The sequence below is a fragment of the Amphiura filiformis genome, chromosome 6, assembly GCF_039555335.1.
Source record: "Amphiura filiformis chromosome 6, Afil_fr2py, whole genome shotgun sequence".
NCBI classification, from domain to species: Eukaryota; Metazoa; Echinodermata; class Ophiuroidea; order Amphilepidida; family Amphiuridae; genus Amphiura; species Amphiura filiformis.
This window is the reverse complement of record NC_092633.1, coordinates 24,681,532-24,787,660: the sequence shown is the minus strand read 5'-3', so window position 1 is coordinate 24,787,660 and position 106,129 is coordinate 24,681,532. Positions and strand designations below refer to the sequence as shown.

General features: G+C 36.2%; 2 protein-coding genes and 1 long non-coding RNA gene across 3 annotated transcripts; all 3 read right to left on the bottom strand.

Annotated features, from left to right (window-relative positions):
* Window positions 1–25,989: 25,989 nt before the first annotated feature.
* LOC140154230 (uncharacterized) lies at window positions 25,990–28,222 on the bottom strand. The gene is made up of 3 exons (XR_011859273.1): window positions 28,125–28,222; window positions 27,596–27,628; window positions 25,990–26,023 (listed from the first exon to the last, which is right to left on the bottom strand). It is a non-coding gene; the product is annotated as an uncharacterized lncRNA (long non-coding RNA).
* An 11,351-nt stretch (window positions 28,223–39,573) lies between these two features.
* LOC140154430 (uncharacterized) lies at window positions 39,574–70,980 on the bottom strand. Its single transcript, XM_072176995.1, has 2 exons — window positions 68,706–70,980; window positions 39,574–39,773 (listed from the first exon to the last, which is right to left on the bottom strand). The coding sequence occupies exons 1-2, from the start codon at window positions 70,978–70,980 to the stop codon at window positions 39,574–39,576; spliced, it is 2,475 nt and encodes an 824-aa protein (XP_072033096.1).
* Window positions 70,981–87,115: 16,135 nt separating this feature from the next.
* On the bottom strand, window positions 87,116–90,695 carry LOC140154429 (histamine N-methyltransferase-like). Its single transcript, XM_072176994.1, has 3 exons — window positions 90,431–90,695; window positions 89,265–89,579; window positions 87,116–87,324 (listed from the first exon to the last, which is right to left on the bottom strand). The coding sequence occupies exons 1-3, from the start codon at window positions 90,642–90,644 to the stop codon at window positions 87,116–87,118; spliced, it is 738 nt and encodes a 245-aa protein (XP_072033095.1). The 5' UTR covers window positions 90,645–90,695.
* Window positions 90,696–106,129: the final 15,434 nt, after the last annotated feature.

Below are 106,129 nucleotides of genomic sequence, written 5' to 3'. Positions count from 1 at the left end.
CTTTCAAACCAAAGAACACCTTGCGGAGAGGACAAACAATCAAAGGACAAACAAAGCAACATTGTACGCAATTCATTGCAAGGACACTAAGCGTATGTACTAGCATAGGAGAGCTAGCACTGGTTGCGGAGACTCTGCGGTTTACTCGCACTTAGACAGCACTAATGTCAAGATATTAGATCGCGAAAGCAGATGGTTTGAGAGTGGAAGCTATCTATGTCAAACGGGAGGAGCCTTCACTTAATGGGAGGCGGACTATGAAAAAACTTGGCAAGGGCCTATTGTTCAGCGATAAAGAAGATCGCTCAGAGGTTTGGCTCATCTTCGACCTGTGATGTAACATCCTCTTCACAGGTCAACGAACTTTTGCCGCTATAACATCAGTTGGCCTGATAATGCATCCGAGATAGGATGTGAAATATTGTGAAACGTAAGTCTAGTAGATCAGATTATAACTCAAATTTCATTGTTATTAATACCTGGATGAATAATAATCTTCACAATCGTATTCCATATTCTTTTATTCAAACGCTACTGTGTTGTTGATATTGAACGAAATAGCACAAATTGGGTATCAGAAAACACGTAATAAATAAACAATTCTATGAAGCTATAGGCGTATTTATAATGGCTACGTTACTTTTAGTGAAGTCTTTATTTAGATATTAACAGCTTGATAACATTTATATACATGAGATAATGACACCAATCCATTGGTCAATCACAACTTGACACAACCCAAATAGATTGACATATTCGAACGATACTTTCCCACTGTTCACGATATCATCATCCTTAAAAGCAAAGTTCGTACTTCCTTTCGTAAGCGTGTTTTTAGATTCGCGAAGGCAGGACTTCGCATTTTATACAGGCATTCTACAGGCATTCATAGGCGGGAAAAATCCACCTTTTGTATCTGTGACTTTTCGTGTTTGGGTCACATCTCAGGTTGGATTCATGTGGCCTTTCACGCTCTCCATTGGCTGGATATTGGACCAATCAGTCGGTTCCGCATCGTGTTGCCATTGGTCAATCGAATTCCCTGGTACAGATTAGAATGAAATGCTTTCCCTGGTCAATTGTTTCTCTGGTTTGGCGCCGTGCCCTATTTGTCCCAAATTAACCATGTGAAGACGGTTAAGATCTTCACATGGTTAATATGTAATTCTCTCTTTCAGCGTATTTAATCCTCGTTTTAAGGCAGTCTTATACTTTGACTGTCTAAAGACAAATATCAATACTCCAAAGGCAGTGTGATTTATGACCACTACGCTGACACCTACAAATACGGTAAATGCATCGACTGACGATATGTGAAGATTAAAGGCTAAAATAACATTACTAGCACAAATAACTGGAATCCATGCAACAAGGAAAGAAGACAAAAATAACGTTGATCCTATTATCTTCTTCCTTCCACGTTGATCTCTCAGGGGGTCTGGCTTACCTAAATCTTCAATTAGTTTCTGCTGTCGAATTGATATTTTAATAAGTGCAATGGTAAAGCATGTTAAGACAACTATACTTGGAGCAATACCAACATTGATAAGTAAATATAAAGTAGCTTCGTGTTTAGTTATAAACTCAATGAATGTCGTAATCTCATCATTCGGATTCTGTAAAACAAGTATAAGAAAAATGCCAGTGCACTAAGAAAACAAAATATCCAAACTGTGGCGATTATTGCTTTACATTTGCGAGTGCTTATCATGCGTATGTACTCGAAAGGCTTTGCGATCTTAAAGTATATATCTGCTGCTACTACAATAAGGTTGATAAAAAGTGATGATATTGTGAAAATAAGTGAGCTCCATGTTATAGCTAGAAAAAGATAACTGTGCGTATGGACGAGTATCAGTAGATCAATGTAATATGGTAAGTATACTAGTCCGAATAGAAGCTGTGAAATGCTGATGCTTCCTACGAAATAGTCGGAGATTGTATGAAGAGATTCATCTACAACGACGAGAACGATAACGATAAAATAACTAACACAGGTGACGATGATAACCAGTATCGTGATCACACATACGGACGTAGTCCATGCGTTCCATTGAGAGGGCAATAATGGGTCCGGTGTTGAGGAAATATTACTGAAGTTATCCATGGTCCAGAAACACGAAACAAGAACATCAAATTTGCTATGCAAAAGCCGACTTATATGTGACACTTATTACGTAGTAATGATGCATTAGTCTAAGCTCATGTTGTCAAGGTGATAATTTGTCACGATTTTAAATCAGTTATTAATTTACTCGTGTATTTAATTAAACTACCATTAATGGTTGCCAACTAGCTACATTCAATGCAACATTACATTGCTAAAAGGCTATTCCATTTAAGTTCATACACCACATATGGAATATATGAGGTTACCCGAGTGAATCCATTTGAAACCTACACTCAGTGTGTGGGAGATTAAGGTCATGTCGTCTGGGGTATTTCAACTGGAATAGCACAATATAGACTAAATTGGTCAATCAATCACTAGCTTTTTGAATAACAAGCACAACCACTAAGTTACAACACGATCTGGCTTTGCAATAATACTAACGAAAGCGTAGATAACACCCATGATAAGAATTATTAGTCCTATATCATGTTCTTCGGATCATTAATACATCTAGTCACATAGAATAAATTGATAGTTTTTGCCTCATTGGCAGCAAAATTCTTATCAAATGGAAAGACATATACATTTGAATTGTCTTATGATGTCATATTTTTACTTTCAGGGCAAAATAATACGCAGTTTTTATGGCAGACCAGGCCTATCTTGATTATATTATGTATCTTGTAGATTGATAACATACTTTGGTATAATTTGCTTTGAAATCAAAGTTAACGCAAACATAATCAACTTCCCCCATGTAGACTTTAATGCTATTTTACTCTTCAGTTTGATCTCAGACCAACAGAGGGCGTATCAAAGGTAAGCACATGTCAACGCACGCGGTAACATTTATGGCATCTTCAAAGACATTGAACTACTTCAACAATTATTAACCTAAAATAAGAAGATAAAGCTATTACAAAGATCAAAGCGCTGAGTCCAAAACTGCAAAGACAAGAGAAGTCAATAAGGATAATACCAGGGCCGTACGCAGGATTCTTTTTGGGGGGGGGTGCTGATTTTGTGAAAAGTGGACTTTTCCCCCCAAATTTGGGCCTTTTTTGATCAAAAATCCGTAAAAAACCTGATTTTTTTGCTCGCTACGCTCGCAAATTCTTAAATTTGGGGACTTTTTGTATACTTTTGCAAATTTGGGGAGGTGCGGTCGCACCCCCCGCACCCCCCCTGCGTACGGGCCTGGATAATACTAAGCCTTAAGAGATTTTTTCTGAATGTTGCCACCGATGATATATTGCAACCTATAGTGTCAAAATAACACTTATACATTGGTGACATTGTGATGAGGTGCGTAAATAAACATTGTTTCTTAAATTATTCTTACCATAATGCTTGATGTTATTATGTTGATGGTATTAAGGGCAATATAGCAGTGTGAGTTACAAATTGTTTGTTAGTTTCTAATTACGTACATGTGCTTAAAATGTAGCCGATAACTAGGATATTTTGGGTTTTTTTACTAGATAGAAAGTTTTTGAAGAAGGCATTGCAAGTCTTGTCGTGTAGAATCGTGTGCATCAGCAGTGTCATCAGTTATACGTAAATTGCATACTTTGAGAAACGATCTGTTGCCACAGGATGGCTGAAATGTTAGACATTATATAAAAAGAAATTTAAAAGCAAAAATCAAAATAACACCAACACACATCTTTTTATAGCACACATTATGCAGTATATATAAAGTCTGCACAAAAAATAACGCAGCTGTTATAAATACACCTATAGCTTCAGAACTAATAATTGTTTTCACAACATTTAAACTTAGAGAGAAGTATGATTTATTTACGCGCATTTTGATACCCCATTTGGCAAATGTCGATCAATATTAACAACACAATGGTGCTTTTAACGAAACTACCCGAATTTAAAAGTTGCAGTTTATAGCAATCAATGGCTACTATGCAAGCTTTGTAGCACGTAAAGCCCGTCATAATTTTCGCCCTGACTTCAAATCAATGCAGATAGCTGCAACTTTTAAACTCAGGTATTTTTTAAAACACTATGTGATTAATATTGACAAATTTTGGACACACGGGGTACCAAAATCCTTCTTTTTATGTTGAAATATTGTGAAAACAATTATTAGTTCTGAAGCTATAGGCGTATTTATAACAGTTGCGTTACTTTCTGTGCAGACTTTAGGTTAGTGTATGCATACACAAAACACAGTTTTAATAACGGACACGATTTCGACGCACACGAAGTGGTTTTTAGCTAATATCAAACCAAGTATCTAAGCACATACATTTTTTAATAGGATATTCCTACCTGAATAAAAATACAGTCCATAGTCAACTCTCCATCATAAACACAATTGTGGTCTTGCAGATACTTAATAGCTATTTCAATATCCAACTCTATATTCTTCAAAATGTCAGCATTGATTTGTTGGCGGTCTAACTCAGATAAAGGAACCAGTGTTTGGTCATCTTTGTTAATTGGCAATGCCAGTAAAATATTGTTCGCTTCCATATCTTTGTAAAATACCTCTAGTTTATTCATAGCTGGTATAAAAGGAAATATAAAAATATGTATTGCTATAAAGATCCACATCATGGTAATAATATCTTGATCCCGTTGATTATCATTTTCTCTCTTTCTCTATTAATTATCCAATTCTCCGGGCTAATCCTCTTTGAATAAACAAATATAATGAAGGAATTGAACGAAACAAAATACTTACTGTTAGACACTGTAAATGGAACATCGTTACCGCTCGAGAAACCCGGATTTGTATATTGCCCTTCACTACCAGTAGACATCTTAGAGGCGTACTTTTTGGATTGACTTTGCGCATGCCTTTGTGACAACTTCTCTGTTACGATTGTGTAGAGATAGGGGTTGAGTGACGAATTTAATGGCAAAACAAACACCGCTATCCATGCATAACTAATGGCCGGAATTTCTACCTTTCCTGTTAGAGAAAGTATTCCCATCAAGACTATTGGCATCCAACAGCACATATCAGAGAATATCAAGAATGACATTCGAAGGGCTAATTCGATCTCCTTCGCACGGACATCGTTATGGCTGCGGCCTGCTTGAAGAGATGACGATTTAGCTGTGAAATATATACTGGTGTAACAAGCTATCATTATTACAAATGCTACAAGATTGACACCCAGGAACAGAGCCACGGAATATTCCCACCCGTCTGGTCTATCAGTGGTGAGTGGTAATGCAAGGCATACACTTGATCGTCCATAAAATGCGTCACCGAAGTATGTTGGTATCATTACTGGAATCAAACTGAATATGAATGTTATAGCCCACACAATTGCTGCTGCTATTTTTGCAGATTTAGCTCGTAGTTTCATAGGGCTGAATGGAAAAAGACAGCCAAAGAAACGATCAATGCTGATTACAGTCATGATACGGATGCCTCACTTGAGAGAACAGAAAGAAGTCCCGCCATTTTGCAAACAATACTGGTTTGCCATTGTTCTGCAAAATAGGCATATCGATCTCTATATAAGACATCAGCCGATGCAATGATCACCATGTACACACCCATTAGACTGTCAGCTACAGCAAGATGGCCGACCATAATGTTCTGAACTTTTGTAACTCCTCGACTTCGTGCATTTTAGGCTCTGGTAGCAGTCTTCGTACAATGACATACGTGTTACCAAGTAGGGCACTTATTCCAAGTATCCACATGAATATTCGAAGTAATGGTATACGAATCAGATCTTCGCAAGATGAGAATTGATCTGGTTCCGGGAGACATTCCGTCAAAGATGGTAAACTACTTACAATGCAGCAGAACAAGTACTTGTCAGAGTGCCTGGGGAGGGTCAATACATTGAAGGATATTATTAAAGGAACGAAAAATCCGCATTGACAATGTTTATTAACCTTTGTCTTTACCGAAAACAAAAATGCTGGAATGTCATAAACATAATTCAAAGTACAAACTACACTTACAAGGTTTCAAGTGAATCTAAGTCAATGAACGTTTCCACTTCCCCGTTTTTAAGCAAGCTTTTTTCAATACTCCTGTACGTGAAAATAAAGATAAAAGATGTCGGTCATTGTAGTTTAACCACAATACCGTAATCTAGCAAATTTCAATCATGAATTAATGGATATGACATACTCACAAATAACGCACAGACTTAAGATTTAGGAAAGCTCCAATTTCAATCACTGTCAATGGATTGTCTGATATATCTCTGAAAAGAAGTATATGATTATTATAAATATAATGTAGCCATGTGTTTGACCAAAAAAGCTCGTATTGAGTGACTAGACAGCACACTAGATGAACAAACGTGAACACGTGATGTCAATTTAGTGCCATTCAACAGTGCCGATTGGTTACTGTGGCATTGCGACATCGTGACATCGCGCGTTTATGTAATGCGTTCACGTTCGTTACCTGATGCTGTCTCTTATGTTTTGACATGTTACTCGGATTTGGTTATTGGAGAGTTTGTAAAATGACTCATTGACTGTTCCAAAGTCACTTTGACTTCTACTTCATTGTTCATTCATTGTAGGGGGTTTCACAGTAGAATGGTTTTGAATAGATTATCTTCTAGACTGTGAAGTAAACGTCATTTAGGAACTCTCTATTTAGAATCTGCCATCTCAGAAAGAAGCCATGATGTCAGAAACATCGTGGCTTCCATAGATTTTGGTTTGGTTTATGCAACATGTGAACTGCCGTATTGTCCTGTATATGACGTATTTAATTACTTAAAAAGGAATGTTCAGACAAGACTGTTTACTCTTTATATCATATCAGGGGTCCATTTCACGAAACTTTTAACCCTTCGTAACTCAAGTAACAGTTCGTAAAGTTACGAATACCCAATACTAGATGTAACTTTACGAAAGGTCCCTGTAGTAAATGGTTAGTGAAATGGAACTTACGACTCATCGTAAGTTACGAATGATTTCCAGAAGCTTCGTAAAGTTTAGTGAAATGGACTCCAGGGTCCATTTCGCTAAACGTTTAACCCTTCGTAACCCAATGCACCATTCGTAAAGTTACGAATACCCAATACTACAGTCAGTTTACTCTGAAGTACCGACGGGGACGCACACACTGTGCCGACTTGTTCCTGCAGCAGAGACGCAGCACTACGCACTGTTTACTCGCTGTATACGCGCGCGTTGTCACTTTGTACTTCAAAGTGGACAAACTGTAGACGTAACTTTACTGTAGTAAATCCCTAATACTTGTGAAGGGCACAGCTCGTAAATAAGTTTAGTGGAATGGAACTTACGACTCGTCGTAAGTTACGAATGATTTCCAGATTTACGAAGCTTCGTAAAGTTGAGTGAAATGGACCCCAGGTATACTTCTGTATGATTGCAACGAAGCACTTCAAGTTTGTCAAGCTACAGCTATCTTTAGGATTTACTAGAAAAGGAGTACACTTACAGATACTTAATTGGGATTCCAGGTAAAAACCACATGTGCCTGCTCACGGTCAAAAATTTTTTATTGCATGAGGCGAAGGGGCTTTGGTAGTAGGTTACAAAAAGTCACATCAAAAATTCCTCCGGAGCTTGTTGCCATAGCAACGGCAGATTTTATGATTTTAGCGGTTTTTGCTTATTTTGGGGTGAAAATAAGAGAAAATATACACTTTTCTGAATTGCTCTTGACTTAAAATTTGAGGTCAAATTAAAAAAGCAACCTTATCACCATAAAGTACCATCTTTGCACTTTTCACAGGTGTAAAAATATTTCAATAATATTTCCCCATGTGCAATTTTAGGGATGGGCAACATTGACATTTTAGCACTTTTGAAAAAATGACATTTTTACCCTATCTTTGAAGTCAAAAAACTAATTTTGCTTGAGCACCCAGAATTATTTTCTCTTTGGTGGTACTTGAGCAGACATTGCCCCTTCCAAATCTGGTAAAAAAACTCTGGGGCTATTTGTCCTGTAAAGCCAGTGTTGCCAGAAAGTTTGCCAACTTTCAAAAAAATGCATTTTTCGAAATAATGCATTTTCTACATATTTTCTCATATAACTTTTTATACGACCAACTTAATTGAAATATTGACCCTTTGCGTACAAGATTTGACACACAACTGCTTCCGGAAGCAACACTTAGAGGCTGCAGAAGAGTGTTCTGCAAAAACCGGTATTGCCAGAAAATCCGACTTTTAAATCTATAGATATTTCCAATAACCGCATTTACTACAGGCTCTAGGGAGGAGTTCGTGTACATGACTCTTTTACATGAGCAATTTCATGTTATATAAATTATGCAAAGACCTTCAAAAATTTTGAGTAAGAAAATCAGATCAAGTGCAATCAAAAATGGCGTCCAAAATGGCCGCCAAATAGGGATTTTCCATCAAAACACACTATAGCAACATACAAATGATCTAATGATGAAACAATATTGATACAATATGTTTCTAATCAACGGAAATACATATATGCCCATTTTGTTTCATTCGGATTTTTAAAATTCAAAATGGCGTCCAAAATGGCCGCCGGAATAGCCTATTTCCATTGAAATACACTAGAGCAACATGAAGTTGATATAATAATAAAGTATTCTCAGTGGAATTAATTTTTATAACCAAAGGAAATAAATATGCGCACAATTTGTTTCATTGGTATCTCTCAAATTCCAGTGTTGCCAGAAAGTTTCCCAATTTTTTAAACTGCATTTTTCAAAATAATGCATTTTCTACATATTTACTCATATAACTTTTTACACGACCAACTTAATTGGAATATTTACCCTTTGCATACAAGATTTGACACACAACTGCATCCGGAAGCAACACTTTTAGGCTGCAGAAGAGTCGTATTCTGCAAAAACCGGTATTGCCAGAAAAGCTGACTTTTAAAATCTATATTTCCAATAAGTGCCTTTTACATAATTAAATTTATTTTATTATTTTAACTGTTACCGTTATTTTATCTAGCTTTATCTGTACATATGCTAGCACGATCTCATACAGGTTTTGAAACTTGGGCTTGGTGTTGCCAGATAGTATGAAAAACTGCTGTCACCCAAAGACCCCTTAATTTTCCTTTCAATTTGTCACCCAAATACCCTTATATATCCATTTGAACAGCTAGCAACCAGTCACATATCACTGATTTTGTTACTTCTTTTGAAATAACAAAGCCATCAAAACCATTTGAAGCCATTTAGAACTAGTTTTTACATTTAATTTGACTTTTTCTTTTGTCTTTTCAGTTCGGTGAAAAGTATGGAGAGTGCAGAGGTGTAGCCTAGTCAACTTCCGTAGCATAGCCGTATAGTCTAGTCAAAGTTCCTATATAGCCTTTCCCTAATTAACTTTATAGCTATAATAGCCTAGTTAACTTTTTCAACATAGCTGTAGCCTATTAAACTTTTGTAACGTAACTGTAGCCGACTCCACTTTCCTAACATATTAGTACTAGTAGTACTTACAATCGTTTTGCAAGGATGGATTATGTATTCATACATACTCGCTATATAACGGCGCGCGTGATTGGTCGAGAGCCGGGCATAAACAGCGTTTATGCCCGGTGGCCCGGATGTGAGATCGCCGGGTAGGGAAAATGACGGAAAATCATGTTTTTTAATGATGTTACTTGTAATTTTTTGTTATTATTTTGATGAAATAAGAATCACAAAATGTTCTAGTATGTATGAACAGGGTATGAACGGGGGCAGCCCCTCGGGCATAAACAACCGTTTAGTCATGAAAATATATGAATGAACCCCTAATTAGGCCTACTAATAAAGCCATGACCATGCATGTTACCAAGAAGCTGGTTGATGAAGACACATTTATCATGTGACTAATCAATGTCATAAGAAGTATACCATGAAATCCATTCTAGAAATAATATCAAAACGGAATCCTAAGACTCAAGACCAAAAAGCATCTCAGTAGAACAACATACAGTAGGTGTTACAAAACCCAGTTATCCGACATCCGCCTAGAACAGTTTAATTGTCTCTAGACATTGCTAGAATGGATTTTAGGCTATTATTTCTGATAACATGATAAAATAAACGTGTCTCAATCAACTAGCATTGGCCTCTTGGTAACATGGTCATTATGTATTTCACCGACTCTCGCATTCCTTTACCAGTGCTGGTACTTGTAACATTGCTGGTGCTTAGTGTTATCACCAGTTACCCAAACAATACCCTGTATTCGGACATAGACCCTATAAACTCATATCTAGGGTCTATGGTGTGGACCGCGCATACGAAGGTAGAGTTCTGAAAGACTCCTGATGTTTATAATTTTAGCTGTAAAAGACCCTAAATTGGTCATTCCTTACATTATCTAGGTTATTCCAGACGAATTTCAACCAGAAAGTTAAGAAAGACCCTTGATTCTAACCGTTTGCAGGTCCGAAAGGCCCCCTTTTACCGGTTCGCCGTCAGCTCCCAAATCTCCAAATTCCAGTGGAGCATACCGACCCCGGTAGGGGGGCACTTTATCTCATCAAGCGAAACATCGTGGGAAGTGGGATTGCTTTATTAGCCAGAATCCATCCTTGCAAACAGATTTTAGGTACTAGCACTCATAAGTTGGGAAAATTGACTCTGCTACATACCAGCTACGTTACGAAAGTTGAATAGGCTACAGCTATGTTGAGAAAAACTGGGCTATTCGCCACTTGCACAGTTCCGCCATTATGCACTATGTGGGAGAGCCTCGAACTGGCAGCATACATGAATGGGAATTGAACCAGTCATATAACATTCTGTGTAAGGTTACGTAATTCTTCCTTTCATGTATGCTGCCAGTTCGAGGCTCTCCCGCATATAGTGCATAATGGCGGAACCGTGCAAGTGGCGAATAGCTATATTAAGATAGTTAACTATATGCTACATCTATAAATAGGAACGTTGACTAGACTACAACTACTAAAGTTCACTATGCTACAGCTTTGTACTCTCCAAATAAGTAATCATGGCATCACACTGCTTATTCCATTTGGCTCACGAATCGGAAATATGAATTATATTTGTATTTAATTATTACTAGGACAGTTAACTGGAAATATCCTAATTTGGCGGTCATTTTGGATTCCATCTTGAATTGCAGAGATTCAAATGAAACAAATTGTGTGCATATTTATTTCTTTTAGTTATAAAAATTAACTCCATTGAAAATACTTTATTATTATATCAATTTCATGTTGCTTTAGTGTATTTCAATGGAAATATGCTATTCTGGCGGCCATTTTGGACACCATTTTGAATTTCAAAAATCCGAATGAAACAAAATGGGCACATATTTATTTCCGTTGATTAGAAACATCAATTGCATCGATATTTTTTCATCATTAGATCATTTGCATGTTGCTATAGTGTGTTTTGATGGAAACCCCTATTTGGCGGCCATTTTGGACGCCATCTTTAATTGCACTTGATCTGATATTCTTACCCAAACTTTTTTTGAAGGTCTTTGCATATATAACATGAAAATGCAAGGTAAATTTCTGAAAGAGTCATGTACACAAACTCCCCCCTAGAGCCTGTAGTATGCGCTTATTGGAAATATAGATTTAAAAAGTCAGATTTTCTGGCAATACCGGTTTTACAGAACACGACTCTTCTGCAGCCTTTCAGTGTTGCTTCCGGAAGCAGTTGTGTGTCAAATCTTGTACGCAAAGGGTCAATATTTCAATTAAGTTGGCCGTATAAAAAGTTATATGAGTAAATATGTAGAAAATGCATTATTTCGAAAAATGCATTTTTTGAAAATTGGCAAACTTTCGGGCAACACTGGCTTTACAGGACAAATAGCCCCAGAGTTTTTTTACCAGATTTGGAAGGGGCAATGTCTGCTCAAGTACCACCAAAGAGTAAATAATTCTGAGTGCTCAAGCAAAATTAGATTTTTGACTTCAAAGATAGGGTAAAAATGTAATTTTTTCAAAAGTACTAAATTGTCAATGTTGCCCATCCCTAAAATTGCACTTGGGGAAATATTATTGAAATATGTTTTGCACCTGGGAAAAGTGCAAAGATGGTACTTTATGGTGATAAGGTTGCTTTTTTGATGTGACCTCAAATTTTAAGACAAGAGCAATTCAGAAAAGTGTATATTTTCTCTTATTTTCACCCCAAAATAAGCAAAAACCACTAAAATCATAAAATCTGCCGTTGCTATGGCAACACGCTCCGGAGGAATTTTTGATGTGACTTTTTGTAACCTACTACCAAAGCCCTTTCGCCTCATGCAATAAAATTTTTTTGACCGTGAGCAGACACATGTGGTTTTTACCTGGAATCCCAATTAAGTAACTTCAAATTAATGAAAGTGGCATTTCTTATGTGTGTGATACTATTGGTAGCCAATGACCTGCAGGACGATATCGGTAAATAATATGTGAGAAAAGCATTGAAAGTGAAACCTCTTATTTCAAATGACAGAAACCTTCATTTGACAATAAAATGTTAATATTTAATCTCAATTTAAATACGTAATGCAATTGCTTGATGTGTCCGAGGAAAAGCACTGAAAGTCAAACCTCTCCTTTCAAATGACAGAAACCTTCATTTGTCAAAAATGTTAATATTTATTCTCAATTTGAATATGTAATGCAATTGCTTGATGTGTCCGAGGAAAAAAAGACAAAAATCTGTCAAAATATTATTGTATCTGAAACGTTATCTCAGTTTCTGATTTAAGGACTACATTCATATGATTGCATGATAGAAGAGATCCTATGAAATTAATGAATGAACAATATTGCTCAGAGAAAGTTTTCAGACATGTGTCAAAATATGAAAAACGTGTTCGTGTTTTGGTCTTAACATTTGGAATCGCAAGACCTACAGAGTAGAAAGGCGGTGCATATTACATAGGAGCTTTAATAAAATTCAATAAAATGGCATGTCCATAATAATTATAGAAGTTATTTTCAAAAGTGCACATTATTTCGGATACATTTATAGGTACACTCACAACATTTGAAGGTTTGCATTATATTCAAACGAAAGCGCATCGATTTCTCGAATTTGGTTTCCTGACAGGTCCCTGAAAGAGAAAAAAAACAAGAAAAAACTGAGTTAAAAAAATGCTAATTTAAGAGGAGTGACGTGATATGAGTCGTCTACTAAACACCACACAGCAATGTGTTAATGTGTAAACTTACAGTACCATTTACTAGAAAATTCATTTGCAAAAACTATTACTTTCAATATGAGTGTTTCTCAACTCAGTACATTTACTTACATCATCGTTAGAAACTTCATTCGTGATAAATTGAGAAACAACCGTTGCTGAATAGAAACAGCGTCGTCACCAATACTTTCTGGTAGTTTGGTAAAAGTTAAATGCCTGTAATAAAGGTGAAATCATAAGATGAGAATACAAAATTATTATCTTTCAAATTATATTGAAGCATCTAGCTCTTGGTTGGTTATTTATTAGAATGCTCGATGCGTAAAATTCTCATTATTCGTAATAAACAATTAAATGACAGCAACAACATAAAAAACAACAACAGCAACTTACAATTCTCGTACATGTTCTGGTATCATAGAAGCCTTCAATTCGTCCCAATCCAAGTTGATACATGAGAAATAAAACCCCAAACAGATGCAACCAACGGGACAAGAAACTCCTGGAAACAACATTTAGTCGAATCTAGTTTGTGTTTGCAATGTCCAAAGCATTTTCGTATATATGGTTGTAAGAATCATTATAATGTCCCAAAAAGCACTGATTCTCATATGCAGTGGCAGCATTCATTATGTTCAAGGAATGGACATAGTTTTTATTATACTCACGCGCAATTGTTGCTAGATCAGTTTATAACAATTATACATGTTACAGGTAAAGTATCTCATATAAAGGAAGAAGTATATATACCGTATATGGAAGAAGTTGTTTAATCATTAGTTATATGCTATACACATTGTAAGATAATAGACCAATTAACTCATTTTTTTATTATAAATTCAAACGTACCACAAAACAGCTCATCATCACCTTGGGGGCAGTCCTTAATACCGTCACATATTTCAGAATTGTTCACGCATTGCTGATATCCTCTACATTTGTAATGGTTCGGACATTGAAACAAATCTATATAATAAATTACGATGTATTGAACATTAATAATGAACAAATGAAAGAAGTGCCTTAAGAAGTGATTAAGGAGAAATAAGAACTCATATGCACCAATATTTGAATTTCCACTCTAATCATCGATCCTGGAGGAGAAACTGCGCTTGACAATTGTGGCTATCCCAATTGGGCCCTTGACAAAGACGCAAGGCCAAACAAAGACAAAACAGACGCTAAAAAGTAGACCGTGACAAAGGGAATTGGGTTTTTTTGGAACGCCACTCTACTTTGTCTGAGGTCTCCCCACACATCCACATCGAGTCTCCCGGCAATCATATAGCCTCGGGCAAAGTTCAAATTCTGGACAAGCCAGATATTTTGAACGTGGTGTTAAGGAGGTCTTTTATATCATCGTGAACCACCCATCACTGAACAGAGACGGGGCCGATACAAGTTCCCGAGAATCTACGACCCAATTTTGGGGTCAGGTTTCCGAAATGTCGCTGACCCCTAACCTGGGTTGCCAGTCTGCTGATGAAAATGTTGACTGTAAATCCCAGGTACGTAAAATGTTTGTGCTGTGTTCAATGATTTAAACCACGAATTTATGAGGAATCAGAGAAGGTGAGCTGTTGTCACTGTCCGAAAGTTCGGCAGTGACGTTGCTCTGTGTACTGTGATCATTTGTGTTTTATAAAAGCAGATATACTTTTCATCGGCTTGACCTGTGTCAATCTGTTTTAACAGGGTATGATTACCGCAATCAATTTCGTCTTCTCCATTTGGACAATCCAAGTTACCATTACATCGATAACGCAGTGGTATGCAGTACGAATCAGGACATTTGAGTAAGCCATTGGAACATGAGAAAGTATCTGTATTCGGGAAAAGACAACAAACATTGAATTACAATGTCCATACTTAAAAATGCATTTCTTAAAGCCATCATAAATTTGTAATACTGACGTTTAGTTCTAAAGTTGTAGAATAAAAATGGGCTTTTGGTGCATTCGCACATTATTAGGACGAAGAATATGAGACAAAAATATTACCACTCAAATACTGGATACTTGTCACATAAGTATAATTGCAAGCTTTTAAGACAAATTTCAAGTGATACATTCTAATTTTTAGAAAATACATGGTTATTAGACCAAACAATATTAGACAAACTGGACATTAGACTAGTCATGTAGTGGTAGTAAGTTAGACCAATTGGATAAAGATTAAATGGAAATTAGACGAAATGTTATTAGACCAAATGGCAATAGACCCATATAAATACCTTTAGTCCTTTAGAACGGTTATAAATTGTAGGCTACTCAACAACAAGATGTTTCAAGTTTATTTCAAAATCTTTCAATACCGTATTTCAAAAAAAAGTACAGTACTCCAGATCAATCCCCGTACGTAACTCGTTACATGATTTAGAACTTACCACATTTCTCAAGATGGGTAGCATCACGACATCCTTTCAGGAACCCATATTCGTCCGTGTCATATATGCATCTGTGTTGTTTTTCCACACAAGCTCCATTTATACAGGTTAGTCGATTGTGTCCACAGGTAAAGTTTAGCTGATATAAACCTAAGAATGATTGTAGTCATGTTTTAATACTTTCTCCTCCTCATCATCACTTATCATTATCATCATCATCATCATCTTCATTTATTATCATCTTCATTTATTATCATCATCATCGTAATCATCATCTTTTGTGTATTTATTTATTTATTTATTGATTGATTTATATCTATTTGTATTTATTTCATCCTTACTTTTTATTATCATATTCAAGATATTGATTAAAAAAATTCACCATGACCAGAATCATCATAAACATAAGATCTTACCGCATTCATGGGACTCATCCTCCCAATTTTTCCCTGAACAGTCTCTCTGGCCGTCACATTCTGCATGAGCGGGAAGCCAAGTTCCATCATAACACTGGAAACTCTTCTTTGATTCATCTGAATATTTTAGGACGATCATTGGAATTATGAGCGCAAATAATTAAATACATATTTCATTACGGTATATAGTTCAAAAGATAGTCTAACTATGAGTAAAAAAGAATATTAACAAAACATGAACAATAATAAGTTTGCTTTGCAAATTTATCTTCTTTAAAAAAACCCTTACCACACATTTCCTCGTCTGAGTTGGTTAAACAATCCACGAGTAGATCACATCGCTTTGATAGCTCGATACACTGACCATTGGAACATGTAAATTGATTTTTTTCACATGCAGGATAGGCTAAGATAAACATCACACAAACGAAGTTAATCAGTTTTTGTTGTATGTTATTCTTCATTCTTTATTCTGTTGGTCTTCTGTTGGTCTTTCTGTTGGTCTATTCACCAACCAAAGACAACTATCGAAGAAATAGATGAGTGTATGATATAAAACTTTTATTGAATAAAGGTGATGTAAGATTGAACCAAAATAAAAACAGCTATGATGATAAAATGTACCATTTAGTCTGGAGTTAAATTTTATATTATTTTGCTTATTTCTTGGAGAGAATAGTGTGAACATCTATTACCACAGAATTCCTCATCGGAGGAGTCTTCGCAATGGCTGATAAAATCGCAAAGGAAAGAACTGGAAATACATTCTCTGCTCCGTAAGCAACGAAAGTCACCAGCTTCACAATTTTCTCGAATAATTTGAGTCCCTGGATGAGGCGTGCCTAAAACTATTCATCAAAAAATGATACCCGGTAATGAAAAAACAAACCAACAATACAGATAATAAGAAACAATAAGAAATAATGCTCCTTTAGTATTAGTTAGAGCACAAAGAATAAAGAACATATTATTTTGTATTAGTGATTTTAGCGAATAAAACAGTTTTAGAATGATTATACTAGTACTATGAATAAGAATGCCTGAATGGATTTTCATTGTTAATGCTCTTCACTAGACCTTCAGATAAAAATGAAATCACGCCCTCGGTAAGAACTAGATTAGATATTGGTATAAATCTGAGGGCGCCGGAGTTGAGAATGAATGAGCAATTACGAATTACGTATGTGAGGTTAAGAAAACAAACCCTTTTGACTCCTATGCAATGGTTCGCCTCAAGTTCGGTATTCACGTAGGTGCGCTAGGCGTAGTGTCAAATTCCGCGAGTAAAGTTAATCTCGTAGAGTGTACACGCACGCGTACAAGGGACGCTTGCAGCTCAACCGCACCGAACTTGAGATGAACCAATGAAGTAGTCATATGACCTATTTTATCCCAATGTTTTGAGATAATCAGTGGAATTCATAGTTATATTCCTATTTGGAATATTGTATGCTCATTATTTTATATATAAATGTTGATTTCCTGACAATACTTACGTGACTGACATTGTTCCAAAGATAAACATTGTGAAGAATGCTCGCATGCAAATGTCTTATGAACACACTCGCCGTTCATACACACCGCCGTGTTATCTGGACAAACAGCTGTGTGAAACAATAGTCATTAGAGAGTTTGCGGAATGAAGTTACTGGAACTTTAACGGCAACTTCAAAAATATTGATTGGATTTCTTGCTCAAATTCACTTCAACGCGAACGTCAGATTGGTTTCTGTACCAACAGCGTATTGTTGCTTAAACTCGGGACATGTGTATCAATGTGCGTTCAAAAGAAGGGCCTGTGTAAGAGCTTGTTACCAACTACATCCAAATGTCTCTCTTTTGTTTAGTCAAATGGTTATTAGTCCCACTTCAAGACAAAAGACTCTACCTTAAGAGCTTCGTTTGAGTAAACATGAATGAACTCGCGATACCACTCAACATGGATTATGTTGGGACCCAGCGTTAATCTCCTTATCATATTATTTTGAAACTAGCTAGGCCCTATTCGCCACTTGCACGGTTCCGCCATTATGCACTATATGCGGGAGAGCCTCGAACTGGCAGCATACATGAAAGGAAGAATTACGTAACCTTACACAGAATGTTATATGACTGGTTCAATTCCCATTCATGTATGCTGCCAGTTCGAGGCTCTCCCGCACATAGTGCATAATGGCGGAACCGTGCAAGTGGCGAATACGTTTCAATTAATATTCTTACGATAGTTATAGGCCTATATATATATAATATTATTTAATAAAGGCTCGTCAGCTTTGTCAATTCCATATTCCAATTTACTTCGCAAAGCCTAATGAAATACATATTCTTTATTTCTTTCCCCTCCTTCTGAATCTCTCTCCCCCTTCCCCTCCTGTTTCCCCTTCCCTGCATTCTCCTTATTTTCCCCTCCTTCTCCCCTCTATCTGTACTCGCTCTCTCAAACTTGACCCTCATATAATTACCCACTCGCACTCCTGTTTCACCCTCCCCAGTGATTTTGTCAGGTTTTTTCTGTTAGGAGGGCGTGGGCCGAAACGTTTTTACAAAAATGGGCTTAAAATGGCAGAAAAAGGCCTAAAAGCGTAAAATATCACGGCGGCCAGCATCCAAAAGGGAAGGGTCAAGAAGGAAGAGAAGATGTCCCACGGGGGAGCCCCCCTTGGCTATCGTACACTGCTGGCTCAAGTAAAACCAGACCATTTTACGGGAACTTAATCCCCTTGGCGTTGAAGTCAAGCCAAAAACTTGGTTCCGCAAGCTGATTTGGTGTACGTCATGAGCACACACAAAATTATATATCAAGTGTGACGTTTGGAACAAAATTTATTTTGATTTAATTCAATCAGTAATTTTCAGCAACATGTAGCATGTTTTTACCCAAACCAAATTAGATTTCCAATAATTGGTCTATTAACTAGATAATACATAAGTGGTAATTATGTAGTCTATGAGGAAATAGGCAAACTATTGTTCTAAAGTATGACGTATTTCATCGTAATTTACGGCACACTATAGATTCTCGCGTTAACTTTAACTTCAAGCGGCTTTAATGGCAGAGTGGTTTTGAATACATAATCTTCTATAATCCTCTAGACGTTAAAGTTAAAGTTAAAGTAACTTCATTCCGCAAGGTCTCTAATATATTCAATTTAAGTGTCAGCTCATTATAGACAAATCATAATCGAATGAAAAATATATTAATCAAATCAAGGTGAGGTACACAGTTTGAGTGAAAAACAGTCTGGCCGAGAAATTAGTATAACTTTTCTGAATCCCCTTGGGTAGATGAACAGTTTGATACAAATTTCACGAAAACAGACCGAAGCAACTATAATTTTTGACTCCTGTACAAATTGGAAGTTGACCTGCTGCTGCAAAATAGTATAATGGTGAAAACTTATTGGACACCAAATGTCTTACCTGATGGTGAGAGATTGTCCAACATTCTTCTTGATGATACTTCCCTTTCTAGAAATTTAAAACCGACAATAAACTTAATTCAATTATATTGTAATTCATTCAAATTTGTTTCAATATTTAAACTCATAATAAACTTGCTTCGGTTCCAAATCACTATGACTATTGGCACTACCGTTACCTCCTTTATCATATTTATTTTGGGAACGAGAATGCTGTCAATGTAGATTGTGTTTCGTTTTTCCTAATATTGTTGCCAGAAAGCTAAAATAACACAGTACCTTTAGCTGGTTTCATACAAATAAACTGTTTTGCATCATTATCCGATACACAAGGCACATCATGCCAGTGATTGGTTGAATGTACATTAGCTAAATCAATTAAGACGCACGACTCTAGTCTTCCACCGTCTGGTTGACGCTTCGACCATTCCTCCTCACTGCATAGGGACAAACAGGAGATAGTAAAATTCAATACTAAGAGGGAGTACTTCATACCGAATCTAGAGGTGGTGTGGAAGCTACATGTAATACAGATTCATTAAGATTCCGCTTTTTCGACTTTACTTCATTGTAAGATCGTTTTCAGTGTTTCCCAAATTGGGGTCTAACGTGATCACAGGTTTCTTCATAATAACACTTAACAAGTGCATGATGATCATAAATTGTGTTTAAGATTGTATTTAAAAAAGATCCACACCGTATTATGATCGGTTGGATGGCAAACAATAGTCTGTCATTGCATCATTGTGGTATTTATTTCCTAATTTGAAGGTAGTTTTAAGTTGTTAATTCTCATTTGATTGTTTTTCGTTTCGGTTTTATATTAAATTATTTTACCGGCTTTGAACACATACCTCATTGGTGCAATCCAATCGGTGTAACTAAGTGGTCTTCCATCGACCCATCCATGGAGCCAAGCGTTATTTTCCAACGTTAAGCCTGCAGGTATAGACACAGGTTTAAAACACAATATTAGGAACAGAGACCCACTATAAATAAATAAAATCAGCATTATCAGTATGCTTCAACTTTATTTATAAATACGTTTTTATAAATACGCACGTGACCACCTCCGCGCTGCCGTAACGGCTGGTAGACAATAAGTCTCGAATTGACCTTCTACATAGCGGGTGGTCTTCCTATACATTGGAATGCGAAGGCGGAACAACATCAGACTACTGTGCAGCAAAATTTCTTTTTTTTCCGCCGTCAAATACTATCAAAATGTTGTCTTTGATAACTTATTACCCCCCATGTGTAACATAACCAACCCAAACCCACCCCACACACTCGCTATTCTACCACACACACCCCCAGCACTCCCCCACAGCACCAACACGTATCGATATAGTCTATTCGACATAAGCAACTATACTGATAGATTGACAAAAGCACACAAATAACAATACGACAAAGTTACCGGCAATCCCAAAAACAAGTACACGGAGAGAAACCGAGTCATGATGCAGTCATGTCTACAGTAGAATTCACCACGACCTTTGCAGGACTTAAACCCCATTAAAAGCTATTAAACCAAGATAACACTCATTGAAAACAGCTCAACTGATTAAATCAGATCTTCTCTGGTTGTGCACATGTGTCTGTTTTATACATATGCGGTATCGCAATGAGCTGGTATTATAGCTTCAATTGGGTAACCGATTATAAAGGAAACGCAAGGAAACAATGGTATGTGGACCTTTGTTCACGAAATGAGACAATGGTCTGCTTTTTGTTAACCGGCATTCTTGAAAATGAGCAAGATAATGATTGTTGACTTAACACGGTTTGGAAATAATTTCTTCATATTTTTAGTGTTATCTGTCGTTTACATATCCTTCCTAAAACACAAAAGTGCGACTATTTCCAAACACCTAAATTAGCTAAAAATTTAGGACATGTTACAAACCTATATTTTCTAGGATTACATAGAATACTTTAAATGTAGCTTGTACCGTTTTTTTGTGGCATCCTTCAGAACTGAGCGGTCCGTTACCAATATTAGCTAATATTTTCGGTCAAATCTCCATTCAATTAACACGGGGAGTTGGCTAGCTATGAGCTAGCTATGCCTTGCCCTCACTCATATTTTACGAAAGTGCGACTATTTCTGAACATCTAACCTAGCTGTAATTTTAGGTCATTTTAGAGAAATATATTTGCTCGAAGTTTGGAGAATACTTTAAATATTGGCCGGTTACTTTTCACACAGTGATGTTAACTAGGCAAATGCATATGACTTCTAACATACACTATTTGTAAAGGTCGCGCGTCAATGGTGAGAGCACTGTGTATTGTGTATAGGAAAACGGACAGTAACTGCAGTATGTTATTTTGAACGCTTGTCATGCCAACTTGCCATGACTGTTGATGTTGGACACATTTTGCTAATTTCAACCTCAATATTATTGCCGACGGGCAAGTGCCTTCCTACTCACATCCACTATTAATTAGTAGATGCATACTCATATCCACCATTTTACCCATGAATTAGTAAATGCTTCTGTGTTTACCTATGTATGTTCTTAAAGGTTTGGTGATATGCCGTCCAAGGTTGTCAACAATTAGGAAGTGGATGAATTCCATATCTTCACTATCGCGAATACTGACAAGATTAGCTCCTTCTTCGATGCATCTTTCCTGTGCATGTATCCAATTGATCGGCTGGTCATAGTTTATCACTTGGTAGCAATTATCTTTAAAGAGTTCCCAATCTTCCAAACACATATTTCCTGGATAAGTATAAAAATATACCTGCATTATTATGTTGGTATGAATTCTCAAATAATAAAGTCTCGTCTAACCAACACCCTAAAGACGGAGACGGGGCATTCACTTATCTTTAATAAAATCACCTGATGCATTGACTGAGACCTCAATATTTGATTGTCGTCTGCTCTCGGTGTACTCTGCAACAAATCCAAATCCCGGTTCTTCTGCACCAGTGTTTAATACCACAAATAGATGGTTGAAAGCACTGACAATCCTAGATGTTGGTCGCCGAGAGTTACAATATAACCCAATCCTTGAATCGTCGACTTCAAACCCTCCATTGTAAATAGCAACATAACTTGATGAACAGTCGCCTAATGATGGAATGTCAAACTCCAGAAATGACATCAGTATAAATGTTCCTGCGTTGGTATCGATGCTCCATGTGCAAGTACTTCTTTGAGGATACGGTACTGGGTAGTCAAGTGACGCGATTTGTCCGGATGGATAGGAACATACTCTGGTAAAATCGCAAGATACAATATGATCGATCTCGCAACGTTGAGTTTCTGAAATACAATGAACACATCAGCATTATAAATAACAAATATCAATTATACCAGTGACGCTAAAATGAAACAAGTGCTAGTTCAAATTTACAAAAGCATGAAAAGATATTTCATGGTGATACAATAAGTTGTGAAGAGATTTGGATGGCACAAAAATGCTCCGCATAAGGCTAATGACACCCGATAGTTTCAAATAGAGTCGGTAAAGATGTAACTAAATTGAAATATTGAATGAGTAACTTTTAGAAAACAAACATTAGAACTATATTTAGGTAAATCAAAACAATCATTTGATAACAATAAGGCAAAATGCATGTATACACACAAAATGTCAAAGAAACCAAAAAAAAAAAAAAACAAAAAAAAAAACCGGGTAAAAGGGAACAAATAAGAACCGGTCATGTGTTTCAAATGGCAATTCGTTTATAAAATGGAATTGTACATAATCATTTGTGTATAATGAAATAATTATATATTAAGTACCTACCTGAGGCACACCCTATTAGTTCCACACGTAAACACGCCCTATTATGCCATGACATAGGATATAGGAGTAGGTTGTCAGTTTCTATTTCAGGTTCAAAGAAATGCTTTACAATCCCAATACTATCTTCATTTGAAGCGATTGCCTACGGTAAAAATGTTGATAATTGATTGTATTATAGATTGTTAACAGTTTAATTTTGCATTTGAGAACAATGTCAACAAAATTATGCAACAAGGATACCTAAAATCATCTGTTGCTGGTCAATGCTGGTCACCAAATAAAAACAAATATATACATATGTTAATACTAAGAGAAATTAAGTTCTACCAACATTTAATATAATATAAATTCGGTGACGATTTTAGAAAGAACACAGAGTTGGCTAATCAGCTTATTTATTCTGCTATTAAAGAAATGTTTAAGACTAAACAAAGCATTACCTTGCAACTATCAAAAGAAGAACCTCCATAAAATTCAACTAATTCATCTTGGAATGCAACACAAAATTCAGTTATCCACGAATTTTGGTCCCCACATCCTTGTGTTGCTATTCCACGAATAGTATAAACGGCTTCCATTTGTACTCTAAGCCACGCGTTCGAGTCCTCATCAGCTGGTATCCACCCCGTCCCCTGTAGACCAACATTAGGGATGATACCTAACCGAGCTGTGATTGCTGTATGTTCTTGGTCAAAGGCGCTTGACGAGGTTACATTTACATTAGTTATGCCTCCTGAAGCTATTCCAAGTGAATAATCACAATCTGTACACAGAGCAAGAAAATAACTTTAAAAGTTAGATTACGACATTTTATTGTGCTTATGTACTGCCAACGTTACCCTGATGGCAAAAGATACAGTACAAGATTGTTTCCATTTGCTCACCGTTGTCTAAACATCCGATGATTTCAAGCTTACACCCAACCATAAGACGCTCAACCTCCGATTTAGATGTAATAATAGGATGAACACGAATATGGGAAGCCTTTAGTTGGTGGTAGAGGACAAGTGTTCTTCGACAAGCATGTTTACCAGTGAAGATAGTTACCTCTTTGTTACCGGCTGTAGTTGTCGTGTGACAAAATAGTTGGCCACACTAAAACAGAACAACATATAGATCTATTTATTATAAACTCACATGGAGCTTTATAAAAAAAATTGGTAAATTTGAGTAAATTTTTATAAAACAAAAAATTAAATTCGAACTAGTAGTCATAAACAGTGTTGTTTACAAATTACAAATTGTAATCAAACTCCAGCACAGGCCGTTATTGGTTGGTATCGCGTAGCTAGGGCGGTGCATAAAAGAAGGTGATGTATTCCCTAGATAGTACAGTTTTACAGCAAACACGATTCGACCTTTGCAGTACTTAAACATGGTTAACAGGAAACTGCTCAAGCAAAATCAATCGATAAAGTATAGTCTATCATCCACATTGAATGGTGGACTGCACTTATGCCCAAATATGACACTTTCCAATCAATAATCGCCCACTTGAAATCCCCTGACTCGCTGCACTGACCAAAGTTTTGGACAGATATGGGAGCTGTTTTTGCTGTTATCTGTCATTTACATATCAGGGAGGTACGAACGTTTGCAGATGCCCCACATACTCAGTTTTTAGCCTACATGTAATGTATACATTATTCTTGATTGACGGCAAATATAAAAAATATCCTTCAGATCGGCCACGAAAGACAACCGCCAGCCCTTCGGAAGAGATCAGAGAGTGGTCTACAAGTGAGTGATAGTCACTAAAAGTTGCACTCGATTTACAATGGAATTTTGCAGGCCCTACTTACTAACACACAAAAGTGCGAATATTTCCAAATAGCTAAATTAGCTAAACATTTAGGACATGTTACAAAACTATATTTCTTAGAATTTCAGAGAGTACAAACAATATCGGCCGGTTATTTTTAACACAGTGACGTTAACTAGGAAATGCCCTATACCTCTAACATACACTGTTTGTAGAGGTCACACCTCAATGGTGAGAGCACTGTGTATTGTGTATAGGAAAATGAACAGCAACTGCAAAATGAGTTTTTAAATTACCTTATCACTATTTGTAAAGTACACATACGGTATCCAAGAAATTCCGTCATGACTATAGGTTACGTAAAATGTATCCACCCACATCCAGCCAACATCCGAATTCAAATGACTGTCCACGACGATACCTGAAACCACCATTTGTTGTTGGAAGCTTACTTGAATCCATGGTTCCATGTCCAATGGACTGGGAACCCAGTAACTGTGGTTTAACAGGCGCCCGAAGTATGGACGGTGATCATTATCTGAGTAACTCGATGACGATATTTGGCTATCCAGGATTTGGTTATTTGCCATTCCTAATGGTAGACTACATCCTCCTTCAAGTAATAATGATAAAACAGGTTTGGTAATATTGATCATTAAGTAACGTCATGGAAATAGTTTCATAATAAGCATGATATTAGACGTAATATTTGATTATACATATTCTTTCGACGTAGAATATTCAACAAGCATTCGTTATTGAATCTGTTTCCAAACTATTTTCAGTTATGTAAAATTTCTAAAGAACGTTTGTTGACGTAAAATTGATAATTTATTTACACCAATCATCCAATATCAAATATATTGATTTTCTGTCAACAAAAATTACTTGGAAGATAAACATTAATTAAAATAGATAACGAATACGTAGTCTACGTAGTATATGTGGTGTTTAAAATGGATCTACTTGAAAGTACTAAACGTAGCAAACCACACAAATATTATTATCTTTCAAATAGCCATAAGACAGTGAACTCACCCTGAATAGAATCCTGGATTACATCGGTTTCACCTGAAATAAAACAAGAAAATTTGCATATTTTGATAACAAAAAGATTAGGTGGCTTCAATTATACTCAAAAAGTTGTGTTAACTGGTCCCAGTCTTCTGATGGATTTTTGCACTTGCATTGAAATAATTATTTCAGAATCAGTGTCGTAATAGTTCGTAGCGTCTCAGAGGTACATGGTAGAGGGTATATGCCTCCGTCATCGCCAAAAGACGAGCAGTGTCTACCACAATCAAATTCGGTACCTTCGTCGGTTGACCAAGACTATACCTCTGATCAAAAATATACAAATCAACCGTGATGTAAAGGGCATTATACTATTTTACAAAATTGCGCCCTCAATTTTGGTCAAAGTCCATTTTTAAACATGAACAAAATGTTTGGCCATATATTAATCGACATCTAGAAGAGTTGTGCATAACGTTGTTAAATGTTTGAAGTTTTGAGATTAACAGCATGGGAGCTACAGTAGACAGTATGTTTGTCCTCTACAAGTAAGTACCGTCATCCATGAATTCAGTTTTGCGAATTTCATTGGGTACAGCATCAAATCTTGAGCGTTCACTCCATAAAAAGTAAACATAATGATATAGGAATACTGATTCCATTTATGCGGATTATCGTGAAGGCCATCGATGTTACTAATTATGCAATTATTGAATACACGAGTGATGCAGTTACGGAGTGATGTGGAAAATCTGTGTAAGAGATTATTATTTACGTTTTATTTTCATCTCCGAAAAAAAGTGAAACGGACGCCGACCATATATCACTGCGTGTCCCGTCATTAGTTTTTCACCTCTAGGTCTATAAAGTGTATACAAAGTTAGGTTTCAATAACAGGAAACTTTTTTTCGCGACGACACCATGTCAATAAGGCATAGAAATGTTTGGGTTTTTTTGCCCCCGAAAGGTATTAGTGAGTCGTGCGCCATTATCATGATTATCCGTGATTCCTTTTTTGTGATGAAGGCACCAGCCGAAATGTCCGTATTCCAGAATGTTATGAACATAACTCTGTACTCCCCCGTGGAGATGATGTATTTTGGGACACTCATACCCCCTGGAAGAGTGCATGATGGGAAGAAGGGAAAAAGGTCTATAGGAGTAGCCGGCATCGGGCCTGTCGGCCCTGCGGCCTTGATATCAACAAAAACATCAAGGTGACTCCCATAGGACGACTAATTTAGTCGTCATATGGGAGTTTAAACTCCAAGTGGCATACCAATATAATGTCTCAGCAGGGCAAGAAAGCAAGAGTAACCTTAAGGGAGACGGGCTGTCTCTAAAAAAATAAAACAAACCTTGATTAACCTTAATGTAACGACCTTGAAATGTAACTTATACAAATACAGAGGGCGCTATCACTGCACTGTACTAAAGCAGCATATCCATCCAGATATGTACGGTACTCTGGCCACATAGTACACCGTGTACGTGCGGGAAAACTGTCTGCAAAAATGTTCTCAATAATGTATCAATATCTTCTAAGGTATCAGTAATAGATTAATACGCTAAAGAAGAAGATATCAGATTGAAATGATAGCACACTGGTCTATGAATGATGAAACTTACCATAAAGAAGTAACTGTATTTCTTCATTTCCACCTTTAAAAAAACAAAGATAAATCACCAGTTATTTTCATGTTTTAGAAAAGCAGCCAACCTAGTATCAGCGGCTATCCGTAAATATAGGCATACCTTGCGTCATTTAATCGACATTTACGTGTGGCCGAGTGGATAAGGCGCCCGACTCATAATACATAGGTTGTGAGTTCGAGCCCCGCTCGTGCCAACGTGTTGTGTCCTTGGGCAAGGCACTTTATCCTCATTGCCTAACTGGGGGATGTGGTTGGGTTGGATTGGATGTTTGTCTAGTTGTTTGTTTCAATGTTGCAATATTGGCGCTGATTTAGCTGCTGCCTGCAAATTGCATTGTGTCTGTTTAGGTGTGTTTAATGTATAATTCTAGCAATTTGACCTGCGGGTCACCATTAGCGTTTGAAATAAAAACCTTCCTTTTTTTTAAATTTTTTTATATTACTAATCATGCTGACTGTGTCATTTTAGGAAATACAATGTTTTTGTGTTTTGTATTTCATACCTGTAACAGGTTTTTTGCACATATATGATAAGATAAAGTCACATCTATTGTCATTCCATTTGCCTCTGTCACTGGTTAGAAGCTCCCCACATTCCTCTCCAGGTGGTATATTATTCGGTTGTCCAGTCCTCCAATTTGTATAGTTGGCCTGGTACAGAAACATATACATATTATTATACAACTAATATAGTTTGGGAACTATTAAAGAATCGTAATCTTTTTGATGAATTTTTAATAATCATGTAATGAAAAAAGTGGTACTAGCCGTAAAAGCTCTTATGAATTTAATACAGATCAAAGAAAGTGATTTTGAACATTCCAGTTCAGAATCGCCTTAATGTGCAAGTTAGTCACATTGTTTATACATACGCACGTGACAACCACCGCGCTGCCCAAAACAGCTTGTAGACAGTAAGTCTTGAAGTGCAAAGGTGGTGAACAACAGGAGATTGTGTAGCAAAATTGTCTATTTTGTTCAACCTTTATTACACTGTAAACGTTTCGGTCGATAAATATTTTGTTTCATCTACAAATACTTTCAAAATGTTGTTTTGATAACATATTACAAATTCGGAATCCCCTATGTGTAATAATTTTGTTATTCAATTTAAACTTAAATTTAATGATATTTATCTGAAGAGTTCCTATCCTTTTCCCTGTATAGTGGTCAATGACATGAGCATTTGCTCACGCTTGCTGGTCTTGGTATGTCGCACCCATGGTCCACGTGCGTATTTATGAATTCGTATATAAAATAGTCGAATGTAGCTGTTAAATGGAGATTTTTACCTGTGACCCATCAAGCCATTTGTAGTTGCCTTCTTCAACAATATCCGTGAAACCAATCCAGTAGTTGAAAATATCCTTATATCCAAGATCTACGATCATTTCATCAAGCGATAAAGTAATTCGTTATATTTGGGCATAAAATATCTTAATACGAGTATCAAAATGCATAGTATTATGTGCTGATAAACGAGATAAGTAAATGAAGTCAAGTTTTCAACTTTGGGTACATTTTGGTGTTTTTGTAATAGTAAAGAGCAATAGGAAAATACAAGTAAGCAGTGTACTTAACAAGAATTGGGTAACACACACAAAGGTATCAGATGCTATTATTAGAGAGATTGCGATGTTTTAAAACAAATGGTAGCAATTTAGTTTTGGCAGATTTTGTTAAATTTAATGAAATGTTTCTTACGTTGATCAATGACAAGTCCCGTCGATATAGAGGAATTAATTAGTTTTTATAAGAAATATCTTACATATGAGAAAACTTGTTTCTGCTTCATCAAACACACTCGTGAGATGTCCCCCTAGTCTTTGACACGATGACTCAGCCTGGTCGAACGTTTTTCTTTCGGATTCAATAAAGTAAAGATATCCTCTCCAATAATGCCAGTTGCTAGGACAACCACCTTAAAAAAGAACAATTGATCTTTTTTTCAAATTACAATTGAGTTTGTTTTTCAAATTACTTATAATTGTCTTGGTAAGCTAACAAAGAGAACATCGACAACCAAAGCAAACATCAGCAGCAGCAACAATATTTCTCCGAGTTACGCAAATTTGGTGAAAGTTATTCAATTTTACATTTTATATTACACGTGATTACACAACAATGTTTATTTGCCGGCAATTACTGTTGTAACAGAAACATTTTCATCGAACTAGAAACATGCTTGTATAACCACGATAATGAAAATGAATGCAACCTTCAATCTAAATTGAACGAAGGTTGATTTTTGTTTTTCTTTCAAGTTTAGAAAAGCAATCATTACACTCTTATTGTGCTGATTGAACAATCCTTAATCAACTGTATGCAACTGTAAGCAACGGGTTCACTGCATGGAACATCATACCGTTTATTGGTCAAATTAAGAGTGTTAATAGACGGTTGGTTATATTGTAACTTTTGACATTACCAAATACAGTATACATGGTGCATCGCGTATCGCATGCCGTGTACCGTGAACGATATGAATTCACACTGTACTGACCTGACAGACTCGAATAACGTTGAGTCGACCTGTAATAATTGTCTGTCATGACGTAACTCAGTATAATCCTGACCGGACATCTGAATAACGTACATGGAAATTGAAGTAGATATTCCGGCAATTTTTATGATCATTGCTCGTCAGCTACTACACGCCAATTGTTTTTGCCCTGATTAAAATGACCTTTTCTTTTAAAGAGCATATATTAAAGTTAATTTTTTATTACTTCCGTGGTCCAAGCTGTGCGCCACACACAGAAGAAATAAACAATCATGCTGATTGGCTGATCAACGCACTTGACTACAAGCCGGTTGACCCATTGGTCGTTGGCGTGGCGTGTAGTAGGCGACATTGTCACTTCTACGCGATCGCAATTCACCAGCGCGTACCCGGACCACGGAAGTAATAAAACATTAACTTTACTCGTGTTTTAAGGTTACACAAAGAGACGTATAAAAAACGTATAAAAGACGTATAAAGTTGTTCTCTAAAACAGAGTTTTCTCAGTAATCAAATATCGCAGCGAGTGAAATGTTGGTGCATTGGATGTAGCTTAACATTTTTGTGTGTGTTATATACAAATTATTAGAATAAATTTGAAAATCCTTCGTTTAAAGCATTTTTACCCACCATGTTCACAAGATCAAAAACACGTTCCATGAGGTTTTTTTCAAATGTGCGCTCCGTATAAATCCACACCGAGCGATTGTTTTCTTCTTTTTCGTATTGTATTACAAATCGATCAAAGAAATAATGTTGCCATGGGGAAGAACCAAATACAGTACCGATTAAATTTTAAAAGCCCGTTTTGGGGGAAAATTTTGGAGAATTTGCTTGAGAAAAAGCTGGTTTGTGAAATTATCGATATCTTGATTACGAGACGTTAATTTAGACATCTGAATACCTACATTATTTCTCAACATTCTGCCAATTGCTATTCCATTTGATTTTCACTCCAAATTGAAGCTAGTTTTGCAAAAAACGAGGTTTTCCTCCATCAGTTCGTTCAAAATTTCAGCGCCGACATGCGTGTTTATTCTAAGAGCCATAATGCGGACGCGATTGTAATCATGTAATTGCATCCAATTATAGTTATATCATCCGCTTTGAGAACAGTCAATTGCGTAAGCTGATCTATGGCCGAGTGGATAGAGCGTTGGACTGGGAATCTAATATGAACTATTTTTGTGGGTTCGAGTCTCCGTGTGGCTGAATTTCCTTTTTTTTCTCTTTTCTCATTTTTACTTCCTTTCTTTCCTCTCTTCTTTCTCCTTTCTTTTTTCATTTCTTTTTTTTTTTCATTTCTTTCTTTCTTTTTCGTTCATTTTCTTTCTCTCTCTTTCTTTCTCTTTTTCACTATTTCTTTATTCTTTCTTGCTCCTTTCTTTTTAGTTTTATTTGATGGATTCGCTGAGTGCAGTGAATCGTGATTGATTGTTTTTCACTTTATATAATTCAGAAATTTGTAGGCCTGCTAAGTGTGTCTTGTTGATTTTCATCCCAAATTCGATTTACAAATAATTGCTTTTTGATATTGTTGTTGTTGCCTACCCTTACATTGTATAAATCAGGGGATAGATAGATAGATAGATAACAATCTTTATTCAGGGTAATTCATTCAGTTTACAAAAACTGGTCTCCCATGAGACCCTGATATAATTGAATACCTGAGTGGAAGAAGGGCCCAACTCCATCAAAACTGTTTTTGAGATATTAAGGAAAAACTTAATATTTGGAAAAGTTTTATAGACAGAATGTTGTCATCTTCAGGGGACCTTTAACACATGATTATACAATATTACATACATTCAAAATTATGATGTTTCCATGGCAACGGTACAGGTCTTAATACAAGCTGGAGTTGGGCCCTTCTTCCACTAATATACTGTAAGTGCCACTTCCGTAACCAGATGTGTTATAAAAAGCTACAGAAATTTGATAATTATCCATTAGTTGCACATGTGATATGTTAGCAAGAAAGTTTATTGTAGTGAAAAGCAGTTTTCATGGATGAACAAAATTCCACTTTAACCCAATATTTGTGGAAGAAGGGCCCAACTCCATGGAGTTGGGCCTTTCTTCCGTGAAAACCATGATTACGTGTACGTGGAAGACTATTTAGAGAGTGGATTTTGGCTCATCTTTCACACACAAGGAAGAACTGTCTGATGGCAATAAAATGCTGGGTCTAACTCATTTTTGTAAAAAAATGGAGTTGGGCCCTTCTTCCACTCAGGTATTCAATTATTAATACATTGTAATTGAATAATATAAGATTTTAACATGTTTTAACAGGGAATAGCAGCATTGATTTCATCAAAGATATCAAGGCTATAAATTCAAAATCAACACATTTTCCAGGGCGTAGCTTGACGAAGTGCCCCCAATCAATTTTAAAATTTATAAAATCCTTGTGACAATTGCCGAAAACGGCTTGTGCCACCCCCCCCCCCCTCGGCATCCGAGCTCCGGGCACGAGCTAAGCCAAGTTTCATAGCCTTTTCATGTCTTCACCGTGGATCGATATTCTATTGTAAGTAGGCCTACGTCCCGGTACGCTTGTTCATTTTCTGCATGGCTGTTTCTGTTATGAACTTACGCCCCTCTGAAATCAAGCGCATGAAAAACTCTCGGCTAACCTTAAGGCTTATCAGAGGCTAATGATATTTTTGCGATATATAAATTGGTTTTCGACTTTAATTCTGATGATTCTGCTTAAAATGGGACAGACGATGGCATTCGGACTAAATATATAATACACATCGGACAATGCGTAAAGTAAATAATAAAATAACAATAAAAACTCCAACGTATTGACAATATTAGACTTCGCAACAAGGTCTCGACTGACCTATAGGAAATATTGTTCACGCCCACTCCAACCCGCACCCAACACACACGCATCCAATGCACATATAGATCCCTATTGATGGTTAATCTATCAGATGTATCAACTTCACTCAATATGAGTTTGTTCGTTATACACCTTTGATTGATGTGTTTATTGCAGTTAGAAGACGTGTTAAGTGAAAGCAGGTAAAGCTCGTTACAAAATAAATCAATTACAAATTATTCAACACTGACGTTTTCAGATTAGTCAAAGTACATGTAAGTAAAAAAAATAGTATCTGTTTGACGTGTGGTGCTCGAGTGTATTATTTTATTAAAAGAAAATGTTAAATTGAAATATCTTTCACATAGAAATATGCTTGAAGATCACTTTGAACATTCTTATAATTGTAATAGTCGATCGAGCATTGCATGCAACTGTATGAAACAGCAGTGTGAATGATCCAGAAAAATGTAGTAAGATAAGAGAATGAGGAGTGAAGTAAGTGACAAATACCTGCAGTCACATTATTAGCTGAGATACGAAAATATATCAGGCTAGTGATGTTTCCCTTAGTGTTATGATAATGATTAATAGTATCTCATTCTTTGATATGTATAGAATTATGTAATAAAACTGAGAGATGGGTGATGAGGTGACGTGCAATAAACAATATAACCTCGCCCGGTGGCGAATTCATCGCTCAACGGTCCCCGTATACTTAAAAAAACGCAGTGATTTATAGTGCGCTACGCACAGGCACAACGCCTAGATGTTGATCCACAAGCCTCAGCACACTTTACAGGTACTTACCACAATAACGTTCATCATTTCCGTATGGACACTTTTCTACCCCATCACAGACATCTGCATAGTTTACACAATAATTTTCCCTACACTCAAAGGTAGTGTTGTTGCAAATTTCTATTAATCAAAATAAAAATGAACAATGGGCTGTTGAGTGAAAAGCTGAATTAGCCTGTAAACTACTTTTTGTAGGGGCCTTGGTTGAGAAGTTGGTTGGAGGTATCTAGAGCCGGATTTTTACAAGTAAGATAATGTCGGGAGTGCAAAATGGTATGTTTCAAAAATTTTAAGTGGCACTTTAATCCACAAGGTCTCGTGCAATATGATACCAATTTTTAGAGCTAAAACCAAAAATAATGTAATTCCATGGCCTGAATCGATTATAAATGGCGTTTTTAGTGTGTCACTACTTACGGGAAATAGGAGATGAAAATGAAGCAGTGCAAGAGAGCAGGAATAGCTTAAGGGATACATGTGAGTAAATAACAACGAGTAAATAGCGTACAATATTTAATTGCAATATTATCTACAAACGGGCAGGTACATTACATAAAATTCAGAAGAATAATCGCAATTACCTGAGGTATTGACACATATGTAACAAATCATTAAGGCCACAAACAGTAGCATAAACATAGCTTTGTACTGGAGAACCAATAAAGTCACCATCATCAATCTATAAACATGAATAGGAATACATACAGGATCTTAATTCGTGAGTTTTAGTACAAATTATAGAAAAAGAAGAAACTTTGCGAGAACATCACTGATACTTTTATAAAGAATAATATCGATGAATGTTTTAATCACATATGAAAAGGTTTGACTACAAAAACGATTCTCTTATAAATGCATCTACGTACAGTTTCCACCTTGATACACCCGAGCACACAGATATTTCCAGCACAGCGAGTCTAGCCTAATACGCAATCTGTGTTATACTACACGGCATCATAAGAGCTTTGTGAGATCTAGTGGAAAATAGGCATCAGTGGGTTTTGATTACGGTGAAGGACACCGGTTCAAATCCGTTATTTGGAGCCAATCAATAAAAGAATTCAGGGCCACTATATAAGTTAAAAAGCTAGAAAAACTCACAGAGAAATTAGAGCTAACGCGTTTATTTACTGATAATTTAATTGCTAATCATTTCAATGTTTTCTTCTCAAACATAGATCAAAATCTAGCCGATGCCATTTGTTCCAACCAACTCCCTATGAATGTCAATCAACCTTGCACCGAAGAGACGATACCGGAGGAGAGTCCTTTTATTTTCTCTAAGATATCCGAGGAGGATGCTCTTAAGCTTCTCAAAGGTATTGACAGTAAGAAAGCCACTGGTCTGGACAATATCAGTCCAAAACTCCTCAAAATTGGGTACGTGCAATTATGTAGGCCACTAACCTACATCATGAATCTTAGTCTCTCCACCGGTGTCGTACCTTCCGCATGGAAAAAAAGCAGAGTTTCTCCAATTTTCAAAGAGGGTGACCACATGGACACTAGCAACTACAGGCCAATATCAGTTATCCCTGCCTGTATGAAGGTGTTTGAAAAGTTGGTCCACGGCCAGCTTTACAGCTACATCACAGATTGCAATCTTTTGTCTCCTAACCAGTCGGGCTTCAGGACCATGCACTCCACTCAAACATGAGAGATGGGTGATGAGGTGACGTGCAATAAACAATATAACCTCGCCCGGTGGCGAATTCATCGCTCAACGGTCCCCGTATACTTAAAAAAAACGCAGTGATTTATAGTGCGCTACGCACAGGCACAACGCCTAGATGTTGATCCACAAGCCTCAGCACACTTTACAGGTACTTACCACAATAACGTTCATCATTTCCGTATGGACACTTTTCTACCCCATCACAGACATCTGCATAGTTTACACAATAATTTTCCCTACACTCAAAGGTAGTGTTGTTGCAAATTTCTATTATCCTAACCAGTCGGGCTTCAGGACCATGCACTCCACTCAAACATGCCTTCTTGGTGTTACTGACTACCTTCTTGACAATTTTAACTCTGGTTTTTCACTGGTGCTATCTTTTTAGACCTAAAGAAGGCGTTTGACACGGTGCACCACAACGTCCTGATAAACAAACTTCATAGCATAGGTGTGCATGGCACTGAACTTGACTGGTTTGGATCCTACCTTAGAGATCGCCAACAAGTCACTAAAATTGGTGACATGGTTTCTAGTCCTGCTCCAGTAAACTTTGGAGTCCCACAGGATCAATACTGGGGCCCTCATCTTTACCTTGTACATCAACAACTTATCAAGTGTTATTACCCATCCTGACTCCAAGGTAGCATTATATGCTGATGACACTGCTATTTTTGTCAGAGCTAAAAATATCAAGGCCATAAATGACATTCTGAACTATGAACTCACCCATGTTTCTGAGTGGTTAAACAACAACTTCCTTACGCTCAATGTTAAAAAAAACCAAAGGGATGATTTTAGGTACTGCCCAAAAACTTGCTCGTAAAGACATGGAGCTTGAGGTCTACATCAATGAGTCTGTCATCGAAAATGTTGAAAAGTTTAAATACTTAGGTGTTTGGCTTGATCCGTCCCTCACTTGGTCTTCTCACATTGAGAAGATCTCAAGCTCTGTTTCCACACGTAATGGTTTGCTAAGAAGGATGAGAAACATCTTGCCCAAGAAAATCCTCATTCTTTTGTACAAAACTCTTATCATCCCGCAACTAGATTATTGCGATACTGTGTGGGGCAACGCTGCTAAGACATCCCTCAGTAGACTTGATAAACTTCAAAATGCAGCTGGTAAAATCATTCTGGGGCTCCCACGCAGATATCCCACCGAAGTACTTCTCAGCGACCTGAAATGGGATAAACTGGATTGCCGCCGCAATTTCCACCTAAATTTAATGTACAAAAGCCTTTGTAACCTTCTCCCATCACCCCTGTGCAATATATTCCACACCGTTGCCTCTAGTCACAAACATCTGACTAGAGCAGGGTCGCAAGGTAACCTGGTCATCCCACCTTGTAAGAGCGAGTCGGCTAAGCAGAAATTCACATCCAGAGGTGTGGTCTCTTTTAATTCATTGCCAACCCAGGTTAAAGTTCCATTACCTCCTACACCAGGCCATTTCAAAGCGATGTGCAATTTAATTATTTAAATATTCAGGTTGTTGCATCAGTGATGGTCGGCTGCAGTGCGGACTTTGTCAGCGGGCTGTCTTAGAAGCCTGCTGACATGGGCGCACTGCGGCCGGCCAGCGCAGGTGTGCTTCCTTGGTGTGTTCATATATAATGTTATTTGTTAAATCCATGGTATGTTATTCTTTGTATGTATTTAATTTGTATTTTGATGTATTTTGTTTGACCCCTGGGCCAGACTGGAAATCAGTGTGGACCACTGAGTTTGTTCCCCAGGCAAAATAAGATCTAATAAAATAATAAAATAAAATTACTGACATCAGCAAATTTTATTGGTTTCTATCAAACTAAACATACATCACCAATCCAATGTTTGGATATCCACGGCGTTTTCAACAGGAGTATGAAACAAAACTAATAATCAATTATAATTAGTTTTACAGCTAGAATTGCCTTGCTCAAATCTGAATAACTCGGGGTAATAATGCCCCTTTATTTTGCTCAATTCGGATTAACGCTCCTTCGGAATAGCGAGTAGGAAAAATTTCACCTCGATGCAAATACCGATATACTCATCTAATCTTTAATGGTGAAACAAAACAAACAAAAGTTACGTACCTATGTTAACCTCCTAGATATCGTGATACTGTTCAACCAATACACCTGAGCATCTGCAAGTCCGCAAACATAGTGATGACGGATGGCTGGAATATTTTTCTTACCGAAGTCGTAGAAACAGTCGTGGGATATTGTGGTACAGCGTGTCGTTTAACCAACCAGTTACTTCACTTATTTCGAGTATGCGCAAATACATACAAAATACACCTGACTTACTACCTTTACATCCGGTTTTTGTCGTTCCTAACACTCGTCGTTCGCGATCGAGATTACTGACTCACTTCAAATCGATTGGTCTTGAAGATTTTTTATTTAACCGCAAAAGTAATAAGCGTAGAGCTGTGTGCGGTTATATAGTACACTCAGCACAACAAATCCTCCGCGAGTTTACATCACAATGCCAGTTTAGCGTTTACACCCCGTGTTAATTACAGAGGTACTTATACCTCGAGTTTACAGCGCTATATCTCTAGCTTACAGCGCTATATCTCGAGCTTACAGCGCTATACCTAGACTACCCTGTAGTCCACTTGCCCATTGTGCATACTCTGGATATTGTATTTAAGCTTAAAACTCTGATTTAATTAATGTGTGCACAATTGATAGATTTTCACATCTGATCTTTTCAGTCACCCTACTCCCTCTCTTTGTTAGCTTCCCAAGTAGACTACTGACTTTGCCTTGTGGTTAAGATTTTTAACACGGGACTCTATGGAGAGTTAGGCCAATTTCTGGCCTAACTAAAATTGGCCATGATGTAATGCATCTTTAAATGGATCTGCCTTTTGATTGGTTGCCCATATCTCGCTATGGTTTAAATCTTCTGGGCCCGCGCCATTACCATTAACTACACCGTACGCAACTGTCTCTGGTATTTGCGGCGCTTTTGTATTGACGCGAAAGTTAATCTCTCATCAAACATCTAGCGCGTACTTGTGGTTAATGGACTGATAAACAAGTATGCTTGACAGTGTGTTTTTAGAGAGCAAAGTCCAGGGGGGTAAAGTTCTGCTTACAATTCAAAGTCCATAGTCGAATTTTCGGAGTTCGCTATCAATAAACTGGTAGATTCCAAAATCAGAATTGTTCAGTATTAAAGTGAGCCATTATAATTATGCAAGATAATGTTGCATTCAATTACTTTTATTGTCACTAATCATCTGATATTTTTAACTCTTTATGACCATTTTACTATTGAATACTTTAATTTTAATAAACATCAGTATAATTTTGAGTTCAACGAAATGGGTTCATCATGACTAATAATAACATATTTTTAATAAAATTCGACTATGGCATAGTCTACGCTATACCTCTAGTTTACAGCGTATACTTTGTGTACGTCGTGCTAAACACCGGTACAACATGTGTTAAGTTTATGTCGCTATACCTTGAGTTAGTAGAACTTATCCAGACAAAAACAACTCGCCGAGAATATTCTACCTAATTTTCAGAACCCCGAGGCTAAAGTGCCACTGCACTGTCTGCCATAGGCTTCGCTATAATAGCATACTTTTGTTCTGATTTAACCTGAACGTTTTACTGTTTAAAAAATACAATACCGATTTCACATGAGTTGTCCTCTTATTGATATTGTTTGCGCGACTTTGCGTTCATGTTATCCAACGCCTGTCGCGTGGTCATATGCCCAAAACGTAGGTGGCGCTTCTCAGAGAGCTGTAATATTTCACCTGTAATAATTCTCGAATCACTAATGAAAGTCGATTTCCAATTTCCCAGGTGCTCGTTACCAGATAATGGTCTTCTACAATTGCGACATAATAATAATATCATGATATAATGTACCTCAAAATCCTCTATTATTCAATCTACCGTGTGTATCGAAATAAAGTATAACAGTTTGAAAAATGCCACTAGTTTAAAAAACATGAGGTATTAAGTCAAAATGGTATACGAGTGATTTACAGCTGAATCAATATCATGTTCTCCCTTAGCTGTGTGACCATTAATAAGGACTCGATGGCTATTTTTACGAGCCGAGTAAAAATGCAGTTGCGCGAATTCAATTGAATTCAAACCAACATGTACATTACGTGTTTAACCACTTTCTTTACAGTAAGTGACAGTCTTCCACATGGCCAACATGATATTCACACCACGTCTTATTACACCACGTCTTGATTGCAGATAGCCCCACAAGTAGAAATCCAGAGGTGTACGATCAAGAGACCTTAGAGGCCACTCCACTTCGTGTTTCAAAGCAATCAAGCGATTGCCAAACAATTCTGCAAGATGTTCTGTTAAGAAAGTAGTGAAACTGTGATCGCGCAACTACATTTTTACACGGCTCACAAAATGAGTCCTTATTAATGGTCATACGCCAGTGATTTTACGGGTTGTGGGAGGAGAAGATGGTGATTCAGCTAACAACTAGATACACCGTGTATTCTCAATTTGAATTCTTTTAAAAAAAGTTTACGGCCTTTGCTCTGTCTTACCACTCTTAAAATGGGGTTAAGCAATTGACATTAATTATATTCATCTTGGTTTTTTTAAAGTTTAAACTCTTACTTGGTGCTTGCGATTAGATTGGAATGATATACAAATATATACTGCCATGAGAGGTTCTGGTTAAAATTATGGGCCCGAGGTGAGATCAATAGTACTATTTTCCTGAGGGGCGCTATTAGGCTTAGGGGTACTATTTACGGATAGGAGTACTGATTGTTGGTCATGTGATCCACTTTTAACCAATCAATGAACAAGAATATATTAATGAAGTATATAATAACAAATAACAACGTGTATGAATGACAGTTCAGTGTCAATGATTTTACACTAAAATGCGTGATCTTTTGGACTAAGTTCCAGGACAAATGTCTGTTCAAAACCCAATGTAGAACAACATTGTCAATTTTACCGGGGATGTCCAGTCACTAATAAACGGGTATCGATCCCGAAATCATAACTATTCAACAAGTTAATATTATATTGCATTCGATGTGACTAATAGAAACCCAAATACGAAATTATGACTATTGTTCTTAAAACATCATGTAATTTCGAGCACAAATGCACGCGTTCATCATGATTAATAATATTTTTTTTAATTTTCATCAATGCTGAAATAATCTTTACATATTGACTCTATTTAATTAAATTAAAATGGGCTTAAATAACAAATACTTGTTGAAAGAATTAGGTCTAAACGACATCAAATAATACAAAGTCTGAAACAGCTCCTCTTGATACATGACTGCTAATGTAGTCAATTGTCAAATGTACTGTTTGTACTCCTTCGTAATATCTTTCTATTATAATTACTAGTATTACATATTATAATTAATTTTTAACAAAATATTTAGAAAGAAAACAATGCAATGACATGTTTTAGGTAAATACACGTAACCATAAATGATGGAAAATGACTTCTTTACCTACATCATTCGTCGTTGACCATGACTTATTTACACTATTTGTGTTTGTTTGTTTTAGTTTCTTTTAATAAATCGAAGGCCACCTGAATTAATTGGCCGCAATTAATACACTAAACAACACATCTATGAACGTGTGTGACCTTAATATAGTAACTGTTACTTCAGATTGTTACAAGAAAACACACATAAAATAATAACAATCACAACAACAATAATATTAATTATAAAATTATGTTATGCTACAGTACAAGCAAGTACCATAACGATGGACGCTCCCGATGTTTTTCTACCATACATGGAACCCTTTAGACTCTGACTGAGAGTTGTGGGCTCGTGAAAAGCTTATGAAAAAGTACAAGATAACCTTGGGATTTGTGGAGAGAGATTCAATTTAATATTTTTTAATCAAGGAAATAAGAATATGCGTTATATTAGATTGAGAGGATGATAATTACAGTAGTTCATGTTAAAGGCGAAGAATGAGGTGTGGTTTTTTCCAAGGTCGCTGACTTTTGTTACAAAATGCATTTTGCGAGTCTTGATTGACGTCTGCAATTTGTATTAATCCAACTTAAACAAAATTACAATTTCCAAATCATTGATGTTATTAAAAAATAGCCTACTTTGATGACACCTATCTATACAGTTGTTGAATCTAATGTAGCAGTTGTAGAAAACGGAATCGTCATGTAATGTAATGACCTCAGCAATAATGTGTTAATTGTTTTACGTCGGAAGAGACTAGACTTAACGGCAATAAAGTTATTAATTCTTATCACGTAGTGTAGAACTGGTTTATCATGTTTGTCGACTTAAATAAACAGAATTAGTAGGCAAGCGAGTTTATGAAAATTGGTTTGTCTCTGATAGAAAAGTAGAAAAACGAATGAGACAAAGAAGATTTTTATTTAAACAAATATATATATATTATATACCCTTACTTCAATCGTTCAGCAAATAATATTTGAAATATCACAAATCTAGACTCATTTATACTAGTGGAAAATACAAAGATGAATAAAGAAGAGAAACGGCAGAAGAAGGAAAGCAAAATACATCAAGTAATGTCAAATAACGATACTGACAAAAACCAGATGAATAAAATCACATAAAAGTATTTAAATGAAGATGAACTTGAAAGCAACAGAATTGGAATAATGAAAGGAACATGGTGCAAGTAATAACAAAATATATTAATAGGGAATGGATAAATAAAAATAAAATCATTGAAAACATGCTAACACGTGAGTTACTACATGAAGATGAACATGAAAACAACAAAAGAAGAGAACGGTTGAAAGAATGAAAGGAATAGCATAATAACAACAATCTCTGTTGAAAGCTTTGCATAGTATATCAGGGGGCCGGAGCCGTAAATTTAGGATATCGTGTACAAGTCGGGGAATCAAGAGCGTTGTACAAAACCCTGTACACATATGCTGCTCAAAAGGGCACATTATTCCCCTCGGGCCATAATTGCTCTCGGCCAATCCATTCAAGAAATAAAAGAGAACCGTATTGTCCTCATTAACAGAACCAACAAGTAATTACTTCTCATTTAGTATTCAGTATCCATTGAAGGAAATCACGTGATAATAAATAACAATTGTCATTATTGACATCAGTTAGAGTTTAAGGATGGAATGAGCGTCCTTGAAGATCATCCAAGGTCCAAAGGATGTCACCACTAATGATATACGTGATGGTACAGTGGCATTGATAATGAATAAAGATAGCCACAAAATATGACAAGTCTTTTGAAAGTGTTTTCAATATAAATCAATTAACATTTGGGTATTCCAGGGTGTCTTCTAGATGGGGTCCCATAATATTCATGCACAGAATTGACACCAGTTGACATAATCAAGTCCACACATAGAGACAAAGTTTATCTATATTTGGCTTAAGGTGATAGACATACATTAATCACTGGACTTACGAGTCCATTCAGTGGAAGCATCTGGATCCCCACCCCTAAGAAGATCATTACTCTAGCACCATACACCTTTGTTTCCAATGGACATTTTATTGTGAAATGTCAATGTACAAGGAATACATAAAAAAAATTCCACATAGCCCCCGAATGAAAAGTATTTAATTATCTTTGTAATCACTCAAAAAGCATTTGGTGTGAATTTTACATCCGAACTAGAGGCTATTAAATTTTTACGAGCCTTTTTATTTTACATGTAAAGCCTATGGGGGTGACGATTAGAAATGGACGGCAATATTGAAAAACCCTCATTTTGGGCCATTTTAGACACTAAAATGCCCATAAAAAAATAATAGCCTCTAGTTCGGATGTAAAATTCACACACAATGCTACCTGAGTGAGTACAAACATAATTAAATACATTTCATTCGGGGGCTATATCAAAAACAAAAAATGTCCTATACCCTAATGGTTATGAAACAAAGGTGCATAGTGGAAGGTCTTCATCGCTAGTTTCTGAGATTCAAGGTAAGTCTTCATGACAGATCATTTGCCAAATGAAAGTACAATCATAGGCATATATCATACAAATTTTGATAGCAAAATTGAGACAAACCATTAAGTGAAGAAGGTTGGTGACAGAGGAGTCGTTAACTAAAGCGACCATATTGTGGTCCAGACATAGCCTTCATTTAGTGTAACCTATCTTAGAATTTTAAGTCCTACCTTCATAATATCAGGTTTGCCGGTGATCAATGCTGTCGAGCCTTTCACTGAAGAGTGTCTCATCGAGCAATCGGAAGACTTCCATTTTGTTGACATAAAAGGTTTCAATAAAAATTGCGTTAAGGTATGCAGTGACCATATTAAACAGCGAGATAATAAGAATTTGGCTTGCGCTCTTTCAAGTCACTTGTTCTACGAACTTATTGACCGCCCATATCATATATAATTAAGGATGAAGAATATAATTCTGGATGAAGCGCCTACGTACCATCCAGCCACATGGTCTCAACATCCAAGAGGGAAATGATTAACTTGGTTTTCATTATCATAATATTCCTACCACCCCCAATTTTTTTCTTCCTATTTTGTTATTTATATTTTCCATCCACTTTATTATTTAAGTTTTTATTTCCCTTTTACTTCCATCATCATGTATTATGTTTTTGTAGTTTTTATTTTTACCACACATTTTCATTTTTCTATTCAGCCCATTGTCTTCATTCATTTCCTTATCCCTCCCATCTCCATTCATGACATCCCACTTCCTGCCCCAATTGATAGTTCCCAGGAACCACTTATGTCTTCTATTGTCTTGCTAATTTCCTTTTTCTTTATGTCCATATCACTATATATATGCATGTTTGTGTGTTGTCTTGTCACTTTGCCTTTGATAAAGATCCTGCTAGGATCGAAAGCTCAGGCCCCTAAACACTATAACATTTTTGATTTTAGTTTTGTTGTTAATATTATAGATGTGTTTGTTCTCCTAGATGGTTTTTAAAATATTTGTTCTCCTAAAAGGTTTTAAAAACCTGAAATTTTACTTAAACACCTTTTAACGATATATAATTAAGAGTATATTGTTTTGGATTTTGACTAACGACTTTTTTTCGCAGACTTAAAAAAAAGTCGTTAGTCAAAATCCAAAACAATTCGATTAAAGCTCCTGTCGTCGTTAAACCATTATTCTTCTGCAATTTTAAATCAATTAAAGCAATGAGAGCAATAAGTAAACATCTCAAAAAGTAGCTAACCCCCTTAAATAATGGCCATTATTCAAAAACGGGTTATTGTATTACCAATCTGTAAAAACTATTGGAAGCTGAATTTATTTCTGTGCATTTTGACACCTCATTTGATACGATAGCTTAGAAAACACTAAAACATCGGTCAATAATAATGTAGTGAGGTCCAGATTTGAAAGTTGCTCTTACGTACAAATTCGAACAATACAAAAACACTCAGATATCATTACACAGATTTCCTTCCATTATACTGAATACAAATCAATAGAATTTACTGCAACTTTTAAATCTTAGGTTACATTGATTTAAATGTACGCGGTGACTTTGATATTTAGTCAATTGCTACAAATCAGGTGTTAAAATACGCAGAAATAAATTGTGCTTCCAACGCATTTTACAGATTTGTAATACAAAAGCCCGCTTTTGAATAATGGCCATTAGGGGCTAGTCACTTTTTTTAGATGTTTACAAACAGATTATTGAAAAAAAGTTCTTATTTCAATAATTAAATCTCCCATGACAAGAATTTATTTTCATGCCTTAATACCTTGGAATCGTGTTTGCTGTAAAACGTTTTATTTGAGACCAATTTCGAACTCGCTGTTCTGCTTTCTATGCAACATGAGTTTTCAAAACACTATAACATTTTTGATTTTAGTTTTGTTGTTAATATTATAGATGTGTTTGTTCTCCTAGATGGTTTTTAAAATATTTGTTCTCCTAAAAGGTTTTAAAATTATAAATCAATTTCTAATAACATGGAAATGTTGTCATAATTTAAAGTAATACTTATAATTATAAATAGGTCGCGAAGAATTGTAAAAAAGCGCTTTAAGTCGTGCCTTATGACGGCGCTGTTTTGAATTCAATTCAGGAATACGTAAATCAATAAGAGAAAATATGTTATTATTGTGATTCGATAGAGATTTAAAGAATAGCTAAAAGTTCTATTACTAAGGAGAGGATTTGGAAAAATAAAAAAATAAAAAGATAAATTCCACAATTGAAGATTATGAAAATATTTAATTTACTGCAACAATGCGTAACTTGATTAAAAAATCAACTGGTATGTAATAACATTCTTGAATTTTCAAGGTGATAACATTTAGGCTAAAATGATTTGGTTAGACATCAAGATATAGGACGTGAAGCGGAAAGAATAATGAGAAAAACAGAGAAAATGGGGTTAAGAAGGAAACGACAAGAAGTAACAAAAGCCAAAGAAGATCAAGTGGAAAAAAATGATAACGATGACGACTCTTATGTACATTGCTACGATGCCATGGAATTGCTATGCTGGCAAAATACACGTACATGTATGTTGAAATGCAATGAATAAGTTTAATTAAAATGGTCAAAAAACTTATGCCGAGATATGTTGCATTTGATAACATACAACCAATCCTTAAACTCGACTTATAGAGTGATCGGTGATGTTTGGGTGAGTGATGGGGTATTCTATTGTTTGGATATAAAGTATAGTTCTAGGTTTGTTTATGGCAACGCAGGCGGTGAAGACGTAACTGAAAATTGGAAAATTAAGGATGGCGCTATAACTATTGAAGGCGACGGGCCCAGATGGGTGTGACGGTCGGGTAGAAATACTATTACTAGCTATGCCATATCCTTAGCCATGGGTCTCCTTTTGAAAAAAGAAAGAAAAAACCCACATAATTTAACAATTTTAAGCTGAAATCAAGTTTTTTCGAGCTCTGCGCGCAAAAGTTGGTATACTGCAACCCGATTACACCTATAAAATCTGTAAAAATGTGGGCATATCTTCACTATAGATATGAGTCCTTATATTTCGGCTAAATTGCCCTAAGAAATAGGTATGGCTACGGAAGCTTGAGCCAAACTTCACGCCAAAAATACAAATACCCCTTAACAATTGGGACGAAGTGAAAAAAAAACCCAGGATCATTCGGTAAAGGATTTGCTTAAATGTGGTCTAAAAAGGCGTCATTGGCTCAAAGCCAAAAGTAAATGTGGTCACTGGATGAAAAAGAGTTGAAAAAGAAAAGCGTCAACGGGACCGCACAAAAAAGAAATTCTGTTTCAAATTACGTTTTTGTTCTGTTTTGTTGAAAAACAGCTTCACCATAATTTTGTTTCCGCGCAGTATGCAGGCTTATTCAAAGTCATCTGTTCATCAATAAAAGTTATATAACGCCATCGCCTGCGAATAACAAACCGATGTTTTGCATCGTGATCGAACGCTATTTAACGTTGAGGGCAAAATCATCTTATTCTTCGCCGTAACATGTCAGTTGGCAGTATGGCACACCAGAGTGGACAAAACCGGGAAAGAACCCATTGAGAAAAAAAAAAGACATTGAGCACGAACAAACTGGCTGCAATTTTTTTTACTCGATGAGGTTTTTTTTTAATTCTCAGTTAGGTTTTTTTTACTCTCTCTCTGGATGTCGTTTTTTATCTGGTGCATCACTATGGCATGCCAAAATGGACAATTTATTCTCAATAAGGTTTTTTTTATTATTTCTCGATGATTTTTTACTCTCAATGAAGAGTTTTTTTTTCTTTCTCAATGTGTTTGTTTTCTCAGTGGAGTTTTTTTCTATTTCTCAATGTGTCTTTTTTTTTCGGTAGATTTTTTTCCACAATGTGTTTTTTTTTTTTTCTCGGTGGAGTTTTATTCTTTCTGAATGTGTTTTTTTTTCTCAGTGCGTTTTTCGCAGTTTTTTTTTCGAGGTCTTGTCCACTCTGGCTATATGGCAGCGATTTTCATCAAACGTTACACAGATGCAAATAAGCCTTACAGACCCACATCCTCTTTCCCAAATCAGAATTCGTCAGTTTAAACAATTCTATTTACCGTTATTCTTCTGTCCTGCTTAAACCTCTCAACTGCAGTACATGTACGCATTAAATTTTAATTTCTCGATTGTATAACAATTTAGCCAACAAATTTAACCAAGCAATCGAATGAACGATTTAGTCTCCAACAAACTAAATCTATAAATCAGCCGAATGAACTGATTGTCCCCTGGACATAAGAAAATTCACGCTTTCTTATGGTAGCCGATAAACAAAGGAAATCAGATTACTGAAACTGAATGTATGTATTGTTTATATGCAATAGAAAAACGTAAAAAGGCCCATTGTAGCTTCGCCTTGTTAATGCCCTACCTTGAAATGTCCTTTAAACACTTGATTTACTGAAATTTGGTCCGATTTATTTAAAAATGGGCGTCATGAATGTGAATTACGTCATGTGGTCATTGGATGAGAGGAAGTTGGAAAAAAGGTTGTGTGTCTCTCCGTATGAGGACTGATTCGTAGTCATCTGGACATCAATAATAACTACCGCCATCGCCTGTGAACATGAACAAGGGAGGAATTTTTTTCTCATCGATAAACGTTGAGGGCAACATGCATGATCTCTCTTTGCCAGACGCATTTTCCTGGCCGTGGGTTCTTTCTAATGTTACAAAATTGCAAATAACCACTTTAATAACTCTGTCAGCCTACCTATATCTTCTGTCGCTATTCGAGGGGCGTAAACATCTTAAGGAGGTACTACACCCCTGCCCAATTTATATTATATGGGCAAGGACTACAACTACTGCACTGGAAATTTTATTTCAACACAGACAACAGTAAAAAATGAGGGAAAACCTATATTTGATCAATAAATCAATAACTACTTGCCCTGAGTTGCTAAATTTCCAGCGAAGTAGTTGTAGTCCTTGCCCCTATAATATACATATCTTACTTGCCACCAATGCGCTATAATTTTTGAGAAAAATGCAAAATAGGCAAAAAATTGGCTAGGGGTGCAGTACCCCCTTAACTGCAGTATATTGTTTGTTTGTTTACACGCTAATCCATGGGAAATCTATGGACCGTTCCAAGCTCATACTAATGCACAGGCCTGGATAGCCAGTGTAGGCTAATAACAATGCATGCTGGCTCAAATATATTTAGCTTTATACCGTATGTAAAGTTGCATTGCTCTATGAAAAAACAGCCAATTTCACTCCCAGCTGGACAAGCCCACCCCAATGATAAACCACAGTAGACAATCCAAAAAATAGAAAATTGTTATATAATAATGTTATTATGGAATCTGCTGGCACACTTTTCACACCATGTTGATAGCTCTATAATAGGGTATCAACAGGGGATAATTGGAGGGATTAGTTGTTTTGATACCCAGCAAACACAAAACGTTTTCGACATCATTCGCAAAAGGTTATAAAAGGTTGTCAGAAAACGTTTAAATGTCGGGTTATATAAAGGGTACATTAATGGTATAAAACGTTTAAATAACATTTGTTGGTAATCTACTGCACAGCAAACACAAATGTTTTACAGAAAACATTTAAATGTCGGGTTATATAAAGGGTATAAAAACGTTTTAATAACATTCCAAAAACATTTTTGAAAACTTGGTACAAATCATTCTAAACAGAATGTTATTTTGGGGTTGAAAAATATTTTGCAAAAAATGTTTGCCCAAAATGTTTACAATAACGTTTTTAAAATGTTTTCATGACCTTTATATAACCCGACATTTAAATGTTAAACGTTTTGTAAAAAACATTTTAAGAACATTTCTGTGTTTGCTGGGTGCAAATATTTTAACATAATATTATTTAAGTGTTGACAAAATATTTGGCCAAAAATTTTTGCAAAAATAGTTTACAATGACATTTCGAAAACATTTGAAAAATATTGTTGTAGTGTGTTTTCATACAAAACGTTTAAAACGATTTCATGACCTTTATATAACCCGACATTTTAATGTTATTAAAACGTTTTTACCTAAACCAAAACCCAAAATATAACTTATTTAAACGTTTTAAAAATGTTTTTGTGTTTGCTGGGTAATTATTCCTTTTTTGTAGAGCAACTAGAGTATTGATTTATGCTTTTCTTAGCTATAACCAATCAAAGGACATAATTTGCCTCCAATAAATCAACACGAAATAACCAGCTGATATGACTCTCAGCTTGACAAAAGAAGAATGCGCGCTTTGTGATAACCGATAAACATGTCGAACAAGGTATCGCAAGGTATAACAGGAAATTATACAACTGGAACTAAAAGTATTGTTTATGCAAAAGCAAAAACATAGTAAGACCTATTGTATCTTCGCCTTCCTTTCATTGAACTATAGGTATTGGTCGCCTTCCTTTCCATGCCCTCCGTTGAAACATCTTTTAATTTAACACTCATTCTCGTTCATATAGACCTATACATGGTGGCAGATATAGATACACTTGGTACTCACTTATACTAGTAGTTGCTTTTGTACTGTTACATCTGACCCCCTGGGACGTTCAAGTTGTCAAGATGATACAGGTTAATGTAACAAACCCATGTTCAGGCTTCTCCCATTTCCAAAAGAGGGAGTACTGACTAACCCCATTTCATTTAAAATGCTAAGAAATTTCAGCATCAAAAGCCGATAAATTCGACTAAATCAATGCAATTAAGTTTCCTTGCGTCAAACTTAATACATTTTATAGGTTACATTATACGAAAGCATAAGAAACTAGAAGCGTAGAATCTGTGAACATTCATTGATTGAAACCCAAATTCCAGTTAGTGATGCTTCAACGCAGACATAAGAAACTCACAGTTTGTACCAAACCTCCGGAAGAATTTGTGATGAGGCTTTTTAGCTCGTTTATTGGAATGCAATTTAATGCTGACGAGTAAAACTACCGTAACATAAAAAAAAACAGGGCTGGAAAATTGCGTATCTTGTAATATAGGAATAATCTAGGCTAAATGATGCATTATTATAAATACATAAGATGGTCATTACTGCCTGAGGATGGTAACTGTTAGTTACCGAAAATATTAGCAGGTAAATATTTATTTATTTGCCTTCAGTTTCCGTTGAAAGTTTTAAAATTTTCTTGGTTATTTTAACTACCGGAACGTATGAGCCTACAAAGCCGTATACGAGAGAATTTTGGCAAGGATTGCCTTGATTTGGCCCGTAAATTTGAATCGACTTCGAGGAAGATCGCCAGGTTTAGAAATCACCTGCGTTTCAATCTGACTTGTTATAATACGGGAATCACACCCAAGAGTATACACATCAAACCACCCATAAAAGGATATCGTGCATAGAACATTATTCGCAAAGCGGAGAAGGGATTTTTGATGAGCGAATCCGACAAAATAATGCTACCATTCGTTTTTTAACATCGCAAAAGGAAAACATTAGATCGCAGGAATTGGTGACCTTTACGGAAAGTGCACAGCTCGCCGAACACGAGCGTGTGAAAACCCGCCAGCTTGGTAAATATCAGGTGTTAAAACACGAGCTGAGGAGGATAAACAACGTGCTAGGTACGTGAATGGTACCAGGAATAATTCTGCCGCTGAGGATAATGACAAATGGGTGGTAAATTTGTCATCGCGGGATCTATCGGACAAAAAAACATCTGTTCTGAGTAAGGGATTGAACTTCGCGGTTACACCGACCGAATTACCGGTAGAGGAATTCGTCACCCAAACCGAAGTCGCTTGTGAGTATCTTGAGGAAGGTAAAGCCCAGGAATTACGTGCTAAGGTTGCCAATACATTCAAAAACTCGCGCACCCCGCAGTGTAACATCTCCCGGGAGGAACGGTTAGCTCTAAAAGAACCTAGAAATGATGACAGTATTCTTACCGGCTGACAAGGGTCGCAGTACCGTGCTGTTAGATCGTGACACGTACAAAGAGAGTTGAAAGGTATCCTGAAAGATCTTAAGGGTGAAGGTGCTATTGATCAATCGTTATATTATAAGCTTTCTCCCACTGCTTGTGACAAACCCAAGTTGTATGGTCTACCTAAAATCCACAAAAAGGATGCCCCGCTTAGACCTATTGTGTCTAGCATCGACTCAGTGACCCATGACATTACTCGGTTCGTAGCGGACATTATTTCACCTCTTGTCGGCAAGTCGGAACACCATGTTCAGAATACTCAAGATTTTGTTGATCTAGTCAAGGACTTGCATGTTGATGAAGATGAGTCGCTGGTTTCCTACGATGTTTCAGCGCTGTTTACCAGCATCCCGATTGATAGCGCTATAGTTGCCATCAAACGCGCTCTCGAGGAGGACGACACTTGGAAAAAGCGGACTTATTTGAACATTGATCAAGTTCTCAGACTGCTTGAATTCTGCCTCTCCACAACTTACTTTGTGTTCGACGACCAATTTTACAAGCAATGTCATGGCGCGGCAATGGGTTTAGCTTGCTCGCCCTTGGTTGCGAACCTATTCATGGAACGTTATGAGAAGGAAGCTTTAAAATCCGCTCCTTGCCCACCGAAAATTTGGCTTCGTTACGTCGACGATACTTTCGTGGTGTTAAAGACTGATAAAATTCAGGAGTTCGTTCACTGATCACATCAACAACGTAGACACTGACATCAAATTCACCATCGAACCTGAGAACAATAAACAACTTCCGTTCTTAGATACTCTTATCACACGACGGTAACTTGAAGGTACAAGTATACCGCAAACCCACGCATACGGACCAGTATTTGCACTTTGAAAGCCACCATCCACTTATATCGTAACCGAGAAGGAGGATCGCGATCAGGAACTTTCGCATATAAAGGGTGCGCTTCCCAAATGTGGATACGAGAACTGGACTTTTTCTAAAGCTACTCAGAAAAAGAAACCAAAAACCAACAACACTGCAGTCACATCTGGTTCTGGCTTTAAAAGAAAGCCGCGTCTCACTCTTCTCCCGTATGTGAAATGAGTTTCAGAGAAACTCACGCACATTTTTGGCACCTACAACGTTCAGACCGCTTTTAAACCGCTCAGTACTCTCCGTCAACAGCTTGTTGCTCCGAAGGACAAGTCCAAGATTGTAGATCAATCAGGTGTGGTGTACCGTATTCCGTGTTCGGACTGCGAGAGTGTGTACATCGGCGAGACTGCACGGACTTTGGGTGATCGTCTGAAAGAACACACGTCACAAAGCAAAAGTGCGGTCAAAAGTTCTGCTGTCGCAGAATATCTTAAGAACACTGGTCACAAATTGGACTCCCCCAATATCAAGATTGTCAAGAAGGAAAGCAAGTTCCTAAATCGAAAGATAAAGGAGTCCATAGCCATCAGACAGGAAAAACAAGTCAAGCTCAAGAGAGACGGGGGCCGGGATCTTCCAAGGATTTACGACTGTCTTCTAGAAACACCAAAATCATCCAAGTGCGAAGAAGACAGTCAGCCAGTCATCACTGCCTGAGGATGGTAACTGTTAGTTACCGAAAATATTAGCAGGTTAATATTTATTTATTTGCCTTAAGTTTCCGTTGAACGTTTTAAAATTTTCTTGGTTAAATACATAAGAGTTTAAATACAAGAAATAGAATAATACGCGCATATTAACAATGTTGTAAAGATAGGTCAAACGAGATTTACATTGGTCACATGAATGACACAATAATATATTCGTGTTCAGTTATTTTATATTTTCAGACGATTGATACGGGTTTCTTATTCTATAAATTAAATCATCTTTGCTATTTCAATTGATGTTTATATAGGAAAGGTTGTCAAGAAAGCCAGTAATTGCATTTATATTTCCGTAGGTCTTGCGGTTCATGAGTTAAGACAATAATATGATATTTCATGAGTTGTCACATTTTTTGACCATCTCATCCTTCTTGTTTGAATCTTTATTCACTATTAATGTCTTTGTACCAGCACGTATGTCATTAGTAATGACATCAACGAGTCTGTTGGCCCTTTGATGATCATCTTCAAGAACGTTCATTCAATCCTTGACCTCGAAGGATCATTTAGCTGCTGTTGAATATCATCGCCGTTCACAGAAACAACTGTTCATTGATAAATTTTATTTGCTTTTCTCACCTTCAACGGGCACAAATTTCATGGTGACCCTGTATTCACTTACGGTAGTACTTGTGAATTCAAGGAGGTAGGTTTTCTTTGCAGGGTGCCCCGTCCATATACAATGATTCAAAAATCGACCATTTCTGCAGTAATGTTCTGAAGGAACAGTTTTGCAAATGAAAACAAATTCATTACCCTGCGACAAGGTACCTTGTTCTGCGAGCTTATTGACCGTCCTTCGTATAAATCGTGTATTTTATAAAACATAACACGTTTTATGATTTTGTTTTTCATTTTTTATATGCTATTCATTTCTATCATTTTTCGCTTGCTATGCAAACTGGACTAGTTCTATAGTTCAGAATAAAACAAACTATTGTGGGCCAATATAAATTTTGTGTTGTTAACCTTATCACATCTTCTGTCCAGTTTAATAAACATTTCAACTGCAGTATATTGTTTGTTTGTTTGTTTACCCAGGTTGGTCCGTGAGGGACACATGCTATGGGAAATCCAAGGACCGTTCCAAGCACATACTTACAAGGATTCTCGAGTACTAATATACTATAGGATAAGCCACTCGTTTGCGCAAATGAAGTCAGTCACACACCCAATGCACGATCATGCATGTGATGGCATAGCTGTGTAGGAGTGTATTTTCTGTGGAAGAGTTGATGCATGTTTACGTCATCGTTTCAAAAAAAATTAAATGGCGAAAAACGGCGAACAATTGGTCGTTTCTTTCCATTACTATCATATTGTGAAAAACCAAGTAGCTAAGGAGTTACCTCAATATGCTAGGAAAATATTATAACCGATGACCCCATGATGAGACTGGCTATATAAGCTGTATTTTTGCCGGAAAGGGTCCGACTTCCTCGACAGTCGTTCAAGATTGAGGAGATTTTAGCCTGACGATGTTAGACTTGATCAAGACGGACTGTCGTTTGTACCGTAGCGGTCTAAATGTGCATATTTCATACATAAAATTAGCTCGAAATTCAATAAAACAAGTAAAATATGGACCTAATGTTCTCTCTACTAACATAAAATTTGATGAAAGGGTATTTCTTTTTAAAACAAATAAACATACGTTCAAATTGCGTTACAATCGTACCTGTACTTGCCGGTCTGGAACTAAGACTATTGTAGCACTTGGATTCCCCAACAACCGTCAATCAAATACAGGATAAGTCCTTATGACCAATAAAGCAGTAACGCGCATCATAGCCGTTCACAAGTACGTAAGTTTTAGGCTTAGCACTTGGATGCATAGCAACCGGCATAGCAACCGTCACTCAAACTGCCGGCGAAGTGACTTCACTTTTTATACAGGGATTGAATACGAGTGTCACGGCCCTGATACTAATACACAAGCCTGGATAGCCAGTGTAGGCTAATAAAAATGCATGGCCCAGATATAGCTTTATATGTACGTATGGATTTATGTTTCTCTTAGCTATAACCAATCAAAGGACATAATTTGCCCTCAATAAATCAACACGAATTAACAGACTAATCTAACTCTCAGCTTGACAAAAGAAGAATGCCGCACTTTGCGCTAACCGATAAACATGTCAATCAAATATCGGAAGGTATAACAAGAAATTGGACAACTGAAACTGAAAGTATTATTATGCAAAAACAAAAACATAAGGAGACCCATTGTATCTTCGCCGTTCTTTGCATATATGTACAGTAGGTATTGTTCGTCTTCCTTTCCATGCGCCCTGCGTTGAAACATCTTTGACACTCGTTCTGTCGTCCATACAGACCTATACATGGTGGCATATATACATGCAGATGCACTTGGTAGTTGCTTTCGTCCTGTTAGGTAATTACATCTGACCCCCTGGAACTTTCAAGTTGTCACGATAATACAGATTAATTGTCACGGTAAGGCCCGGTGTAAATAAACAAATCCTATTTCAGGCTTCTCCCATTTCCAAAACAGGAAGTTCTAACTAACCCCATTTCATTTAAAATGTTAAGAAATTTCAGCATCAAAAGCCGATAAATTCGACTAATGAATCAATGCAATTAAGTTTCCTTACGTCAAACCTAATACATTATATAGGCTACATTATACGAAAGCATAAGAAACTAGAAGCGTCGAATCTGTGAACATTCATTGATTGAAACCCAAATTCCAGTTAGTGATGCTTCAACGCAGACATAAGAAACTCACAGTTTGTACCAAACCTCCGGAAGAATTTGGCATGAGGCTTTTTAGCTCGTTTATTGGCGTTTAGTGGAACTTAATAAATTTTTAGTAAAACTACCATGAAAAAACAGGGCTGGAAATTGCGTATCTTGCAATTATAGGAATAATCTAGGCTAAATGATGCACATATTATAAAAAACATAAGAATTTGAAAAATAGGGCTGGAAATTTGCAATATAGAAATAATCTAGGCTAAATGATGCATTATTATAAATACATAAGAGTTTTTAAACTACAAGCAATAGAATAATATGCACATGTTAACAATGTTGTAAAGATAGGTCAAACGAGATTTACATTGGTCAAATGAATGACAAATGAATGACACGATAATATATTCGTGTTCAGTTATTTTATATTTTCAGACGGTTTTTTATATTCTATAAATTAAATCATCTTTGCTATTTCAATTGATATTATAGGAAAGTTAGTCAAGTAAGCCAGTAATTGCATTCATATTTGATATTTCCGTGGGTCTTAGGTTTCATGAGGTAAAGCCAGTCGTTGAGTTGTCATATTTTTTTTACTATCTCATCCTTCCTTGTTTAAATCTTCATTCATTATTAATGTCTTCGTACCAGCACATTAGTAATGACGTCAGCGAGTCTGTTGGCCCTTGGACGATCTTCAAGAACGTTCGTTTAATCTTTGACCTCGAAGGACCATTTTGCTGCTGTTGAATATCATACCATTCACAGAAGCAACTGTTCATTGATAACTTTCATTTGCGTTTTCACCTTCAACGGGAACAAATTTCATATTGACCCTGTATTCACTTAAGGTAGTACTTGTGAATTAAAGGAGGCTTCCTTTGCTGGGTGTCCTGTCCATATATATACAATGATTCAACAATTGACTTTTTCCAAATGAAAACAAATTCATTGCCCTGCGACAAGGTAATATAAAAACATAATGCAAAGATGAATGAACTTTGCAATTTTTACTTTTATGATTTTTGTAAAAATGTTCACATGCTCTATCCATTTTTCACGTAATATTTATTTCTTTTCAATTTTACATACTATTCATTTTATTCTTTACTTTCATTACATAATAGTCATTCCTTTTCATTTTTGTCGATTTAGCCAACACGATCTAACTTAGTCGCAGGTAGAAAACCATTATGTAATAATGTGTGTGATGTGGGTGTGTGTCTGTGGTGACTTTCCGTGTATTGAGATTCGTATTTTTTCTGTCGGAAAAAAAAAATCCACTTAAAATATAGGCCTTATACGCTTCTAATAAAAATGAATCGCAAGAATATGGTAGGGTAGGTACAGAAAGCAACAAAACACATAATTCACATCTTAAAAACTGCAACATAACATTCAAATAATTAATGATGTATGAAACGTTTGAAACACACCTGCAAGTATTAATGATACAAGTTGTCTATGAAGATAGCCCATTTCTCACATTTTGTTCATTATTCACTAATGTTAGTAATTAATTTAATTCTTTCTTCTTAGGTTGATGTGTTTTTACAGCACTTTTAAAGTCGACAATTGACTCCTACGTCAGCGAAGGGTAAAAAAACCAATTGTGAGTACGGGATGGAATTCAGTACAACCTGTGGTAAATATAAAATCTGCAATTTTATTTCATTATGACACACATGCAAACATACTATTAGAGAAATTGCGATTTCCAAACGCCTTGATCTTACGCCCGCACATCAATTTACGATCATTCCTCGTTCGTATGATACGTACGTTGAGAAATCGCAAGTTCTTTGTAAAAGGGCCGGTATGCAGTGCTGAACACTGCGATATGTTTGTGTTTCTTTTCTTCTTTGAGGACGTATCCTTTACTTAATTTACGGACTCCATGGAATTAAAATATACTATATTAAAAAAAGCCCCAATCCTATTGACCTGTTTTTTTTTACATAATTCAAGGTTGTGTGAAAAATACCTATTTGTTATAGGGTTCATATGCTACATATAAAATGTTATGTATTTTTTTACATAATTTGTGTAAAATATTACATAACAATTATGTAGTAAAATACCTAATAGCTGAGGTAAAAAATCCACATAAAAGCTATGTAAATATTTTACCTAATATGTATGTATTTTTTTACTTATCTGCTATGTTTTTTTTTACATAATTCATGGTTATGTAAAAAATACCTATTTGTTTTGGAGTTCTATACGTACATCGAAGTTGTGTAAAATTTTACACAATTTGTGTATTTTTTTCTGTGAGTGTATATATATATATAATAGTTGGTAAATATTACCTTTAATTAAAAGCATCAATGGGAATTTAATTTGATCAAAATATACTGTAATACTGCAATAATAAAATGTTCACTTAATTGTTAAAAAAGGTCGTTTATTCAGGAAACGAAACCGAGAAATCAACCCAACCAAAATAAGCAAGTCTTGTGATCAACCGGGTTGGTTGTGCATCATCGTTTGGTATTTGTAAATAAATGATGCCTAAACTAACGCATAATTGATGTAAATGTAGCTCAAGTCATACTGCAATCATCAATAATATTACATGAACATTTTACATCTCATTACTAATGTATTTAACCTAGCAACGAACATGACGAAGAGATTTGAAACCTTTAGTTTTTTTATATTTAGGTAAGTTAGTCAATAAACAGGAACTGGTACTGCAAAGATTTTAATACAAAAATCGTTCTCATTTTGATCCTTTTTCCACTACTTACCATTGTACAGGGTGTACCAAATGTCTCGATACCATCTTGAACCGTCATAACTTTCCATAGGATTGGCTGGGGGTAATCAAAAGGCATATTTGGAAAGAATCAATCCTTGCAATTATTTGAATATCAAACATGATATATTTTCTTTCCTTAATAAGACATAAATGACTAATGAACATTTTTTTGTTGAGAATTATGAAATCGATTTTTTTAGACTTCGCTCTTACCTTCTTTACGAGTAAAACTTTGACGAATAACCCATTCTTATTCTGTTATGATATGGTTGAAGATGATAGATTTAATCAGAGCTACGGTACTCCTGACGAAAGCTTGACAGTTCTAAACTTGTCCGACGACGAACCCGTAAAAACCCACTAATTGTTATGATAGATTTAAATCGTTTCTTCATAGAAGATCCAATCTCACAATGGTTATATTCAAATAGTAGTTTCAACCCTGACACTGAGGATAAAGCACCAACTGAAGATCAAATGTGAGAAATAATACATAGAATATGTCTTTGGAACAAAATTGAAAACAACTGGTTGTTTTTCTTGGGTTTGCAGTTACAATAAGAAGAACGACATTTATGTTATAAGTTGACTTACCCGTCTTTTATCATCCTCTGCGAATTATTAAAAGTAATATCCTTACAGTCCTGATACAGGAGTTTTGTGACAGAAAGAGCAGAGAATTCAAGAATGGAACATTACGCAACTTCAGAAGATAGCTTTTACTGGCTTGATTTCTGAATAAAATCGATTGCAATTGAATTGAATGGGGACATTGGTCCTAGAAGTGAGTGGAGGTAGTGAATACTCATACTTAGGTTGCTGTAAACTTATTGTATGGTTGTGTGTGTAATATTTATAGGTTAAGGGGTACTACACCCATTGATTTTTTTTGCATTTTTTTGCATTTTGTGAAGAAATTACAAAAAAAAAATTGGACAAAGTGGTATGCAAAATGAAGGGGCAAATCTTCTCGTTTTATTGGTGGCATCGGTATCAATGTAGCTTACATGCTTTTGAAGATAGAAGCCAAAAGGAGGTACATCACTGATGATTTAAATTCACTTCATTTTGGAAAGCTTACTATCAACGGATTTCGTTAAAATTTTGAATATGTGTTGCTAACACATTAGGAAAATAATGTTGATATGTAAAATGGGAATAAGTGGTCCCTGATTTCTTTTATGACTTCATCAACTTGGTGCTCCACAACTATCAAAAAACGAACCGGTTAAAATGCTTCTATTTTCAATGTCGAGCTATATTTTGTATTTTGAACTTGCAACACTATGTCACTGAAACTTAATTAAGCCATAGGTAACAGGTTACCACAACCACACTACAGCAATGTTGAAAAAGATTGTATTTTTTGTCACCTATACCACCATATTAGGTAGTTTTCCGTAAGCTTCATTTTTGTGATTTTGGTAACTATTTTATATTTATTTGCCCAATCCAACTCAACTAGGCAATCTAAAGTGTACTCACCATTTACATCCCAAGGTATTTTAGTATATCCACCTCACACATTTCCATTATATATCCAGTAACAGACAAAATATCAAAATTGATGCCTCATTATGACATGTATGATATCACAGACTATCACATGTATTCAAAATTGATGCCTGAATTTGACCTGAACCAATTGACCTATAACCTGACCTTTGATGACCTTATAGCCTTTTTTAATCTCTTTTCCTAACAACATATTATAGAAGATACATACATGGTGTAGTATTAAATTGTCTATGTTGTTACGAGTCGTACTTGACTCAAGGCCAAAATCACCTTTTACCCGAACTCACACGAATGCACAACACAAATACACTGTTTATTTAAGCTAACAAAATCTAAGTCTTTAATTGAAAACAGAGTATGATTGGTACATATAATAACAATATCGCATATACAATAAAATCACACAATGACAGTTTTACTCTATGACTACTTAACCAGCTGTCTTCTTGTTGGTGATCCTAGAGTACTTGCAATGTTCTGGACGACTGATGTAATATATCCTTATTCGCTTGTCCTGCGAAGTCCAGTGTACACTTGCGCTTATAAATCCTTGCGTATAAAATCCTCATACGAAAATGATGATGCTTTCGCCAATCTCCTTTGCGCTGTTATCTCCACAAATATATCTCCTTGCGCTGCTTTCTCCTCAAATATATCTCCTTGCGCTGCTTTCTCCAAAAATGGTGTTTCTTTCACCAATCACTCTTTTTCCAGGGAACCGGTTTCTTTAACACAGCTCCATTGTTTCTTGACAGATGCGTGGCCTTCACAAACCCAGCAAACTCCAGCAATTTGACAGAAGAACTTTTAATCCTTTGATGAGGAAGAGCACTTTTGTGTGCTCGCTGTCTTCTTCGTTGCTGTATTAAAATTAGCTCAATTATTGGCTATATAAACTGGTTAAAATGTACTTCTTTTTTGAAGCACGAAGACCATCACACACATGTGGAGTTTTCAATCTCCCATGGCATTCTGTAAAGTCCCAACAAAAGCCTCAAGCTTTTTATATCAGTACTCATGCAAAAAAACCCATCATCTATAAATAAACCATTACTTCAATCACATTTTCACAACATTGCTGCAATCTTGGGATTTCCCAAGATTAATTATACACATTCACATTACATCACTTCCTGGGGGGTTTTCCTGATGGTGCAACAATGAACTGGGGCTTTCCAAGTTCCAAACATAGATCTGACTTTGTTTACAATAATTTGGGGGAATTCCAAAATGACTTTCCACACCATTATCTTGCACGTACAAGGGGTTTCCCATCTCATGAAATACTTTCAGCTTGTAAACAAAGTTAAATAATTAAATTAAATCAAATTACTCAGGGCACATCACACCCTCCCCCTTAAAAGAAGAAAGTTCGAATGTAATGAAAACTTTCTTAAATGTTTTCTTCTTTTACATCAACTTCAACATATTATCAACTTTGAGTATTTAACTCATCATACCCAGTGACTACTTGTCACACAAGTTCCTTTTTAAAGGAATTTTTGTTTATTAGCCCTTCTTATGCAATTCTGGACAGGGCATCAGCCATTACATTGTCTTTTCCCTTAATATGTTTGATGTCCAGATTGTACTCTTGCAAGGTCAAACTCCACCTCACCAGTCTCTGGTTTTTGTTCTTCATCCTGTTGATGAAGGTGAGGGGATTGTGATCTGTGAAAACAAGCACAGGGTATACTGTGGTACCCAAATACACATCAAAATGTAGCAATGCTAATAGCAATGCTAGACACTCCTTCTCAATTGTGGAGTAATTTCTCTGGTGCTTGTTGAATTTCCTTGAAAAGTAACAAATGGGGTGATCTATTTGATCTTCACCCTCTTGCATCACAACACCTCCACAGCCTATGTCACTGGCATCAACAGTCAACTTGAACTGCTTCTGAAAATCAGGTGCAGTAAGTACTGGTGAACTCATGAGTATTGATTTGACTTTGTGAAAAGCATTTTCACACTGTTCTGACCACATGAATTTTGCATCTTTCTTCAACAAATCAGTCAAAGGACTTGCTATCTCTGAACAGTTTGGACAGAACTTTCTATAATAGCCAACCATTCCTAGAAATCTCATGAGTGCCTTCTTGTTTACAGGTGTGGGGTATTGCTCAATTGCTTCAACTTTGGCTTTGATAGGTTTCACCTGACCTTGACCTACAACATATCCCAAGTATGTGACTGTGGCATGGCAAAACTCACTTTTTACCTGATTGACTGTCAACTGTACTTCAGACAGCTTCTCAAACAATTGATGGAGTTGTTCCATGTGTTGTTCCCAAGTTTGACTGTAAACAATCAAATCATCTACATACGCTTCACATCCCTCTATGTCTGCCACAATTTGGTTCACCATTCTCTGAAATGTTGCTGGGGCGTTTTCAAACCGAATGGCATAACTTTGTACTGGTAAAGACCAAATGGTGTACAAAAAGCAGAAATCTCTTTGGCACGGTCTGTGAGTGGAACCTGCCAGTACCCTTTCAAAAGATCAAATTTGCTAACAAATTTTGCATTCCCAATTTTGTCTATGCAATCATCAATTCTTGGAATTGGGTACGAGTCTGTCTTTGAATGAACATTTGCAGCTCTCATGTCTGCGACCAATCGGTATGAACCATCAGGCTTGGGAACAAGTATACACGGTGAACTCCATTCACTACTACTTGGTTCTATGATATCATTGTCTAGCATGTAATTGATCTCATTTTTGAGATGTTCCATTTTCAATGGATTGACTCTATAAGGATGCTGCTTGATTGGTTTTGTATCACCAACATCTACATCATGAAACGCAGCATTTGTTCTACTTGGCGTATCAGGAAATATATTGTCACATTTGTGAATCAAATTTGCAATTTGACTTTGTTGATCTTGAGAAAGATGACCTAACTTTGAGTCCAAATTAGTGAGCACATCAGAATTGTTCAACTTTACATTATACTCCTTGTGCTCCAGCTCTTTATCCTGGTCAAATGTGACATCAGAATTGTCATCTTTACTCTTGTCTACATTGGCGATTTTGTCTACATCGGCATGTTTGTCTACATTATCAGCATGTTTTACTGTACACACAGGTTTTGGAATGCCACTGTCACTTCTTTCAACATACTCTTTGAGCATATTTATGTGGCATAACTGCCTGCTCTTGCGTCTACCAGGAGTCTTGATAATATAATCTACTTCACCCACTTTTGACTCTACCTCACATGGGCCATGATATCTGGCTTGTAATGGGTGTCCTGGAATTGGAAACAGTACTAGAACTTTGTCACCTGGTTTGAACACTCTCTCTTTGGCATGTTTATCATACCATTGTTTCATTTTGGCCTGACCCTGTTTCAAGTTTTCTTTGGCAATATCAGTTACTCTGTTAAGCCTATGCTTAAAATTGGAGACATAATCCAACAAATTACTATCTGATTTCTCATTGAGCCACTTTTCTTTCAACAACTTTAAGGGCCCGCGCACTGTGTGTCCAAACACTAACTCAAAAGGACTAAATCCTAAAGTTTCCTGAACAGCTTCCCTAGCAGCAAACAACAACAAGTGTACTCCCTCATCCCAGTCCCTCTGAAATTCCAAACAGTATGTCCTAATCATGTTTTTTAATGTTTGGTGGAACCTTTCTAGTGCACCTTGTGATTCTGGATGGTAAGCACTTGAGGTATACTGTTCTATACCTAATTGATACATGACCTGCTGAAATACTCCAGAAGTAAAGTTTGATCCTTGGTCTGACTGTATGGACTTGGGGAGCCCCACAAATGTGAAGAACTTGGTTAAAGCTTTCACTATTGTCACTGCTTTAATATTTCTCAAGGGTATGGCTTCAGGAAAGCGTGTTGACGCGCACATAATTGTCAGAAGGTATTGATTACCTGACTTAGTCTTTGGTACGCGACGCTCTTCCGATCTCACAAACGTGGAACCAGCCCAATGGTTCATCAAAGGCTGGAATTGGCTTTAATGGAGCAGGAGGTATTTTCTGATTTGGCTTCCCTACTACTTGGCATATGTGACATGTTTTGCAATATTCAGAAACATCTTTTTTGAGAGTGGGCCACCAGAAATGTCTCAGAATTCTTTCATGAGTTTTCTTAACACCCATATGCCCTGCCATTGGACTGTCATGTGCTATGTTAATTACTTCAGTGTGGTATACTTTTGGTACCACAATTTGGTGCAATACCTTCCACTCTTCATCGGCAGGTACATCAGGTGGGCGCCATTTTCTCATTAGCACACCATCTTGTTTGTAAAAACACACAGAATTTTGTTCTGCTTCTTCTAGGGTCAATGCCCTTTGATTGATCTCTTTGAGTTCTGGGTCATTTTGTTGCTCCAGAATCAGCTTGTCATGACTTAATGGGTCTTTCATGGTTTCCCCAATTTGTTCATGCTCAGAGGCTGCGTCCTCTTTAGGGGTATTTTTATCCCCAGGAGAAGGAAGTTTATCTTCTTTCTCATTCAACTTTGACACAAATGTGTCTTCCAAATTGTAGCCTAAGTCATCAATTTGGTTGTCCTCAATTGTTTCTAATGAGGCTCTCTTACTCATTGCCCGTGTCACTGCACATGCAGGAAATATCTCCTCTTCCTCACTATTATCATCCTGTATACAGGGCTTATCTGTGACTATTGGGTCAGGAAAAACCTTCCCCCCTGCCAGATCATTTCCTAGCAACATGGACACTCCCTTGACTGGCAATTCATGTCTAACTCCTATGGTTACAGGACCAGAAACCAAGTCAGATGTCAAGTTAATTTTGTGGAGAGGTACACTAATTATTTCCATTCCAATACCCTGGATCAAAGCATTACCTGCTGAACTATCCTCATTAAAGGGCAAAGTTCCTTCCAGAATCATAGACCGTGCACAACACGTATCTCGCACAATCTTAATGGGCTTTGGACTACCATTATCACCAAGTGATACCACTCCCTCTAACACAAATGGTTCAAATTCTTCACACACCTTGTCTGTCTCACTTCCCTTTGTGGGAATTCTTGTTTCTTGATTTGACTGACTTGTTTCTTTGACACAAGTGACACTGCACATCCTACAGTATTACTAGCAGTTTGCTGCTGTTTTTGTGCGTCTTGTCTGCCTTTTAAGAAATAACACTGGGTCATCGTATGCCCTGGTCTCTTACAATGAGTACAAGTTACTTTGGCTTTAAATTCAGTCCCAAATTTTGCTCTGTGACCTGAACTCCCTGGGGTCCCTCTACCACCAGCACTATGCTGTGAATTAGACTGAGGTTTCACTTCTTGTGTACCACCCTGATTTGCTCTAGGTTGATTATGGCTGAACCTGTTTGAATAACTTCTGTTATGACTAAATCTACTCGCATTCAATTTGTGAGTTAAGCCATAGTCGTCCGCCATTGTCGCCGCTTCGTTTAGCGTCTTAATTTTGCTAGCGCTTTCATCCAAATGGGTTTTAATGTCAACGTGGACACATTTCTTGAACTCTTCTATAAGAACTAATTGCTTAAGTTGGCCGAAATCATCTTTGACTTCTTTTGACCCAAGCCACCTGTCAAACATTTGTTCTTTTTTACTCTAGCAAATTCTACATGGGTTTGATCTGCTTGCTTTCTTGAATCTCTGAACTTTTGTCTGTATGCTTCAGGCACCAGTTCATAGGCCTTAAGGACTGCCTGTTTGACTTCTTCATAATCATTACACTTCTCTATTGGTAGAGCTGAGTAAGTTTCCTGGCCTTCCCACAAAACTACTTTGTAACAGTAGGGTCCAATGCTCTGGAGGCCATTTCAAATTTGTAGCTACCTTTTCAAAATGTTGAAAGTACTCGTCAACTTCTTTCTCTTTGAATTTAGGCACCAGCTTTACATACTTTGTAACATCAAACCCTGACTTTGAGGAGAAACTTGATGAATATTTGTCACCTAGCTTTGCCAACTTCTCTTGTTCAAACTTGTACTTTTCCTCAATTTCTCTTTCTTTCAAATGTGCTTCCAAATTGAGCTTTGCTTGCCTGTCCTTTTCTTCCATTTCTAGTTTTGCTAATTTTTCCTTTTCTTCCATTTCTAGTTTTTGTTTTTCAAGTTCCAATTTTGCTACCTTTTCCTTTTCTTCTGTTTCTAATTTTTGGTGCTCAAGCGCCATCTTTTCTTGGCGTGCTTTGTCTTCCATTGCTAGTTTTTGTTTTTCAATGTCTAGCCGTTCTTGTTTTTCTTTATTTTCATTCTCTAACTTGATCATTTCCAGTTTTTCTTTTTGGTCCATTTCTATTTTCTTTTGGTCCATTTCCATTTTCTTTTGGTCCATTTCCATTTTCCTCAATTCTAATTGAATTTCCAACTCTTTCAACTTACATGCTGAATCCCCACCAATTTCTACTTCAAGTTTCTCTTCCAAATAGGATTCATCAAAAATATCTTCCCCGACCAAAACATCAATCAAGGCATTTTTGATTATTTGCTTTCTTGTAGCTTGCTTAACTTTCAAGTCATAATGTTTGGCAAATGCTAATAAATCAGGCTTCTTCAACTTATCAAATTTCTCCCAATCTATAGTTTCAAGAAACTCTTCTGCTTTGAACTCTGCCATACTGTACTTTCACTTTCAAGACTCAGTATAATAATGTCAACTTTTTTACAGTGTATTTTCCCCGGACGCGAGCCCCCAATTTTTGTTACGAGTCGTACTTGACTCAAGGCCAAAATCACCTTTTACCCGAACTCACACGAATGCACAACACAAATACACTGTTTATTTAAGCTAACAAAATCTAAGTCTTTAATTGAAAACAGAGTATGATTGGTACATATAATAACAATATCGCATATACAATAAAATCACACAGTTTGACAGTTTTACTCTATGACTACTTAACCAGCTGTCTTCTTGTTGGTGATCCTAGAGTACTTGCAATGTTCTGGACGACTGATGTAATATATCCTTATTCGCTTGTCCTGCGAAGTCCAGTGTACACTTGCGCTTATAAATCCTTGCGTATAAAATCCTCATACGAAAATGATGATGCTTTCTCCAATCTCCTTTGCGCTGTTATCTCCACAAATATATCTCCTTGCGCTGCTTTCTCCTCAAATATATCTCCTTGCGCTGCTTTCTCCAAAAATGGTGTTTCTTTCACCAATCACTCTTTTTCCAGGGAACCGGTTTCTTTAACACAGCTCCACTGTTTCTTGACAGATGCGTGGCCTTCACAAACCCAGCAAACTCCAGCAATTTGACAGAAGAACTTTTAATCCTTTGATGAGGAAGAGCACTTTTGTGTGCTCGCTGTCTTCTTCGTTGCTGTATTAAAATTAGCTCAATTATTGGCTATATAAACTGGTTAAAATGTACTTCTTTTTTGAAGCACGAAGACCATCACACACATGTGGAGTTTTCAATCTCCCATGGCATTCTGTAAAGTCCCAACAAAAGCCTCAAGCTTTTTATATCAGTACTCAAAAAAAAACCCATCATCTATAAATAAACCATTACTTCAATCACATTTTCACAACATTGCTGCAATCTTGGGATTTCCCAAGATTAATTATACACATTCACATTACATCACTTCCTGGGGGGGATTTTCCTGATGGTGCAACAATGAACTGGGGCTTTCCAAGTTCCAAACATAGATCTGACTTTGTTTACAATAATTTGGGGGAATTCCAAAATGACTTTCCACACCATTATCTTGCACGTACAAGGGGGTTTCCCATCTCATGAAATACTTTCAGCTTGTAAACAAAGTTAAATAATTAAATTAAATCAAATTACTCAGGGCACATCACAATGTGGAAGAGATTATTTAGGCCTATTTAATTTATTCAGTGTTATAATCAGTGAGTATATTTCTATAGATAGTATAACAAAGGATTTAATGTATTCTATTCATGTATTCTGCTTGGACATGTTCAATAGAATAAATTATGGTTTGTTATGAAACACACATCTCAGTTACCAGGATACAGTAAACAAAAAAATATATAGGGCTAAAATGATTTTCTAAAATGGTTTAAAACCACTTTTTATGTAGAGATATTTTATAAGTTCAGGACATGAGATGATGAACATATTTATATACTTTATAAATTTGCAACAAAAAAAAGAAGATGGGTACTGATGAAAATCAGGGTATTAAATCGCCTTAATAAATGCGTATCACTTGTTGGGTGTAAAATTGTACAAAATAATACACGCGTACTGATATGTTGATGCGTCTAATGCACGAGCCCCGAAGGGCATCAACATCTCAGTACAAGTACATTATTTTGTACAATTTCTCGAGCAACAAGTGATACGCATTTATTGACCTATTTCATACACGACTAAAATCCCGCAATTTTTGCTATTTTTATAACAAAATTGTCATTAATAATGGTTGAACAAATTCATCAGGATCGGTAGAGTAAACTCATTAACCAAAGTTCTTGATATCTGATCCAGAAATTGCACTTACTTTGTGTACGTTTCAGCAACACTGTTGCCTTTGTCAACACTTGATGATGAGTGATTCCTACTGGCAACCGACGCTAGATGTATCTCCAGCGTAGGTCTTGGTGTTGCCAGTTGATTTTCCATCTGGGGATTTTCTTGAACCCAGTTCTAGAAACTCATCAAAAATGTGTGAGAGTTGATACTGCCCCTCGTCTCTATTCATGGTGGTGCCCCTCCTCTTTCTAATTTCTATAGCCTCCTTTATCCAGCGTGTAAATCGTTCTTGTTCCGTGCCAATGATCTCAGCGTCCCCCCATCCAATAACATGATTTTTGTCCACTACGTGATCTGTTATTGCCGACTTGTTAACTGTTGTAAGAGATTCTTTTCTACCTGCCCTGGTGACTACTGTGCTGTTGACCTTCTCCACTTCCTTTCTGTGTTCTTCGAGCCGCGTTCCAAATTTTCTCCCAGTCTCCCCTATGTACGACAGATCACAGTTCAAACAGGGGATCTTGTAAACAGCCTGGGTCAAGTTGTTGGGATCACGCTTGTCTTTTGGGTGAACCAGTTCTCTGCGGAGCGTGTTGTGTGGCTTCATTGCGGTTGAGACATTATATTTCTTCATCACTCTAGACACCCTTTCTGTTACACCTTTCACATACGGTAGCACAACCATACCTCGGCTTCTGGTACTGTCATCAGTCTTTTTAGCCGATTTCTTTGGCTTAACACTTTGCATCTGGTCTTTGACTTTTTCAAAAGACCACTTGGGGTACCCACTTGTTTGGAGCGCTTCTTGGATTTTCTTTTCTTCTTCTTCCTTATCCTGCTCTTCAGTTACGATGGTGTCTTTCCTGTTGTATAATGTGCGTACTACTCCGAGTTTCTGATGTAAAGGATGATGCGACTGGTAGTTGAGATATTGGTCGGTATGTGTAGGCTTGCGATAGACCAACAACTTCACTGTTCCATCGTCTTTCTTCACAATTAAGGTGTCCAGAAATGGAATCTGACCTTGCGAATCTTGTTCAAAGGTGAATTTGATGGAGCCTGATTTGTCTACTTGGTTGATGTGGTCTGTGAGCTGCTGGACACTATCTCTTTGGATAACCTCAAGGATGTCGTCGACATATCGGAGCCATAGCTTCGGTCTACAATCAAGCGGCGCAGTAGCGATAGCCTGTTGTTCTAAGGCTTCCATGAAAATGTTGGCCGCTATCGGGCTTACGGGACTGCCCATCGCCGTACCAAAGAGCTGACGATATATTTTGCCTTTGAACGTGAAATACGTGGTGGTCAGTATGAACTCCAGTAGATGCACGACATCCTCACTTGTTATTTTGAACCCTGTATCTTTGTTGTACACTCTAAGCAAATTTTCATTCTCCAGTCTATTTCTCACAATCTCTAACACTTGGTCAATTGGCGTGTTGGTAAATAAACTAACCACATCATGCGAATTAAGTATATCTTCCTCCTCAATGACAACTTTGGCCAGATCTTCAGCTAGCTGCTGGGAGTTCTTCACATGATGTTGGGTATTGCCGACTAAACCACCAAGTATATCCGCAAGCCATCTTGATGTGCTATAACCAATCGTCGCTGTGTAATCCACAATTGGACGCAGAGGGGTATTAGGCTTGTGTATTATCGGCGTGCAATATAGCCTAGGAACATTTTCAGCAGTGGGGTAAAGTTGTTTATACTTAGTTTCGGTGATCTTACCTTCCTTCTTTAATTTTGACAACGCAGAAACCAGTTTACGTTTGTACTTCGCCGTCGGATCATTTGGTAGCTCCTCGTATGTCTTCTTATCTCCCAGCATGGTATTAACTTTCTCATCGTAATCAACTCTGTCCAACACTACGGTAGATTTCCCTTTGTCAGCTGGCAAGATGATAATATCCTCCGCTTTCTTGAGATCCTTGATGGCTTTTCTTTCTTCCTTAGTGACATTCTGTTCCGGTACTTTTGATGATTTTAAAGTACTCGCTACTTTTGCACGAAGTTGAATTCCATCGGCCAGCGGTAAGTGTTTGCACGCCAGTTCAGTCGCCAACACAAATTCCTCCGCGGGTATCTTAGGCGGTGAAATAGCATAGTTAAGGCCCTTTGTTAATACGCTGGTTTGTGCAGCATTTAGTTTGTATTTTGATAGGTTCACAACCCATTTTTTGAGCTGAGAACCCGACAGATCAATCGCAGAATCATGGAACTTTTTGTTGTTAGCGGCGGCTTTTTTTGTCAATATTTCAAGCTTCTGTAGGTGACGGCGTTTAGTGTCTTGATACGTAGTCTCGCTAACAGTCGCTAGGTGACGCTCGATCTTTTGTCCTAAATCAGATTCCGCGGGAATCTCATTGTTTACGTCGTCTTTTAGCTGATCTTTTTTCGCTTTTAGGTTCTTGATTTTGTTATTTACCACTCGGATCCGCTCTCTGATAAGGCCCTTTTCCGCACGCTTGATGATGTCCTTTGCTTTGTTGGTATTCACTGGGCACCGAAGTTTTAAACTGGGTGGGGTTAGCTTTTGATCACGGCAACGGAGGCTATAGACAAGATGATTTCTATGGCGCTGTATCTTTTTCTCACAATTTTCTAAATCACGAAGATGTTTCACTGTGCTCTGTCCATAAGATTGTCGAACATGGTTGAACAAATTCATCAGGATCGGTAGAGTAAACTCATTAACCAAAGTTCTTGATATCTGATCCAGAAACTGCACTTACTTTGTGTACGTTTCAGCAACACTGTTGCCTTTGTCAACACTTGATGATGAGTGATTCCTACTGGCAACCGACGCTAGATGTATCTCCAGCGTAGGTCTTGGTGTTGCCAGTTGATTTTCCATCTGGGGATTTTCTTGAACCCTATATAGTATGATCATGATTATGAAAGCAGAACCGACGATATTTTTAATCATGTGATTTGGTACTGATTTATTCTTGTTCTTTTTGTTTGTTTGTTTTATTTTGTATAATATATTTTTGTGGCACCTGATTAAAGTGTACATTTTTAAATTGTATACGTTTTATATAAAATAAATACAAGTTGCGAAACAAATGTGTTATGAACATAATAAATTAACTAGCAAATGAATGAAAAATTGGGATATTGCATAAGAAATTCAACCTTTAATTTTAAATCATCTTGCTTATTAACTTTTTCGATGGCTTGTAGAATTGCTCAAGTCCATATGATGAGTTTGCTTTTCTCATTCAACCATCCAATCTCGTATATCATTTGATAGTGTTCAGCCAATTGACTCACCTCTTATAGGTACGTATTGAGATCCAGTACTATACGATGTTGCTCCCAGGTAGCATGGAGTAACGATATTTCAATAGATTGATATTACGTGACCTACGATTTAGTCCAATATTGCATCCGATGAGGAGATCAGGCTTAAGTATCTTTGCATGCTATATGCAAATGTTGCAGAAGATAAACAGCAGTGGCGTACCCCGGGGGGCTGAAGAAAATAAAATTTTGCCGCCCCTTCCCCAACAGCCTTAAAAGGTTGACCCAATTTTTTTGTCGGTGGTTTGAAAAAGTGAAGAGCAAAAAAAAAGAAGAAAGTAACACATTTTGATGTATAGTACAATTTTTTCAAAATGTTTTGTACTTTTTCAAATTTTTGCCGCCCCCTCTTCTCAAGAAATGAAAATAGAAACTTGAGTAGCAAGACAACTGTGGCGCGAACAAATAATTTCAGCTTTTGGTATAAAGGTGGTGTTGCACGAAAAAGTCTACTTTTTTGAGTCTCTGACCAAAACGTTGAGCTTCAAATAATCAGCACCATATAAATATGGGGTTGTTCGACAGCATTCATCTAAGATAAAATGTAACGAAAATTAATAGCAAGGGACTGGCATGGGCCGCGAGGGTATTATAGGCTGCTCTACATGCAAAAAATTAAATCAGCTCCTTGGATTCCGTTTCCTTCTCTCCAGGACAAACTTATCATACTATAAACAGGCAGGTACGTGCCTACACAACAGGTTTGCGTGCTTGAACTCGGTGGAATCGACGTGAATCTCAAACATAATCCAGTGATAGATCTACAGATTATTATTCCATGAGGGACTTCATGATATTCTTTCCATTTTTTTATTATCAATATGAATATATCATTTCTCCAACAATAATGATACATGTTGAATCATGCTCTATTTAAACCAAGCTCATTGGCGCATCATGTTTTGTAAGGGTTTCTGCATCTCTTCAATATCTACATCAGGAATATTGTTACACTGTCAATATTAAAGCAAAATTTGTAATCTGTTATTCATAATTCACAGGTAGATGATATAGTCGATTTCTCCGGAGAGGTTTTTCCAACCTCATATAACATTACCGCATGTCTAGGGTATAGAACTACGATACTTAAAGGCCCATTCAGTGACCACGGTGTAAAAAGTGTGAAAATGAATAAATAAATAAAATTGTTTATACATTACTTAAAAGTGAAGGACAAGTCAATTAATTAATAATGTCATTTGATATTTTTGAAATCAACATTTTAGCAAACAAAAAACGAAGAACAGCAGAATTGACAAAGTTGAAGCCCCATTCAAATACATATATCTAATTTATATACTGTCAGTTATATATACTGTCAGTATATAAATTACAGATTCATGTAATTGTCGTATTTTGTCTTAAATACACGGCTTTCGGCCGAACCACTAGCAGGCGATTATATTATGTTAATACATCTATGAAAATGACAAACCAAAATCTGAATTTTGATTATTTTTAAGATCGTCCGGATGAGCAAATCACTAAATGGGCCTTTAATAATTTGGTGAATTCACAGGTAGGTAGTTTGCTAGAGCTAGGCGTCCGACAGGAATGCTAATGTATCGATTTTATGAATTTACAAATCAGTTGAACAGTTGTTTTTTTACTATTTAAAAGTCAAATCAAACTTGACCTTGAAGAAGGGAAAGGACTTTGACTCCTTTAGTTTTCAAGTTTGATATTGAAGCTAGTATGAACAATAATATTGCATTTTTGTTTGTCGTAAAGGGAAAAAGTAAAGGGAACAACTGAACCTCTGTATCTTTGTACTTAGATTGAACAATATTATTAGGATGATTCCTTGTAAAATAAAATCAGGCAATCTTAATTTATTAAGGTCAAAAAGAATTCGCAAGATGAACTTCAAATAATGGTTACATATTGCAATTGTCACTTAGAATTATAAATAAATATATTGCAATTGTCACCAAAAACTATAAATGAGAGGTTTAATTTAATAATTATTAAAATTTATCAATGAACTTCCTGCATTTTTTCAAAATAGAGCAAAGAATATATACCGTAAAATAAACTTGCTTCACTATCTCAGAATTCAAATATTACACACATCTGATTATGAATATAGTACATTGAAAGACGGTGGTCTTCAAGTTAAATAGCTTTTAACGTATCGGTCGTAATTAGCTATTTGGTTTACTATAAACGATTATAATTTCCTGTATCATAGGGAAGCATGCCCAAAGTTGAGGCACCGCAACATTAATAAAAACACTACAATCAAGATTTATTATGAGGATTTTGACACTGTAAGGGCAACGTCTTCGTTAACTCAAGTTTGATTCCAGATTTAAAACATACGCAATGCCGAGCGTACCTTCAAGTCACAAGAAACAAGGAGTACTATACTTCATCTGGCTTCTTTAGACGAAATCATTTACGGGAGATATTCATCATTTTTTACCCCGGTATCCAAAGATTTTCGTCTGAATATCAAAATCGTGCATAGCACATTCACGTGTATCGATCCCGGGTATTTATTTTAGTATCTCTGCTGTACCAAGTAATTATTAGCCAGGCGATGTCGGTGTGTGAAGCAGTAAGAAGGCATATCAAAATACTGTATTAACTCTTTTCTTGAAAATGAAATCAATATCTAATACGGCATGTACGGGGAGGGGGAAGTAGTGGTTAAGACGTCTTGTAAGCAGGTCTATTGTATGCGTAGCAGCAGCCAAAAACTCTTTTATGACTACTTTTTACTTTGATTGCTTTCTAAGATTAACAGAAGTAGAACATCTCTAGCATCAAATACTTAACATCTAGAAGTACCAAAGGCAATTATTTCATACAAGTGAATGCTCTAGCACGAAGATCGAAATCGATCCTTGTCGTCTCAAGTATTAAAGGACATGCGAATGGCCCATTTGGCCCAGTTTAGTTATAGCTATATACTTTAAAGTTACATAACCAGCAGAAGTTATAAACGATCACCAGAAGTTTCAAACGTATCCCAATAGCTATGGTCTGGTTCCTAGCCCTCGTTTTTGATCTAATCCATGGGGGACCATATGAGCCCACACAGCGTGGAAGGTGCATGCTATTTATTAAATATCTCTCTGATATTGAGAAAGATATTAGGGGTTGCTTTCGTCCAATACCCTGCTTTTACACATTTAAAACCACATACAATACGCTAAATAGTATAATAAACAATCGTTGTGATAATAATTACCTGCTAAATTCATCTTTATTCTTAGAATAGCAGAGAATAGTGCAACATTTAAAGGATAAATGTCCGAAAGAGATACAAAACAACCTTGGAAGAACATGGAACGGAAATGAACAAAAGCAACTTTAAATTAGCTTTCTGTTCACCGCACCAATAATGGTTATCTGATCGGGCACTTTTTGAGTTACAGTCTTATTTCTAAATGACTGGATAATTAAACTGAGGTTTTCAATGCCCCAAGTGTGAGGTTTTAATAAGGCACACTCGTAAAGCGGATATGGAAAGACGATATTGGGGGGGGGGGTAAGTAGGATCACTGACTTGCTCATTTACTACCTACAAGTAGCATGACCGTCACTATTTTACGTATTAGGCACTCACAATTGTATATCATTCTAAATAAATATTACTCAATGTTAAGTAAAAATGGACAGGGCAACAAAATGAGCGAATAGAAATAAATGTTGATGATGCATTCAAATTTAGTATAAATTTAACTACTATTGAGCTTTTATTGCTCTGTTCCTTTCTTTTTACACAACATTGAGTAATTTTCACTATCTTTTAGATATAGTGTATTCATACAAATTATTATTAGCTTTATCTAGAATTGTTTAATTTATTTACTGTATTTGATTGTCTCACGACCCAGCATTGACCTCTTATTTATTACATTGATTTATTTCTGTCAGTGGTCATTATTATATTCTTAAAATGTAATGTCTTTGAAAATGTCGATTAAAATTAAGTGCAAGGATATAATGTCAACGACCGCTTTGGTCACAATTTTATAACATTGCTCGAAATTCCTGCCAGGCATATTATTTTTATAATTGTGAACGACCTATCAGCTTGATAAAGTTTAAATAACTACTTTTAAGAAACTACCCAATAATAAGCGGATTTAATTAAATGAACTTTGAAAGAGTAATAACCTGTAATGTTATCTCAACCTGTTTTGAAAGCATCCTGTTTGCAGATTTTATTTTGCATCGTGTTTGCAGATATTGTGCTGAAATTTTGAACGGGCGCGTAGTATATGACGCTATGTGGTGATATATTTTTTCTTGCTACATTAGTGGAACCAATACTTTTTGGCATCCTTACACCTCAAATGCTATTATGGTGCAGGACCATAATGCTATTGGAACTCTATTCCTTGCAAGTCTTTATATTAATTTGACGTCAGTGGACTCTGCTCTGTCGGACTTGCTGCCTTTATGTTTTTATCATTGTGGTCCTGCGGACGAAATTAGATATTTGTAGTGTCGTGTTGTTGCATACGTATGTGAAAATAAAGAATTGACACCTTTCGATCCCAAAACATGGACATTGATATCAAATGTTGGAAGTATGTGGATGACTCGAAACTTGCAGACAATCGTTCGCAAACACAAATAAGCAAGCTTCAGAAAGAACTGACAAAGTTCAATGGACTAACAACAACAAGCTTTGCTCAAATCCCTCCAAGTATCAAGCCATCCATATTTGCTTCAAAACAGACCTTATGACATTATGATTTAACTTTTTCTGGTATCCCCCTCAACTTTATTGACCCAGGATTTATGAGGAGTGTGGAAATTATTTCTCTTTTTTTCTCTTTCATTTGACACCACTCAGGGGGTCATACCTTCTTGGCATTTTGAGATATAAAAAGGACTCATTGAAATATTGACCCGGGTCTCATTATATTCTTTACTTTTGTCTCTTTCATTTGAGGGGGGTCATACCTTCGTGGCGTTTCGAGATTATGTCCTCTTCAGACCAAAAGACGAGTCAGTCAGTCAGTAAGTTAGTAAAAGTAATTAACATACACTACTATAGGCTGGGCTAATATAATTTCATGGTTCAGCAAAAAAAATAAGGTTCAGCAAAAGGTAAGTACAGCTTAAATTAAAGCAATAGGATAGGTACAGAAAGCAACCAAACACATAATTCACATCTTTAAAACTGCAGCATAAATATGATGCACGTTGTCAAGGAAGATTTTTTGTTTCTTTTATTTTGGATAATTATAATTTATTTTGTGGCACCTGATTAAAGTTTGGAAACAAATGTGTTATGAACACATGAATTAACTAATAAATGAATGAACAATTCGGACATTGAATAAGAAATGCAACCTTTAATTTAAAATCATCTTGATTATTTGAACTTTTTCGATGGTTTATAGAATTGCTCAAGTCCATATGAAGAGTGTGCTTTTCTCATTCAACCATCCAATCTCGTATACCATTTGGTAGTTTTTAGCCAATATTGACTCACCTCTTACAGGTACGTATTGAGATCCAGTACTATACGATGTTGCTCCCAGGTAGCATGGAGTAACGATATTTCAATACATTGATATTACGTGACCTACGATTTAGTCCAATATTGCATCCGATGAAGATATCAGGCTTAAGTATCTTTGCTAGCTATATGCAAATGTTGCAGACGGTAAACAGCATGGCTTTATCATACTGATAAACCCTACATAACTATAATAAACCGTCCCTTTGTTTTTGATTTGACTATAGAGGGCGACACTATCGACTTTTGTTTTCAGGTAAAGCCGTTTTTACCCTGGTATTCACCAGTATGCTGAAATCACAATGATGTTAAAAAGTTACGCAAAGAAAACAAAAAAGTGTCAAAATCTAAGTTTATAATTTTCATTTAATTAATAGCATTTTAGAATTGGTCATTATAATCACACCCTGTTACATTTCCTACCATTAGTGTGTCGATATTTTCACATTTAATATAAATAGCAATGCATTTTAAAAGGATAAATTGACCCATGATAGACCGAGCTGCAATGCTCATTCAAATCTAATAACCCTAATCGCTCTTTGTCTAATGAGTTTGATCCTGTCGCAATGGGCCAAAAAAATTGTTTAAAATGACAATGCCTCATTTCAAATATATAGTTTTAGTTTTGGTTTTGGTTTTGGTCACGTGGTTTCCTATTGTCCTGCCTAACCACTTGAATCATAAGATATCGAACTCATTGTTTCTACCTTTTGTTTAAAACCGAACATTTGTGTCAGTCAGTTTCGGTTTTGGTTTCAGTTTCTTATAAGTGGTGTGGATCGTAAAATTATTTGATTTGAAGTTACCTACTCTTAGTATACAAAAGAAATGTTTAAATTTCGCAGTGCAATATTCACGAGCAGAGAAGTCGAACAAAGCAGTCTACATTTGAAAGCATTGATTTAGTTTGAAAGCATTGACTTGAGACTACGAATTAGCCTAAGTTGATTTCACTGTGAAAATATATAGACCATCGAAATATTTCCACAGACATTACAATAGGCACTTGACAGATTATGACTTCAGTGTTATAAACACTATTATACACAACTCTATTTATGTGCATGTCGCATGACGGAAGATCAATATCATAGAAAGCTGGTTTAAACTAACTTTTATTCAATTTATTTATTGGAGAATAGAGAGAGAGAGAGAGATAGAAGAGATCGCCAGGGAAAGAGGGTATGTGTGTGTGAGGGGAGGGGGTAAGGGAAAGGGAGAAAGAGAAACAGAGGGGAGAGAGCATTGGAAGTGGGAAGGGAAGGAGGGGGAGAGGGGGCTCAAGAGTGGAGTGGAATAATAGGGAAGAGTCGATATCGAGTGTGGGGAGGGGGGGAGGAGGTTATATATAGGTGGCGGAGGGAACATAGGTAAGAGGTATGGGTTGTGCTTTCCGGGGAATAATCTAATTCATAATCAAATCATCTACATCATCATGCATCGTTTATATTTCAGACAAATAAACAAAACACCCCCACCCCCACCCCTCAATATATGCACATGATGTCTATGCATAACTTATCAAACTCGGGTGTAATTTTATGGTGTCATGGAAGTGTGCCACATACGGCAGAGAGCATCAAAAGTCGTCCGCGTTGATAGATATCGATAATGAAAATGTTAGCACAATAGGCTATTATATACGTATGGTTATAGGCCATTATACTTTTGATTATATATACCCTCTTGTGTCCTCCCAGCACAATAGTGTTATGATTGCATACCAGTTCATCTCCACATTTTAATCCCTTGATTTTTGGTTTCTGAACAATAGAGAAACCAAAACTATATATTTGAAATGAGGGAGTATCAACAACAAAACAATAAACTTGTATAATAAGATTAATGTGAAATAATAGTAAGGCGTCACATTTTCATAATTAGTTACGATAATTTCACCAAGTTGGAATGTTGTGGTGCAGACAACGATAACGGAATTACAATAGACGCAGTGGTACGCAAAGACAAGTCATGAATATCGTTGAATATACTCAAACACCTTATCCCACCTCCTGTTGTACAGTATGTAAGAGTTTTTTTAATGATCAATTGACATCTAATTACATATGTGTACATTGTTCTCAGCCAGTCATTCCAAAGATGACCATGTGGTCCTATAGAAAAGAGACATCGTGATTCAATTTTTCGTTTTTATAATTAAAACAAGAACAAGAAACATTTAAATTAATCGCTTTCCGTATTCTCTCTGTGTATTTTTTATACTTTGGTTGCGAATGGAGCAAACAAAAATAATTTTTAATAAATCGCCTTTTCCGTGTTTCTCTTTGTTTGTTTTAATACTTATTTTAGAAAAACGAAGAAACGAACATTGTTGGCTTTTCTATTTTACAGCATGCAAATGGAGCAAAAACTGCAAATGTTTATATTATCATCCTTTCCATGCTTCTCTTTTTCTTGTTTGCATTGGTGATAGAAAAAGGAAAACGTGAACATTGTCGGATTTGTTCTTTTAGTTGCAGTTGGATCGAGAAAAACAAATGTATCTATTTATTTCTTTTTTCAAGTTTATTTTTCATACTTGTGTTAGGAAAAACGGACATAGTGGCTTTTTCTTGGCTAATGAAAACGATAAACGATTATAGTGGGCCTTATTCGTTTGTCTTGGTTGAAAATGAAAAACAAAAAACGATTGGCCGGTCAAAGACATGGACCCGACAAGACGGTAGCCATCATTCACCATATACCTTGATGAGTCCATTTCAGTATTTGTAAGATATAAGGTAAATGATATGGCTACTACTAACGACCTGACTTAAACGATTTCTGTTATTTGCCAAAGGCATGCATACTTGACACGATAAACCATCTAAAAGAGCCACTGAAACCTTTGAACGACATGCTAATAACCGGGTATTAAAGTGAGTCATGGGATTCAATGCAAAAACTGGCAGACTTAACGTATTACATATCGATATTCTGGATGAGAATTGGATACTTTGATGATAACATTGATCTGTTGATGGGTTACTGTGGTCATTGACACCGACGAGTGGTCAACCATCAAAACGGGTATTCTTAGTTTATGGCTTCCGAAACATCAATTTGCTTACATAACTACCGTTTTTAAGTATATAATGCGATTTTGGTTACTTTTTCAATATCAAATTAAGAGGGTCTATAAATAATATATGGATGGATAGAATCGGAAATCAAGGAATGAAAAAACAAACCTGATATATGTATCAAGAGAACTATGGTGCGAACAAATAATTTCAGCTTTTGGTACGGTGGACGTGTTGCACGAACAAGTATAGCCTATACCTTTTTGGGTCCCTGACCAAAACGTTGAGCTTTCAATAACCAGTACCCCATAAAAATGTGCTTGTTCGACAGCATTCATCTAAGACAAAATGTAACGAAACTAGATAACAGGGGAATGGTGTGGGCCGTGGGTGTATGTATATTAAATCAGCCCTTGAATGTTATAGTAGCCAATTGGATCCCGTATCCTTCGCTCCAGGACAAACTTATCATACTATAAAGAACAGGCTGGTTACGTGACAATATATCTTAATATATGATGAGCCATACGTTTGCGTGAACTCGGTGGAATCAACGTAAATCTCAAACATAATCCAGTGATAGATCTACAGATTATTATTCCATGAGGGACTTCATGATATTCTTTCCATTTTTTATTATCAAAATGAATATATCATTTCTCGAACAATAATGATACATGTTGAAGCACGCTCTATTTTAACCAAGCTCATTGGCGCATCGTGTTTTGTAAGGGTTTCTGCATCTCTTCAATTTCCCTTTCAATATCAAAAATTTGTAATCTGTTATTCATAATTCACAGGTAGATGATATATTCGATTTCTCCGGAGAGGACAATCCTACCCCGTCTAACATTACCGCATGTCTAGGGTATAGAACAACGATACTTTATAATTTGGTGAATTCACAGTCTGTTGAATGCGTCCGACAAGAATGCTAATGTAACGATTTTATGAATTTACAAATCAGTTGAACAGTTGTTTTTGTACCATTTAAAAGTCAAATCAAAGAAAAAAGAGCCTTTTTTGGCTGAGTAACTTGACCTTGAAGTATAGAGAATGAAATATCGACTTCGACTAATTTAGTTTTCAAGTTTGACATTGAAGCTGTGAGTAACAATATTACATTTTGGTTTGTCGTATTTTCAAATAGAAGGGAACCTCATTCTTGTAACTACTAAAAGCGTTGTACTTAGATTGAATAAGATAATAAGGATGATTTAAGGGCTGGGGTATGAGCGACCTTGAAGTTCCGGTATCTGGAGAGGGGAAGCAATGAGTTACCCCAAATCACAGCGGCAGGTAGTGACTGGGCCGCCGAGTGCTAATATATATTTATTTTGGAAGGTTCGTGTTTATTTTAAATTTGGGGCGTTTTTCCAAAATTTGATATTTTTGGTCATATTTAAAAAAGCGACATGCCAAAGACAACTCTTTGGGCACATAGTTTGTTATTGTTATTGCAGTTCTTTTCCACATACCTACGTTAACATTCGATTGGGTGATTTACTAATATTATATATTTTATGACTGCAATTTGGCGTTTTCAATGCGTTTTACACGTATCATGAAATTAACGCAAATATCTAGTCACGCTGCTTTTAGAATTTTTACCTGATCGTCGGCTTTTGCAGGCAACAGAATGCAGATTGGCTCACGATAGATGTCGTATTCCTCTATGTGGTTCACTCATTGATAAAATGAGTTTGCATTCCTTGTAACAACACACACATTGCCGTCTGGAAACCGGGTCTGGTACTGATTTTGGGACAGCCAATAGACTTCAGCGCCGTATCAAATCTCATAAAAACCACACGACTGACGACTATGTGTTTATGTTTCCCGCACGAAAGCTTGTGTCTACATCTATTACTATACTTCTTTGGAAACGTTGACCTTTGACCATTCTTTGTATAACGCCCTGATATGACCTTGATATGTTCGCTTGATTGGGTACGTTATAGCATCCATTTCATTGAGGTGTTAGGACTTGGTCAGTATAATACTTGCAGGGATACAATAGTTTAACATGGTGTGTGAGCATGGTGAAAGACTCATTATTGATTAGGCGCGGACATATTAAAGGCACAGGTCCTTTGCGTGTATAGCAGAAAATTATAATAGAATGTGTGAATAGAATGTTTGAATTTTGCAACTAAAATACTAACTGCATTCTGCATTATGTATTTATTTATTTATTTAGGCCTATGCCTATTTATTTATTTACTGACTTACCGGTATTTATTTATTTTATTTATTTGGTATATTAGTTAGTAGGCCTAGTTAGTAATATTCCATGATAGGCCTACGTCGGTTTATTATTGATTGTTGATAACTTGACAACTTGATTGATTGATCGATTGATAGTCATTTCACATTATATTCCTAGTTTATAGGCCAATTTGAATAACATCGTACATTAGATAAATAGACCTATCAGTATTGATTTATTCTATTCTGCAATATCAAGGATTACTATCAAACTTCTCATAGCTGATTGTCAGTTGGCTCAGTGGTAACGCAGTAGGTTTTACAACACCGAGGTCCCGGGTTCGATTCCCACCTCTGCCTATATTTTGCAAGGCTGAGAAAAAAATGAAATTTCTGGACTGCAAACTTATTTGGCGCGCGATCTGAGCTGGTCCTTTTCTGGTGGCTGTGTCTGTTACAGGCACACTCCCTCTGCATCCAAACCAGGTTCACGCTCATTAGACCTCCCTTAACAACCTTGTAAAATAAAATCAAGTAATCTTAACTTATTAAGGTCAAAATGGATTCGCGAGATTAACTTCAAATAATGGTTACATAGCACAATTGTCACCAAGAACTAATGAGAGGTTTAATATTGATTAAAATGTACCAATAAGTTTCATGCATTTTTTTTTATAAAAGCAAAGTATATATCTACTAAGATAAGTTTTGCTTGCTTCACTACATCAGAGTTCAAATATTTCACACAACTGATTGTCAATATAGAATAGTGATACACGATAATAGCTTTTAACATATTGGTCATGATTAGCTTTTTATTTTACTATCAAAGACAAATATAATTTCCGGTATCATAGGGAAGCATACTGGAAGGTTGGGCACCGCGGCGTAAATAAAAACACTACAAGCAAGATTTTAGGAGGTTCTTGACACTGTAAGGGCAATGTCTTCGTCAGCTCGAATTTTGATTCAAGATTTGAAACATACGCTATGCCGAGCGTGCCTTCAAGAAACATGGAGTACATACTTGGGATAACCCAGAATGATTACTGGAAATCGTTTCCAACAGTTCAAGAATCCGTATACACTCTAAACATTAACTCCTCAAAAATTATTATAATCTATTCACAAGTAGACAAGGATGACTTTTCAGAGGGGGACTCAACAGATTTATCTTCAAAATCAACAAATTTATCTTCAAAATGAATCGGACTTTCTCATCAAAATGACAAATTTTAGAAGATTGCCTTGTCATTTTACAAAAAAACCAAAAAACAATAGGTTCTTGGATGTTTAAACAATAAAGTTTTCTAATTACTTTAATCTCATTTTGTGATACAAAGAGAACGCCAAAAAGTGCTGCGATTGTGCGATCCTTCCATTTGTAATGCGCTTCCTCAGTTAATTCTTGGTTTAATTGACAAATTGTGTGATGTAAACATGACAGGACATTTACATCTTTCAATTAAATTCAACTGAGTACTACTCCAGAACAACAAACCTGTTCCTAATATGATTGAAAACTACATTTGATGCAAAAATAAAAATATTCCAAAGTTTTGTCCATGACTGTAATTCTTTCTTTTTAACCAGGGCTGTTATGAGAGTCTACGCGAATGGGTCATTAGCCACGCCCTCTACGTTAGAGCAGTTTGTCTAGGCCAAAGATCTCATCGTCTGAAAATCAATACTCGTGTATCGGCCGTGCATAGAAGATACACGTGTATTGATTTAGTTTCCCTGCCTGTACAATATAATTATTTACCAGGCGTTGTCGCTGTGCAGTGAGCCATGGAAAGACGCATGCTAAATATAACTTTACGAGATATAAGAAGTAAAACAGGAGTCAAAGGGATCATGGAAAGGATTGATGAAACGAAATAGAGATAGGCAGTACATGTGGCAAGAAAAAATGACCATAGATGGACAAAAAGAGGCAACCAAGAATAGGAAAGCGTAGAAGAGGAAGGCAAAGACGAGATTAATCAACAGCATATAGAGGCACCACTTGGGCAAGGGATGCGCAAGACAGACAGAAATGGAAGATTCTTGAAGAGGGCTTCATACTACAGAGGATGAAACAACCTAGGTGAGGTGAGGTGAGGAAATACGTTTTTACACATATTCCAATAGAAATATGTGTACGGGCGTCATGATTTGGTTTATACCATATATAAGCAAAACATTATGACTGCATTAAGGTTACTTAATGTTTTAACATTTTGACATGGTCAAGTTAAAATGTCAATTTTGAATGACAAACCGTTACTCTTAAGGTTACGCATTTTTTTTACTTTTTATTGCTTTCTAGCCCTCCGGGGCCTTTAATATATTGGAACTCCATTAATAAAGCACTCAACTAAGGGAGTCGCCGGCCTCGGGTCTACCCACCCTGCGACCATGATATTTTCTGTTGATACTGGAGCCCAAACATCAAAGCAAAACGAATGCAATATATACATTTGATGTTGTTTGTGATATTCCGCATGATAATTTGATAAACATAATATAGTTACTGTATGTGACGCGAAAAAGGTTAAAGGTCATTCATCCAGTTCCTATTTTTGTGTTTGATTTCTTGCATGCACATGATTCGTAATATGGTATACAAATATTGACTGCTATGAGGGGCATGGTTACAATTATAGGCCCAAGGTGATCTCAAAACCATGGTATGACCCAAGCACGGCCGTTCGCCGCCTATGCGTGATGTTTACTTTTATCTAGAGCGCCCCCAGTTTTGACCTAAAGGGGGATCCAGTTGACCAGGCAAACTTTCAAGGACAACCCAATTAAGTAGGCTTAAAATATAATCAAGGCAATGTTCACCTCTATACCACCAAACTTTGTACAGCTCCCAACTTAATGTGTTTTCCAGATATTTGTAGCGGCCTTTAAGGAGTCTTATTTGGTTTAAGTGGTGTTGGGCGATACAAAGAGTTATAATTTAAAACTACCGATACCAATTAGCACACAAAGTAATAGCGGTACTGTTGACTCAAAATTCCCATACCGCCCAACCCTACATAGTTATCGAATGTAATCGGTCGCCGATAATGGCGACGAAATGTCCTTTCGAAGTTGAAAATAGCCCATTTTGATCACTAGAATAGACCCACAAAACACTCCCAATTATATTTTATTAATTTTTCAAGTAAACCAGAAGCTTTAGATAAAAATGCTATCCAAGAGTTACCGTTCACACTCCTTAGATGCTTGATAATAGACAACTTATGTCCGTACACCATCACTAAATTCACTGCACAAAATGCGAATCATACCGTACGGTATAGCGTATTTTAGTCAGAATATTGGAACATAAAAACAATTAATAATCATCCTCGCTTTATTTACAAGTAAAACAGATGCTAATGATAATAATTTGTTCGAGCATAACAGTGTCACAGTCCATATAGCCTACTTTGCAGAAATGATATGACATGTACTGATAATACACGCACTATAGCCACTATACGTAAACTGTACATAGAAACCCAGAAGTATAACATGTAGTGTGTGTGCGCCGACTGAAATCATTGTGAGTTGCGATTTTGTTGTCAAACCCTTACGAAGCATTAATTTGGTTCGTGTGAGATACGTAACGATACGCTATGACTTTTCGCTTGTTTTTACCAATCTCGATAAATTCTCCATTTTTTATATTTTGTCCTTCCGTAGTTCTTTACGATGCCGAAATAGTGTATTGGTATGTTCTGATATCATCGTCGCACTCTTCCGAAGAACCAATTTGGTCCGATTTACAAATGTAACGCTACGCGATGAGTTTTAGCTTGTTTCTACCAGCTACGTAACTAAATGCTCTACGGGCCAAAATTTCCGATAAAATTCTACATTACATATAATTTTATGTACCGGGTTCCGTAGCAATTTACGGGTTCCGTAGCAATTTACGGGTTCCGTAGCAATTTACGGGTTCCGTAGCAATTTACGGAGGACCAATTTGGTCCGTGTTACAAATGTAACGCTACGCGATGAGTTTTAGATTGTTTCAACCAGCTACGTAACTAAATGCTCTCCAAAATTCCCAATAAAATTCTACATTGTCTAATGTCTTGTTCTGTACTGGGTTCCGTAGTACTTTACGATGCTGAAATAACATACCGGTATGTTCCGATTTCATCATTAAGCTCCTAAGAAAGACCAATTATGTACGCAACAATACACGATAAGTTTTAGTCTATTTAAACCAGGTACGTAACTTATTTTTACGGGGCCTAAAATCTGGAGTAAATTGTACATTTTGCTGTGTCGTACTTCTTTACGATGTTAAATAGGCTAAAATAGCGTACCGGTATGTTCAGATTCACCGTCACAGTTTATGTTTTGGTGAAAAAAAGACCGAATTTTTCCACCCGGGCCACTGACCGGGTCTTCAAGAATCGGACTTTCACTTTGGAATAGATTCAATTAAACTTACATTAATTGCTTTAGCTTAGAGACAAAATTATTGTTAAATTGAAGGTATTGGACACTTTAACTATTATATAACCATGATCTAATGGGATTTTAAGGAAGCTAAAAACTTAACTTTCAGTAAGCTTAAAAACTTAACTTTCAGTAAGCTTAAAGCGTAATATGTATTACGTGTCCATATCTTCAACGTACTCATCAGTAACGGTGGGCATTCGCTGTGTAGGCGTCTGACACGCCACAAACGTATATACGAGACTAATAGTTTACCCCCTCAGTTTTCGTTGTTTTCGATAAAAGTAGACGTTAAAAACGGCCGTGCAAGGCGCAGCATTCTTATGAAATTAATCTCAATTCTTATGATCCTTCTTTTGTACCATTAAAACGTTATTTCCTTGCGGGTCAATGGATGAATTTGCTAATATTTCACGAATGGTTGCGAACACCTCTTCTTTCATTCCTGACGCCAAAGGAGCTTTAGAGAAATCTTTCACATGGGTCAAGAAATCAAGAAGCATGGATGCGTCATCTGACTCGCTGTCAAGACATCCGCTCACATCTATCGGAAGTGGAACGTTATGAACTTCACAAGATATACCTCTGGTTCGGAAGTAGTCCAGAAGAGCGCGAAACGACATCGAAATGTGTCTGCTGTATTGGCTGGGTACGATGGCAGCAAGACGCGCACAAAACCAGTCTCTGCGGAAAGAAAAAGTTGGCTACATGACTTAAGAAGTAATTCCTTTACCTGATCCGTATAAACATGATAAATTGTTAATTGTGAAACACCGATTACTAAACAGTTTGAATCTCAAATCTACAAATAAGTTATCCAACAGTATTGATCTAAGGAAGTAAATATAGCTATTGGCTACTAGAAAGTAAATAGCCCTTTAGATAAGTCTATAATTATGACGGTATCCGTAGATGCAAATTTTGAAACTTAAAAGTTTCAAAAATATTTCGTTTATATGCATAAAGAAAACATCAAATATTTTTAAAAATACATCGCGCAAAATGGATGACTGTTGAGTTTGCAAATATATTGCATTGTAAATAATGAGTTATTATAACAATGTTTTGGGAGATGAATTGGATTGTAAGGTGGCTATTGGATATGTAACATAATCTGATTTATTGATGTTCATCATCATCATCAGTCGGCTGCGATCTTGGGCAAGCGAAACAATTTTGTTTGGTTGCAGCATCCCTTCAGTATCTCCCAGGAGGTGCTGGACATACTGTAAGTACAGTGTGCGCGGCCGTCCCGGTTTCCTCTTCCCATGTGGTGGAATATAAAGCACATATTCTTTCACAGGCTCGCCATCTTCAAGACGCAGTATATGGCCGAGAAATTTGAGTTGATGAATCTTGACTCTGGCAACCAGTGGAGTGGTGTTGGTCAGGTTGTAGATGGTTTCATTTGGAATCCGATCCACACGCTTGATGTTATGTTAAAGAGGCAATAATTATGTGGAGAATTAGTTAAAAGGGCATTTCGTGATACACAGCATCATCTCCCCACTTTTCTCAAAAAAGTAGAGATTTTTATACAACTGGAAACCTCCTGTTACATAATGTTTATGTACAAAACATTTCTTGCAGATTAATTCGTTTAGCAAAAATATCGGTAAATTTGAATTACGTTCTGGTAAATCAGAACGAAATTACAACACCTTGATGGCGGCATGATCATAGGTATGTATACTTGGAATTACCCACCATCAGTTTAAAATCTGTTGTCTGCTCTTGCTTTTTTTGTGATTTTTGTAATTTGATGATAATTTTTTCATAATAAAAATCCAATAAACATTGAAAGACAAAAAAACAACAACAACACATTGTCTATGGAGCAGTGTAATACACATAATCATGCATAACTCAATACGCAAAATCGGAATCAACTGAAATTTTGGGAATAAGCTTTTTCGTGGATATCTACTGAATTATATCATAAAAAGAGGATGCTAGGATCACGAAATACTCCTAAGTGCTATGGTTTAAAATGTATGAGTTTGGGTATAACAGGCCTGAGTTAAGAAAATTAACTTATTATTATTTATTTGACCTCAGATAACCCCTAATAACTTTGAAATGACCTTATGAATGTTGTTTTAGTTATAATATAATTATTTTAATCCTCTGAGGCAAAGTCCATCAGGTGCATCTTGTGCATCTTATAATGGACATTTCCATTTATATCCTCTTAATCGTTAAGACTAAGATAATAGTCAAATGAGTAACTTAAGTGGACCTGAAGCACTTCACGTGTTTAAGGTACAGTTTATAGTAAACTGTTTTTTGGTAGCCTGTAAAATCACAACGATGTCACTGACCAAATATTGACAACTCAGTCTGAGACTTGTAATTAGCCTTTTCTATGTACGTCATACACACAAGGAGGACAGTATTGAAAGTAGTAAATCCCGGAAGACTTTACCTACTTCTCGCAACGCCATCCTATTGAAACGTCATAGTAAAATGATAATTAAAAGTTACCTGATGTAAGCACCATCAAGATAATTCCATTGTTTTTAAGTTTGTCGAACAAAAATCCAAGAACTTCTTCAAGATTGTGGACATAATACAAACAATGAATAGCAGTGATGAAGTGATATTTTTCATCCTCTTTCTGACTCGTCATGAAATCCTCTACACGATCTTCACGCCATTCGTATGTCACTCCTTTCAACTCATTTTGTAACACGTTCGTCTTATGCCGGGTTATCAAGGCTTTGCTTGGCTCGACTATACACTGATGAACTTTGACAAAATGAGGTTGAAAATGAGAGACAAATGAGTCTTCTGTTTCTCCTGTTATTAAAAAAAGGAAAACCAATGGGTGAAAAAAATTGACAACATTTGGATCCCTTACCAAATATATTCAACATGTATTCCATATTGCTTTCCATATTTGATTCCAGGAAATCAAGGTATACAAAATAAAGGAATACAACACAGCTCTTAACGATCTGCATTCGGTTACAATATTTTATTCGAATTGTATTCGTTCGAGTGGGAAATATTTAAACGAGAATGGAATTCATTACAGGAATACAATCTAGGAATGCATCTCAGAAATAGAATCCCAGGAATGGAATTCAGGAATATATCTCTGGAATACCATCCAAGAATGCATCCCAATAATAAAGTCTTGGAATGCAATCCCAGGAATACCATCCAGGAATGCAATGCCATCCACGAACATATTAAAGCCACATTATAACATTTGCTGAGGAGGACGCCCTCAATATTTTTCAAAATTCTACTTTTTACACGATTGTAATGTACTTTAGTAAACTTAGTAAACTAACATACCCTGCAAAATTCTAGATTCTAGGTGCTGTAGTTTTTTCAAAATCCGACATTTTGAATAAAACGCAGGAACTGTCGTTTTAATATTACGATGGAAATATTTATTAGTCGAACACGTACGCGATGTCCATAACACAGTAACGTACATAGCGTGCGCGCAGTCGTTACATATCAAAAGATCCGACACGTAACCTTATTTGATATGCCTTGTTATTGTTATTAAGAAAAAAGAAGAAGAACAATTATGTCAGGGGCTGATTGGCTGGCAAATTTGACAGGGCAGGGCTGGCAAATTCCTCCACTTTCAAAGATTGAAATCTATAACAGTAATTCCAGATCGACATACGTACCACTACCACTTCCTATACCAAGGGCTTTCAACGTCCTCCCGGTAGATTCTTTGACACTTTGCATGATCCTTGGCTCTATCTCGGCAATGATCTCAGTCAGCCAGTCTGGTCCGGCAGGCATTCTGTTACTACTCATAAACACATCGTAACTTTTCGCAAAATACGTGTCATCATCCAATAAGCACTGCACTGATAATTTATTTACTGCAGCCATTACCGTAAAATCTGTTGCACTACTCCAAAAATTGTTTTTAATGATAATGTAAAAAAAAATTACCGTAAGGTGTAGTTATACAGTTATGGTCTATGCAGGGGGTGACACTAAATTCACGGTTTTTGTATCAGCAACGCAAACCTATGACGAATTTTGTTGGCTTGCTCTTAACAAAGTGAGGCACGGTATCGATCGGTTATGAATAATTCACATCAATTCCGCGGGCCATATGATTGAGGTCAAGACATAAAGATGTCGTAAGTTTAGCGAATCGTACCTGTTGAAGAGAGTAAAAACGCCCTCAATCGCGGTCAGACCGGGCGGAAGTGGGTCAACTACTATATGATCCCATCAGGCAGCAGTACATTTTAAGATTATCGACAGGTTAGTCTGGTTTACACGTAGTTAAATGTCATGTGTATACTCGATTGTTGATATTGTTCAGTTAACATCTCTTTAACCTGAACTGCTGATAAATCGTAGTTTACGGGAGTTTATCTATTTTAAAAAGACTTCTATCATCCAGATGCGACAATGCAGCGGAATTTGACGTTATTAGATTTAGCTAGATTTCACCCGAGCTCGATACTTTAGATGCTAAAAATTCACGTACAAACTTGACGTTTACACAAAATTAATTGAACAGTTTCATTTATTTTATTACAAAAATTATATACTATGGAAAGCCGATAATTTGACTGCTATTTAATTGCGAATTTAACCCAATATAGAATTCGAGTCAAGCTCTGTCTGTGGATATAATGAGCGCCCTCTAGCCAGGTCAGACCATCATTTTAATAACAATATGCTATTAACATATGAATTGGACACATTCAAATTACTAAGTGTCACATCCTGATTGAAATGATCCTTGGTCTATGGTCATTTGCATTAATTTAGTATGCCGGGTTCAAATTTTGTTCACCACGTAAACATAATAATTATGGCTCAAAATCAGATAGTATCAGATTATGAATGAGGACCACGGTCCTGCGGTCCTGTGTCATTATACTCGGGTACCCAAAAAGGTGGTTTTGTTACATTTTGAGTATTCCTCACTTAGAAAATTCAGTTAGATCTTAAATTGAAGCTTATTCTTTATTAGTCATGTAAAGTGCTGTTTTTTTATGACGTTTGAACTGAAATGTGCTAAGGGTGGTTGCGTATTAGGGAGAGGGCCCGGGGGTGGTTCTTCGAAAACAATTTTACAGGGATGTGCCACGCAGACTTTCGGATGCGGCCACCCCCAAGATGGGTTACCAAAATGTTTTGTTTGGTCATCGCCCCCCCCCCCCCATGTTGCAAATTTTCCTAAACCAAGTAGGTAAAATATTTGAAACATTCCACTTTTTTTACTATGTAACACAAAGGTACCCAGTTTATGACACAGGACCATAAGTTCCATGTACTAGGGTCAACTGAGGGCCACGCCTGGAAATAAGGCCTGGAATTGGTCAACCTTGAATTTACTCACAGCGCCCTTTATTGACGTGCAGCATTATTTTGTTGATCGAAAAACAGCCTGATAGAAGGTAATAGAAATATTGGTACTCGATTCATGGTGGTTGTAATGTTATGGTACACAAGGGATGTTTCATATCCCTGGGTGGACCGTAAAGCAGAGGTGTTATCTATATAACCTTTTCAGTGAAAGACATGAACGATACATGGATGGGTACGGGGTTATGGTTTAGGGTATTTACGTAATAAAATAGCAACGCGGTGTGGTATTAAACGCCATTATTGAGATCATCATAAAACCTGTTCAGCAATTCTACCCGTTTTAGTGATAGCTCCCGGGCATTCCACTTGTCTTACTTTAATTTGCGAAATGTTGTGGGGTGTTTGTATGTCCATTGAAAGGCTCCGTCAGTTTCGATCCCAATCTTGCCATACAGGAGATCAAGGAATATACGGCAAGTGCAATAAACTATATTTGGTTGAAAATAATTGGCCTCAAAAACAGTGACAATCTATAATAAATTACCGAGTTGGAAAGCTTTTTGTAATAAAAACTCGAACGGTTGTGATACATTTGCAAATTGCACAGGTATTTTTAGACATGTTTTAGAGGTTAGTTACCAACTTACCACCAACACCATCATCATGATGCAGATTTGGTCAACATGAGTCACACATTCTTGTCCATTGCTGTACTTACATAATTGATTGCAATAGCAATTAGTAATGAAGTAGTAAGGCATTTTAAAATACTTTATTAATTCTTCTCTTGAAAATGAAATCAATATCTAATACGGCATGTACGGGGAGGGAAACATAATGTCCTATAAGCAGGTCTATTTTATGCGTAGCAGCAGCCACAAATTCGTTCTTTTATGGCTACTTTTTACTTTGATTGCTTTCTAAGATTAACGGAAATTGAAAATGTCTAGCATCAAAATACTGAACATCTTAAAGTACCAAAAGCAATTATTTCATACAAGCGAAGTCTCCATCCAACACGAAGATCAAAATCGATCCGCTGTCGTCTCAAGTATTAAAGGATATGCGGATAGCCCATTTGGCCCAGATGTAGCTACTTTAAAGTTACATAAATGTCGGTGATTTTACAGGCTAATTCTTATGGACGATCACCAGAAGTGACGACTTTGAAGCGTTGATCGTATCCCAATAGTTATGGTATTGTTGTTCCTAACCCTCATTTTCGATCTAAACCTTTGAAACCTGGGAGATCATGTGAGCCCACACAGCGTCGAAAGTGACATCTAAAATATCTTTCTGATATTGAGGATGATGTACACCAGGCACAAAAAGAAACTCGTCAGTTATATTCATCCTTGCTGTTCAATAACTTGATAATTTTGGATTATTCTGAAATATACATTTTGTTAATTGAACTTTGCTTTCTCATTTGACTCCCTGTTCGTGAAAAAGGAACAAGAATTGACCAAAATATGCGCCTCCAAAGTCTCAAACCCCAAAATCAAAAGTTGCATTTTCAACGATTTTCAATGGGAACGCATCGTTGTATTGCACACAAGCACCACGGGCCAATCAATAAAGCACACAGTGTAACAGGCACAATTGAATCCTTAAAATTACAACTTTTCATTTCGAACAGGGTGTCAACTGAGAAAGAAAAGTCCAATTAACAAAATGTATATTTCAGAATAATCCAAAATCATCAAGTTATTGAACAGCAAGGATGAATATAACTGACGAGTTTCTTTTTGTGCCTGGTGTATTGTAGGTCGCTATTGTCCAAAACTTAGTAGTAGTAAATAATCATCGCTTTTACACATTTAAAACCATATACAATACGCTAAATAATAAAATAAGCAATCGTGGTGATAATAATTACTACCTATTCGTCTTTATTTTTAGAATAGCAGAGAACAGTGTAATATCTACAGCCTGTCTCAAAAAATTGTGCAAGTGAAAAGCGCCCTCTTTGGCAATTAGAAAATACTGTTGTGACATGATACTTATATCATTTATATCAACATCAACTGCGTAGTCTTAGCTTGCAAATACAGTTTGTTTTGTTCAATCGAGATATGTTTAGTTAACAACGATGGGAATAAAATCACAATTGTGCCACTTTTACAAGGGAAGAGGGTTGTACATGTAAATCAAATTATGATAGCATCAAGTTATCAAGAGCTCCTTCGTGAAATCAAAAGAATCTATTATACAACAATAAAAATATTGTTTTTACTGTTTTTACTGTTTTATCATGATACCGTTATAATGCATTTCCTTTTCCACTTGAAACAGATTAAAAGATGAATAAATATTTCACATTCTGCTGTAAAATTAAATACATGTCATTGATTTTATCATGGTAAATACTGTTTTCTTTGTCACTCAAGACATGTTAAAAGACAAAAAATATTGCTCACTCTGTTGCAAAATTAATATCATGTCAACGAAATATTGCATATCGTATACGTTTGAAATTTTACTGAGTAATTGTTACATAATAATTTCTAATCCTACAAATGAATGTTCTTTTAGTGCTGTACTTGGGAATTACATTCTATTCAATTTTCTGAAAAGTGGCACAAAAGGGTTATCATACATTTGTGTTTAGTGAAGCAGATCTCTGGATTGCCGAAACCAAAATGAATGAAACAAACGGTATTTGAAAGCTAGGACTGTTCCCTTGACGTTGATGTAAGCATCGTGTCACAGTATTTTCTAATTGCCAAAGATGACGCTTTCCACTTGCACACTTGTTTTGAGACTGGCTGTAGATGGGAAATGTCCGAAAGAGATACAAAATATACCTTGGCAGAACATGGCACGGAAATGAACAAAAGCAACTTTAAATTAGCTTTCTGTTCACCGCATCAATAATCGTCATCTGATCGGGCACCTTTTGAGTTGGGATCTTATTTCTAAATGACTGGTTAATTAAACTGAGGATTTCAATGCCCCAAGTGTAAAGTTTTAATAAGACGCGCTTTGTAAAGCGGATATAAAAAGACGATCACTGACTTACTCATTTACTACCTTAAAGTATAGAATGACCGTCACAAATATACGTATTGGGCACTCACTGTATATCACTCTAAATAGAAATTACTCAATGTAAAAAGGGACAGAGCAACAAAACGAGTGAATAGAAATCAATGGTGATTAATTTGTACACAGATTTATTACAAATTGAGTAATTTTTACTATTTTTTATTTATTGAAAGTGTATACATACAAATTATTGTTAGCTTTGTCTATTGTTTAATTTATATTATTGTATTTGATTGTCTCACTACCCAGCATTGACCTCTTATTTATTAGTTTTGTTTATTATAGTCAGCGGTCAAATTTTTTTTATAGTCAGTGGTCAAAAGTTTTATATAAAGTATCTTTGAAAATGTCGATACAAATTAAGTGCAACGATATAATGTCAACGACCACTTTGGTCACAAATTTATAACATTAATATAACATAAAATTCCTGCCAGGCATATTCTTTTTTATAATTATTTACGACCGTTCAAGCTATAAAGTTGAAATAACTACTTATAAATGAACTGTGAAAGAGTAATAACCTCTCATGTAATATCAACCTGTTTTGAAAGCATCCTGTTTGCAGATTTTAGTTTGCAGACATTGTGTTGAACTTATGAACGGGCTCGTGGCAAAAATATGAAATCAGAAAACATTACTATATTTTGGTAGATTGGATACTTATTTAAAGAGCCCACCGAGCAGACAAAAGTCTGTAATATTGAGAATAAAAGTACTGCGTTAAGTTACCTGCTATTGAATTGTTGTGGAATAAAGCTCCGGATCCGAACTTATGCTGTTTACAAGAAAGACGCTAAATTAAACCTTTTTTTAAATTTCAGATGCTGACAATGCCCCTTTAACTTAACTTCCCTAAGTAACAAATTCCAAATTTTTTTTAAGAATATTTTTTTTGCCTTTCAGGGCTTAACCCACCACTAATTAATTATAACAGAAACCATTAAAAGTATATTAAACAAAATATCAAAAATCCAAGTAGTGGAACAGTGCCTAATTTGCATAAATCCAAAATGGCCGCTTATGCAGGGTTGAGATTTCAAAGTTTTTAAAATCTTGTTTAAAACCATACCAATGTCTTGCGTTCATCATAAGGATTCAGAAAAAGTATAGTTCATTTCGTCCATGGTTATTTCTGACAGAGGCCTTTTGAAGGTATCTGCAGACACCCCATATAAACTGACCAATGTCCATAAATGTGTACAAGTAGCGTCACTCTGCTATTTTATCTGTGGCAGGAGAGGTAATTCTGAAGGTATTTCGTCTGGACCGGAAGTGACCCCTGATGACTTTTGATCCTAAATATGTGAACACCTCATATACACTGGCTAATATCAATGCATACAATGTATGTGAAAGTGGCGTCACTGTTCTATATGACTTATGGCAGAAGAAGCACTTTGAACTAATGACCATAATGTTTTGACCCTTATAACCCCTGTGTGACCTATGTGACACAAGGAAGGTCACGTGACATATGTTATGATTTTGTCTCAGTCTCTCATACCGGAAATAACCCCTCGTGAAGTTGTTCCATTTCCCCAGTTCAATCAGTTACAATATAATAATACATCTGAGCATTTCGTTTTTTAAATGACTACACATGTACACACAGGTTAACAGGTTAAAAAGGACACTGACGGAAAGCAGACATTTGGTTGAGAGCAATATGCGTAAAGCTGATTCCGTCCACAACTTGTGATCCAGGACCACAGTGCTATTGGAAGTCTATCCGTTGCAAGTCTTTATATTAATTTGAGGTCAGCGGCCTCAGCTCTGTCGGATTTGCTGCCCATATGTTTTTAGCACTGTCGAGCCTAAGACATGGATTCTGATATCAAATGTTGGAAGTATTCACTTACAGAGAATCGCTCACACCCACAACGAGGCACACTTCAGGAAGTTCAATGAATGGACTAACACCAACAGGCTAACAAGCTTCGCTTAAATCCATCCAATTGTCAAACTCTCCACATCTGCTTCAAAACAGACCCCTTGCAGTCCTGCACATTCTGATTTAACTATTTCTGGTACCCCCCCTCAACTTTGTCGATAAATCAGAAATTTTAGGTATGTGGATCCAAAATGATCTCCACTGGAATATGACCATCTTTCAGATCACATCCAAAGCAAACCAAACATTATACATGCTGCGCTTGCTGAAAATGTCAACATGGGCTCATCAGGTAAAATATTGGTACTTCACAATATAGCTTAAGGGATCTAGAATGAGCGTTTATGGCGTTTCGACAGTATTTTTTGTGGGACATGAGAGCACCTCAGACGTATCGAATTGCATTCTGAATACGAAGCATGTCTTTCTGATATCAAATAATTTTCATTTTTGAAATTACGATATAATACAAATTTTATGACAAATTATTAAAATTTGATATTTTTCAAATTTTGATATATAACAGTCCTCAAAATAAATTTTATAAATCTAATGATATATTCTTAAAGTGTATGTAGCTGGGAGGAAAAGCCGACGATCAATTGAAAATTTTGACCTTTTATATTGAAGATATGGATTTTTTTCCCAAAAAGACCTTCTATTGTTGAGTGTTTTGGGAAAAAAATCCATATCTTCAATACAAAAGGTCAAAAATTTCAATTGATCGTCGGCTTTTCATCCCACCTACATACACTTTAAGTATAAATCATCAGATTTATAAAGTTTACTTCAAGTACTGTTAAATATCAAAATATCAATTTTTAATGATTTGCCATAAATGTGTATTACATTGAGAATTTCAAAAATTCAAAATTATTTGATATCAGAAGGACATTCTTCGTATTCAGAATGCAATTTGATATGTCTGATGTGCTCTCATGTCCCACAATTAATACTGTCCAAACGTTCATACCCCACCCCTTAATATAATAGTAATGGAACAAATGGTGCAAATATTCATTATTTATCGAAGAAAATACGTCAAGGATGTAAACATCATTCTTCTAATTTGCATATATACCAATCGCAGAAGCGTTTAGCGTATTTGGCCCTCTATTGATGACGGAAACATAGATGTACCAGAGCGGAAAATTTAATTCGTAATTCAATACTCATGATTGTGTATCGAATATCACTGTTGTGTACAATTCAAGATACAATTGTGTATAGCACACAATAAATAATGGATGGAACCCCCGGCCTCGGGACACCGCAGTTTTACACCGGGGATACCGCAGTAATGGCGAAGTCGGATAGGTGTATAGCCGCCATTCTTCCGGCTAGCTCGTCTATGTTGCATACAAAGACAATTAAGCTATTATCCCTCCGGTTTTCAAGGCACGCGCAACCACAACCAACTCATTTAGTTCATACTTTGGAGACATGATATATTAGAAGCACTATTTGAAAGAACGTATGAAAGCAGACCATGATAAGTAGAGATATATATCGCACAGTGTCAACACCCTGTATTATAAATATTTTTTCCATACAGCTCAATACTCCGTTGAAATCAATATTCTATTATTGACACAGATAAAGAAAGTTTACATATGCATTGTGTTATAGGGCTTGCACCTGGAACTTAAGTGACTGGGCTAAACGTGTTCCTTTATACCTATAAAGTAGAATTGTAATTCTCAAAATTAAATATATCAACATTTTTACAATGGATTTCAAAATCTTTACATAAAAAATGCAAGCTGCAAGGCCCCGCTAATTAGTGTACAGCTTTTCGAGTGAGTGTACTGGAAACAATACCCTGGTTTTACCTGAAAACAAATCGATTTTCTTGTAATAGAAACATCATATGGGGTACTAGAGCATGCACAAATCGTAATAAGGCTAGCTTCATACTCCGTATTGTACGTACAATATTGTATGTACAATACTTTTCGTGACGTCAAAAAGTATTACACGTGCAATATTAAAATATACGTGCCACGACGAGTTGAATCAGATTAAATAACGCGCTATAACCCTGACGGTTCATTGTTTGCTAAATCCAAGCGAGGTCACCAGAAAATCTATGCAAGAGAAATTTCTACTGCTGCTGATGAAAAATCCTAGAGTGCGTTTGGAGGTTCTTTCTGCACTTTATACCAGTAGCCTAATAAATTCATAAAACAATAAAAATCAAATAAAGATTTAGGGCAAATGTTTTTACTCACTGCTCATCTGATCCACTTTCCCAGGAAACTAAATACCGATACTCCTTAGTTTTTCCCTGACTTTCCAGACATAAGTATGAGTAAACATCAAATTTAATGTTTACAAAACAATCAAATATATATACATTCTTTTGCATTTTGTACATAAATATTGATATCAATAATGTAGGCCTACAAACATTAAAAAAGGGGCCTAAGAGTATGTCTATTTTTAATCATATACTAATTCCGCCATGCCCAAACATATCTTATTATGAAATCGTGTAATGGAAGTGGAACAATCCAAATTTGTTATCAAATACACTAGGCCTATACATTGTATTATAGGAATTTAATAGATGGTTCATTTTAATAAATAAATAGATTAACACGGGTAATGGACAAGAAATATTTGGCAATACCGGATTTACCAGAGAGCCAGTGGATAAAGAAATTAATTAAAATTAAAACAAATTAAATGAGAAAATGAAAGCAAGGACATTTGGCGAAGTATTGTTTTAGAATTCGAAGGAGTCCTAAATGTTATCCTGGCCCCAGGACACTGATTAATGTAAATTCGACCCATAGTTATTTTATCTACTTTTGCCATCATTCAACCTGTTCAATGTGATTTATGCCTATTTTTAATAAAATTCCGAAATCTGACGTATCAACGTTGTATCGTGCACAAATTATGATTCGAGACTATTTCATTTGACACGGTTGTATGGATTTCAGAAGATCGGTCCTATAATAGATATCGATTAGAGAATTACAGCAAGAGGCTTTGAGGATGCCGTAATCCTCTTGACCATCAACCAATCAGAGAGACATATTTCAGAATTATGTTCGTATATTTGAAACTCTTTCAACTCTGAAATATATATTTCAAGTAATCTCGTTTCACATGATTAACACGTTTATGGATGTATTGGGATCATAAGTAGGTCTATAACATACACCATCATAACATGCCTCAACGATATCAACATGTAAAAAGCTGTTGCAAATTCATAACACAACGTGTTATAATGTATAATGTTATATGCCAAAACTTTAAAAAACAATGAAAATATCAGTATCAATCAAATCAAAACCAGAATAAATACATAGGCCTACAAATAATACTTAAGAAACTGACTAAATCAATATATGACTAAATGTCAGTATAAATGAATCGCTAAATCAATTAATCAATCAGTAATCAATCAATCAATCAATCAATCAATAAATAAACAAATAAATAAATAAACAAATAGGCCTAAATAAATAAATCTATAAATAAATAAGAACTGAATGTGCCATTTATATTATTATTACAATTTTAATATTATTAATATCGTTAGTATTAATAGTAGGCATGTCCACTAAAAATTGAAGTACTTTTAAATTGATTCAGACCTAACTTATTGGATGGGAATTGATGAAAGAAACATTTTGGCGTTTAAATAATCTTAATCGGACGTTTCATTCCAGAGATATGGCCTTTCGAGTGTCACGGTTTTATATAGGGCTGCTAGAACATGTTAAAAAGTTAAAGTCCAAAAGGAATACTAACAGAAAGTGCAACTTTAAGGTACTTTTTCTTAATGTATTTATTAACTATCTTATCTGGAACATTATATTTGCTTATAACAACATGAAAATAAGATCATCCTGAAAATTTAATCGATTTTGTTGACATACAACAAAAACTATAAGACCTCAAAACCCATGGTTTGTTTGTTGAAACCTCAAGCATGATCATAGATGGCCGCCATGGAAAATATCTCCATAGAGGAGATGAACAATAAGTGCATTATTTCAAATGAAAAGCGGTAGTCTTAAACATTGTTCAATCTTTTAAAGTCAGCACATTTTATCTTCAAAATTATTATATTTCATCATGGCATAAGTTTGGTAACATTAATCACTACCAATTTTGAGAAATTTGCTCCAACTCAAAGGTTATCTTTACTACATTGAGCAATACACTGTGTGCATGGAAGCCATGATGGTCCCCGGTTTTTATACTCCCTATGAAATGGACATGGTAGTGAGAAGTGCACGGGGAAGTGCATGATTTGAGATGGGCCGCGGTAGGCTTAAGGGCTGGGGTATGAGCGACCTTCAAGTTCCGGTATCTGGAGAGGGGAAGCAATGAGTTACCCCAAATCACAGCGGCAGGTAGTGACTGGGCCGCCGAGTGCTAATATATATTTATTTTGAAGGTTCGTGTTTGTTTTAAATTTTGGGGCGTTTTTCCAAAATTTGATATTTTTGGTCATATTTCAAAAGCGACATGCCAAAGACAACTCTTTGGGCACATAGTTTGTTATTGTTATTGCAGTTCTTTTCCACATACCTACGTTAACATTCGATTGGGTGATTTACTAATATTATATATTTTATGACTGCAATTTGGCGTTTTCAATGCGTTTTACACGTATCATGAAATTAACGCAAATATCTAGTCACGCTGCTTTTTAGAATTTTTACCTGATCGTCGGCTTTTGCAGGCAACAGAATGCAGATTGGCTCACTATAGATGTCGTATTCCTCTATGTGGTTCACTCATTGATAAAATGAGTTTGCATTCCTTGTAACAACACACACATTGCCGTCTGGAAACCGGGTCTGGTACTGATTTTGGGACAGCCAATAGACTTCAGCGCCGTATCAAATCTCATAAAAACCACACGACTGACGACTATGTGTTTATGTTTCCCGCACGAAAGCTTGTGTCTACATCTATTACTATACTTCTTTGGAAACGTTGACCTTTGACCATTCTTTGTATAACGCCCTGATATGACCTTGATATGTTCGCTTGATTGGGTACGTTATAGCATCCATTTCATTGAGGTGTTAGGACTTGGTCAGTATAATACTTGCAGGGATACAATAGTTTAACATGGTGTGTGAGCATGGTGAAAGACTCATTATTGATTAGGCGCGGACATATTAAAGGCACAGGTCCTTTGCGTGTATAGCAGAAAATTATAATAGAATGTGTGAATAGAATGTTTGAATTTTGCAACTAAAATACTAACTGCATTCTGCATTATGTATTTATTTAGGCCTATGCCTATTTATTTATTTACTGACTTATTTATTTATTTTATTTATTTGGTATATTAGTTAGTAGGCCCAGTTAGTAATATTCCATGATAGGCCTACGTCGGTTTATTATTGATTGTTGATAACTTGACAACTTGATTGATTGATCGATTGATAGTCATTTCACATTATATTCCTAGTTTATAGGCCAATTTGAATAACATCGTACATACACCACATTTCGCCAAAATTCATTCTAGAAACGCTTGCTGTTAGAATAAGAAAAATTTTAATGCTAAATTATTGCACATTCTAGGGAAGCGTGGTTACTGTTTTGAAATAACCGAGTGAGAGGGTTTTCAAGAAAATATTTTTCCTGTCAAAACTGAAGCATCCTCTGTATAAAAGAAAATATGAATATTAACTGCACATCATATATAACTATTCGTGATACCCAATTGTGGCATATTTGAGGTCGTTTATGAGGCAGAGAATTTTATTTCAATTTTATATACGCCAAAATATTTTTTTAATTGAGCAAGAATAAGGATAGAAAAACGTTAAAAATCCTATGTATAAATAACATTAGACCCGGCAAAAGATTACTGTTTCGTTTTTATGGTATTCTAATCTTTTATTTCCCGAAGAAACATTTGGGGTCTAAAATGGATTTTTTATGTAATTGATAAAAACATCGAACGTGTATACAAGAAAAATGGTAGGTTCCTCTATAGTATTTAACTGACCATGCTAATGTACTGACACCGTGCGAGCACATGTCAAAATCGATATAATGTATTGTCCATATAGACGCGCATTTATCATTTATTATTGTTGGATTAACAACAATTGAGCGCTATTAATACACATTAATGTTTTTAGGCAAATAAAATTCCAAAATATGGTACGTTTTCTGCTTTTGCTTGTCACGTGGTAGGCCTATATTGAAGTTGCGATTATATCTTCAAATAAGTTTCAAATGGATTCCATCAAGACAAGTGGCCGACTGGTCTAAGGCGCTAGGCTCATAGAGCATATCCAAAGCGGCGTGGTCCGCCGTGAGTTCGAACCCCGCCTCTGCCAAACTTTAATAGAAGTAATATTAAAATTTTAAATTTAACTTTTTTTAAATTTCATATTGGGGAAATGTGACTGGGAGAATTTATGTATGGCGTGGAGTGGTGTGATCGTACATTAGATAAATAGACCTATCAGTATTGATTTATTCTATTCAGCAATATCAAGGATTACTATCAAACTTCTCATAGCTGATTGTCAGTTGGCTCAGTGGTAACGCAGTAGGTTTTACAACACCGAGGTCCCGGGTTCGATTCCCACCTCTGCCTATTTTTTGCAAGGCTGAGAAAAAAAATGAAATTTCTGGACTGCAAACTTATTTGGCGCGCGATCTGAGCTGGTCCTTTCTGGTGGCTGTGTCTGTTACAGGCACACTCCCTCTGCATCCAAACCAGGTTCACGCTCATTAGACCTCCCTTAAACATTCTTAAATTTCTTAACATCCTACACATTTTGTCTTCATAAATAGTTAAATTTTATGAGTATGTAAGTTTGCTTGTCTGATTCACTCCAAATTCGGAGATAATTGCGTTTGAACACCTGATGCACGGAATGGTGTCACTTCAACCTGTTGTAGTTCTCATCTCATTAAATTTTTCATTAAAAAAGTTGATCTCTTCATGCAGGAAGGTCCTCTCTATTTACTGACCAAACAGGAAAAAGTTTGGTGAATGTTTTCTGGTGGAATCAGGAATTTCTTGAAACACCCTGATATAGGCCTACATTTGGATCAAAACAAGTATGTACGCCATTTAACATGCCTGGGATTTCTTGTATCGATCAGTTTCTCCATAGACAATACGTGTGTGAGTGCACGCACACAGTAAATGAAAAATCGTTCTAGTGGAAACTGTATTGAGAGTGGGCATCCCTATTAATAGGCCTTTTAATATTAAGTACAGTTGAATACAAAAAGACATGAAAAGATGTTCATCATTCCGTGCACGAACACTCACTAAATTTACCACTCTTAGAAATTTGGCAACTACGTATCAATTAAGCAACCAATGATTGTAGCACAATATATATTTTCCCGGTACATACTATTTATTGCACGTGTAATACTTTTTGACGTCACGAAAAGTATTGTACATACAATATTGTAGGTACAATATGGAGTCTGAAGCGTGCTTAATGTGTAGAATATAGAAACTCTGTGTGTATCTCATATGATAGTCATGGTATGCTTAGCCTGAGTCGCTCGGCCTATCTTAGACTGCGCTGCATTCCTTTTTTTCTTTTTTAAAATTTTTTTTGATAAACAATTCATATGTTTCCATCCATGAAACAATTTAAAATCTCTGACGAAACACATCACATCTCCAGTGACTGCCCTGCCCAGAGCTGTTGAATCAGAACAGGAATGATGAGTTTTCCAGTTCAGAGAGATTAATTTAGGGAATGATAAATTAAACTGGTCTACTACAGTAGACTAGGCCTATCTCGAACAAAATCGCGATGCGTAGCTGTTGAAAAACGAGAGGAGTCGCTGTACTATCACTCTATCACGGCAATTTTTGACACGAAGATAAAGGGATGATGACGATGTGTATCGTATATAGTGTAAAGCAAATAATGATGAAAGGTTAAACCTTTTTATACTTATTATTACAAACAAAACAGCTTTGTCTCTAGGGGACATTGCGTTTTGTCAACTCCTTTTATTATAAATTTTCTTGATCCCAATTTGTTTTATTTTGTCATATCTAGAAGGAATTGTGGGAAGAACATTATTATTAGCTTTCATGGTAAACTAAACTGCCCACCTACCTATAACAACACTGTCTTTAATAAAGCAGCATTTCTTAAAGTTTATTTTATAGTGCAAAGTCTTGAAGATACATTTAGTCAACACTAAATGTAGCTTTTTATTGATTTCCTAGTAGCGGCGATTTTAACAAACCGTCATAATTGAACGAAGATGGGCGTTTTTATTTACATTTACTTCCGATCTAATCTGCAACGTCATCTTGAAGTAGAGAGATTTGTCGGAGATGTATAGTTATATTGATAATAGACAAATAATACACTAAAAAACAAACTAAAATGCTAAATATAGTACCAACTGACCAGCAGGGGAACTTTGAATGGATCTAAAAAAATCCTTTTACTAAGGTAAAAACAAGTAGCACTATAGCAACTAGTACTGCTTAAGTAAAAGGGATGTTTTAATGCTCCCGAAACGTCGGTTGTCTTGTCTTTTTAAACCTAAATTTTGGATGTTGTTGTACATATTAAACAGTATTTAACAAATAATACAGTGTATGTGAAAAAATAAAAAAGCTTCAACAAAATAAATTTGATAAAAATATAATGTACATTTTGATATTATGTTATACATGTTGACCTTTATACAGCGCCTTTCACATGTATTAAAGCACTTTGCATTATTCCGCTATTCCGCTATCATTAGAATACATGTCAGCTGCCATAGAATGCCCAAGGCATGCTCATACCAGAGAGTTGATATTCTTGAGAGGGCACTCTATTCACGTGGTTTCTTTTCCAACGCTAAAAGATCACGATTTTTTGGTGGTTTGCAAATGAAAAGTGTCCGCACTATCGATTGATTACGTAACTGTTATGAATAATTTATTAGGTTTTTCAATGCAATCGCCTCGACCCATTAATACATATTATCTGTATTATCAAAGTACTTGGAATAACAATCCGGTGAGTTCACTGAACTACGCCCTAATACTGATGGAGTTTTAATGGCGTTTAATGTTATATGTGATGCGATCAAGCAGAATCAGTCGGAACTCGGAAATATT

Coding starts and splice junctions, on each gene's coding strand:
- LOC140154429 (XM_072176994.1), bottom strand. CDS start 90,644: ATGGCTGCAGTAAATAAATTATCAGTGCAGTGCTTATTGGATGATGAC. Junction 89,580..90,430: donor TGGTATAGGAAGTGGTAGTG/GTACGTATGTCG, acceptor TTTTAATAACAG/GAGAAACAGAAGACTCATTT. Junction 87,325..89,264: donor CTTGATGGTGCTTACATCAG/GTAACTTTTAAT, acceptor CACTTCCGATAG/ATGTGAGCGGATGTCTTGAC.
- LOC140154430 (XM_072176995.1), bottom strand. CDS start 70,980: ATGAATTTGTTCAACCATGTTCGACAATCTTATGGACAGAGCACAGTG. Junction 39,774..68,705: donor CACAGTAGTCACCAGGGCAG/GTAGAAAAGAAT, acceptor CTTTCTTAACAG/AACATCTTGCAGAATTGTTT.